Source organism: Pseudopodoces humilis, chromosome 9 (genome assembly GCF_049639895.1).
Source record: "Pseudopodoces humilis isolate 2021_Gansu_Grassland_sample_001 chromosome 9, ASM4963989v1, whole genome shotgun sequence".
Classification (NCBI taxonomy): domain Eukaryota; kingdom Metazoa; phylum Chordata; class Aves; order Passeriformes; family Paridae; genus Pseudopodoces; species Pseudopodoces humilis.
The window spans coordinates 22,421,142-22,549,302 of record NC_142208.1 but is presented as its reverse complement, the minus strand read 5'-3'; the positions used below and the strand labels follow the sequence as shown (position 1 = coordinate 22,549,302).

At 57.5% G+C, this 128,161-nt stretch overlaps 17 protein-coding genes across 32 annotated transcripts in view; 9 read left to right on the top strand and 8 right to left on the bottom strand.

Annotated features, from left to right (window-relative positions):
• ARHGAP19 (Rho GTPase activating protein 19) overlaps positions 1-9,187 on the bottom strand; it is a 16,412-nt gene extending 7,225 nt beyond the window's left edge. The window contains exons 1-6 of the mRNA XM_005520672.3: positions 9,105-9,187; positions 6,027-6,292; positions 2,019-2,099; positions 1,480-1,689; positions 694-920; positions 103-189 (exon numbers count right to left, since the gene is read on the bottom strand). Coding sequence (XP_005520729.1) covers positions 103-189; positions 694-920; positions 1,480-1,689; positions 2,019-2,099; positions 6,027-6,292; positions 9,105-9,133 — 900 coding nt within the window. The 5' untranslated portion in view covers positions 9,134-9,187. The remainder of the gene's footprint in view (positions 1-102; positions 190-693; positions 921-1,479; positions 1,690-2,018; positions 2,100-6,026; positions 6,293-9,104) is intronic.
• A 12,244-nt stretch (positions 9,188-21,431) lies between these two features.
• On the bottom strand, positions 21,432-33,369 carry RRP12 (ribosomal RNA processing 12 homolog). Its single transcript, XM_005520670.3, has 34 exons — positions 32,885-33,369; positions 31,798-32,033; positions 31,613-31,696; positions 31,313-31,389; positions 31,022-31,127; positions 30,733-30,849; positions 30,479-30,617; positions 30,045-30,172; positions 29,662-29,760; positions 29,485-29,576; positions 29,296-29,407; positions 29,034-29,131; positions 28,775-28,889; positions 28,365-28,507; positions 28,063-28,184; positions 27,866-27,930; positions 27,594-27,756; positions 27,343-27,497; positions 26,901-26,968; positions 26,617-26,710; positions 26,259-26,417; positions 26,051-26,131; positions 25,870-25,975; positions 25,620-25,727; positions 25,367-25,524; positions 24,934-25,025; positions 24,683-24,841; positions 24,341-24,510; positions 24,086-24,202; positions 23,736-23,785; positions 23,377-23,455; positions 22,454-22,521; positions 21,974-22,056; positions 21,432-21,788 (listed from the first exon to the last, which is right to left on the bottom strand). Exons 1-34 carry the CDS (start codon positions 33,087-33,089, stop codon positions 21,686-21,688), a joined length of 3,951 nt encoding a protein of 1,316 aa, XP_005520727.3. The 5' UTR covers positions 33,090-33,369; the 3' UTR covers positions 21,432-21,685.
• A 101-nt stretch (positions 33,370-33,470) lies between these two features.
• PGAM1 (phosphoglycerate mutase 1) lies at positions 33,471-36,082 on the top strand. Its single transcript, XM_005520669.3, has 4 exons — positions 33,471-33,681; positions 34,044-34,318; positions 34,812-34,992; positions 35,088-36,082. Exons 1-4 carry the CDS (start codon positions 33,540-33,542, stop codon positions 35,255-35,257), a joined length of 768 nt encoding a protein of 255 aa, XP_005520726.1. The 5' UTR covers positions 33,471-33,539; the 3' UTR covers positions 35,258-36,082.
• Positions 36,083-36,595: 513 nt separating this feature from the next.
• EXOSC1 (exosome component 1) lies at positions 36,596-38,891 on the bottom strand. 2 transcript variants are annotated; one of them, XM_005520668.3, is made up of 8 exons: positions 38,825-38,887; positions 38,499-38,614; positions 38,251-38,325; positions 37,583-37,671; positions 37,334-37,367; positions 37,160-37,210; positions 36,997-37,081; positions 36,596-36,849 (listed from the first exon to the last, which is right to left on the bottom strand). In XM_005520668.3, exons 1-8 carry the CDS (start codon positions 38,853-38,855, stop codon positions 36,743-36,745), a joined length of 588 nt encoding a protein of 195 aa, XP_005520725.1. In that variant the 5' UTR covers positions 38,856-38,887; the 3' UTR covers positions 36,596-36,742. The 2 variants fall into 2 exon arrangements, with proteins under 2 accessions (XP_005520725.1, XP_014105631.1); XM_014250156.2 differs by lacking the exon at positions 37,160-37,210 and having other exon boundaries at positions 38,825-38,891.
• Positions 38,892-38,978: 87 nt separating this feature from the next.
• Positions 38,979-44,809, top strand: ZDHHC16 (zDHHC palmitoyltransferase 16). 7 transcript variants are annotated; one of them, XM_088059593.1, is made up of 10 exons: positions 38,979-39,077; positions 39,858-41,496; positions 41,698-41,892; positions 42,097-42,185; positions 42,389-42,417; positions 42,619-42,752; positions 42,974-43,021; positions 43,604-43,689; positions 43,954-44,220; positions 44,564-44,809. In XM_088059593.1, the coding sequence occupies exons 2-10, from the start codon at positions 41,053-41,055 to the stop codon at positions 44,676-44,678; spliced, it is 1,407 nt and encodes a 468-aa protein (XP_087915719.1). In that variant the 5' UTR covers positions 38,979-39,077; positions 39,858-41,052; the 3' UTR covers positions 44,679-44,809. The 7 variants fall into 7 exon arrangements, with proteins under 7 accessions (XP_087915719.1, XP_087915720.1, XP_087915721.1 ...); XM_088059594.1 differs by having other exon boundaries at positions 38,993-39,077; positions 40,951-41,496; XM_088059595.1 differs by having other exon boundaries at positions 38,998-39,077; positions 41,244-41,496.
• Positions 44,810-45,242: 433 nt separating this feature from the next.
• On the bottom strand, positions 45,243-60,773 carry MMS19 (MMS19 cytosolic iron-sulfur assembly component). The gene is made up of 31 exons (XM_014250559.2): positions 60,677-60,773; positions 56,994-57,042; positions 56,175-56,275; positions 54,621-54,706; positions 54,130-54,204; positions 53,497-53,566; positions 53,172-53,300; positions 52,915-52,976; positions 52,545-52,631; positions 52,151-52,225; positions 51,802-51,879; positions 51,361-51,499; positions 50,851-51,005; positions 50,594-50,672; positions 49,864-49,989; positions 49,476-49,557; positions 49,040-49,137; positions 48,546-48,683; positions 48,157-48,312; positions 47,816-47,915; positions 47,556-47,658; positions 47,372-47,446; positions 47,118-47,244; positions 46,935-47,035; positions 46,811-46,867; positions 46,513-46,699; positions 46,318-46,400; positions 46,054-46,218; positions 45,915-45,974; positions 45,693-45,793; positions 45,243-45,613 (listed from the first exon to the last, which is right to left on the bottom strand). Exons 1-31 carry the CDS (start codon positions 60,771-60,773, stop codon positions 45,586-45,588), a joined length of 3,069 nt encoding a protein of 1,022 aa, XP_014106034.2. The 3' UTR covers positions 45,243-45,585.
• A 155-nt stretch (positions 60,774-60,928) lies between these two features.
• UBTD1 (ubiquitin domain containing 1) lies at positions 60,929-66,093 on the top strand. Its single transcript, XM_005520665.3, has 3 exons — positions 60,929-61,031; positions 64,817-65,044; positions 65,272-66,093. The coding sequence occupies exons 1-3, from the start codon at positions 60,962-60,964 to the stop codon at positions 65,655-65,657; spliced, it is 684 nt and encodes a 227-aa protein (XP_005520722.2). The 5' UTR covers positions 60,929-60,961; the 3' UTR covers positions 65,658-66,093.
• A 1,034-nt stretch (positions 66,094-67,127) lies between these two features.
• ANKRD2 (ankyrin repeat domain 2) lies at positions 67,128-69,993 on the top strand. 3 transcript variants are annotated; one of them, XM_005520664.3, is made up of 9 exons: positions 67,134-67,477; positions 67,861-67,974; positions 68,054-68,215; positions 68,402-68,509; positions 68,687-68,785; positions 69,015-69,113; positions 69,234-69,332; positions 69,610-69,708; positions 69,798-69,993. In XM_005520664.3, the coding sequence occupies exons 1-9, from the start codon at positions 67,214-67,216 to the stop codon at positions 69,900-69,902; spliced, it is 1,149 nt and encodes a 382-aa protein (XP_005520721.2). In that variant the 5' UTR covers positions 67,134-67,213; the 3' UTR covers positions 69,903-69,993. The 3 variants fall into 3 exon arrangements, with proteins under 3 accessions (XP_087915724.1, XP_014105610.1, XP_005520721.2); XM_088059598.1 differs by lacking the exon at positions 69,234-69,332 and having other exon boundaries at positions 67,128-67,477; XM_014250135.2 differs by lacking the exons at positions 69,015-69,113; positions 69,234-69,332 and having other exon boundaries at positions 67,128-67,477.
• A 798-nt stretch (positions 69,994-70,791) lies between these two features.
• On the top strand, positions 70,792-73,744 carry HOGA1 (4-hydroxy-2-oxoglutarate aldolase 1). Of its 2 annotated transcripts, XM_014250159.2 has the most exons (8): positions 70,792-71,058; positions 71,666-71,794; positions 71,875-72,002; positions 72,113-72,247; positions 72,420-72,516; positions 72,634-72,767; positions 73,332-73,516; positions 73,613-73,744. In XM_014250159.2, exons 1-7 carry the CDS (start codon positions 70,830-70,832, stop codon positions 73,479-73,481), a joined length of 1,002 nt encoding a protein of 333 aa, XP_014105634.2. In that variant the 5' UTR covers positions 70,792-70,829; the 3' UTR covers positions 73,482-73,516; positions 73,613-73,744. The 2 variants fall into 2 exon arrangements, with proteins under 2 accessions (XP_014105634.2, XP_005520720.2); XM_005520663.3 differs by having other exon boundaries at positions 73,332-73,744.
• A 71-nt stretch (positions 73,745-73,815) lies between these two features.
• On the bottom strand, positions 73,816-77,417 carry MORN4 (MORN repeat containing 4). 2 transcript variants are annotated; one of them, XM_005520662.3, is made up of 5 exons: positions 77,337-77,417; positions 75,604-75,701; positions 75,367-75,481; positions 75,177-75,286; positions 73,816-75,052 (listed from the first exon to the last, which is right to left on the bottom strand). In XM_005520662.3, the coding sequence occupies exons 2-5, from the start codon at positions 75,668-75,670 to the stop codon at positions 74,904-74,906; spliced, it is 441 nt and encodes a 146-aa protein (XP_005520719.1). In that variant the 5' UTR covers positions 75,671-75,701; positions 77,337-77,417; the 3' UTR covers positions 73,816-74,903. The 2 variants fall into 2 exon arrangements, with proteins under 2 accessions (XP_005520719.1, XP_087915725.1); XM_088059599.1 differs by lacking the exon at positions 77,337-77,417 and having other exon boundaries at positions 75,604-76,791.
• Positions 77,418-77,782: 365 nt separating this feature from the next.
• PI4K2A (phosphatidylinositol 4-kinase type 2 alpha) lies at positions 77,783-85,255 on the top strand. Its single transcript, XM_005520661.3, has 9 exons — positions 77,783-78,349; positions 80,904-81,104; positions 81,349-81,480; positions 81,566-81,719; positions 82,233-82,294; positions 82,751-82,850; positions 83,109-83,242; positions 83,531-83,590; positions 83,723-85,255. Exons 1-9 carry the CDS (start codon positions 77,783-77,785, stop codon positions 83,882-83,884), a joined length of 1,572 nt encoding a protein of 523 aa, XP_005520718.2. The 3' UTR covers positions 83,885-85,255.
• Positions 85,256-86,122: 867 nt separating this feature from the next.
• AVPI1 (arginine vasopressin induced 1) lies at positions 86,123-87,066 on the bottom strand. Its single transcript, XM_005520860.3, has 3 exons — positions 86,941-87,066; positions 86,354-86,648; positions 86,123-86,276 (listed from the first exon to the last, which is right to left on the bottom strand). The coding sequence occupies exons 1-3, from the start codon at positions 87,029-87,031 to the stop codon at positions 86,219-86,221; spliced, it is 444 nt and encodes a 147-aa protein (XP_005520917.2). The 5' UTR covers positions 87,032-87,066; the 3' UTR covers positions 86,123-86,218.
• Positions 87,067-87,199: 133 nt separating this feature from the next.
• MARVELD1 (MARVEL domain containing 1) lies at positions 87,200-90,024 on the top strand. The gene is made up of 2 exons (XM_088060028.1): positions 87,200-88,518; positions 89,035-90,024. Exon 1 carries the CDS (start codon positions 87,626-87,628, stop codon positions 88,151-88,153), a length of 528 nt encoding a protein of 175 aa, XP_087916154.1. The 5' UTR covers positions 87,200-87,625; the 3' UTR covers positions 88,154-88,518; positions 89,035-90,024.
• Positions 90,025-90,869: 845 nt separating this feature from the next.
• ZFYVE27 (zinc finger FYVE-type containing 27) lies at positions 90,870-96,468 on the top strand. Its single transcript, XM_014250108.2, has 13 exons — positions 90,870-90,945; positions 91,220-91,772; positions 91,852-91,922; positions 91,993-92,179; positions 92,349-92,444; positions 92,630-92,742; positions 93,441-93,571; positions 93,934-94,005; positions 94,171-94,191; positions 94,373-94,517; positions 94,823-94,869; positions 95,345-95,426; positions 95,650-96,468. Exons 1-13 carry the CDS (start codon positions 90,870-90,872, stop codon positions 95,712-95,714), a joined length of 1,659 nt encoding a protein of 552 aa, XP_014105583.2. The 3' UTR covers positions 95,715-96,468.
• Positions 96,469-98,735: 2,267 nt separating this feature from the next.
• On the bottom strand, positions 98,736-101,604 carry SFRP5 (secreted frizzled related protein 5). Its single transcript, XM_005520659.3, has 3 exons — positions 101,047-101,604; positions 100,313-100,390; positions 98,736-99,921 (listed from the first exon to the last, which is right to left on the bottom strand). Exons 1-3 carry the CDS (start codon positions 101,576-101,578, stop codon positions 99,581-99,583), a joined length of 951 nt encoding a protein of 316 aa, XP_005520716.1. The 5' UTR covers positions 101,579-101,604; the 3' UTR covers positions 98,736-99,580.
• Positions 101,605-103,783: 2,179 nt separating this feature from the next.
• GOLGA7B (golgin A7 family member B) lies at positions 103,784-113,676 on the top strand. 2 transcript variants are annotated; one of them, XM_014250112.2, is made up of 5 exons: positions 103,784-103,853; positions 111,189-111,314; positions 111,701-111,853; positions 112,003-112,104; positions 112,218-113,676. In XM_014250112.2, the coding sequence occupies exons 1-5, from the start codon at positions 103,797-103,799 to the stop codon at positions 112,317-112,319; spliced, it is 540 nt and encodes a 179-aa protein (XP_014105587.1). In that variant the 5' UTR covers positions 103,784-103,796; the 3' UTR covers positions 112,320-113,676. The 2 variants fall into 2 exon arrangements, with proteins under 2 accessions (XP_014105587.1, XP_087915889.1); XM_088059763.1 differs by lacking the exon at positions 103,784-103,853 and adding an exon at positions 110,007-110,122.
• A 221-nt stretch (positions 113,677-113,897) lies between these two features.
• Positions 113,898-127,410, bottom strand: CRTAC1 (cartilage acidic protein 1). 4 transcript variants are annotated; one of them, XM_014250110.2, is made up of 16 exons: positions 127,295-127,410; positions 123,365-123,561; positions 122,004-122,200; positions 120,942-121,072; positions 120,184-120,340; positions 119,474-119,608; positions 119,032-119,177; positions 118,717-118,853; positions 117,986-118,068; positions 117,410-117,510; positions 117,157-117,325; positions 116,506-116,651; positions 116,338-116,380; positions 115,749-115,892; positions 114,440-114,565; positions 113,898-114,118 (listed from the first exon to the last, which is right to left on the bottom strand). In XM_014250110.2, the coding sequence occupies exons 1-16, from the start codon at positions 127,337-127,339 to the stop codon at positions 113,991-113,993; spliced, it is 2,085 nt and encodes a 694-aa protein (XP_014105585.2). In that variant the 5' UTR covers positions 127,340-127,410; the 3' UTR covers positions 113,898-113,990. The 4 variants fall into 4 exon arrangements, with proteins under 4 accessions (XP_014105585.2, XP_014105586.2, XP_087915886.1 ...); XM_014250111.2 differs by lacking the exon at positions 116,338-116,380; XM_088059760.1 differs by lacking the exons at positions 113,898-114,118; positions 114,440-114,565 and adding an exon at positions 114,572-115,508.
• Between the last annotated feature and the right edge of the window lie 751 nt (positions 127,411-128,161).

Genomic DNA, 128,161 nt, shown 5'->3' with positions numbered 1-128,161 from the left:
AGTCCACAGAATATACACTCAGCATGTGGGATCTGTCTGGACAAGGGGCATTCAGTCTCCTGGTGATGGAGGCAGGAGAGCAAGATGCCAAAGCACACTTACCTTGAAGAGTTTCTGAGAATGTTTGATCATGAAGGTCACTCCATTGTTTAGCTTTGTGATATTTTCCTGAAGGTCATTTGCTGTCACCTGGCAAGGGGACACAGCCAAAGGTGCATTCATTAGAAGGGGAGGAGGAGGGGTCTCTTCTGGAACACAGACACACACGGTGCCACAGCAGATCTACTCTGAGATGACAGGCAGGGCTTATAGCATGCCAACAGCAGGGCTCACAGAGCCAAAGCTGCTCTGAGAGGAGAATCAGATAACTCTGTGGCCAAACAGTTCACCAGCAGCATAAGAAATCTTGAAGAGAGATCTGCAAGATCTCTCTTGGATGGAGCTGACATTCTAAGAAGCATGACTATCCTGTGCTTTCAATTTTACTGAAAAAGAAGATGCTTAAGTCGCAAATGAGACCCATGGCAGGTCTGGGCTGAACACTGGGAATGAGTCCTGCCAGGAGGCTCCCACCTCTCCATCACAGCCTCCAACCCTCACATCATTATGTCAGTACTTAACCATCTCATCTTGGTTTTTCCCCTGCCAAGCCTTTGCTTTTTACCCACCCACAGACACTGAGGCATTGCTTACATTTCTGGGCCATAGGATATGGGGTGCAAACATGAGGGCAAGGTTGTGGGCAGACATCTTGTTCTTGTCCTGCTTCTTGGCTGTCTGGTAGAGCAAGTCCAGCAGCAGTTTGAGCAGACTGCGGTTGGGAGCGGGAAGGATCAAAAACAGCAGCTGGAGGGCTTCAATTTGGCGCTCTTTATCTGGAGTGCTGGTCTTATTCCCCTTCTCATCAAACAGCGTCAAGTCTGCCAAATCACAAGGCAGAACATGAAGGACATACATTACCTTTCCTCAGAGCAGTCTGTTGCAACTGCTTATCCTTTCCTCTTCATATGTAGATCTCCTACAAACCCCTGCACAGTTCTTGGCCCTCCATCTCTCTTTCTCCCAGCTCCCAAGCTCCCCACTTGATGTGTTAATCTATGCTACTCCTCCCACAGAACAACAGAGCTGCTAAGAGCTGTGATGGCTTGAAGGCAAGATGGAGGAAGTTCACATAAGGTAGTTCAATAACAGTTATTAAATACATAGAAAACCACAACTTGCTCACAACCCCAGACATAAAGCAGATGGAGACCCAGGTTATCACTGTGGGCTTTATCACTGTGGTATCTAAGAGAAGAATGGTCCAGACAGACTTGGTCTGATTTGTTAATCAGCTCTAGCCTTTCCATCACCAGGCTGAGGTGGCAGGAAGATTCCTTCTTACACTGCTTTTAAGGAATACTCTACACAACCTAGCATGCTTTCTAGGAGGCAAATTCCAGTCTTTCTGCCCATTACTGCCTCTTGCTGCCCACTCACCTGCAATTTTAAGATGGGCATGGAAGTGCTTGTGTGTCAGCAGCGGTTCTGGTAATTCACCCAGGAACATCTTAAGTAGGGTGGCAACATCATTGGAATGAAACTCCCCAGAGTCCAGGTCAATATCTGTACCACTGTTCAGAGCGTCCTTGAGGATCTGTTGCCTGATGCTGTTGCCTGGCACTCGAAACAAGCCTTCTGCTCTTAGATCTGCTCAGCAGAGGGGAGAAAAAAGGGCCCTGAATAATCAGATTCTTACTAAAGCAGTTCCCTCCTCTTTCCAGAGCTTGACAGCAAATCTCAGTGAACTGTGTTCAGAGACACGGCTTCAAACTGTCTCCTATCAGTAGAGAAAGTCCTTGTATTGAGGGAAATAGACCAACAGATCTGCTAGGCAATTCTGGGGAACACTTGCCCGGTGCAGTCCCAAACTCCTGCTGCTGGAGAGCTCACTCTTCTCTCTCTGTCTGCAGCAGAGACCTGAGGTGGGCCAGACAGATACCCATGGGGAGAGGAAGACAGCAAACAGAGCCACTTACTTTTGTGCAGATACTCGATTAGCTGCGAAACCTGTGCAATGCCTTCTTCTGTCAGCGGTGAGCCAAACACCACCCCTTTCTCTGCAGAACAGAAGACGGCGTGTTCAGGCAGCTCAGAACCCAACAGCCACAGAAATTAATGCTCCCCAAAGAACAGGATTTCAACATGCAAAAACCAGTGTCCCAAAATGTTAAGGGTGAAGGTCACAAGGACCCTCATAGATGTGATATATCACAAACACTCCAAAATAAGTCACTTCATCTCACCATGCTGTACTCACATGGGCTTCATCATCCTGCTTCTTACCTCACTTTAATTACAGCTTTTATCAGCTAAAGCAAATATTCTCTAGCCCTTGAAGAAAAAACAACACCAGAACAGACGCTTCAGTTTAAAATGGCAATCTTAGACCTTATGAAAAGAGCAAAGCGGGAAAGGCAGATGTAAGAGCCTGGACACATTGGCACACTCCACACCATGAAAGAAGAAACATCCAGATTAATCCTCACTGTGGCTTGACGTGAAGTGGAGCAGAAAGAAGAGTTGCAGCTATGAGTTTATGGGAGAGGCAAATAAGCACTGCTGGGGAGAGCAGACATAATCTGACTGGCTCACACTAGCTTCCTTTTCAGGCATTGATAAAACATCGAGTTTCCTCATCCCAGTGAATCTCTCTCCCAGTCTCTCTCAGCTGCCGTGGTAAGAGTAAAGCATGAAAGCTGAACAAGGCAGGAGAATAGCAAAATAACAAGATGGGCTCCTCTCATTCTTGGAGTCTGTTCCCATCTCATGGGATTGAGATTAGGCATGAACTGCCAGCTCCAGAACTTCAGTAAATAACATAAGCTATAGTCCCAAAAGATGGAAGCAACTGAACTGAAAGGAAGGGGATCCCCGCAGGGAAGAAAACGTTAGATAAGAAATGTTTCTATGTGTAAGAAATGTGAATGGAATTTGTTGAACCAATGTAGAATACTCTTCTTGTCAACAGAGGAACTTGCCAGGTGAGACAGTGATTATCCAGGAGGACAGTGTTTTATAATAAATGCAACCTTGCTACTGAATTGATTTTTCTGCCAAACACACGTAACTAGTATGATCTGTCCCTCAGAAAGTGGAGATAAATCCCAGAGACTTCACTGGCAGCCAGAACTCTGGGCACCACACTTCTTCCCTCAGGTGCAAATAGGTTTGGATTGGAGACAAGATACTGGATAGATGTACCACAACATGCTGACTGGGACTGAGAACTGGAACCAGGTACAGAGCTGGTTTGTCCTGCCCTTGTACTTAGGCTTCAAAGAGACAACAGATGTAAGAAAAGAATATTCCTCCCTTCTCCATGACCAGACTGCCAGGAACATGGGTCACTTCTGAGGGCAGGCTGGACATTTGCACTGAAGGTTTCTCTCCTTACTGCTACAGCTGATAGCCCAGCAATCCAAGCATTGCATTGGCTGGTATGATAAAAGTTATCTCCCCCACAAGCTTTCCTTTGCTTTTTTTTTCCCCTCTCATATCTCATTTTGATTTTACTTGCTTTTGGTCTCTTGTACTACAGATGTTACTGCTCTGTGGTGTTGATGCTCACAGCACGTGGGAGAGACCTGGTTAACCCCATGTACTTCTCTAGCTGCCATCCTGTGTAACTAAATTTATTCCGCCTGAAGAATGTTCTGCTTTCTTCCAGGACTTCTGAAATACATGGTAAGCCACCAGGAACTCCAGCCTCCTGTTAAATCAAGAACTTTCTGACCTCACTCTGATAAAGCACATGCTTCACTCTTGCAAGAGAAAGGAGAGCAATGTGAGCTCTTGATCCACATGAAAGATCTGAAAGGTTTCAGTGCAAAGGGAGAGAATGATCGGCAAAAGATTCTTATCCTTGAAGAAAACTAAACTCATTAGACATTCAACAGATAGAATCAACAGTGGCCAGGAATAGAAGAGGAAAATACATCTTCTTGAGACATACAGGGCCTGACAAATTCGATTTAGTTTTGAAGTCAGAAGCTGGTATCTGAATGTGAATTTGATTCTCAAAGAAACTTGAAAGACGTGTCTGGAGAATGGATGCTGCATTACAAAGGCTTAGATGTTATTGTGTGATTGCTTCTGAAACTAAGCAGCAGCATGAGATTGAGTTTCCTGATGCTCAAAGGAGTTTTAAGTATTTGCAGTTTGATCAGCTCTGAGCTCAATGGTCCTTGGCCTCTGGCTTGGAAGAAATACAACTTGTTTGTTCTAGCTGGTCTATAACACGAAGAAAAACAAATGATGGCTCCAAGATGAAACACACAGTACATGAAACTGATTTTCTTGTAGGCACAAACTTCTTTTTCTCAGAGTTTGGCCAAGGAGTTCACAGACAGTGCCTGTCAATGCTGGGAGACACTGCCGTTGCAGCCTGGGAGTGCAGCCAGCAGACTTGGAAACATCTGCTAGCTGTAGTGACACACGGCCATGGAGACATCTGAATGGGGGAAGGCAGAGCTCTAGGGGAAGAGAGTTAGCAGGAGATGTCAGGTCTGATAAGAGCAATGCTCCAACAGAGTACAGATAATTTAATAAAAAAAATGAGCTGGGGAAGGCTCACCAGCCCCTGCTGGAAGGTTTTGACAAGAACATGGGGGTTTACATACACACTAAGAAAACAGTTTCAATTTGGTTACTCATTTCTGTTTGTCAAGTGGCAAGTACTTGAATTTAAGGTGTTCTGCTACTCTCTGGGAAGAGGCAGAAGCAGTAACAGGTATGAGCACAACTACAGTTTAGAGGCAGCACGAAGATCTATTATTATGGAGCAGCAAATTAAGTCATGGCAATATTAAGTAATTCTCATCTAAGGATGCTAAAAGACTTGATTTGAAGTATTTTATTTTCCTAGGGTGAGTGTATGTAGAAGAATTCTTGCCTGGTCAGACAGAAGTGGAGAGTTGAAGGCACCACCAGAAAATTCTGCCTGATCAGTGGGGCTGCAAAACTTGTCCTTATGAAACACAATGGAGGAATAGGTTTGGTAGAATCAGAAACACTTACAGAAATTATATAATGGTTGAAGACAGAAAAAAGCTGTAGTCAAACTATGCCATAGCAATAGCTCCCTTTTCTGAGTTATTCACAATAGCAGAACTGCTCAAAGGAAGGGAAAGACTAATCAGAAGTGTTCAACCTCAGGCAGCCAACATCTGAAGGCAGCTCACAGCTTCTCTGCCAGCAGCCAGCCAGTCTAAGCTGGGAAACCAGAGCTGAGGAGGAATGTGAGGAGCCCAGATGGAGGCTGCTTCTGTCTAGATGAGTGAGAAGGTTTAACTGAACTTATCAGGAGAACCAGGCTCCACTTGAGTGTGGGCAAAGGCAGAAGACACACAGAGACCTAGAACACCCTTTTAGTTTCAACAAAACAGAGTGGTAAAAAACAACAAAAAAAACAGCCATTGAAGAGGAAAGGATCTGAACACAACCATGCTCAAAAGAAGACTACTGCAAAGGGCCTGGGACTAACATTTCAGGACCAAGAAAGCTGAACTTGAGAGAAGATAATAGTCAGTTTAGGAGAAGAAAACTCCGGTGGAATGCTTATCTAATAGAGTAAGAGCTATGTCACCTCCCAGAGTTGAAACTGGGCTTCATCAGGCAGTCTGCAGAGCTTTGTCACTGGCTCACTGGACTGAGATGTGGATGAGAGCAGCACTAGCATTTGGATGCAAGGTGCTTACAGCTGCACAGTGGGCAGCTGACCCACTGAAGGAAGCCAGCCTGCCATACACCACAGCAATAATCCCAGAAAAAGGGTATTTTCTAAGTGCAGGGCATTTCTGGAATCAATTTCCTGGCCTGTTTTGCTCCTTTCTAGAAGTGGCATCCCCAGAGATTATAAAACCATAGTATTAAGCATTCCACACAAGCTCAAAACTATGGGCTGAAAGTTTGTAAACTAAGTGTAACAAATGATGTCCAGCATCACTCTAAAGGTGGGCACCAGACTTCATGCCATCCATACTCACCCTTGCGCTTCAGAGACATCAGAGAACGAAAAAATCCAGAGGCTGTGCTGTTTGCCCCAGGCAGCTTTGGGTCCTCCTCTCCCATTAGCTGGGCCAGCTCTGTCCCAGGCAAATCAATCAGCCTGGTAATGTTGCTGACAACCAGCTCTGTGAACACCTCTGGTTTTTCATGGCGCAGCTTTTCCACAAAGAAGTCAGGATTGAAGATGATCGGCTGGCTGCGGAGGGAGGAGTCATTGCAGATGACAAAATTGCAGATGGCATCACTGAAAAAGGGAAAGAGGGGAAAAAAATACAGTAACTCCTCATCACTTTGGTTTTTACATCCAGCTGGTCTGCCCTGAAGGAGACATCTGCTGACACAGGAGCTACCAGTCTACACCAACAGCACTGTCTGACTTTGGTGAGTGTTCAGCACAGCACAGTTACATTTCCCTATGGAGCAAAATCATTTCTGGACTGTTTGTACAACACAGCCTAAGACTAGCACTCCACAGCGTGATGATGACATAGGCAACACGTGGCAACACCCAATGAAAGCCTACACTACATCTACATCTCTACTACTTGTTTCACTGTATGTGCATCATACTAGCTCTGGCAGAGATGACATCCAGTATTTTACATCAACTTATTGCTTTAAGTCCTAAATAAGTTTGGTTTTATCTCCCTTCCTCCCCAGAAATTCACTCCCAGTGGCCTGGAAGACTGAAAAACAATCTAAATTTTTTTATGGCCAGCTTACACTCAGCAGTTCTCATAGCCATTCTATCATACCTATCTTTCTATCAACAAATACTATCAACAAATAGTTAGTTCCCATGTCCTGGGACTTTGTTTTTAAGGTTATAAATGTGCAACACTGAACCCTCTGTTTTGCTGTGGTCAAATGTTCCCAGGTGACATGCTGCCAACCCTTTGGTTACTGCTCTCTGCCAGCTCTGCACCCTGAGTCTGCAGCAAGTGAGAACATTGTCATGAGCCATGCAAAATCCGTCTTTGAGGAACCCCTACTAACTTTTCACCTAGATCATCCCTTTTCAGCTCATCCAGCTCTTAGCAATTTGTCATCCCTTCATGCCCTTTATCTGACCTCCCTATTCTCTACTGACACCTACTTTTTTCATTTCATAGCTTCTCATGTGGCATGGGAAAAGGGATACACCCAAGACGGCTCTAAGAGATATCTCAAACAGGGACATAACCTTACCAAAGGATAGGTACATTTCCCATGTTGAAAATCAAATCAGGGAGTTATCAAAGAGATATCTCATGTTAATCAGCACTCTTAATGCTCATACTTAGCTTTTATCCCAATTTCCATCTACCTCTATGGTACTTGGTAATGGTATTCCATTACCGTCTTCCCATCACTATTTCAAACAGTTTCATGTTTCTTAAGTCAAGCCCACAGGCTAAAGTTGCCCAGCTTGATTCTCCCATCACTCTTTTACTTAAAAGTAAGAATTTGTGTCATTATTCTTGAGTCATGAGCTGTCCTGATTTCATACTCAGCTATAGTGACAGCCTGGCTCTGGGAATGGATGTGCCAGTTCTTCCACAGCTCTGGGAGGAGGATGCCTACCCACTCATCTTGCACATACTGTGTGCGTTCACCCAGTGACATTCCCCAATCCTTTAACCATTCTTTAGCTCTTATGTAATACTTTCCACTCTTTCTACATCTATCCTCAGCTGTGAGCTCTCACTGGACACCACTTTCCAAGAGCAGCTGTCGAGTGCACAGTTAACAGGGATGCTGTGTTCATGTACCAGGGATCATGTCAGTCCCTTAGGTGTGGGGCAGAAAAGTGCTCTGCTGAACGCCGACAAGCCCATGAAGGCTTTCCCTTCAAAACAGGCTTTTCTACAGAAGACCGGAGCACCTTGATCTTCCTCTCCTCACTGCTGAAGGGTGGAGGCCATGCCATTGTGTTCAGACCATGCTGGGCATCCCTGCTCACTGCTCAACACGTTTGCAGCCCACTGAACCTCACATCCATTGGCTCAAGAAACAGAACACTATTGGTTCAGAGACCTCAGCAACTTTCTGTTCTGATGTAAACTGACAGTAGCTGATGACAGGAGGACATCAAAGCACATACTGGCAAGTCACCTGAACTCCAGCCCACCTCCGCACATTATCTCTGAACACAACACTTATCTGAGCTACTGCTGTATGTTTTTGACCTGAAAGACTATCTTCCAGGATTTCCAGGATGCGTGATCAGAATAACAGAACAGAAGCTGAGACTCAGGCTCCACAGAAGAAAGACACTTGCTGAAACAAGAGGAAATGAGGCTCTCAGCAACTCTTGCATCGTGAGAATCCATACCAAACCCCCTCCCCTTTACACTGCTCTCCACGGATGCCAAAGACGCCTTCAAGAGGATCGAGAGGAAGAAGGTCTGCAAGGCAGACTGCAAGGCAATCTGCCAGGTCATCTAAAATTTTAGAAAGCTCTTAAAGGCTCCCAGCTGCCTGGCTTAGTGGCCTAGCAAGCACACTGCTGACTCCAAATGGGAGCCATATTTTGCCGAGCACCTCCCAGCCTGTTTTTCAGCAGTTTATTATCTGCAATAAATCAAGACCAAAATGCAACAATTAAGAATCAGTTTCCAAAAAGCAACTGCCAATTGATCTGATCATATTCGTATTTCATTGCATAGGGCTACAATGCACAAACAAGTGCCAACTCTGCCCATAATGTGGAGCAAGCCCTTTGCCTGAAACCCATGACAACTCATTCTGTGGCAATACAGATCCTGAGAAGGGTTAATAGCAAGTGTATAGGCCCAGTGACCCTGCCTGCAATGATCCGTGCACTGTTATTCACTCACTAGCAGTTTTGTTTCCCCACAGAGAAGATATGCAAATACTTTGCAGCAGTTACATCAAGCATCACAGATTATCTCTTCCCTCTGACAATTAGATATCTAGATGCACAGATAGAAAATTAAACAATTTGGTCAACTAGCACTGACTGATATGACTTCTCTGCACAGCCCGTGTTACAAGTCACACTAAGTCCAACAACATTTAATGCAAAAATAAATAGAAAAAAGTAAATTTCTTACATGAGTGCTGAGAGCTTTTGAAGAGGCATTAGGAAGCAGAGACAGGGAAAAGAACTTGCTCCTTGTTTCCAGCAACAAAAGAAACCTGCCTGTCCCAGCACAGCCTATGCAAATTCCACGCATGCTACGAGACACAAGGGCGCATTATTGGGTCTGAAAGGCCCCCTTGGCACACACTGGGCATCAGCCTTCACACAGGGACAAAACAGAAAAGAAAAGCTGGACAAATTGATTCATGTCTCTTGCCAAAGGCTGCGTAGCTGGAGTTTAACTGCAAATAATTCCTACATAGAAACCAGAGTTTTGAATTAGGACCAGCGTGGTATTAAGTGCTTTCCACCTGTATCCAAGAGGAATCCACAAAATAGTTCCAACTCTACCCTGTGTTTACCATGAGTAAAGCCATGCAAACACATTCCCAACAGCATCCAAGCACAACCGATGTTACAGCACTGGCAGGACAATAGCCAAGTCCCTTAACTGCACAACCCCATGCCCAGAAACCTTGATAGAAACACTCTCTGCGCCTGCCTTTCACTTTCAGATCCTTTGAAAGACAAAGCACATAGATTGGCCCCTCAGAGCTGGAAACAGCACCTGGCCATTGCTCCTTGCTATCATTGCTTTGCCATCATGTGCTGTTCATCCACTTCAGGATTCCTGTTCCACATTTCTCTGGATTCCCGTCCAGTTTCCCTGCCTGCTGCAGCTGGGACCAGCCTTGTATACGCTTATTGTGATATGGCACTTCAATGAGCTACTTAATTTTGAAAGGTCACTTTATTAGCAGCTCTTCCTCGCACAGAAAATTTGCTTTTGTATCATTATTGCTAATCAAAATGGAAATGTGAAGCAAACGCCTATTTCTGAGCAAAGATAAAGCCCCCACTGGCTTTACACACAATAACCCTGCCAATCCTCACTGCTGCACACACCATAACCTTCAGAAAGAGCCGTGTGCCCCATCTGCTGTTTTCATGTTAAAAAAGGGAGATGGATGTACTCTACCTACACTCACAGTTTATATAACAGCAGCAAAGGGGAGAAAAACGCATTCATGGAGTTTATTGCCTTTTTTTTTGCCTTGCTTGCAATTACAGAGTTATATTTTCTATATGCTGTGATCTCAGACTGCTTTACAACATGTCAAAAGACAATAAAATAAAGGAATAAATAGCTTCCTCTCCAGTCTCATGAATATAATCAAATCTCAATGAATAATAAAACCTTGTTCTAATAGGGTTGTGATTAAGACAGCAGATTAAAAAAAATGGGTCCTATATTGTGCTGAGATTCTTGCCATTCTAGTATCCTTCAGAGGCAAAGCCTGTGATCCCAGCCAAGTCACAAAGAAAGCTGTCTGTCACACACAACGTTTTTGCTTCAGGCATGACAGCCCCATCATTTCATGGGGAGTAGATGGTGCAGGAGGTCAAAATCATGATGGATCAATTAATCCCTAAGGTAACTAGATCCAGGCCAGAGAAATGCCTTGGAAACTAGGACAAAAATGGGACTTTAACTGCCAAAACCTGGTGATCAAACCTGTGGTGCAAGAGCTCTGCAAGCAGGCAGATTACTTCACGTGGCAGCAAGCTTGCATTTGGATAGGTGAGATGGAGCTGGTTTAGTGGCTTTCACAGATTTGATATTGTTCTAAGTCCATACATGTGACATAAGAAAGGTTCAAGAAACATGAAATAGAGCATAAGGAGAACAGAAGGCAAGAAAGAAAGAAAGAAAAGGAAGAGGTACCTTTGGGGCAAGGCATCAGCTGTGTTTGCCTAGCAGAGAAAGTGGATACACTGAAAGCTAAAGATTTCAGAGGAGCCTGATGTGTCTAATTCAGTGGGCAAAATCCATCTCCAGTGCCATTTTGCACACTTTGTATGTCATCACTAAGGCCCAGTGCTTCAGACACACCACAGTAGACAAGTTATACCATATAGGAGTAAAAGGATTAAAGAGCTTTTGAATATAACGCAGATAATAGAAGAAAATCTCCCTCTATAATAACAAAATCTTTAGATTATAAGAAAGAGCCAGGCTGCTACCAAATACTAAGAGCAGGGTGATAAGCAGGCAGTGCTGAAGAACACAAAACATGAACAATTCTCTGCCTGGCTAAGCACAAAGGGACATGGGACAGATGCGCACAGGCTCGGATTTCCCCCGGGAGGGAGAAGTAGCATTGTTTCCTATGTTGTGCCAGAGTAAGGAATCAATTAATGAGGATGTCTGAAGACAGTATTTCCAGAGCCAGATAGGAGCCATCCCAGATTTTGCAGAGATGAAAGAACCATAGTGGAATTATATGGAATCATTTTAAGTACAAAAGGATTAGAAGACAAATTATTTCCTATATTAAAAAGAATAAAAAAATAAAAATAGTCTAATGGGAATGGACTGCAGAGACATTAGAAGTGACTTCACAGTTAAAGTTGCTTTGAGGGCTGTACTTCAGACTGACATTCTTGTAAGATGGTGTAACAAAGATCACATTCAGGCCTCAGACTTGGCACCCTCACTCTCCATAGGATGACTGATAAGCGTCTGAAAAATGTCAAGAAAAACATGCAGTAATTTTTGCCCAGGGTTATACTCATAAGGTCTTGAGGGGCAGAGTCCTTTTGTGATGAGTACACAGTGCACAGCACAGTGGGTGCCAATCCTTTCCTACTGTCTCTAGCCTAGATATAAGTAAGCCTTATGAGATAACACTGCCTTTTTAATTTTTGCTTTGCTTTCTTCACATTTAAATAGCTTACACAGAGTGATTCAGCCTTTTGGCTGTGAGAACCAGATAATAATATACAATTTAAACAGCAAAGAGCTGGCTAAGAAAGCTGCTGTTATTTAATGGTAGCCTGTGCTCAACAACCTGAAACTAATACAACTCCTGGCCACCTTTTGGAAACCAGGTATATTGGTTATCCAATGTCACTGCTATCATCTATGAATTCAAATTCTGTCTCAATAAAGGACTCAGAGTAGATCTTGGCAACATTGGCTACACATCTGTGATGTGAACCTGGGGGAGATGGACCTATCTGAAAAGATAAAAGGGTTGGGAGGGGTGGGGGGGGTCTGTGCTTTGGAAGAAAATGAAAACGCAATATATTACCAGTGTCAAAGAAAACAGCAGTAGCAAGACAGCTTGATATACGTGAAACATCAAGAAATTTGCATTTCAGCAGGAAATTTCTCAAGTTTGACCTGAGTGAATTCTTTGTGATATTTTTAATAATAGCCACTGGAATATTTTAAAGTCAATCAAGCAGTACTTCAATCAGCCATCACAACATCAGAGCACCAAGATGCCTTCTAGTGCTAGGAGGGAAAGAACCGAGGGGTGGCTTAGAGAGGAACTTCACGTTCACTGCATTGCTCCTCATCAAGTCTCCTTCCCAGTGCCACCACCCCAGGTCTGGGTGCTCCCACACTCTGCGATGGCTCAGCTGACTACCCAAGACCCTGTAAAAAATGCAGAAAGACAGCTACCACCAAAAATCCAGTAATTTTACATTAAAGATCTGCAAGCTCATATGTCTGCCTTAAAATCAGATTAACACAGTCAAACAGTGTTAAATAGGAATGCTACTCTGATTCTCATAACTGTCAATGCATTTGTGTCTCTATTTTAATATAAACTCCTACTGGGACCAGCAATAGAAGAGCCTTAGATCCAATCCTGATTTCACTGAAACCAGCACCAAAACTGAATCTTTTTAGATGGCAGCAGCTGCCTCTTCTTGTTACTGATCTGCTCACTTTTATCACAGTGGCATTGGGAACCTCGGTCACAGCTGGGGACTCTGCTGTGCTCTGTGCTGTACAAACAGAACAAAGGCAGTACCCTGTCTTTAGAGGGCTGATAGCTAAATCTGAAATGAATGCTGGAGGGACAGAAAAGAAAAGGAATCCCAAGAGAAGAGGCAGCACTATCAGTCAGCATGACTGATATAACTGAACTCTGCCAGCTTTTCTGTAGACACTATTAAAAAGGAGGGCGAGGAAGGACAGGAAAAATAATCAGGTCACACTGCAGACATTTAGAAGAAATCCAGCTTTTGCACAAGGGGTGATATGGGACTGAGCATAAAGGAGCTGGTTTGAAAGCTATCAGGCAGGGACGGCTGGGACATGGGGCAGCAAGAGCTGAGCTCCATGCACTGCTGGGAGCTGCTGGTGAGGCAGAGACAAGCCAGCTGTGCCAGGGAGCTGGAGAAGCTTGGCAGTGCCACAGGGCACTGTGTGGCACATCCAGACCCTCAGTGCAGGGTGGGACACAGCCTGAGGAAGCCCCACAGCCATTTCCCACCAAACATCTGTCTGCTATATCCCCAGTGTGCTGCTGGGAACTTTCCTGTTGCCAATAATGAGAGCATTCCCTTGCTCTTCTCATTTTAAAATGTCTTTATCCTCTTTATTTCCTCATGTTGAGTGTACTGGATGGAAGTCAATAACAGGCATGGCCCAGTCCTACCTATACCTCCTCGGCCTCTAGCAGTGCAAAATTGCTGCATGCACCTCTGATTGTCACCCTTACTCTTGAAGGTAAGAGTCCTAGGGCATCCTTCAGAGGCAGGATGAAATGGAGTTCAGAGACCAGCAAAGACACACCATCTAGATGCTTCTCAGTCCAGTAGCTCCAAGCTAGTGTCCAGTTCAGAGCAGGTCTACCATCAATAAACAGCAACCCATAACAATCAGGTTTACTTGTGACATGAAAAATCAAGCAATCACATAAAAATAACACAGCAAAGTTAATGAGCTATTGAAGCAACCAGTCTGGGAACTCAGAGCAACCCAGCAAGGCAGGATGGATGTTTTCCTCCAGCCCTCTCACAAGATGATACCCAAATTTGGTAGCACCAGCTGGTGCCCAGAAACACATTTGGGAATCCCATCCCACCATCAGTTTGTAGACCAGTGCTTGAGCAAAGCACCACAATTTGTGTACAGTGTGCTGCAGCACTCACAGGTTTGCTTGGCTGCAGTTGCTTTTCCTGGACTGAGAGGATACTGAGACCTGGGTCAGGACCCACAGCCAGCTCCTCACAGTACTGTTGGTGAGGTTTTGTTGTCACAGCCTGGCAAACACAGAGGACAAAGGTATCCAGGAATCACAGCTCTTGGTTTTGTTCACTACACTTCTGCGTAGTGAACGCTCCAAAGGTGCAGTGAACAAGCTGCATCTTTGCATCTGTGTTTCATATCACAGTGGTGTTTGCAAAGGATGATAGCACATCAAATCCCTCCTCATCAGCAGTCCTCTGCAGACACCACTGAGTATGTCAAAGGCCACATCCCTTGTTCCAGATGTGTAAACTCTTACAAGCTGGAATTGTGATGAGGAACACCTGGATGCATGCCAGCATTTAAATAAGCTGGTGACATCTGGTCAGGGCTGCTGAGGCACACAGATAAACAGGCTGGGCCCGCCACAGAGCAGCACAGCATGCGGCACCAGAGAGACAGAGATACAGAAAACAGCCCAATTAACTCACCAAACTGAGAAATATGGGGGCCTAGGGCTTTTGGAGGGGATCTGGGCAGGCTAGGATGTCAAAAACTGGAATACTGTACACAGATACCAGAATTCATATGACAATAACCTACAGTGTCACTTTGTGCAACTCTAGTGAGATACAGCTTCTCTTCCCATCCCGCCTGACAGCTCATCTCTGTCTGGATCAACTGTTTCACTGCAGAGCCCAGGGAACTGTGATATATTTATACATGCTCCAGGGGCCACTCAAGACAATGCAGAGTGGCATGTGCGTGAGGAGAGCTCCAGGAACCCCCAAGAGCTTGTGAGGATGTTCCCTAGAAGGCTTCCTGCTCTCCAAGGCACAGAGAGCCACAGCATGCTTGTCTCCTGCTGTAAGACAGCTTGCAAGCAGGGCTGTAGGAATGCCCATATGGAAGTCCCAAACCATAAAGCTATGTTTCAACCTTGAGCATGAGCTCCAGAAAAACAAAAAGGAAAATAATGCCATTTCCCTGGAGAAATTCCTGCCTCTGAAAATCAGAGCTGCCACATTACTGCTCAAGAAGAAAGGATGTTTTGGCTGGAGTCCAAATTATTAGAGCTTTATAGGCCAAAAGCAAACACATTAAAAGTTCCTGTAAGCCAGCTGGCAGGCAATTATTAAGCAGCTTATCACATTCCCTGCTATCTATAGTTTCTGAAAATAAAATTTATGAGGAAACTCTAGATGGCTTAATTGCAATTACCTAGTGTAGAGGTGAGAAAGGCCAGGAGTCAAGGAATGAGGGTTTTGCACTTTGGAGCAAAGGGCCCAATGCTCTTGTCAGACACCACGGTAAGTGTAATGTATTACCAGGATGAGAGGTCAGGGACACACCAGACCTGTGAAGCCTATTTATCCCACCAAGCAGCCACACCTCCTCCCATTTCTCTGCCCATGCTGACTCCAAGGCCCCTGTGAGTTGGGAGCACAGGAGCCCATGGTGTCAGTCTCCAGGACCACAGTGCAGGTTTGGTAACAGCCTCCACAGCAGCAGCACAGCAGGGCTGTGCCTGAACCCAGCCGAGTGCAAGGCAAGGAAAGGGCCTCGGCTCCCTGCTCCTGCCTCCAGCTGAAGGGCAAGTGAAAATGAGATCCTACAGAACAAGCTAGGTCCAAAACAACTGGAAAATATAGGGCCTCAACTGTGACCAGGAGCCCAACCCAACATACAGAGGGACAGTATTTCCAAGATGGACTCGACTTCAGTGCAACCATTTGACACTAGCCAACATTTCCATGCTGCCCTGTCTCCTTTCCAGCTGTTCATGTCACTTATTAAATCAACACACACTGAGGACTTTTGACCTTTAGGACAAGGCATTTGATTTCCCAGCAGTGTTTAGCACTCAGTACTTCAGTTTCAGACTGAACTAAATGCCCAGGCACCTTTAAAGGAGTGTTAAGGAAGCTCTGTGACATTTTCATAGGCATGTAAATGTGCACACAGCAACAAGGCAACGACCAGGCTGGCAAGGAGACCCTGACGCTGCTTTGGGCTATGTGGGAAGCAATGCTCCCCCTTCATGCAAACAGACAATAAACTGAAGTGTAGCAGAACAAGGATCCTGTTGTCAAAGCCCATCCCACCCTGGATGGGAACAGGACAGGGTGTTACATGCAAACATATCAAAATACTGCAAATACAACATGCCCTTGAGTGCAGTTCAGATGGGTACCTCACAGGACTTGGACTGAGTATGGGGTCAAATACAAGTCTAGGTCTCAAAGATTCTCATGAGGGCTGTGGAAAAGGGAATGTGTGAATAAGATTGTCCCCAGCTCCCAGGCTATCTTCAGAGAAAAGTAGCCATGTGTTCAGACTTGGCTTTAACTCTAAAATCAACCATTTTCTCTGCCTGACCCTCAGCAAGTCACTTTGATTTTTTGCCATCAAGTCATGTTGACAGTGAACATTTTCCTATTTCCAGTAAAACACAGATGGCAACTGTGTCTCCTTTCATAACCTGTTTACAATGTGAGCTCTTGATGTCCAGTTGTGCAGTGCCACTCTATCAAACCATTTTAGCATGAAGCTTTATGGCTTTTTCCAGCTTCATGTAGACCCATTGTTGTTTCCCTTCTACCATATCAAATGGCCAACTTGAGTACCTGGCAAAGCATTTAGGCACTGCTTGAGTCCAACATTAAATGCATTCATTAAACAGGCAGATGTTTCTCCTTTGAAGCTGAGCACTCTGGCACACTGCAATTTTCATTCTCAGTTATTAAGAACTAGGCAGAGGTTAGAGAGACCACAAACAGAAGAGAGAGACCCACACAAATCACCTTTCGTTGCGTTCAGTAACGTTTGGTAAGGAGTTTAGGACAACCAGCTTTTAATTCCAGTCTTTAAGCCAGCATGCTATACCACCACACGCACAGCATGCAAGCTTTACTAGCTAACTTGCACTTCTCTCCAGATGAGAGGAAACGGGGGCAAAAGCACCAAAAAAGCGCAAGCGTTGCGGCCTGTGTGGTGACAGACCAGCAAAGCAAGAGATTGATTTTCTAGCGCTACCTGTGGGTGACAGGCGGTGCTGGAGGAAAACTTGTACTTCAGGCTTTGCATTAACACAATCGCTTGTGGAGAACGGGGGATAAAGAGCGAGGGAATTACATCCTAAGGACAACTGCCAACATAGAAAAAAAAAAAAAATCTAGTCATTTAGGCTGATCCAGGCCATGTTAAAAATGCTTTATCCAAAAGGGGATTTTCAGAATCAGATGTACTGAGCATACACATCCATTGGCCAGGTCCAGCATTTTAGGTACTCCCTGCCCACATACGCTGCAATGAGCACCATCTCTTCATCCCTCTTTCCAGGGCAATGCTCTGCCACAACCCAGGCACCACAGCGGTGCCGCCAGACCAGCAGAGCAAGTGCCATCGGGATGGGTCCCACTCAGCAGTGAGCCGGACGGCGCCACTGTGAATCAGGCTGAGCATCAGGCATCAGCCCTCAACTGTGTTTATTCATCTACAAGAATTTCCATTTAAAGGATACGCAGTGTGCAGCTGCACAGCACGCATACAGGAGGAGGAAAAAAAAAAAAAAGGGGGGAAAAAAAAGGAAGGTACTGCAGCCTTTTAACAATCATGCGACACAACACTGCTCTAGTGAGGTGCTCATGCAGACCTTGCTATTTTATTGTAGCAGGAACAGAATGGTGATGCATACAGAAGTATGAGCTAAAGGTGAACTATGTGAAGCTGACATCGCTTGCGCGTTTGGAAAGGCAGAATAACGCGCGCAAAGCGGACAAAGCGAAGGAGAAGGGCTGGATGCGAAGCAAGTCCATATAGTGCCATCACCCTACCAAACCCCGCAACTGCCAAGCGCTCGGCGCCGGCTCTGCGGCTGCAGCAGGAGCGAGCCAGCCCGGCGGGGCCCCCGCACAGCGGGGCCGGGCAGAGCTGCACGGCGGGCACGGTGCCCCGTCACCCCCCCGGGAACACCCCCTGCCCGGGGCGGGATCTCTCCCCTTGCAGAGGAGCGGGCGGCGCTTTCCCGCAATGCAGCATCGGGATGCTGCACAGCCCGCGGGAACACGAGCACCGCGGGGACACCGAGTTCTACCGCGACCCCCGCGGGACGGCGCGGTGGCTCGGCCGAGCTCCGGAGCCGCCGGAACGCTGAGCCCGACAGCTCCGTTAAAGTGCCGGGGCACGGGCGGGCGGCGCGGCAGCGGGTACGGCGCGGCTCTCACGGGCAGCGCCGCAGTGGGCGGGCAGAGGCGCACAGACCGGCTCAAGCCCACCGACTGGTACGGGGTGCCCGACCCGTAAAACGGCGTTGTGGGGCCGAGGAGAGGGCGCCGCCGGGGCGGGGGCCGGGGGGTGCTGGGGTCCCGCTCCTTCCTGCCCCCGCCGGCCGCCGGTGCTGCAGCCGCCATCTCATACCTGCCGCTCCGCCTGCCCATTGGCCCGCCGCGCCACCCCCTCGGCCCCGCCCCGCTCGCGCTGCGCGACGCCATTGGCTGCGAGCGGCACCGCCCCGCCGCTATTGGCCGGTTCGAACGGGCAACGGCCGATCCGCGCGCACGAGTGGGCGGGTGCGGGGGAACGGCCACCCGTGCGGCGCGCGGCGTGCTGGGAGTTGTAGGCCGGAGGCGCGGTGCTGAGCTCCCCGGCACGGCAGCAGAGCGGGGCCGCAAGCCGCCATTGCGGGAAACGCACACGGTGCGTGACGGACCCCCGGCCTGCAGAGGCCGCACCAAGTGCTCCAGGAAGCACGAGTTACACCATAGAATGCAATTCCCATCTCGGCTTGAGTGTTTTTTATTACTGCTCTCCCTCAAGGACAAATAGAGAATATAAACACGGTAAGAGCAGTTTTATTCCCCTTTTTTCCTCCTTTGTGGGTGAAGGCAGCTGCCGTGTTCACAGCCAGGGTCCTCGTGGCCCTGCACACTTGCTGTGCTCAGGTAGCAACTACAGAAAGACAACTTAGAAATAACTGAAACTCTAGACTGGAGTGCTGAGGGGACTAGGAATTAATGTAATATTTTTTTAATTGACTGGATTTCAGCTGGAGTGGTCCCTTGGCATTTTAAAATTCCACACTTAATTATCTTGCTGCCAATCACTTCAGCAGACACCAAAGCTCCTCTTACACTGCTGTCCCCAGGAGGATTTTCCCATCCCTGCACCGCGTGTGAGGAATCCCAGCTGTGAATGGGGAACCTGAAAGGCACTGCAGTGTGCTTGGATGATGGGGTGGTCCATCTGGATGTTGGGGGCACAGCCTCATGAGGCATATCTGTCCCTGATTTTAAGCTTCAAGAATCAGGGTGGGCATTTGCAACTGTCCCAGCCAGCACTGGGGGCAATCTGTTAGTCCTGCCAGCCTCTCCTCGAGCTGGTATCTGCAAGGGTAAATCCCTTTGTGACAATGTCATGCACAAGTGCAGCTCAATACTGGTACTGCGGGAAGAAGTTGCATGGTTTAAGAGCCTGCTGGGTGAAGAAATAGCCTTCAAGCCACCTCCAGCTTGAGCAGCAAAAGCCAAGCACGGCTCCAGGTCCTCAACTTGTGCCTCTCCACTGGTAACTGCAATAGTTGTGGCAGGCAGCTGCAGAAGGCACAACCCACAGCACCCTGCACCTGCCCCATGTCAGAGATGTGCTCAGGCTCCTGGGGGCCCCATGGTGCAGCTCTGCTCCCTGCCATATTATGGCATATATATGTGGGGAGCAGGCTTGACTCACAGCCAGCTTTCTCGGGCAGGATGACATCTTACCTGGGGTTTCCATTGCATTACATGATTAATTAGCTGATTAACAAGATGTTGTTGCAGTAGAATCTGTTCTCTGGACTCCAGCTCAGGTGAACATCATTCTCTGTGCTAATAAAACTCTTCTGTTCCATGCAGGCATGCACTAACTTAAGCAACAACATGCAAATGAAAAACAATAGGGTAAGATGGAGCTCCCAAATAAATTAGCTACAGCCTTTTCCAGGCCCTGACTCCAAGGACAGAAGGGAAAGCAGAAAGACAGATAGTTCTGCTGGGCACAGAGCCACCGGTTACGGGTGTTGGTGTCTCAGAAGCTGACTGCTGCCTGTCTCCCCCTGTCCTGCTCTCAGGGAAGGGCATCAGGCCCAGGCTGCAGAGGAAGATGGGTGTAGCTCCTGGCCACAAGGTGCTGCTGAAGAAGCCTGTCCCATAGGCTTCTCCCTTCTGGCAGAACAAGCAGCAGCACCTCAACATGGTCCTGGAGCTCAAGCCCTGGCTGGGAAAGCACAAAGGGAACAGCATTCCTGACAAGGCAGGACCAATATCAGTACAAGAGCTCCTCCTCCATCCCAGGCTTTTAAAAGGATCTTGGGGAAAAAAAAAAACAAACAAACCAAGCATAAGAAAGCCACAAAACTGGATTTGCAGCCTCCAGAAAGAAGCCTGGAGTAAGAGGCTGAACAAGCACAATCCCTTTAGCTTATTAGAGAACTAAGAAGTGTTGCAATTCCAGCATGTAAGCTGCCACAATGGGAAATTACAAAGGGCTGAAGGCTTTTTAATATGGAAGAGGAAGGGAAAACCAGCTACATTCACCAACACATGTTCCTTGCAATGCGAGCAATGGGACCTATATCCACCTCAGCCTCGCTCTCTTCAGTGTGCTTTGGCCAAACACCATCTTTTGTGCTTACCATAGAAGTAGCTGGGCAAAACCTGATGCTCAGGCCAATGTGACAGGCCTGAGCAGCTAAAAAGGTTCAGGATTGCTCGTGCTGCTCAGGTCTAGCTGGAAGGAAGTGCCCAAAGCAAAGGGCTTTCTCTCAGCTCTCAAAGGCAAGAGAAATGGCAAGGCCCAGAGCTTTGCTGTAGCAGTTTTCCAGCCAGTTTCAAGAAATTTGCAGTGAACTGTTCTGTTCCTGCCATGCTATTGGACAGGGTCGATATGGGAAAAGTGTCCAGTGGCCAAATGGCAGACACTTTCTGCATGGCAGATTCCCTGGCCCTGGTTTTGGGCAGAAGAGCCTGCCAGGGAACTTGTTAAAGAAAGCTGGTTGTAAGGACTTCATCCTCTCTGGCTTTGTTCTATGGCCAGCTCCACACCTCGGCCATACTGCACGTGTGATGCACTGCTCTGTGCCACGGTGCTGCTTCTGGCAGCCTCCAGGCAAGCCCAATGTAGGAGAGAGAGCTCTGACTCCAGATGCAGGCTGATGCTGGTGTGAGCCCAGTGGGATGCAGCACTGCAGCTGCAGAAGGACCTGCTCCACATGGACAGGAGGCACAGCACAGTTATGCAAGATCTGAAGGGAAGGAGAGGAGGAATCTGGGCTGGGTAAGAACAGAGGGTATTTATCAATACAGAGAATTCTTTACACATCACTTGCTCTCACACATGCACACCCATGCCTGTCCAGGCAATGCAGCATCTTTTTCCAGGCATAGAAGGGCCATCAGTCCACAATACATCCGTGGCTTCCCAGGGACTCTCCAACAAATGGAGATGACCTTCAAGAGGACTCCCAGCTGTTCCACTAACACAATGCCGTGTCCTTGGGTAGGGGCAGGTCGAGCACCTGAGTGTCCTCAGGAGCGCTGGGATTTCAGACGGTTCCTGCGGCCGGCCTTGGCCCCGCGCTGGGCTCCCTTCATCAGGCCTTTGAACTGGCCCTGCATTTTCGCTCGCTTCCTGGAGGGAGCAAGGAGCAGGAAGCTGGTTTGGTGCAGGGAACATCTAACACATATGAATGCTGCTCCAGACTCCACAAGGAGTGGCACAGCAGATAACAGGGAGCTCCCAAACCCACCAAAAAACACAACAAAAAGTAGGATCAAACTCGTTCCCACCCCTGTGCTCTTCCTGGTTAGCCTCACCTTCTGTTGAGTTTAGCTCTGTTCAGGGGGATGTAGGCATAGGGGTCAAGTTGGCCCTTCTTCTTCACATCACCTTTACCTTTCTGTGGAAGACAGCGACATGGGAGACAATGCAGCACCAGGGAAGACATGTGCATCCCATTCCAGTGCAACCCTGCCACCCAGCTATCCCAAACACTGTGTTGCAGTGGGGTGCCAGATGAGCACACTGTCCTGGGAGCTAAATTCCCACCAGCATGATGCTACAGACACCTGCTTTGAGCAATGAGCAGGAACTGTCCATGGCAAGGATATGACAGGAACTTTGAAATGGGCTGGCAGTGTTCAGAGATACTGAGAGTTTGGCAGGTCTTCTTGGAACAGAGATCCCCTCCAGCCTTGGTGCTGCTGAACCAGGCTCCCAACACAAATGGTGCTTCCTGCTCCAGCAGAGTCCAAGCATCCCCCCACACAAACCCTGCAATCCCATGGGTCTCTCACCTTGGATCTGTACTCTGCACCAAAGGCTGGTTCCTTGTTCAGTGGCCGATGGATCCCAGAGCCTCCAGCTGGAAAACAGAATGTATGTTGGAAGTGTTGGAAGGGGGTCTTAGGCCTCCCTCCGCCCAGTTCTAGTCTGTGGAAGCTGTTCCTGTTTTTGTTTCCAGCTCTTGGTGTCGGGACAGCAGAGGGCTGGCCATTCCCCACAAGTAAAATTTCTGGAGAGATGTGTAGAGAACCATCTGAAATTAATGAAAGCAAGTGCACCTGGGGAGGAATAACCCCAGGCACCAGTTAAGACTGGGGGCCAACCTGCTGGAAATCAGCTCTGCAGAGAAGGACCTGGGGATCTTGGTGGAAAACAAGTTGTTCATGAGCCAGCAGTGCCCTCATGGCCAAGAAGGCAAATGGTGTGCTGGCAGAGCATTAGGAAGAGCATTGCCAGCAGGTCAAGGAAAGGGATCCTGCACCTCCAACTCAACCCTAGTCAGCCTAGAAAAAAGGCCCCTAAAAGGAGACCTCAACAATGTCTGTGTCTGAAGGGAGGGTGTCAAGAGGATGGCACCAGGCTCTGCTTGGTGCTGTTGGGCAATAGGACAAGAGGCAATGGCAGAAACTGATGCACAGTAAGTTCCACCTGAACACGAGAAGAACTTCTTTGCTGTGTGCATGACTGAGCACTGGGACAGACTGCCTAGGGAGGTATTTGGAGTCCCCCACAATGGAGATATTCAGGAACCATCTGCATGCAATCATGTGCCATGTGCTCAGGGATGACATTGTTCGAGCAGGGAGGTTGGACCAGATGACACATTGATCCCTTCCTTACTTACTTCTGTGATCCTGTGCAGCAGCACACCAAGATGGATACACAGTTCTGGCCCTCTGGCGAGCCCCAGACTGGGCACAGGCAGAGGACTTACCTCTATACTGAGAACAGGTTCCGGCCTCAACCTCCTCATCGTCTGGCTCCTCTCTGAACCGTCGCTTCTGACTTTTCTTCTGCAGAAAAAGGCAGCAGGAACGCTGCAGCTGGCTTGTCCTTACAGTTCTGCCCTCCCATTGACCTCCAACCTCCTGCTTCCTCCCATGAGCACCCAGAGACTTTCCAGACAGCACTTCCCTATCCCAGACAACTTCCTGCACCCCTCCAAGCAGCTGGCAATTGCCTGGTGTCCCCACAGGCCGCTTGGGCAGAGCTGTAGCTGCCATGGCACAGGCAGTGATTTGGCAAGGATGAGTTGCCCCAGCATCTCCTCAGGACCACGAGCCCCATACTCACACTGCGGAGCCCCACATCTTGCAGCACATCTGCCATCTCCTCGTCTTCTCCTATAGTACAGGATAATAAGGTCAGTGTATGATGAGGTCTTGGGAGAGCCCCGGTACTGTGCTAGCCCCTGGAGGGGGCTGCACTAGCAGGGTGCCTCTGCTGAACCAGCACCCTCCTGATCATGTAGGTGACTGCTTCCCCTAGGCAGTGGCCCAGAAGAGAGACACTGAGTGTGACACAAGGCCATACCAATTCCTGCTACTTCCACCCACATACCCACAAGATCCCACATGCAGGTGGCAAAACCATTCAGAGACCCAGACCAAGTCTAGAGTGGCCCCTGTCAGTCCAGGTAGTACCTTTGGCTTCATCATCATCCAGTTCCTCTTCCTCTTCATGGATGATCAGGCGTCCATCTTCAGACATCTGGAAATCATGGCTCACTCCTCTGGGCCGCTTGGGGCCTGGCTTGGTGGCTGCTCACAGAGAAATGGGTCAGGGCCTAGAGAAGGATCCAATTCTGGGGGCAGCTGTACCCCCAGGACTCCTGTGCATTGCAGCAGCCCCTGCCCCATCTGTCCTACCCTAGCCCCATCTGAAGCTCCACTCCTTACCCAGCACCCGCTGGGACACACTGGGGTCCAGGAAGTTGAGGGGCTCATCATCTTCCCCTTCCTTGAGCCATGCCTGCCCCTTCTGCCGTGCTTGCTTTTTCCGCTCCTTGCTTCGATGCTGTTCCTCCTCTTCCTCCTCATCTTCTGAGTCAGCCAGGATCTCCTCCATACTGGTCAAAAGGTGGAAAGGATGATGGAAAATGGAGTAACGGGTGCAGCCTGCCCCACAACACAGAGCAGCCCTGGAGATGTTTCCAGCATCTCTAGAAGCAGAAGCTGAGCAGATCTAGTGCCAAGCCTCCTGTGGGGGCTGCTCCTTCTTCACCCTGAGCCCATCTTCACCTGTCTCCTCTGGGCTGTGGTGGTGGTGCCTCCTCCTCATCCATATCCGCAGCTGCCTTCTTCAGGGCGCGCTGCTTGCGGCTCCGGGATTCCGCCTTGCGGATGTTCACCAGCACCTTGTGGTACTCGGCTGGCAGCAGCCCCTTCACTAGCTCAAAGCTGAGGAAACACACAGAGAGCAGTCAGCACCCACCTTCTCCTGCACTGCCTCCCAGAGAGCTCCCTCACCACCCCAGAAGACCCTGGCTTACCCAAACTTGCGGATAAACTTGATGAAGAGGTTTCGCAGCTTCATCCGGAAGTGGCGTCTCATGTCATCTGAAAGGTTCCCCACAGCCTCCAGCTGTCAGGACAGAGACTCTCAAGACCAAAGCACTCCTGCCTTGGGGACCCAGCCTCCCAACCTTTATCTGCATGGCCACCTTGTTCACACTGCTGCCATCTCTCCATGCCTGCCCCAGGTAAGGCCATGGGGAGATCTCCATGCTTGGCAGTGCTGGTTCATGGGGCTTTTCTGGCACATCTATTCAGGAGAGGGGCCTTCTCGCTGCTGTCTCAGCCACTGAGATCAAGGTTGTTTCCTTGGCTCCCAGGCAGAGTGCAGCTGGAAATGCTCCTGGCTGCCCAAGGAAGACACAGGTCTGCCCCACCACCCTCCTCAAGGTACCCTGTGCATGATCTCACCATCGTCTGGACATGCTTGGCCAGGAGCTTGGTGTCCACCAGTAGCAGCGTGACCTTCAGGAATCCCAGGGCTGCTTTGACCACATCCCGCGTGCGGGAGGCCAACAACAGGCAGATGTTCTGCAGGAGCTGCTCCACCACACTGAACTCCAGGTGATCTGCAACCATGGGGGGACTCAGCCACAGATGGCTTCCTCCTAGCATCTACCTTTGCTGAAGGGCTGTGCCTTGTCCCCCCAGTCCTCCTGCTCACCTTTGAACTCGAAGAACAGGCGGGTCAGTGCCAGCACAGTGCAGCTGATCATGGTGACTGAGCCAGTGAGCCCCACGTAGATGAGAAGCAGGAACCGCTGCATAGCCTCTGCAAGAGGGGGATGACTCAGACCCCGACTCACTCTGTGTCCAGCAGCATCCCTGGACCATTTCAGCAGAATGCTCAGCATGGGTCTGATCTCCCTGGGGCCAGAGTGGCCATGGGCTGAGCAAGTAGAACAGAAGCTCACCTTCAGGGGTGGGTCCAAAGCGGATGAAAGCATGGCCCATCTCCACAAGCAGCATGAAAGCGTTCTTGCGGGCCCCCACTGACACCTCCTTGGTGCATAGGATGACCTAGAGGAACACAGGCATGTCAGCACTGCTGCCACTACCACAGCCAGAACAGTTCCTCCCAGCGACCATGCTCACCTCTGGGACCAGGGCAGTGACAAAAGGCTCGTGCTCTGCAGATAGCTGCTTCACAATGTGGAACAGGCATTTCAGCCGCGGCTGGGGAAAGAAACAGACCAGCACTGGTACACCCAGGGACACACACCTGGTTACCCCTGCTGCCCACCCCATCCTTCCTCTTCCAGCAATGACTGATCACCACCACCACCACGGTCCTTGCCCTCACCCTCTTGGCCGGGGATGCTGCGCTCTTGAGCGAGTCCAGCAGCGCTGTCTGCAGGTCCTGGAGGTGGGAGCGGACGAAGGCCTGGCAGGGAGCGTGGGGAGCGGCACAAACCTCCTCCAGCACGCGATACGCCTTCTTCTGCATGCTGTGCTCTTTGCTCTGCAGGGACAGCCAACATGCTCCCACTGTCAAGGCAGTCCCTCACCGTGGTGTCTGAAAGGACACCAGCACCCCACACCATCCAGCGCCAACCCCCTAAGGCAGATGCTCAGTCCTTAGAGTGTGGGTCGAAGCTGGCAGCAAGTAGAAGGTGCCCTACTGCAGCCTCTGCATGTCTCAAGGCTGGGGACCAACTCACCTGGAGGGAAGGCTGGATGGTACGGTACAGGGAGTCCAGGGACTGCTCATCAGCGTAGGGTGCCATTGCCACTACTAGGTCCAGGATGGAGAGTCTGCAGCAGAGTACACACAGCTGCAGATGTTAACTGTGGACAGGCTACATCCTGACCAAGCTGGGACACCAGATGCGAGTCACATCAAGTGCACAATGGTGACAAAGCCCACGCTTAGGTGACAATGCCCTAGTGATGCTCACCAGCAGCATGCCAGTTTTACCCATTAGCACCAGCTCCCAGGTGTTACCTGGCAAACTCAGAACTCTCAGGACTGGTCAGCTTTGCACTGGCTTTCTCCAGGAGTCCGCACACCATCTGCAGAGTAGGCACAGGATCAGAACTGATTGAAGTGAGTGCTTTTACAAGAGTTTGCAGTCCACCTGGCAAACAACTTGCCACAAGAATTTTTGGAGACCAGAAGCACCAGTGAGTCCAAAAGGACCTGGACAAGTTCATAAAGAGCTTGTGCATGATGAGCCAGATGTGACCGTAATATGTGACTGGGAAATCCCAGACTGTGAGCCAGAAAGGTCCCCCTGCCCATGAGGGCAGGAAGAGCTGCTCTCTGGTCAGAGCCTTTCTTTCTGTCCTCTTCAATCAGACCTGCACCAAAGCCCCATCAGGCTGGGTCTGGCTAGATGCTGGCCTGAGCCAGGACAGCTTGCCCCAGTGCTCCAAAGGCCCCTCACCTGAGGATCCGTGATGGTCAGGTAAGCACGGACAGTGTCCAGCACAGAGCGGCGCTGAGCACTTGTGCCCCCATCCTCCTCAGGTTGGCTGTACACGTTGAACAGGATGGGCAGGAAATTTTTGGCAAAGCGACCCACTTCTGCTCGCTCTGCATCTAGGGAAAGGATGACAGGGGGCTACAGATCAGCATTTCCCCTTCCACAGGTGACGGGAACCCATCACAGGGACCCGTTTCCTCCCCACCCCCAACCTGTCTCGCAGCCTTTGTGGATGAGGGTGCGCAAGGCCTGGCACACAGTGGGGCGGAGATCTGGGCGCTCGCTGATGGCCATGCCCAGGGTGCGGGCCAGCCCCTTGAAGGCCCCCAGCACATCTGTGGGATGGGTGCAGAAACCAGGCAGCAGAGTCCAGACCTGGAAGGCAAAGGAAAAGGTGGGAGGCCACAGTCTTTGCCCAAGTCACTGCTCCCCAGCCTGGTACCAGGGGAACACTATGGCAGGGCTCCCAGGCGCTGCTTGTTACCTGCCACTGCAGTGTGTCGTAGATCTTGGCCTCCACACTCTTCCCAGCCTGGGTAAACTCCAGGGCTGCAGAAGAGAAAGAGGAGATGAGTGGAGCAGAAGACATTGCAAAGCCTTGCTCCACATCCCAGGGCAGAGAAGGGGGATCCCACAGAACACCCTGGACTGCTGAGACCCCTAATATGCTGCTCTCCTCACCTCTGCTTTTCAGGGCAGCCGCCAAAGGCAAGAAGTAACTGGTGAAGAAGCCAAGCCGTGCACCCTGCACGTTGTCCCGCAGCACTGGCAGGAGCCAGCTGCGGGGGAAATCCAGTGTCTCCCTGGGAGGAAAGGCATAGGTCAGGAGGGTGTGGGGCACTGCCAGCATCAGCCCCTGGGCACAGGGCACTTTTACCCAGCCCCTGGGCACAGGTAGGCTTAGCAGCAATGCCTGCAGCACTGCACGGGGACTGAAGGGGAACATAACAGCTGCAAAGATGCTACCCCATGACCGTACTCACTCCTTGCCATTGATCTCCAGGGGCACAGCTTCCAGTAGCACCTCAGGACCCATGGTGCTCACAGCAGCTCCCACTGCCTGGTCCACTTCAGCAGTGTAGGGAAAGTGTGGGGAGAGACGCAGGTCACACAAGGACTGCAGACACTGTGGGGACGGGGCAGGACAATCACAGAAGAGCCATGTGCGCAGGTCTGGCACATACACTCTGCCTGCCCAGGGATGCCAGCTGCCCTGCATGTCCCTGTGCTGAGTGTCCCAGAGCAGTGCATGCTCTGGCCACACACGGACAACAGAGCAGAGCAAACACCATGGCCCTGCTCCACAGCTGGAGGAGGCAACACAGCCTGGACAGCGGCACAGCCACCCCACCAGCCTCTATGGATGAATCTGTGCCCTCCCAGCCTGGCTCACCTTCCTCATGATGGGATGGCACTGCTTCCCACAAGTTTCAAAGAAGATCTCCAACACTCGCAGAACTTCATCCCATGCTGCATGGAAACGGTATGTCAGCCCTTCCTCCACCGATCTAGGGAGGAGAAAGAAGACGGTCACACTGGCAATATTCAGGGTGCACCCCAGGCCTGCCAGACCTTATAAAGAACTGGGCAGACGCTTATCAGAGCTCAGCCAGACCTATGGGGTCAGTCCCTCCCACATCACTGCTCCTCACCTGAACATCTTGCACAGGTAGGCAGCAGGGGCTGGGGCAGATGCACTCACAGTGCCCACGTTCTCCATGTGGGGAGCAATGCACTCACTAAGGAGGGTCTGCAAGGGCAAACAGGAAAAATGGGACAGCTGTTGGACCACAGAACCCCCAGCCTCACAGGCACAGAGGGGCATACCACTCCCTGACAAGCCCCAAGCCCCATGGCAGAGCCCCCCAAAAGGCCCAGGGCATCCAAGCAGGGAGAGGTGTCCAGGTCTGGTACCTCCAGGGTCTGCGCTGCTGTTGACACCACCTGGGAGTGTGGGGAGAGGAAGCAGTTCATGGCAGCAGAGAAGAGCCGGGGCAGGTGAGCCCAGCACAGATCCTTCTGCAGCCTGGACAGGAAAGAAAGGCCAGATTAGAGACCAATCAGCCAACTCTCCCCTTGCCCAACTGTGGCCCCCATCTGCACCTGCCCAGGTTGATGTGTGCCCGCTCCATGGTGGCCAGCCAGGTCAGCAGTGGCTGCAGGTCACTCGTGCTGGGCACGTAGTCGTAGAGAGCCTGCGGAAGCAGAAGAGTGGATAGGTGGGCAGATGTTGTGCAACTGGCAGCTCTGTCCCTCCCCACACTAGTAACCCATACTCACAGTGATGATCTGGGCATTGAGCTCAGCTGGCAGGCAGGCCACGCTGGCCTGGGCACTGAAGAGGCTGTGGAAAGCTTGCATGGCACACGCTGTCACCAGCTGCAAAGGACACTGTGTCAGAGAGGGGGCTCTGCTTTGAACCCACTGTCCCCCAACCCAAAAGCAGGCTCTGCCCTGGAAAACTCAGCACTGTTGCAACTATGCCCCATCTGCATAGCCTCTTTCTTCCACAGCAGTCAGGCCAGCAAGCTGTCCTGTGCTCTTCTCCATTTGCATCCTGCATTCCCAGGCTCTCAGCTGACAGCTGAGAATTTGATCCCTTTTAGAGCGTAGGCCATGGGGAAAGGGTCTGCCCTTGTCATCTCTGGAGCGGGAACACTCACCACATGGCTGAGGGTCATGACTCGGAGCAAGGTCTCACAGCAGGTCTTCACCACAGCTGCAGGGAAGCAGGGCAGCACATCTCGTAGCAGGGCAAGGACATGCAGGGTGGTGGTGGCCTCCTTGGCACCTAGAGGAGCAGAGCAACCTCTGAGCCTGTGGCACACCACAGCAAAGCCCTACCCAAGGCAAAGCCCCCAGGACAGCAGTGAGGCTAACCTACAGAACCAGGGTGAACACTCTCCTGACTTCTGGGAACAGGAAAGCAATGGAATGGCTGAAGAGGCTTCAAAATACTGTATGCCCCAAAGATATCTCATACCCTCCCCAGCAATCCAGTGTGCTGCAACCTCCCCTCTTCCCTCCTAGTCCTTATTCTCCCACAGTGGCAGTCCCCCACATTCAGCTACAGACCCCATGCTCCAGTGCCCCACACCTCCAGCTTTTTCAATCTCCTGCACACAGAACTTGGCAGTGGAGGGTGCTGCAGGGTGATGCTCAGGGGCTGCATCACCAAACATGAACTCGCTGCCCCTCAGGACAGAGCACACGCCATACTGCGCTGCTTTCCGCACCTGGGGAAAGAACAACGACACAGATGAGTAGAAACTATGAACAGAGGCACAACCATCCCCAGAAACAAACCCCAAAAGCGGCATCATCTCCTGCCAGAAGCACTAAGGCTCTCACCTTGGGCTTGGTGTGAACACAAAAGCTCAGCAAGCCATGATAGACCTGCAGGGTGACAGGGTAGCTCCAGGCTGCCAAGTCTTGCTTCCTTAGCAGTGTGGCCAAGCAAGAGAGGACCTATGAAAAGGGAGCAGCAGGGGCATTAGCATCACCCCACAGAGACATCTCCCTTTCACTGCAAGGGCCTCAGGCCAAGCACCCAGCACCACCCTACAGCAACAACCTTGACCCCAGCACTCAGCAAACCCTGGGCAGAGCTGACAAAGCTGGCTGCCTCTTGGCTACTCACCCATCGTAGGGCAGAGGTGGAGCTGCTGCAGGCCTGTGAGGACACAATGTTCATGAAGGCTTTTGAGGCATCTGAGAACTTTTTAATAAGAACAGGGCTCGGGACCCTGCCAGGAGAAGGGGACATATCAGTGGGGTGCGGAGCAGACAGCTGGTGGCAGTCACAAAGGGGACTGCATTGCCAGCTCACCCCAGCTGGGTCTCTTCCCCAGCCTGGGGAGGGAGGACAGCACCAATCCCTTTTCCATGATGGGGTCTGGTAGCTCTCCCTGCTTCTCTGCCAAACACTCACCGCTTTAGGACAAGGTTAAGGAGGTAGGCGACAGCAGACAGTGACTCGGGGGTCTCCACTGCCTCCAGCGTGGTCATCTGGGAACAGAAGATGGGTAAGCGATGGGCTGCAGGGGCTCACACCAGGCCAGCCCTTCCCCAAGCCTTGGGGAGGGGGGAAAAGAAACCAGGAACAGCCCAACAGCATCTTGGCTGAACAAAGACACTCAGGATACAGCACCTTTCTCTATCCCTCCTCAGAGCCCACCCGTGCTACCAGCAGCAGTTCCCCATGTGCCTCTTCCACGCAACCACCACTCACCAGTGCACCAAAGTATTCCGTCTCGCTCTCCTTGCCCCCCTGGGAGCGGATCACCTCTGTCACAGCCGCCAGCACAGCACAGATCTGTGAGCAGCCAGCAAAGCAGGTCAGCATCTCTAAGCCTCACAGCCAGGGAGCCATCCCCACCAGACAGCCCCCTTCCCCAGGCCTGCTCCTGTCCATACCTCTTTGTGAGCAGCAGAATTGGATTCCCAGAAGCGCTGCACCTTGCTGAAGGTGATGTTAGTGCAGTCGCTCAGCCCACTCAGGAAGGTGCCAGAGGACTTCTCCGTGGCAGCCTCTTCAGCACTGTCCTCCTCCATACGGAACTGAGAACTGTCACTTGCCCGCTCCAGACGCAGGGACCCCGACTGCAGCTCATTGTGCAGCTTCACTGCATCCACCGTCAAGTTGCTTTTCTCTGCAGGGCAGAGGGATGTGTCAGAACTGAGAAGTCACACTCTCCACCATTCACCCCAAAATCCCCCATGTTCCCCTCCCAGCCAGACTGGTTTGGCTGAAGCTCATATCCAGCATCTGGAATGCAGGTGCTGCTTCATCCCAATGGGCAAAAACACATGGATAACTGTAAAGAACTCCTCATTCCTGTGCAAAGAAACCAGAGCACGATCCATTCACCTCTGATGGAAGAGAGCATCATGTCTACGTAAACACGTGCTGGTGTACCAAGGCTTTAACACTGAGGTGTTTCTTGTATTCTGTCCTATTTATCTTCTTCCACCTGAAGCCCTAGCAACCAGCCAGGATAGATACTGCATGTCCCTCTGAGTCTCGGATATCAGCCTGAAGCCAGCATCTGCAGGAGAAAGATCTCCTTGCCCAGGAGCAGCCAGTGCTCTCGCAGTGCCTGGCACTAGGTTTACCTTCCCCATCATGTGGCCACTTGAATGTTAGTTTCTTACATTCTTCGCTACTCCAAATACCGCAGCAGCACTTAGAGGTACGGCCGTGGGCTTTGGGGAGCCTCGCAAGGCGACGGGCACTGCAGCATGCGGTGCCTCATTTCGGTACTGAGGCCCGGTGTCAGGACGAGGTTAACTCGCTACGCTGTGGCCTCGGTTGTCTTCCCCGGTTTGCTACCTCCGCCTACCCTGGAACTATCAGTGGCTCCGGTCTCCCTCCTGCCCCAGCGCCAGCTCTCGGAGGACCTCAGGGTTCGCCTCGCACCCTCCGCGCCCCGACACCCCTCCAGGAAGCGCTGGGCATGGGTCTGGAGCTGCCCGCGCTGCCGTCCTACCGCCCCGCCCTTACCCGCCGGCCGACTGCAGAAGCGGCTGCGGGCAGCCAGACGATGCTGGCGGGTCTCGGGGTTGGAGTCGCTGCTGTGGCCCTTCCGCCAGCGCTTCAGCTTGGCCGCGGCTCCCGACCGGAGCCTCCCGCTCCGCGCCATGCTGGACCCAGCTCCACGTGCGGCCGCGCCCAGCGTCCCCCTTCCGCTTCCGGTGCCAGCCGCCATCTTGAGTGAGGGCAGCCGTCAGGAAAAGCCGCAGCCCGGCCGAGCGGGCGAGAAGCGGTGTCGGGGAAGCTCAGCGGGGTCGTGGCCAATCGGGGCCGACACAGGAGACCCGAAGGACCCAAGGGAAACCACCAACAGGAGTCCACCAGACATCCCCGTGCCCAAGCCGCGGCCCTGTGAAACCGTTCAGACCAATCCCGTAGCCACGGACGAGCAGTCACGCGTTACGTATTACTGCGTACCGTGACGTCACAGTGACGCCACGCCCTGAAGGTCGCACCGCCCTTCGCGGCCGCGCCATGTGGTACGTGCGCCTCCGCCTGGCGCGCGTTCCGCGCATGCGTTCCCCCCCCCAGCGGCGGCGCGCGGGGCGGGGCGGGGCCGAGCGGGGGCGTTAGTTGCGCGCGGTAGCGGCGTGAGGAGCAGCGCGCGCCAGTCTCTCAGCCCGCTATGGCCGCCGCGTACCGGCTCGTCCTCGTCCGCCACGGCGAGAGCGCCTGGAACCTCGAGAACCGCTTCAGCGGGTGGTACGACGCCGACCTCAGCCCCGCCGGGCAGCAGGAGGCGCGGCGCGGTGGCGAGGCCCTCCGAGGTACCGGTGGACGAGGGAGGTGGTATCGTACAAGAGGCGGGTTGCGGGGGACGGTGAGGAAGGGATGTGGCCTAGTACGGCCACGTCGAGCCTAGCGGGTGCTGGTTTGGGGCTCTCCGATGCCGGGCGAGAGCCTCCAGTGCCAGGTTGGGGGTTCAGTGCTGCTGGGAGAGTCGTTGGTACCGCAGTATGTTGCTTCTCCGGTACCGGTCGTGTCCTTTTCCCCGCCGCTTTCTGTAAGGACGAGGAGGCGACCAGTACCGGTGCGGTGAGGCTGCCGCCCTTGCCCTTTCACCGGTTGCATAAGGCCAGGCATTTACCTTCCTGGTCTTCCCCCGCCTCCCCTTTTCCCCGTATTCTAGATGCCGGCTATGAGTTCGATATCTGCTTCACCTCGGTACAAAAACGGGCTATCCGCACTCTCTGGACCGTCCTGGACGCCATTGATCAGATGTGGTTACCCGTTATCCGGACCTGGCGCCTAAATGAGAGGCACTACGGGGCTCTCACAGGTTTGAACAAGGCTGAGACAGCAGCGAAGCACGGTGAGGCACAGGTCAAGATATGGAGGCGTTCCTATGACATTCCTCCACCTCCCATGCAGTCTGACCACCCCTTCTACAGCACTATTGCAAAGGTAAGGCACATTGCTCTTTGACAGCCTTGCTAAGAGTCTCTTAAAAGTCACCTGCAGTGTGGCTTGGCTTTCTCTATAAGGTCTCCTGTGTCTCTGTTGCATTATCTGGGGCTGTTTGGCATGGTGCTGGTAGACTTTAGGCTGAGTTTATCCTGCTTCCTCCCTGTGGAGTTGAACCCCTGGGTATTGCACAGACAGATCCAAGCAGAGAGCACAGTACCTCTGTTAGTCATTAGTGCTGTGACCCATTCATGGCTATTTGATCTGGTTTCTTTGCCTGGGTAGGCAATGTATGACTTTTTCCAGGAGGGCTCACAGCCCAGACTGTGGCTCATTGCAGCCCCAAACCTCAAAAGCAGTTCCAAGCCTGGCTTTGCTTACATGTAGTGGATTCTCAGACAGAGAATTTGGGGGAAAGACAAAATCTTGGCACTACCTTCCCACCCGGGATGGGGAGCACTGGGCTGCTGTGTGAGCATGGTTGTTTTCCCAGGATCGTCGCTATGCTGACCTGACAGAGGACCAGCTGCCAACATGTGAGAGCTTGAAGGACACCATTGCCCGGGCTCTGCCTTTCTGGAACGAGGAGATCGTCCCACAGATCAAAGAGGGCAAGCGAGTCCTTATTGCTGCTCACGGCAATAGTCTGCGTGGGATTGTCAAGCACCTGGAAGGTAGGTCATCCCTGCAGGAGCATCCCAGGGATCTCCTCCTTCCCCAGCTGACACTGGGGAAGAGTCCAAGAGTGATGGCACCACTGTGTTTGCAGGCATGTCAGAAGAGGCCATCATGGAGCTGAACCTGCCCACTGGCATTCCCATTGTTTATGAGCTGGACAAGAACCTGAAACCTGTCAAGCCCATGCAGTTCCTGGGGGATGAGGAGACTGTGCGCAAGGCCATGGAAGCTGTTGCTGCTCAGGGCAAGGCCAAGAAGTGAGGGCAGGTAGCAGACCAGCACATAGTAGAGCCCCCTGCCATCCCCTCCCCCTCTGTTCACACCCCCACAGTTGTAGGAACTCAGAGCTGTGGAGCTGGAGCCGCACCCCACGGTTAGGCCCATTCCCTCAGACTAGGCTCCCTTCTGCAGATAGCCTGGGGGCCCTGGGGCGAGGGCTGGACATGGAGGTCTGGTGTGAAAGGGAGCCCTGGCTCTGCTAGGCAGCAACCACCCCTGTCCATGCTGTGATCCCAACCCTCGGACCCTGTCTGCAGACAGACAGGCCAAGCAATCCTTTTGCCATGCCAGGCTCCTCCTTTGCTTTGCATCCCCAGCAGCTGTCACCCGTTTACTGTAGTTTTGTCACTTGATTTAGTCCTCCTGGGAGCAGTGAGGCAAGTGCTGTGCAGGCAGCAATGGAGGTGGGTACCCCATCCCCTCATAGGTGTGTGGCACAGTGACTGGGACGCCACTGGAAGGGTTGTATTTTGCTGCACGTGGTACAGCACCCCAGGGTGTTACTCATGCCACTGGGTCCAGCTCTGCCAGCCCCTGCTTTAACTATACTGCCTTCAGACAAGGACGAGGGAGGGAGCCTGCTGCCCGGAGGTCTGTGTCTGCCACATGCTTCCCCCAGCTGATGCCCATCCTCATCCTGCTGGTGAAGCAGATGCTCTTGTGTCCCATCCCTCACGTGCGTACATGGCCTGTCATGTGGCCTCCCCCCTGCTGGTGTCGTGAGCCTGGGCTTGCACAGGGTCAGTGTAATTGTCCAACCATAGCAGCTGTCTTGTTCCAGTTCAATAAAGGAGTAATGCGCAATAAGGAGGTGTCCATGTGTCTCTGGGCCATGTGGGGCTCCCTGCTGCCAGCATATGTGCAAGGCAGCAGTCACTGATGGGTACAGACATGAGACTGCAGAAGCTGTGCCAGGCTCAAGGAGCAAAGCTCAGCTCTGCAATCCCTGCCTGAGCTGACACCCTGCCATGCTGTGGTTTTTGGGCTCTGCCACACCCTTGCCTCAAAGGGCAGGGCACACACATGTGGCCTGAAGAGATATGTCCCCAGGCTGTTCTCAGAAACAGGCCTTGCTCCAGGCTTGATTCCAGTGTGGGAAAACCAACCTGGTGATGCGAGTGCCCAGCACAGCTGCAGCCCAGGGCTCTGTGCTATTTGCCTCACTGTAGCAAAATCACTCCATCACTCCCCTTCACCAGCAGTGAAAACATGCTTCCTTCTGCCCCTGGTGCTGTGGAAACTCCTTGCCTGCTGTGCTGCAGGAGCCAGACCAGAGTGCCACAGGAGCCCTGGCTCCCTCAGTGACTGAAGAACAAAGTATGAAGCTCTCAAAAAATATTTATTATCTACAAATAGCAAACCAGTCTTGTCAGTGGAGGCCTGGGTGAACCTGTGAAGGAGGTGGGAGCCCAGGGGCTGCTCTGGCTCCACAGGCCCCAGTCCTGCAGCCCCCTGCCCCCTCAGGTGTTACGTCTGCAGGAACTGGGGCTGTACCCGGGCCACCTTACGGAACTCCTTAGTGTGTGTCCGTGGGCACTGCATCTCACACCAGCTGATGGGCACCATCTGCACCCCTGGGGACACAGTAGGTCAGGGTTGCTCCTTCCCAAACTTGCATTTGCATCTCCGTGTGGAGAGGGAGGCAGCTACATCAGCTGCCCCTAAGGCAGGGATGAGGCAGAACTGTTTCAGCCCAGACCCTGTCCCTGTCCTGTCCCTACCTGCCTCACTGCGTGCCACCACCACGCCCAGCTCGTTCTCTGCTGTGCTCAGCAGGTAGTTGGACTGCGCATCCCCCAGGGAGATCTGGTTGGACAGGAATTAAGGGAAAAACTTCCAAAAGGGAGCTTGAGCCAACCAACTGGCCCTGAGGGGGAAGGATACAACTTTGGCCAGCACGATGTCACTGGGGCGGAAGCTCTTATATACTTCTACCTGCAGAGGAGAGAGCAGGCAATGCCACACAGCACCAGGGTGCTGTCAGTGGGGGCACAGGGCCCCCACAAGCAGAAACAGGGATGATGGGTGTAGAACAGTTACTGGCAGTGGCTCACTGACCTTATCCTTCTCCGTGGCTCGGATATCTTCTCTCCTGAAAAAGGAAATGGAGGGATCTGAGTACCAATGAGCAAAGACGACTCAACAGCCTGTGGCAGAAGCTGTCCCGGCCTCCCTGGGTATTCGCCAGGACCTGCTGGACACCAGCCCAGTGCTCAGGGCAGAGCTCCAGCTCAGGGCAGCCAGCTGCACTGCCCACAACAGCCTTCCTCCCCTTGAAAGCGGGGGGGATCCTAACCTTTTCCCTACCGTATGGTGCCTCGGAAGGTGGACTTCAGCGGCGTGGAGCCAACATACAGGATGTGCACCTTGGCAAAGCGAGAGTTAATACTGCAGACCTGCACACAGGAAAAGGTGAATCAGTGTTCCAGGCAGGGAAAGGGCAGAGAGCAGGCAGGACTGCATGGGGAGCTCAGGTCTCACTTGGCCTTCTCCTCCCTGTGACCAATGGTGGGACATTTGGCAGCAAGCCAGGTTGAGGAAGATTATACTTGTGCAATTCGAGGCACCAGAATAAGGCTGAGACCTGAAGTGATCCTAGTCCCTCTCCTGCCTCCACCAGGAACGTAAGGAAATTAATCCCTGGTCTGTGCCATCCTTTCTCCAAGCTGCTTGAGGCACTGACCTGCATGCTCCCTGCCCCAGCAAGAGTTATGGAAGGAGAGCAAAGAAAATCCTCCTCTGAAGCCCACCTCAGTCTCAGGGCAGGTGTCCCTCATGCCAATACCCACTGTTTTTGTGAGTGAGGTACCCAACGGAGCCCCTGGGCTGCCCCTGCCCTGGTGGGAGTTGTACAGAAGGGACTAAGAAGCCCAGGGACTGCTCACCCCACCCTATCTGTGTGCAGGAACAAAGCTCAGTATGAGACAGAGTCGAGGCCGTGCAGTTTGTCACCACAGCCATGTCCAGTGCCCCACCTTGCATGTCACCACAGCCCCCACGTTGGGCAGGAGCTGGGACTCGCTGTCTCTCACCACCGACACCACGGGCAGCTGCAATGCAAGACACGAGCGTCAGCACCGGGCACAGCTCATGCACAGGATCACCAGCTGAACCCCGCTGGAGTCCAACTCCCCGTCACCGCCCAGCCTCCAGGGAGGCTGTGCAGCCTGGGAGCACGGCACTCAGCCCTGGCGAGGAGCAGCCCTGCTACGGCCACGCTCACCTCGTTGTCCTCATTCTTCCTCTCCAGGCAGCCAGCCAGCGAGGAGAAGATGAAGCCATGACGAGTGTAGGTCCCGCTCCCAGCCGTGGCCTCCTCTGTGCTGCACAGCCGCTCACCTGCGACACAGGGGCTCAGGGGCTGCCGGGGCATCCCGCTCCGGCCACAGCGCTCGCTCCCAGCCGGCCCAGTGCGGGGCATCCCCGGGGCAAGCCCCTCCGTACTGCCTCGCCCCGTACTCCTCTCCTAGGCCACCGCGTCCTCTTTCTGGGCAGTAGCAGTAGCAGCCGCAGTCCCAGGAGCCCCTGACCGCCCCGGGCCGCACTCACCAGGGATGCAGTAGCGTCCGGGAGGCGCCATGCTCGCTGCCGATAAGGCACACCAGAAAGCCCTCACCCTATTGGTTCCACACGTCAATGCTGCGCTGTAAAGGTCTCGGCTATTGGTTCCCTCCTGCCTGGCGTGAGGCCTGCTGGGGGCTGTAGTCCAGTGGGTGCAGACGGTGCTCCCGGCATGCCGTGCGCGGGCGCTGCCCGTGGGCCGGCGGGGCCCGGGCATGGAGGCGGCGGGCGGCGGGCCCAGGTCGGCGGCGCCGGGCGGGGGTGTCAGGGCCTTGCGAGACGCTGTGGGCTTGTAGGGGCTGTGGTGCCGTGGGGCTGGGTGGGCTCGGCGGCTATACAGAGGTGCTCTGTGACGGGGAGCGCGGGGGGCGGGAGGTGATGGGGGATGCTTCGTGTGCTGTGAGGCAGGAGGTGCTGGTGCGGACCCGGGAGGCAGTGGGGGTCTGTGGCCCTGGGAGTGCACTTGTGATGGGAGGCAGTAGGGGGGATGCTACGGGGCAGGGAGACCTGGCTCTTACGGGGCTGGATGCGGTGGGGCTGTTGGCGTGGGCAGCTTTTGAGGATGGGGCTAAATACCGGAAAGTGTCTGGGCGCTGTGGGGCTCGGTGCTACTGAACCGGGGGAGCCGGGCGCTGTGAAGCCACGGGGAGGTGCCACAGGGCTGTGCCTGGGTGCCTGGACCTGGCAGGGGAAGGCCTCGTCTTTGCCTGGGGTGGGGCCAAATCCAAGGTTCCCCACCCCTTGGCTGTGATGTTGCCGATGCTCTTGTCTCTGCTCGCGGTCGCTGTCGCATTCCTGTGGGCTCGGTGCCTCGCTGGGATGTGGGGATGGCCATGGGCAGGGCGAAGGCTGGATCCCAGTGCTCGGCTGGGCAGGGGAAAGTTGCGTGGCTCTGCTGGAGCCTCATCTCTGTGGTTGTGCTGCTGTCTTCAGGCTGGTGCTTGGGGACAGTGGGTCTTGCTCTAGAGAAGGCTGTCTGCCTGCCCCGTGGGTTCCCTCCCAACAGCCGCCTCTGTTGTAGGTGAGGAAGCTTCTCCAGGGGGCAGGAAGATGCTGTGTCTTTGGAGGAAAGGGCTGACCTCAACATCTGCTTCTGGCTACAGTGTTTTGTCTTTTACCACACTGACAACATAGGGATGTGTGCCACCCAAAGGCTGCACGGCAGGAAGTTGTTGCTCCACTTTGCACCTGCTTTTCAAGGAAAAGCTCTTGGCAAGCCACAGGGGAAATGTGGAGAAGAGAGTGATGCAGGCGTTTGCATATCTCACCTCTCCTGTACCAGGGTATAGAAAGCCTGGGCAGGAGCAATGCCTGTGACCTGGAATGGGCTGCTGGGTCTGGGGTCCTCATATCCAGCAGATCCTAACCTTGGAGTCAACCTCACACTCCTCAGGCAGAGTGGAGGAGAGCCCTGGCTCCTTTGGGCAGCCCATCTGGATGCTGCAGCTTCTGCCCTCACCCTCCCTGCTGCTCCCCAGGGGCTGTGTAGGTGGGCACAGCAGCGCAGAGGGATAATCCCTGCGGGAGGGACTCTGAGCTCTGGCACCAGTGCCTGGCACCAGACCAAGGCGAGTGCTTGGCCCAGGCTCAGAACGTGCCTTGGCAGGACCCTGGGGCAGCCTTGCTGCTTAATATTGATGGGTATTGCCTGCATGGAGGCCTGGGGGCCCCAGCCCTGCAGATCATTTTCCCATGTGCTGGGCCAGATCGGGTTCCTCATCACTCCTAGCAAAGCTTTCAGGTGGGACGAGGGGCTCAGCAGGCAGGGGAGCACTGGCCCGGGGCTGGTCCTGGTTGCTCTCATTTGCTGGTATGTGCCACTGTTCAAGGATCCAGGCGAGGAGAAGAAGTGTTTGGACTCTTGGAGTAAGGTTGGCAGGGCAGCCTCTGCAACCTGGTCCAGAAGGTAGACCTTCCCTTGAGGTGAAGGGAAATAGCACCCTACTTTTTGGGGTTAAGGAGGAACTAGGGGAGGAGGGGTAATTTTGCACTGGCTCCTTCACATGTTCCTTGGATTCCCCTATTCCTGAACATGTTGGGAAGGGCTGAAATCATCCCTGGAAATGGCCCAGCATCCTGGATGCTCATGTCTTCTCTGGTTTCCTCTGAGTCAGACTCTCCGTGTCACTCCCCCGGCCCCCTCCCCGCTGGGAAAGACGAGATGGGACCAGAGAGCACCTGAGCCCAGATGCTGAGGGGCCTGTGCCCCCTGATCCATGCAAAGAGACATCCTGGCGACACCAGCCCCGCAGCCTCCAGGAGCCTGGGCTCAGCTTCTCCAGCTCGGCATCCTTGGCAGTTCAGGGAGCTGCACTCCCGGCGTCAGCGCGTCAGGGAGGGGAAACCCTTCCCGAGGGACAGCCAGGCAGCAGGGTGGCCTGCCCACGCCGAGCTCCTGTCCCCCCAGGCGAGGTGTGGCAGGGATGAGGAGCCGGCAGCGGATGTTTGCTTCGGTGATGCGCCTGCTCCTCAAGTGCCTGCGGCTGGGCCGGCGGCGGCGGTTCAAGCTGGTGCGGCAGGTGGAGCAGCTGTGGCACTACGGACACCTCTGCCTCCGCTCCCTGCTCTACAACTCCTTTACCAACAGCGATGTGGTGCTTGACTCTCTCTTCGAGCCGGTCTACTGGCTGGTGGACCATGTCACCCGCTGGTTTGGTGTGGTGAGTCCCCCTCACTGGGCAGGGTACACGTGGTGCTGGGGCACCGGGCTTGGGACTGCCTGTGCTTTGGGCAGGAAGTGAGCTGGGACCTCAGTGTGTGGTTCAGATTGGTTTCCTCTGGCTCTGTCCTGCCCGTGCCTCTCCCCTGGCAGGAAGGGGCAGGTGCTGCCCACTCCAGTGACCCAGGCCCCTTTCCTGTAGGTGTTTGTGGCACTGGTGATTGGGCTGACGAGCTCTATTGTGGCCATCGTGTACATCTGCCTGCTGCCCCTCATCCTGCAGACCTACACACCTGCCTGGATATGCTGGCACCTCGCCTATGGACACTGGAACCTCATCATGATTGTCTTCCATTACTACATGGCTATCACCACTTCACCTGGGCACCCACCACAGGTGAGGCACCGAGCAGCAGCACAACTTCTCCCAGCTGGACACTGGGGACCAGCTACAGATGGTCAGTGGGAACAGCCTGGTGATACTGTTGCAGGATGCCTCTGAGAAGCTAGGCTGGGCAGTGTAGAGGGGGGAGGCAGCAGGGCAGCATGGGGGAGAGCTGGAGGGTTTAAAGTGCACAAATCTCTTCTGATGTGTGCACAGGCCAAGAACGACCTCACTGGTGTGTCCATCTGCAGGAAATGCATTGCACCTAAGCCAGCTCGCACCCACCACTGCAGCATCTGCAACAGGTAGGGCTCCCTCCCTCTGCCTGGGGCAGCCTTTGGAGCCGTGCTCCTCGCCCCCTGCGCCAGTGAGACAGGGGCCCTTCTCCTCTGCTCTGCCACCTCCTTGCCCTGTCGCTTGTAGCCTGCAGGGCTGAGGGGTGCCTGTCCCCTCCCAAACACACCACTTGCACTGGCTCTGACACTGGCACTGGTCTCCTCTCTCCCAGGTGTGTGCTGAAGATGGACCACCACTGCCGTATCCTTCTGCAGTACTAACCAGTGGCACACTCCTGGGGGGAACCAGCCCTGCTTCCCTCTTCTCTCCCAGTCCCTTCTCTTGAGGAGACAGCCAGCATAGGAATGGGTGATGGGAGCAGGGCCCAGAACTGCCCTGGTCCCTGGGTTGGGTTTGGACCCATGGTATGTCACAATTATGTACCTTTAACCCCAGAGGCAGCCTGGCTAAACAACTGTGTGGGACATTACAACCACCGCTACTTCTTCTCCTTCTGCTTGTTCATGACCATGGGCTGCATTTACTGCAGCATCAGCGGCTGGGAGATGTTCCGGGATGCCTACGCAGCCATTGAGGTGAGCGGCCTCTCCTGCCATGCGCCAAGGCTGCCTGGCTTCCCCAGGCTGAGCTTGCAGAGCAAGTGTGGGCCAGGCCTGGTCATATCATGACTTTGCTTCCTCTCTTCTTCCTCCTGCGAGGCCCCCAGCTGCTCTGGTCCTGTGGGGTTGTGAGGGGAAGGGTCCCTGCCCCATTCCTCTGAGACACATAACTGGTGCCCTGTTTTCCATCCCCTTAGAGAATGAAACTGCTTGAGAAGGAGAGACTGCAGGTGGCTGCCAACCAGGTGGGACATCCCTGCCCCCCAGCTGCTCCAGGCAGTGTGGAGCAGAGCTGCCCTGCAGGCTGGGTCCTGCTTGGGATTCTGCTCTCAAGGAGCACCCCACACCAGAACCAGCCCCCATGTTCATCTCACATCTCAGAGAGCTGGGGCTGGTCAGGCAGCTCTGCTATGAACAGTGCCTCCAGCAGCTTGGGGTCTGCCTCTGAGCACCCAGCTTCCAGGGACTTGGGCTGGTGACAGCTTCTTGGCATGTGCTGCTCAGGCCATGGTCTCCTGGTGAAGCTGCAGCACTGCATACACATCTCTCCCTGACCCCCAGCTGCAGTGTCCTGACCCAATCCCATGGCTGCTCCCTGTCCCCTTACCTCCAGCCCACTGTTCCTCATGCCTGTGCCAGCTCTGGGTGTCTGTCTGTCTCGTGGCTGTCCCAGGCTGCCTCCCCCTCACCCTGGCTGTTGCACTGGTTCCAGCTGCAATCTTTTTCTTGCTGTCCAAGCTCTGCAGCAGGGAGGGGTGCAGCAATCCCTGTCTGGCTTCCAACTGTGAAACAGTTTGGGTAATCCTCCCCATCTGGTCCTTTTTCAGACATACTACCAGACCCCACCACCCACCTTCTCCTTCCGCCAGCGAGCTTTCCACAAGAGCGTGGTCTACCTCTGGGTCCTGTGCAGGTGAGGGGGCCCAGGGGCTGGGGAGAACAGAGTAAGGCCTGTGACATTGCTCACCCTCTACCTGCCTGTAGGTGGGCTTGCTCACTCTAGTGCAGATGTCACTGCCCTGTCAGTGCTTTGGGCCACAGAGGAGAGATTTTGTCGACTAGACAAGCTGACCCACTTACGTGGCTGTGGGTGTGGGGAGGCAGCCTCAGCCCCTGCCAGCTGCAGCACCAGGGAAGGAAGGCCTGTGTTCCACCTGCTGTCCCTTGTCATACCTAGCTCGGTTGCACTGGCCCTGGGTGCCCTCACACTGTGGCACGCTGCCCTCATTACCCGTGGGGAAACGAGCATTGAACGGCACATCAACAGAAAGGAGAGGCAGAGACTGCAGAAGAAAGGCAAGGTGAGCATAGTCCATGGCACGCGGGCTGGCTGGGGCAGAGCCAGACGTGATGCGCCGCTCCCTGTCCTGCAGGTCTTCAGGAACCCCTACAGTTACGGCAGCTGGGATAACTGGAAAGTGTTCCTGGGTGTGGATGTGCCAAGGTAAAATCCTGGGGAAGCCCCTGCCTGAGAAGGTGGTGGCTCAGCAGCTCTTGGGGTTGTAGGGACAACAGAGGCTCTCCTTGGGCTGCTGAGGGAGAGGACAACAGTGAACATTAATCCCACTCTGCACTGCACTGGGCTTTGTAAGGTGTGGAAGACCTGGACATCTTTGGCCTTGTGCCTCAGGAGCCCTGTCTGGTGACAAGGTGGCCTGCCCAGCACACCTTTGCCAGCAGAATCTCAGCTGAGCAGCTCAGCCATTGTGGCAGCTCAGGATATGGTTCCTCAGATCTGAGAAGCACCAAGACTTCACCTTTTGGCTGTGGCCTCACTTTCCCCACAGGCACTGGCTCACCCGAGTCCTGCTGCCCTCTCCTCACCCGCCCCATGGAACAGGCCTGAGCTGGGACCTGCCTCCCTGTGTGATGGAGCAACGCTCACCACTTCTGGCAATCTGAGCCCCTGTGCTCTGGCCATCCCTTCCCACAGGCAGGAGAGCGCATGGGGGACCCGCTCCGCCGCTCCAGCTTCCTTTGGCCAAAGTGCCTGGCAGAAGGCTGGCACATATCACTTACCAGAGCCAGAGCCATGGGAGACTCTCTGGACAGTGCTGGTGCCTCGACACCTGCCCCCTTGGCTCTTGGTGGCTGCAGGCAGCCCAGGGGCAAGGTGGCAGAGCTGCTGCTCCCTGCTCCAGCTGACGGTGCTGGCCCTCATTAGCACAGGTACGGACCAGCATTGGCCCAGCTCAGCTCTCTGAAGGGCTGGGCGCAGAGGATGGCACCCCCATCCCCCCAAGTGCTCCTCGGGGAGTCTTTTTAAGACCATCTACTAAATACTGATTTTTTTTTAAGGGAGTCTGTTTTTGTTATCTTGTGGGGGACATGGACTTCTGGGGATGGGAGAAGAGGGACCACAATGTTAAATGAGGAGGAAGGGCCTATAACCAGCAGCATCTTAAGCTAGTCAACATACAGAAGAACACTGAGGACCCAGCCTGAGCTGCATGGAGACCCTCAGAGCATTATCAAAACAGATATATTTATTCTTCTGGCAATTGGTTTGTCACACACCACATGTGTGCACAGACCTGTCCTCTCCACTCACATGTGGTGGGGGCTGTCCATCACTGTCCCTGGCTGCAGCAGGGGGTGGGCAAGCCACAAGCAGCACAACTCCTTCCCTGCTGTGGGTGCTGGGAAGGGACAGCAGTGAGGGGTGCTGTCTGCTGGCCTGCACGCTCCAGCCCTAGCACTCGGGGCAGTCCAAGGATCCAGAGGGTCCATGGCATCGGTTGGATGACTTGGTGGCTTAGCGAGGCGCTGGTCAGACTGTTGGTCAGCACAGGGAGGGGACAGAGGGCGCTCACCTGCCTGGGCTCCCAACCAGGAACCTGCAGGGACAGAGATGGTGCCATCAGCCATGTCCCCTACACGCTGGCACCCCCTCAGCAGCTACTTCCACACACTCACCATTCTCCACGTGCTGCCACTGCTTCCTTCCGCACCAGCCTCTTTTTGTCATCCAAAGGCTTGGCCAGTGCCCGGATAACTCGGCCCTTGTATGGGAGCAGCTGTAGGACAGAAGGGGCTCTTTGTGAGAGAAATGGATGCTGGCTGCCCCCCAGGAGGTTTGTGGCCCCCTTGGCCCTCTACACACAGGAGCAGGCAGCAGAGTACTGCAGAAGCACTTACCACTGTTGTGGGCAGACTGGTGAGAGCATGGGCACAGCGCAGGGCGGCGATGCGGACAGCCTGGAACAGACAGGAATGAGGGCACCACAAGGGGCTGGAGAGAGGGGCATAGCAGGAAGGAAGGAGGGGGTGCACGCACCATGGTGGGGCTGGAGGTGAGGTTGAGGAACTTGGTGACCAGTGTGTCGACATGCAGGCTCATGACCTGGGGAGCTTCGAGCAGCAGTGGGTGGAGACAGCTCAGTGTGGAGAGCTGTACTACACAATCTGAGCAGGACAACGCCTCAAGCAGAAGGGAAAGCAGCTGCAGAGAGAGGGAGAACACAGGAGTCATGAGTAACCCCAAACCATGCACTCTGCAATGTCACAGCTCACCCTGCCTGTCACCCAGGCTGGCTCTTACCGTGGGCAACTCTGTCACCAGCACAGGTTTGGGGAGGTGGTTGAGCACATGGGACAGGCCCTTCAGGTAATTTGCCTTCACATCTGTGGAGAGTAGAGATGGTTACAACCAGCCTATAGAAGGAGGGGATGCTGGCCCAGGTCCCCTGGTTAAAGGGTCAGGAGTGGTGAGGCTGGGCTGGGGGTGGCCACTCACCAGGGCCAGCCCCATGGAAGCCTTGCACCAGCTTGGGGACATTGTCAGTGAAGAAGCGCTGGCGGAACATGATGCGCACGTCAGCATGGCAGCTCTTGTGCAGCACATCCGGGGACTCGGCCATGAGCAGGGAGAAGCCATCGGCTGCAGCAGGGCCCAGCTCCGTGTCACCCAGCAGGCCCAGCAGCTGCAAGGGAGAGAGCCCTGAGACAGAGAACCCTGCTGCTGCGAGTCTCCAGCCAGCCATGGGGGAGCAAGGCAGGTTTCTTAGATATCACCCAGCCCTACCACCACCTACCTTGTCTGTCAGGCAGGAGCTCAGGGGATGGTAGCGCAGTACCAGAGCTTTGGTCACCTGTGCAGGCAGAACAGTCAGTGCCAGGCCGGGTTCCCCAGCCCCACTCGTCCAGGGCAGGCCTTACCCAGAGCAGCAAGGTGAGTGCCTGCGTTCGGCAGGGCCCCTCTGCAAGGATGGGCTCCATCCTGTTCACTGCAAGCTGCAGGATTTCATCCAGCTGCTGCCCTGGGGATGGAAGGGACAAGCTAAGCCATTGCCCCTGCCAGCGGTGGGCAGGGTCACTGGGCATCTTCCCCAGCCCCTTTACCTGCTGGGTGCTTGTTCACCAGCCCTGCAAAGCACTTGGCAGCTGTGGTGGCCGTGAAGGGACAGTTGCAGGAACAGCTCAATGCCAGCAGCTCCCGGAGCAGCCATTCCTGCTGAGGGATTCCCACCTGGAAGAGACAGAGACCATGTTATGGCTCAGGGCTGCAGTGCTCCCTCTGTCTGTGGAGCTTAGTGTGGAGAGTGTGGAGGGTGCTTGGGCAGGGCTCCTTTCCACCTTGCTCCCCATCAACATACATCACGGGGCAAGGAGCAGACAAAGGCCATGAGGAGGGCAACCAGGCGTCTCTGTGCGTCCAAGCACTCCCCATCCTGCAAGGGAAGAACAGTGTCCATGTCATCACAGCCCTTGCTGCCAGCCTGTGCCAACATTCTCATACCCAGCCCATTCTGGTGCCCCAGCCCAAATCACCAAACATACCCCGAAAGGCTGGAAGGAGGAGGGAAAACTGTTTTGGGGTAGGAATGAGACTTCTCCATCCAGAAAAAGGGGCACTATGTGAGACACACTCTGGGCAGCCAGTCTAGGAGAAAAAAGACATTGTAATGTGCTGCTCTAGAATGGTCAGCAGAGACCTCCCAGGAGGCACAGGGCCACCCTGTACAGATAGCAGCAGGGGGCATGCAGCCTGCTCCCTCCCCACGATGGAGCACCCAACTTCCTGCCCCAGCTTCACTCACTCAGGGCTCAGGTGAGTGGTGGCAGCACTGATGACTGGGATCATGGCAGCCAGCGCCTCTTCCTCCAGCAGTGCTTTGCCTGGCAGTGTATGGGTGCTCTCTGCAGATAGTGGGAGGAATGGAACTTGCTGGAGCCTGCTGGTCAGGTGGAGGAGGCAGGCACAGCCCCCTGAACCCACACCAGAGTGGGGCAGGGCTCTGGGGCAGGGAACAATAAAGCCCACTCTTGAGGGCCATGGGTGCCAAAAGACATGAGTAGCAGCACCGACTGCAGGATCAGGGACCCCTGAGAGCCTGGGATTTGCCTGCTCTTCCCTCTCCCACTCCAGCCCTGCACTTACCTTGCATGGCTGCCTGCACAGCCATGGCCAGCAGGCAGGGCACCACTGTCTGGTGGAAGTACCAGCAGCTCTCGGCATCCTGTTGGCACTGCAGGGCCACGTGGTGCAGGCTCTGGCACACAGAGACCATTTCTTGCGTGTTCCTGGCCTCGGTCCCTGCAGGGCACAGTCACCACCAAGTCAAACAGCCTCAACACCCAGCCCCCTGATCTACATGGCATCTTGGGACAATGCATCTCCTCTGACTCCCACTCCACCAGTGGGATACACAGCTCAGGTGTGGGTTCCTTGTACCACTGCCATTCCAGCTCTCTCCCAGCCATCACCAGTAACAGAGGCAGCTCCTGCCCAGACATGCTCTGTGGAGCTGTCTGCAGCAGCTCCATTACCTTTCTGCACCTTCTGGAGATGCTGTAGCAGGACAGGGACAGTCTCTCTCACGATGCTGGTGTGGGTGGACACAGCTGCCAGGGCCTGCAGGCAGCGCTGCTGCAAGGAGTGATGGTTGTGGGAGCTTTCCTCCCTCTCTGAAGAGGAAACACAACTCAGAGGGGGACCTGGGAACACCCCACCCAAGGGCAGTCAGGCCTCAGACCCTGCCCGGGCAGATAGGGTGAAGCAACACAGCAGACCCAGCCCAAGCCAGGCTCACGGTACTCTGCCTGCTCTGCTGCTGAGCAGCTCCTTCCCACAAGGATGTACCTGGCCACACACAGGCTGGCTACCAGAGCAACCACAGCCTTTCCTGTGCCAGCACAGGGAATCCCCCAAGGACAGCCACTGACCTACACCACATAACACAGCCCCACTGCCTGGCAGGAGCCCTACGGGGATGGGAAAGGCTTTACCCCAAAATCAGTCACCACTCCTTTCCCAGCCCTACCTGACTGCAGCTCCTCTTCAAGCCTGGGTACCATGCGTCCAGAGAAAACCTTTGGGTAGGTGGGGGCCATGGACCCAGCTGCCTCCATTGCTGCTTCACTGCCAGGGGGAAAGAGTGGAAAAGGTGATGCAAGGACTGCAAATCCAGGGTTGTTTGTACACCAGCTGCACAGACCTGGCCAGAAGGTGTCTACAGAATCCCATTTCTCGGCAACTTGCCTTTTTCACCCTTCAGGGAGTAGAGCACAGCCCCCTACTTTGATAGGCTCAGATTTTCTTATTTCCAGCCCATGAACAGTCTGGTTTCTCCCACACAGTCTTCTTGTTCAGAATTCCTGTGCCTTCCCTCAGACTACGGCCCCTCTGTGCAGCAAAGCCAGGCTTTGGTCATCCTCCCAGAGTGTGGGTGACTGCCATGACACTAGACCATCCCTCACCTGCTCTGGGAATCCTCCTCATGCAAAGCAAGACGGATAAGGTGATCCACAACCAGCTCCAGATCAGAGGAAGACAGGAAGCCTGGAACAAGAGCCATAAAGGAATCTTAGCCAAAGGCAAAGATGCTGGTGTACTGGACAGGATCTTTCCGCTCATCCAGGCCAGCAGCAGTGCAGCAATACACCAAAATGCCAGAGATACAAGGTGCCCAGCACAAACAGGCAAGAGAGAGACCATGTGTCCCTGCAGCTCATGGCTTGAGTAGAACTGTATGCTGCTGCTACTCCTGTGCACTTACAAGCAGCAGGCAAGGACGTCCTAGAAGCCACCATGTCTCTCAGAAGAGAATTACACCTCCCTCTGTCTCAAGTGAAAAAAGGCACCAACCTTGCAGGGAGCCCAAGACAGTCAATGCCTTGATCCCAACCAGCTGCAGCTGCACACTGGGATCCATCAGCGCTGAGAACACCACAGAGCAAACCAGGGCTTGGAGCGACAGCAGAGTGTTCTCATCTGGACAGAGGGGCAAGGAATCACTGCCTGTGTCTGGCTGTCACCACACAGCCACCATCATGGCACTTGACAGACCCTTTCTGGGGTGTGGACATAATTTTCTGAGCCTGAGAGAGTTTTCAGCCTGTCAGTGGCTGATTTGTTTCCCAAGGGCAAGTCTTTTGGGAAACTTTTCTCTCTCAAGGACTGTTTTGTAAATAGGGTTTTGGTTCCCAAAACAGTAGTGCACAGATGTTCTGAATGTGTTTTTCTCTTGTTCCACCAATGGGACAAGAGAGGTTTTGTTCCTTTTGCCAATCATGTTAACCTGTATGGGAACACCTCATAAAAGGGGCTGAAAACCCGACAATAAAAGCTTCTACCTCCTTGAGATGAAACCTCAGCTGTTGTGATTGAATCTATGATCCTATTTCATGTCCACTAGTGACACTGGGGTGCTGCATTTGATACCAAATCATGCAGGGTCCCTGAAACATGGCAGGGGCTCACACATGCAGCCACACTGGCCACTGAGTTTTCCTTGTCTGTCAGCATACAGGAAAGTGAAGTCAGAGCCAGCAGCCCTTGGGACACAGATGCCTCCAGAGGAACCAGCCACCCTCACCTTCTTCCACATGTCCCCACTTCTGCTGCAACTCCAGGAAGCCTAGCAGCATTTCCAGGATTGTCCTCCTCTGGCTGCTCTGCAGGGACACAGAAGTGTAACCCAGATCACTGTCACTGCTGGGACAGAACTGCACCTCAGCCCAGCACTGCAAGGTCACAGGGCGCCCACGGAGTCTCTACCCACAGCCAGGGAAGGACATCCTCTTAGACACCCCGCTGCCCCCAGGCCCTGTGGAGCCAGTGGGTGCCCCTCACCTGTGTGTGCTTGGTGTACTGCTCCAGCAGCAGGGGAAGGACACTGCGGGTGATGCGGTGGAAAGTGCGGAGGGAGGCACCCGCTGCTGCCTGCAAGAGTTTGGCACTGGGCCACACCAGCTTCATGTCAGGCTCGCACAGATGGTGCCTGCAATCTGAGATAGGCTGGGTGTCAGCTGCACCAGCACAGAGCTCCTCTGCCTCGCGTGCGGGGACACAGCTGATAGCGGGGCTGGGATGTGCTGCCAGGGTGCAGCTCTGAGCTGCAGCACAGCCTCCCCAACTGAGCAGCTTCCCACAGCTCCAAGCACACAAATAGTGCAGTTCCAGAAGAGACAGAAGCAGCTCACTCCCCATGTTCTCCCTTCCTGCAGCCAATTACCTTGGAGAAGCCAAAAATTGCTGTAAGGACAAGAAAGAGAAGAGGCCTGAAGGAGAAGAGGAAGGCAGATCTCTACCTAGGAGGATGCTTTCAGGCCTGGCTGCATGGGACAGGTCTCTGTTAGCTACCTTGCAGGATGCTGCTGAGGAAAGAATCCAGCAGATCCTCAGAATCAGAGCTGAGCACGGAGCGGGAGAGGCAGGCAGAGAGAGCGTGCAGTGCAGCCAGGCATTCCGTCTCAATCTTCTCGCTCGCTGTCTGGAACACCTGGAGGAAAGGCCATAGGATGAGCTGAACTCCATGCCAACAAAAACCACAGGCTTCAGGCTCCCAATGCAGGCTGAAGGGCTCAGGCTTCTGCCTCATTTCCCCACATGATTTGAACGTGCAGCATTGCACATTGAAGCCACACGGACACGCTGACAGGGCTGGCCTGTCCCCTCCACTTTTCAGCTGGGGCAGTCCAAGGTCACAGGTGCTGGCTGCTGGGAGATAGGGGGCCCACCTGCTCTGGTTGAGAACTCCTGCACAGCAGAAGCCCAGCCATGGTGGAGCCCTGCAGTACTTACCTCTCTGCGCAGGGATGACCAGAGGCTGGGAAGGAATTCCTGCAGCTCCTTCTGCCCATAGATGGCACAGCAGGCAGTCTGCAAGAAGGAGCCAGGAGAAAGCATCACAGAGAAGCCAGTACCAGGAGGACACGGCACTGGGACACTGCCCATCCTGGCAGGCTCATGCTGAGCTGCACAAATCACTCAAGAAAAACAGAAAAGAGTGATGCAGACCAAACCAGGACTCTGGAAATTGACTCTGCAAGGGAGACTATCTGGCTGGCAGGGAGAAGGGCTCAGAAGTGGCTGGCTGCTACTACTGCCACAGACCAGCTGTAGGTTGAAGGGAGTAGGGGATCTCCCTTACCAGAGTCTGCAGCGAGTCAAGCTTGGCACTTTGCAGTTCTGAGTCCAACTTCTCAATGAGCAGAGGAAGAAGGAACTGCAGAGAGAAGCACTTTAATTCAGCCCATCCCTTGCACCACCTTGTCCATGGCCCTGCAAGGATGCAAGGCCATGTTCAGCCTCTGCCAGGAGAGCAGAGGTGAAGGGGTACTTGCAATAGGCAGCCCCTTCCCAGGGTGTCAGTCAGCACCCTCCCCATGACCAGCCCCAGCTGGAGACAGGGCTGCCCAAGTGCAAAGCTCCTGGTCCCAGTTATTCCCGTCCCACAGAATCACAGCAGGAGCTGCAGCACTATGAAAGGCAGCCTGTGCTTAGGGAACAGTGAGGTGCTCAAGAATCCCCAAGGAGCTTTGTACCTCAGCAAATTGGGGTGTGGATGCCAGTACGGCCCGGAGGCTCAGGATCAGGTCTTCCCTCTGGATGCCATGAGGATCATTGGGGGGCTGGAAAAGAAGCAAAGAGCAGGTCACACACCAGTCAGGAAACATCCCAACCCATCTGCCGAGGCTGCATCACTTCATCTCCAGCAAGGCAGCAGCAGTGCCAGTCACTGCAGCTATCTTGGCACCAGCCCACCAGCCTGGGTAATACAGCTCACAGCTGAACACTGCCCAGTCAAGAGCCTTGGCCACCCTCTCATCCCACTCCCTGGAGGGGACACAACCCCCTAAGAAAACACCAGAAAGAAATAAAGAATAGGCTGTGGCACATGGCAGACTCACTCACTGGAGTAAAATCAACAGGAAAGTAGCAGGATGTAACTTCAAACAGCTCCTCCACAAAGGGACCTGCAGACAGAGGAGAGAGGGGGTGAGCAAAGATATTAGGCAAAAAAGGCACAGCAGCTATGTTTAGCACCCACAACAGGCCGGCTCTGAAGCTTTTAAAGCATGTTAGGGACCTCCCCAAGAGCTGTCCCTCCAATGGCTCAAAGAAAAGGGACATATTTCCCAGTCATCTCTGCATGGCAGGTTTAGGCTCACCCAGGGCATAGTCCTTGGCAATGAGATCACGCACAATCTGGAAGGCCACCAGGAGATTGCGGGGATCCTTCTCCCCATCCATGACCTGGATGAAGCCAAAGGTGAAGTTGGCACCCAGGCCTTTCAGCTCTGCAGAAAGAAGGAGTGTGAGCAGGTGCAGGACATCAGACCTCACAACATGGCATTAAATCAGCTGAGTTGCCCCCACCCCACAGTCCTTTTCCAGGTCTCCCAGACAGAGCCACAGAGCCCTTGGCAAAGGTCAAAGTGAGTTGTTGTCCCAGCCTCAACAATCCCAGAGTAGCTCTGACATCTTCCCCCTCACCTTCCTCCCTGGTGCTCATGAAGTTGGTGATGATGCTGTAGACTGTGTAGCGGTCCAGCTGCAGCAAGGACTGAAGGGAAGAGCAGACAAATCAAAACCATCCTCTACACATGGCAGCACAGCTACCCACTACCCCATGGGTAGTACATGCCCCTGAGGGAGAGCAGGACCCCCAGCAGCTCAGCTGCTGTTTCCTGGCACAGAGATTCCATTCATCACATGCCAAGTGTGCACATGCCTATGCAATGGCACCTGAACATGACTGTGTCCCATCACTGCATGAATGCACTATCAGTCACACCAGGGCCACAAATGCTGCCCAAGGCACTGCCAGCAAAAGCAATCTTAAATGCGAGGAGAATTGTACTGGGGGCACTTAAACACAGCCTGGAGAATGGAGCAAAAGGAAATAATTCCCCTACGGCTGAGAAAAGAGAGGACAAGGGCCAAACAGGATTCTCAGCTGCTGTCTGTCTCTCACAGTGTCTCTTGCAGTGAGCCAAGCTGTCTCTAAGCTCTGCAGAAGCACTGCACTGTGCTGAATGTGGCCAGTCCTCAGGGCAGGCAGCCCCGTCCCCAGATACACAGGGTGCAGAGATTAAGGACAGGAGGATAGGAAATCACATTGCTCACCTGCACATGTACCTCCTGGAAGATGGCTTTGAGCACAGACACTGCAAGCCCTGGGGACAGCACCTCACACATGCTCTGAGGACAAGAAGAAAAAAGCAAGAATAGAATACCATGTTGGCAGCCACATAAGGGAGCTCCTGGCTCCGTGCAGCAGCTGCCTGAAGGATCCTCTTCCACAACAGGGAGATCTCCCACAACCCCCTCCCAAGACAGAACAGGACACAATGCCATCATCTGTGTTGTGCAGGGTGGCCAGGGAATCCTTGCCCCAGTACCAACACAGGGCAGGAAATCAAGGTAGTCTCTGGTCCCCAGCTCCTCCACAAGAGGCACAGCAGGAGAAGAGAGCAGACAGGGCAATGTTGCCAGATGGGCTGACAGCCCAGCCAGGCCCTGCTCGACACACTGCTCCAACCTATAGCAGGTGTTGCACCTCCCTGACACTGCTCTGGAATGCATCCCAGCACTGCGGGCTGGGAGTGCAAGCTCACCAGTGCTCGGAGCCCCTGGAGCACCGAAGGAATCACCAGGTGATGATCTTGCAGTCGGCTTTCATAGAACAGGACCAGATGCAGCACTGTCAGAAACAGACACCAATGTGTGTTAGCCCTAGGAAACACAGCTGCTAGGTGCTGGCCCCAGCTCAACCACAAGCTGAGGGATTAAGAGTGAGCACAACTTGCACTTGTGAATGGGACAAACTGATGCTCTTGGGTGCACCCACCTGGCTCCAACACCTTTGCCCTCTCCTTGTAAGCAGCCCTTGCCTAACTGCAGAAGGGCAGCAGCCAACTCTGGCTGCTGCAGAAGTGCTGGAGCTACCCAAGAGGCATTTGCCCTGGCCTGTCCAGACATGTGGATGCAGACACCAGCAGTAGTGTGGCAGTCTGCTCAGCAGAGGCTGGAGGATGTCATGGGGTGGGGCACAGGGCTGGGGCAGGAGTTCTAGCTTTCTCAAACTTGGCTCCACAATACATTCCTGGCCCCTGAGTCACAGTCACGGGCGCCTGCACACACCAGCCCTGGGGAGTGGTAGCAGGAAGCAGACTGGAAGAGCCGGCTAGCAGCATCCTGTGCCCACAGCTGCTGCAGAAACTCAGCCCCCCAGGAGGCAGCCTGACGTAGAAATTAACTGCGTGAGCAGGGACACGAGGCTCTAACACAGCTCACACCCCTTGCTCAGCTGCCCTGAGTCTCTTCTCCTTCAAGTATCCCCACTGAACCTCCCCACTTCTGGCTGCCCCTCCAGAGCACCCCAGTTCCCATCAGTCATCACACCTGACTCCAGATACTGCAGTAGGTAAGGTTCTATGCACAGCTGCTCTCAGCCCTGCCTGGCTTCAGTCAAAGCCAAATTCCAAGGACTACGCATCTTTTACTTCCATCCTCCCTGTCCTCCACCTTACTTACTAGCTAGCCCCCCTGTCTAGCCAGCCTGCTGGCATAAGTTCAACTTCCCAACTGCAAGGTGCCAAAGCTTGTTAGCACTTACTGTCTTTCCCTGCTACTAGCCAACTGCCATGGGGCATTTAACAGAGGCAGACTTTCTCCTTACCTCCATGTACAGTGCATCTTCCCCTCCCCACTCTAGTCCCCCTCTCCATTCTCACCCTTACACTGATCTCCCCTCCTCCCCAGGCCTCAGGGTTCCTCCTGAATTAATCTGGCCAGGCTGCAGTGTGACTTGGTGTGTGAAGGACAGTCTTCCTGCTCTGAATCATCACCCAAGGATTCTGACATACAGATGTATCCCCAACACGTCCCACGTGGCGCTGAGCACACCTCAGTGCACAACACCCACACACTGCCAGGGGCCCCAGCTGTTCAGGGATTTGGTGTGTTCAGACAGTGACCTGAACTGTGTGGTGAGGTTGGCAAAAGGGCTGCAGCAAAAAACCTCATGCCCTCCTTGGACTTTGACTCTTAGAGACATGTACAAAGTTGTCACAGTGTTAAATCAATCCCTTTGCCAATTTCAGGACAGACACTTTAATGGCACAGGCTTCATCCCCAGACAGATACTCAAGGGCCAGAAAAACCCTTACCTTCCTTCTCCTGGAGCAGGGAGTAACACTGGAGCAGGACTTGTGACAACAGCTGGATGCCTCGCCCACGTGTTCGAGGATCTGTGTTCTCCAGGCAAAACCTAGGCCAAGAGGGGAGAAAGCCCAAGAAGCCTATTGTGAGCAGATACATCTTAGCAGGAAGCACATCCTGAGCAGGGACATTACAAAAACAAAGAGGTGACGCTCTGTGGGCCCAGTCATGCCCGACTTGCTGGCAGAGTGGAAATAGACACTTCTCCCCTTGTCTGTGCTGCATGCATGCACTCAGCCCCAGAACCATGCAAAAGAAATCCAAAGTCTCAAATCAGACCACAGAAATTGCTCTTGCACCATGGTCTCAAGATCACAGGGGTCAAAAAGGGTAAAGCCTCTTACAGTGAGGCAAGTCCAGCCCCCAGCTTGGGAGAAATGAGCCTAGGCCATGATAGTTTGTAGACAAAAGCAGAAGCTGAGTGCCAGACAACTCATGACAATAGTGTTGTGTAGCTGTGTGCTCAGACAGCTCTTGCTGGGGACAGCCCCAACTGAAAAGTGTCAACTTGCTGCCTGCCACAACATCTTGCCTCTGTCCTGCAAGAGCATCAAGAGCTGCTCCGGCCTTGGGAGCTGCCCACGTCCAGGGAGGGCAAAGGACTGCTCAAGCCCCATGCTGTGAGCAGACAACATCCTGCCCACTGCAATGTATCATCCAGTGCTGAAGCTTATCCTGGATGAGCACATTTGTCCTTCTAACTATGCCTCTTTGCATGGCCCTTACCCATATAACTGTATGTATAACTTGCATAAGGTTTTTCTTACCCCAGGGCTTCCACAAGCTGCAGCACTGTCCACCTTCCATCTTTCACCCCTGGAGAAAGGAGATAAAGAGAGTGAAAAAGAGAGATCATGCAAGCATGCTAGTAGAGATGGATGCTGGGAACCATCCCAGCACTGCAGTGGGAAAGGCTGGTTGGTGCTGACTCCCCACTAAGCACCCAAGGAGCCATGTGCACTTAACTGGTGGAGCAGCCTCCAGTGCTGCCTGCAAACACCTGTGAGACTGAGAGCTGAGAAGAGACAGCCAGGGAGAACTTGCCTGCACTTTGCCTCACCCTCTCCCTGCAGCATGGCTGTATGTGTGGCTCCTAAGACAAATCTTACTGTGCTCCACTTCACTGAGATACTAAAACAGCTCTAATGTGAGAGAGCTGTGAGGAGAGGGCAGCTCTCCTGGTGTTTCCTGAGGAAGAACTGGCTGAACAAGCAGCCCAGACACGAGTGATCACTCAGCTTCCCACCTGGACTCCATCACCTCCACACTGTGCTGAGCAAGAACTGCACAAACTTCTTCCAAGATGGAGGGCAGGGAGAAAGGCAGTTTTGTGGTCAGAGGAAGATAAAATGCTGGGATTCCTGGAGTCTGTTTCCAACTCTGACTCAGATTCCTTGCCAGGTTGCCTCAACCACCTCCTGCCTCTGTATTCTTGCAGTTCAACTGGGGGAAGAGTCACCCCTCAGAAGGCTTTGGTAAGGACCTGCTTTTGCTGCACCTTACAAGAACGTTGGCAGAAGGGCAGGTTCTCCATTCCTGCCACCCATTGCCAACGTGGCACCTCTCCAGGACAGCTCTGTGTACGCCCTCTGCACAGACATGGGGTGACAGCAAGGGACTGCCTTACCTTCAGACCCCTAGCCTGCAGCTCAGGTGTAAAGTGATATTGCTGGAAAACAGGCAGCACCCCTCACTCTCTGCCTGGACAAAACAGCATTCCTCCACAAAAACACCCAAATCACCTGGCAGTCACTGAGACTCACTGTCTTTGCCCAGGGGCACTTCTGGGCACTCTGGAAGAACCTGCTCACCTCTCTGCCCTGCTGAACCTACACAACTGACAGGGCACCTACCCTCTCAGAAGCCCAAAGGTTTCATTATGGGCTTTCTCAGGCCTTGTTCCAGCTAGTGTCTCCAGCTGTTGCAAGCATTTACTGTCTCTTCTGAAGCAGTTAATTCCAGTATTAAGACACCCTGTTCATCACAGAGCTGTCTCTAGGAATGGGATGACAGTGTTTTCTGACAGTGTGTTCTGACAGCAGGCAGTTCTGACTCCACAGACAGAGCTTTCAATCCTGCCTGGCACAGCAGGGAGAGGGAGCCTGAACTGAGAAACAGAACAGATAAGTGGAGCTGTGTGGAAAAGAGCCCTGCAGGTCTCAGAATTGACGGGCACAGACTGAACAGGGGGTGCCCTCAGAGACGGCAATAATGTGCTGGCAAAATTTCTTGCAGAATAACAACCGCAAAACAGCATGCAAATGCTGTGCACTAGCCAAAGCAGAATGGGCTGCAGAGAGAGCTTGGATGGCCCCTCCACATCCAGCATCCCAATATCTCGCTCTGCAAGCTCATGAAGAGCCCTTGTGTCTCTGCACCATCATGGAAAAAGTCTGAGAGAAATGCTATCAGTATGGCCAGTTGCTCTGCCTCTCTGTGTCTGCAGAGACCAAAAACAGCTCTACACAAAGCTTCTGGTTCCCTACTCAACAGGGAAGAGCTGCAGTGTGATGGCCAAACCACAGTCAGGTACTGATACTCCCTGTGGCCAGCAGCAGCGAGGTCAGCAGCTCCTTTGCTCAGCTCAGCGAGGGAGCTCCCTCTGTTCTCAAGGACCCAGGTGTAACCAGCTTTGCCTCACATGGTGTGGCCACCCCTCCCTGGCACAGCCTGTAAGCATGGCGTGCTCGTGGCCAGCACCACACAGGCCGTGGCATGAGCACCAGCACAGCTAATTGAACCTGCCTCATCAGCACAACAGGCACAATGGTGAGCCCCTGAAACTGCTGCCTCCACATCTGGCAGCAGCATATATGCCCTAAGGTTAATTAGGCACCTTGAATCCCTTTACCAGGAGGGGCTGCCTTCCTATTCTGGGATTCCTGTAGCTCCCAGAGACTTAACAGAAGCAAGCCATTCATCCTGTGCTGGACTGCTACTCTGAACCAACCTGCTCTCTTCCCTGACAGGTCTGTCCCCCTTTCAGTGTCCTTCTAGATATTAGCCACTTCTGGAGGCCTTCCATTCTTGTTTCCCCCACACCCTCAAAATGTGAGCGCAACATTCACAGGGAACATGTAATGGGTTCTGTAACAACAGTATCCTTCTCTCACCATTTTTTAAGAAAGATTAATTCAGCCTCCTCCTGCCACCCACTGACCCATGCAACCCAACCTGCCTGTGACAGCACCAAGGCCTTTCTGCCATTTGACAAGTTACACTCATTTTAGTCCTCAGCAACAAATTGGGGAAGGTCAATGTTTTTGTTACAGCAATTGAACAATGGCCATGAGCTTAGAAAAGACCTCCCCTTTTGCTCAAGAATACGAAATGCAATTTAATCCTTTCTGATGTGTGGTTCTGTACAAGGTCAGAGGGGCTCAAGGACACTTGCCAGCCCTTCTGTGAAGGTGGGTTTGTCACAAGAGCCACACAGCTGAAAAGAGGTGGGGGGAGCAAGTGGGGAGCAATTCTCTTTGTATGTCTTCCAAGAGACAAAGCTTTCTCCATGCACTTCTGTAACGTGAGATCAGGTGACAACAGCAGTTGTAAGGTTATCCTTCCCCATGTCTATCCCAAATACATCAGAGACTGTGCAGCCCTTCTGCAACATCTTGAATGCCACAGTTTAGTGAATTCCTCCTAATTTTCTTGGCATTTTCTTCCCTCTGTGTTACATGGGCCCTTGGGTTACCTTCCTGTTTTGCCAGCTCATCTCATCCCCAAAACACTACAGAGCAGTTCACAAGCCATCAGGCCTTGGGAAAGGCCTATAAGTTACCCATAAGTGTAATGTAACATATATATAGACAGCCCTTCTTGGCTCTCTGAGTTCATTCCCAAAACATGCTGAAGCCACTGCCTCTAAACATAAAAGTATCACCTTATCCTTAGAAAGCCACACTCCTGAAGCTGTAACTTCCCTAATGCAACACCGTCACCCAATTGCTGTTCCAAGCAGAAGGATAAATTATCCGACGAAAGCAAATGCCTCAATCTCTGCTAGAAAAGGGGGAGAAACCACAGTGAGGGCAGTCTGCAACCACCATCTGCCACGGATGCTCAGCAAGGCCATGAGCTCTCTTCCCACTGTCGATTTCTCTGCACCCACATGTGCCTGGAGCCCCTCAGCCTCGCGGCTGTCCCGCTCCTCGGCACGTCTCCTCGGCAGCTCCGAGCTGCAGGCCCTACCCTACCCATTCCCACGTGCCCTGCCCCGCACGGCAGCCTCACAACCCACAGACACGCTCCGTCCCGCGCCTCCAGTCCAGTCCAGTCCACACCCCACCCCGCCCTGCCCTGCCCCACGCTTCCTCCCGAATCCCTCCCCACACCACCACGACCCGCCCTTACCCGTGCCCGTGCCCACGCCCGCCCTAGGCCCAGCCCGGCCCCGCCGCTATGCCCACGCCCAGTCCCGCCCCGCCCCGCCCCCGCCCCCGCGCGGTACCTGCCGCCACCTCAGTGGCTCGGCCGCCCTGCTGCCCGGACCCGAAGCCCCGGACGGAGGCGGCAGGAGCCTCCGCCCCGCCCTCGGCCGCCGCCATGACACCCGCGCGCAGGGCCGCGGCCCGGCCCCCCCGGCCCGCCTGCGCGTGCGCGGGGGCGGTGCCGGCAGTCACGTGCTCCTCTGGGGCGGGGCGTCCCCGCGCGCACACCGGGCCCCGCGCGCACGGGCGGGCGTAGCGCGGAGCCGGCGCGGCCCCGATGCCGAGCGCCGCCGGTCGGCCCCGCCATGGGCGGCTGCGTGGGGCGGCAGCGCCGGGAGCGGCCCGCCGCCCGCGGCAACACCCGCAAGCGAGCAGGTGAGCGGGGGGTCATCCCGGCTGGGCACCTCCGCGATCGGGGGCACTGGGGCGGGGGCGTCCCGTGTCCCCCTGGGGTGGCGCGGGAGGAACGTGGGCACCGGAGGAGCGTAGTCCGCCACGGGACAACTTCCCCCCTCCCACAGCCTCAGGAGCCGCTCTGTGCTCTCGGGGTTACCGGACCCCGGGGATGCCGGTTCGGTGCGCGGCCTCGGAAGCGGACGGGAACCGCGGCTCCCGTCCCGGCGCCCCGGAGCCTTCGCGGGGTCAGGGCTGGGGTGCGCAACGTGTCCAGCCGAGCCCTGCCGGTTCCCGGCTTCTCCCGGGTCCTGCTGTCCTGGGAGGTCTGCAGGGTGGCGGATGCCCCCGGTATGGGCTCGGCAAAGTCCCCCGGCGCGTCCTGCGAACGGCATAGTCCTGCCTGCTCGGGGTCGGTGCTACCCCGTACACCTGGCTGCTGCCGGCGGCCGCGACCCCGTCCCCGCTGACCCGGGGCTTCGGGAGGTGCGGGTAGAGCAGGGAGCGGCTACGCCGGTCCGGAGGGCGGCGGCGGCGCGGCGGGGCTGGTGCAGCCCCGCGGCCCCCCGGAGTGACCGGTAGCCGGACACCCGGGTGCCATGAGGCGCTTCCCCGCGATGCCATACCGGAGGGTCCCGGAGGCCGCGGGGATGGGTACGGCGGACTTTCGGCGGAGAAGCCGTGGGCTGGTAGGATGAATCACGCCTTTCCCTTGCCGCCTCCCCGGCCGGTGCCGTCGCAGCCGGTAATTACCGTGTTTATGGCAGAGCGGTAGTGGGCGGCGGGAGAGGAGGGGCAGGAAGCGTGTGCCCGGGACGGGACGCCCCAGCCCTCGCTTGCAGCTGGGATGAGGGAGGGAAGGGCGTTTTCCGTGGGACGGTGCCCGCCGCTCCGGCAGCACGTGCAGGGTGCCGTAGCTGCTGGGCCAGGCTGTGCCCGTGCCTGTGCCGTGGGCAGCCGCCCCCACCGCGCGGGGCTCCAGGTGTGCCCGCCTGCCCCAGAGATGCTCTGATGCTATGGATTGGGATGATAACCGCCCCACCCCGACACACTTTGCCCCCCAGGAGTGCCTTTTTGCGGGTATCGGTGAGGCCTGGGGTCCCTGGCTGACTGTTCCCTCAGCTTGGCAGTATGTGGGGTCATTGCCTTGTAGCTCAGGCTGCTGTGATGGGGCAGGTGTGGGGTAAGATCCCAACATCTGGATCTGTGTGATTCCCTCCCATGCCAGGCAATAGCTGGCTGCAAAGCCTGTGTCTCCATCTCCACTTGCTCTTCTGGGATGGGTCATGGTCCCTTCCTGGTATCTGCTGGCAGCTGCTGCTGCTGCTTTCTTGCAGTATGTCCCTTCTGGGAGAGCAGGGCTGTCCCCTGTGCCAGGTGCTCTGGTTGGTTCCTGCCTTTGCTTGCATGGTGCCACCAGCCCATGGAGGCTGCTCAGCTCCCAGGTGGAGAGTGAAGCAAGGCTACAGCTGCCCTCAACAGCAGTATGGGGATACTGCCCTGGGCCAGCAGGTCCCGGTACATGATGACCTACTATCAGCAGGGAGGGGGGGCTCTGCCTGCCCACCTCTGTTGCCAGAGGGACCCTGCTAGCAGCCTACCTGCCTGGCCAGCTTATGCCCTGGCTGGGGCTTGTTGTGACCCCCTGTTGTGGGGTCCTGCAAGGGCTTCTGGCAGCAGGTGACAGCATTGTCCCTGGGTTGGCCAGCTTACCGCAGCCGGAGCTGGGGATGCCCGTGGCACACAGCATCCCAACCCTGCCTGGCTCAGGAGTGGACCAGCCAGCACTGCTGGAAGCAGTAGTGTGTGCCATCTGGCTGACATCTTCTCTGGGGCCTCCAGGACCTGTCACCTGGGGTTGCCTAAGGCTCCTGTGGGCAGGGAGCAAGCCCAGGGCAGAGAAGCCTTCGGGTCACATCCTCCTGCTGGGGGTCCCTCACCAGGGCACCTCGGGGGGCTGAGCCACAGGCAAGGTGCTACAGGCACAGGGCAGGAGGCAGCAGGCTGCCAGCCAGATCCTGTTGGCTCGAGTCCGGGCACAGCAAGCGGATGGACCTGTCTGGTGGTGCTGCTGTGGAGAGTTGCACAAGGGGCCAGGAATAGAGCAGCAGGAGGTGATTAGAAGGTATAGGCCTGGCTGGGCGGTAGCAATAAATAGACGAGGCATAAGCCCCTGTCTACCTGGGCAAGGCTGCTGGGCATGCCTGTACACACGAGGTAGCCACAGCCTGTCCCTGCTCCCTGCCACAGCTGAACCCCACAGCTCCAATCCTGCTGCCTCTCCTGGGCCAGCCTCTTCCCTTTGCTGCAAGCAGAGCTGGGGCAATGCTGCTGGCTGGGAGTGCTGGCCAGGAGTCCTGGCTGTGAGGACATGTGCCCCAGCCTGGTGGCCAGAGCAGTGTAGGGACATGATCCCAGACATGTCCTTCAGGCTGGCTGTGGACACTTCTCCACTGCCCTCCTGGGGCAGGTGTTGCCTCTGACCTTGTTGTGTCCTGTGGTGCTGCAAATCTCTCTGGCCCAGCACCGTGACTGCTGAATTGGCAGCACTGGCTGCAGCCGGCTGCCCTTGCTCCTCCAGGGATGTGGGCAGGATGCTGCCTGCCAGGGATGCTCAGTGCCCAGCCCTGGGGTAGCTTGCCCCTTGGGGACCCTTGAGGTGGGTGCTTGCTGGAAAGCAAAGGCAATGCTGGCTCCAGTGGTCTTGGGTAGGGTGAGACAAGGCTGGTATCATTGAGAAGGTCATGTAGTGCCTTGTGTCACCACACAGTTGCTCAGGAGCAGCTGCCTGAGGACCTTGGCTGGTAGTGGTGGCTGTCTCTGGTGGCTGAGGTGTGTGGCATCACCTTGCCTGGCAGGTCACTGTGTGGGCACAGGCATCTTCCTGCCCAGCTGGAGCCTCACTTTCCCCTCATCCTGTCCCCACAGAAGGGGTGCTGCCTGGCCAGCTCAGGGAGAGGGGTGACAGGAAGGAGCTGTTGTTATCATTCCTTGTCCCCAGCTCAGCTGGGAGTGACAACAGCTCCTTCCTGCCCCATGTGTCCGGCCTGGCTGTGGGGCTGATGGAACAGGGCTGTTCCCACAGGGCCTCAGCCCAGTGTAGTGAGGGCATGGTGATCCAGGACTGGCATTGGGGTGGCTCATATCCCTGGGCAATGCTGAAGGTCCATGGGGATGTGGTTAGGGGCTGTTTTTGTGGAGAGCCAGCTCAGTTCAGCCCATTGCTGGGCAGCTGCAGTCTGGCAGCGATGCCCCCTGTCCCCCTGATGCCCGGGACGCTGTGTGCCTGCTGTCTTGCCTGCAGCTGGTCCCTGTCATCCTGGGGTGGGCAGAGGGGACGGTGAAGTCCTGACCCCCCTTTGCTGCAGCTCAGCCTTTGTAATCCCCTTCTCGTTCTGACTCACCAGCTTATTTCCTGGCTAATTCTCCAAGCTATAAATACTGCTCTGCCTCAAAGGGCCCCGAGGCCCTATGGCCACCCTACAGGGTAGTGACTGGTCCCCCAAATAAGGAAGCAAGAGCCCTTGTCACCTCTGAGGGCAAAGGGTGGGGGAACAGCTGCTGAGGGACCAGTGGGATCTTGGGCTGGGCTAGCTTTAGCCCAGTTACCCTTTACATTGGGGGCTGTTCTTCACTGGACAGGGTGGTCCCTCAGACCCCTGCTGCCGTGTAGGAGGTCCCCAGGAAGAACCTGTGGGTATGGGAGGTGGGGGGCTCAGGACATGTGGGGAAACCCTGTCCTATGGCTGAATATCCCCCCTCTGCAGGCCGCAATGAGCCCCTGAAGAAGGAGTGTCCCAAGTGGAAGAGTGACTACCCCATGACAGACGGGCAGCTGCGCAGCAAGCGGGACGAGTTTTGGGACACGGCACCCGCCTTTGAAGGCCGCAAGGAAATCTGGGATGCTCTGAAGGCAGCTGCCTATGCTGTAGAAGCCAATGACCACAGCCTGGCCCAGGCCATCCTTGATGGAGCCAGCATTACTCTGCCCCATGGTGAGGGTCAGCACTGGGGGTTTGGGTGGGCTGTGTGCTGACTGCCCCATATCTGGGCACATGGGGGTCCCAAGCTGGAGTAGAGAGGGGCTCCCACCTGCCATCCAGAGCTGAGCCCAGCCGAGGGGAGTAAAGCAGGCTGTGCCACACTGCTTGGGGTGGCCCTGTCCCCTTTTGGGTGGTTCATGGGGATGCCCACCCTTAGCATTTTATCCTGCTGTCCCCAGGGTCCCTGACGGAGTGTTATGATGAGCTGGGCAACCGGTACCAGCTGCCAGTCTACTGCCTTGCACCCCCCGTCAACCTGATCCTGGAGCGGAGCGAGGAGGAGGCGGTGGAACCGGCTGAACCTCTGCCCAATGCCCGGCGGGAGTTCACCCTCAAGGTGCGCCTCTCCACCGGCAAGGACCTGCGGCTCAGCGCCAGTATGAGTGACACCATCGGGCAGCTGAAAAAGCAGCTGCAGGCGCAGGAGGGCATTGACCTGGCCTGGCAGCGGTGGTTCTTCTCAGGCAAGCTGCTCACTGATCGCACACGACTGCAGGAGACCAAGATCCAGAAGGATTTTGTTGTGCAAGTGATTGTCAACCAGCCCCTTCCACCCAGGAACTGAGCTACCCCCTACTGGTTGAGGGGAGAGGGCAGGGGGCTGGGAAACAGTGGAGCCTCTGGGGATTCCCTGTGCTGTGTTCTGGCCCATCTGGAGCTGCTCCTGCTCCCCCTGAGGCTGCCCTCCACACAGGTGACCCCTCAGAAGGTCTGCATGGGGCTGTGCCACCACGGTGGCTCCCCTTGGTTGGGGACACGGGCAGGCGCCGTGTTTGCTGAAGGAGGTTCGAGACCAAATGTCTCTGGGGCTGGGGCTCCTCTGCCAGGCTGTGCCGGCAGGGAGAGGCTGTGACCCACTGGGCTCTGGATTCCCCCTGGCCAGGAGACCCGTGGGGTGCTGGGCTGGGTGGAGATGTCTCCCCTCTGTACATAGTCTGTATTTATCAATAAAGCCTTTTCATCCTTCCTCTGGCCTTGGGACAGGCTGGAGGGGGCTGTAACTCATAAGCCTCGGGAGGTCCCTGTGCCTGTCCTGTATAAGCTCCCATGTCAGAATGGGCACAGGGAGGTCAAGGGGTAGCCTGGATGTCCCAGCTCTGCTCCCTAGTGCCACCCTGTCCTGCCAGCCTGCCAGGACCCTTCCCCAGCATTGTCCCGTTGTCATTCCAGCTGCTTCTCCGCCACCTCCATTTCCTGGTGCTTCCCCTCTGGAGGTTTAAGCTTGTGTCTGCCCTTGAGCTAGGTGGGACAGTCCATGGAGGGGACCAGTCCCAAGATGACCTTCATGGCCGCCATGGCCTGCCCTGGTGAAAATAGTGTCTCTCTGCTGTGGGAGGCTGTCACACCCATGGGGCAGGGCACCCAAGGATGGCCCTGGGAAGTGCCCAGGAGGGTAACAGTGACGTGTAGCTGTCTGTCCCTCCCCCAGGTCCTGCGCATGGATGGTGCCCAGCGCATTAACTGTCCCAGCACAAGGCAGTGTTGGCCTCATCTTACAAGGGGGGAGTGCTCAGGAGGGTTGAACAATGTTGTTGCTGCTGGGAATAGCTGCCGGCTCTGCCTGCTGGCCCCATGTCAGGCCAGTCTCCTGCTGCCAGGCTGCCATGTGCTGTGGGGGAGGCCAGGCAGCCTCAGGGACCCTGGCAGGACTGCTCGGAATGTTCCACACCTGAGGTCATCCTCTAAAGCAACACAGAGGGGCCATGACTCCTGGCATCCCATGCTGCCTGCTGCTGGCTGAGAGGCTTAAGGGGACCCCTTGCCTCCCTTTGGGGTGGGCAGGCTACCCCCCAGATCCCTGCCCTGTCCAAGGTGCCAGGAAGCCCTGGGCAATGTTGGTGGCTGCTGCAGCATCTGATTGCACAGAGATGGGGTGATGGAAGTCATGGGAGCATCTTGCTTGCCCAGGGTGAGTGACGCAGGCATAAGTGCCATGCCTATGGGGTGACCCTGGATCTGCTGAGCCTCTTTTGACTGGCTGTCACAGGTTCTGCACACTGCAGCTCCCCATAACAAGCACAGGTGTCCTGGTCAACCCGGGGTGTGTGTGGGGAGTCTCTTTAAGAGAGTGTGGGGCTGGAGAGGTGAGTCAGGGCCACCAGAAAGCAGGAGGGTGAGCTCATGGCAAAGCTGCCCCAGTCATGTGGAGCAGCCACAGCTGTTGGTGCCCTTGGGCTGTGGGACTGCGGGGCCAGCAGCATAAAGCCCCACAGCCGGCGAAGCCACCGGCAGCACCAGGAACCAGGACTAGGAACCCCTGCCCGTGGTAACAAGAAGAAGACACATCCTGCACAGGACTGTGCACTGTGGGCAGACATGGAACTGGATGTGGAACGGGCCAAGGAGCTCATCGAGCAGAAGCTGGCAGAGGAGGAGAAGGAGGAGGTGGGTCCATAGGACAGGGGAACCTTTCTGGGCTGTAGTAGGAACCCCCATTGTACTCTGTCCATCCTTAGGGATGTGAAGAGGCTGGCACCGACCTTGCCATCCTGGGGGATATATGAAAGTGTCCAAGGGCTCTCAGGGGGATCAAGTTCCAAGCCCAGCAGCTCTAGCCCAAGGGGCAGAACTGAGCAGCCAGCATGTGCCCAGCTTACCAAGCAGGGTGGGCAGGCAAGCGCAAGCCCAAGGGCTGCCAAGCATCCCGCAGACCTCAGCAGCAAGTGGAGCCATGCCCAGAGCCACCTTCCCCAGCAGGCTGAGGATGGAGGGAGTGGGGCTGCTCTGTGCCCAGACAAGACCATGCAGCAGCTGCTGTGCCTGTGCAGAAACTCAAAGGGGATGGTGCACGGGAGCCACCGGCTGTGGAGCGGATGAACACACCTGAGCTGGAGGAGGAGAAACACTGTGGTCCCAGGAACTGGGGCCTTGAGGCCATCAAGGTGAGTGGGTTGGGGTGCAGGGTGCCCAGGGGTGGCTGGTGACAGACATGTCAAATGGGGCACTGTGTGTGCTCACCAGGGCCAGGAGAAGGTGCGGAGGAGTTCAGTGGACCTAAGGCGGGAGATCATTGACGTGGGGAGCATCCAACGACTCATTGAGCTCCGCAAGCAGCGCCGGCAGCGCCAGGCAGAGCGGGCGGCCACCCCCGAGCCCACTCCACCACCTGAGGCCCTGGAGATTGTACGTCAGGGGGTCCCAAGATGCGGGAGGGGGGCTGCTGGCATAGTTGCTGGACCACCCACAGACCAGTGCCCTGGTCACCCTGCCACTCAGAAACCTCCCTGGGGAAGCAGGGCAGGGGGCCCCCATATTGTCCTCTCTCCTGCACCCCTGTGCTCCCCAGCTCTGAGCCTGTCCCATTGCCAGGATGGTCCTGTGGAGCCAGAGACCTTCCTGCGAGCTGCTGTCCAGGGCAAGATGCACGTCATCGAGAAGTTTCTGGGTGATGGTGGCTCCCCTGACACATGTGATGAGGTAGCATCCCTGGCAGCCACTGGTTGCCCCCCACATTGTGTCGTGCCACCAAGTCCTGCAGTTGTGCCCACCATGCCTGTGGGTGAGGGCTGGGAGGCTTGGCACAGGGCTGGGGGTACAACCAGACTGGGCAGGGGAGGATGCATCCATCCGCCAATGTGCCACCCTGTCTCCCAGTTCCACCGCACGGCCCTGCACCGCTCCTCGCTGGAGGGACACATGGAAATCCTGCAGAAGCTGCTGGACAGTGGGGCCACTGTTGACTTCAGGGACCGGGTGAGGCTGAATCCTGCTTCCAGCTGCACGCTGGTCTGAGCATCTGGGTGTATTGCAACCAGAACTACAGCAGCACTGGGGACCCTGCAGTGGGGCAGTGCTGTCCCCATCACAGAGGTGGCTGCAGGCAGGGCTCTGCCAGCTCACCTCAAGCACAGGGACCTTCTGGGGCAGGGGACAGACACAGGGTAGGGGTGTCCCCCACCGTGACACAACGCTGTATGTCCAGCTGGATTGCACTGCCGTGCACTGGGCCTGCCGGGGTGGGCACCTGGATGCTGTTAAACTGCTGCAGGACCGTGGGGCAGACCTCAATGTGAAGGACAAGGTGAGCAGGGCAGAGCAGGTCACAAGGTTGTGCCAGAAGCAGGGGCATACCCTGGAGTATGAAAGCTGACCCTCTGTTGGGTCCTGATCCCCCCTGATGTCCATCTCATCCCCCCTCAAGCTGCTCAGCACACCCCTTCATGTGGCCACCCGAACTGGACACCCTGACATTGTGGAACATCTCATCCACTGCGGGGTGGATATCAATGCCCCAGACAGGGTGAGTGCTGCAGCCATGCAGGCATCACTGGGGGGCAACACTGATCCCCCTCCCTTTGCTGACCCCTCCAAGGGCTTCCAGCACCTACAGTAGGGCACATCTGGACACACACAATCCTGCCCCAGGGTGGTTGCAGCCACAGCCAGGTCTGGGACAGGAACAGTCCCCCTTATCCATGTGGAGGTTGGTGTGCTGGGGGCTGGAGAGCAGTGCTGGAGACAGGCAGAGGGTCCTTGTCCCTGGACTACAATCTCCAGTGAAGCTGTGTCTCCCACAGGAAGGCGACACAGCGCTGCATGATGCCACACGGCTCAGTCGCTACAAGATCATCAAAACGCTGATCCTGCACGGGGCTGACATGATGGCCAAGAATGAGGTGAGTGTGTGGAGCCAGCACTGAGGCCATTTGCTGCCCCACCATGTTGCATCATCCTGTGCCCAGCCTCTCTCTGCCCACTCTTGCAGGCTGGCAAGACCCCAACAGACCTGGTGCAGCAGTGGCAGGTGGACACACGCCAGGCGCTGGAGACCAAGGAGCAGCCACAGGGGGAGATGGAGGTCCCTGCATGATGGCACCAGGCAGGGCCAGAGGCTGGGCTCAGCTCCAAGGAGCAGGATCCAGACAAGACTTGTCTGTGTCAATAAAAGTCGGCAAAGAGCAGCATTTAGTTCCAGATGGCTTTGAGGTTGGGCAGCCTGCACTGGGGCTGACGGGCCTGGGAAAGCTGGGTTATCCTGGGACAGGGTTATCTGGCAGCATGGTGAGCCCTGCCTCCTATCACTAGGACTCAAGCACTGGTGACACCAAGTGGTTCAAGGACAGGACTCCTCATTGCAGGACATCCTGATTGCTCACAGTCCTTCAAAGTCCCACCTGGGCAAGCTCTGGGAGGAAAAATACATGGACAGCTCAGCCTAAGTCCATGTTGTGCTGGACTCAGCACAACAGCTGGAGGCTGGGGCTGTGCCAGAGAGCAGCAGCTGTAGCCATGCTGGACAGCCACTCTGTGGGGTTGGATGGCTTCTTGTCTTTCTGTCTTTCCTGCTGCAGCCATGGCTGGGGAACATGCGGTTCCTTTGCACACATGCTGAGTGCAGTGCTCACTACTCCCTATATGGAAATGCTCACACTCACCCGTTTACAGGAGACCCTACACTGACAGCCAGATCAGGTGATCCCTGACCAAAGCCCTGGGACTGCTTGCAATGCCTGGTCCCTCCCTGGTCTTGCAGCCCAGCCCTGGACGAGGCAGAGGGATGGCTGCCAGGGTTGGCAAGCAGAAGGGAAAGCATGGCCGTGGTGACCAAAGCTCACCTGGAGGGGCGCTGAGCTCCTTGCAGCCAGCTCCTGGAGGGGGAAGAACATCCTGAGCTCATCTGGTACCACCCCCCCATGTCATCTGCCCAGCAGGGTTGCGGGTCCCTCACGTGCCCGGTCAAACATTAACAGCCCCTCGGCGAGGCAAGCAGCACAGCCAGCGGCCTCAGCCAGCCACCATGGCATTCAGCACCCGCCTCGCCTCCTCCCTCCGGCCTGTCCTGGCAGCTCTGCACTGGGCAGCCCCCAGGCAGTGCCGGGGGCTCAGCACCCCCCAGGGATCAGAGCCCTCACTCAATCTTGGGGGTATCTTCCCACCCCTCGCCACCCCTTTCTCACCCACGCAGGAAGTGGACTATGCCCAGCTGGAGGGGAACCTGCGCCGCTATGCCAGCATCCCTTTCCGAGGTAAGCGCTGCCCACTGTCCTCCATGCAGGCTCCAGTCGGATCCCTGACTGCCACAGAGGCTGTGTGGCAGCATGCAGGCAGCCTGCCAGCTTCCCAAGGGCGCTCAGCCTCCAGCTGGACTTTGCTCTGGGGCTGGCAACCCCTTGGGTCACCCACCTGGGGCCCTTTGCGTGGCACGTGCCCAGGCACATGAGTGTGTCCTTGCACACCCCCACCACATGCCAGCACATGCTTGCACACACACTCCACACATGTGCAGGCTTGCACGCGTGTTCCACACATAGCTACAGGCTTGAACCTATGCACTGCACTCCTGGGCACCCTCTCAAAAATTCATGGGATATGTATCTGTCCATTGCCAAGGATGGGTAGATGACAGGAGACCAGCTGCAGAGGAGGCTGTGGCCTCACAAGGATGCTCCCCAGAGTCTCCTCTCTTCTGACCAGGAGGCTGGGACTGCAAGGACGTAGGCAGGAGAGGGCACGCTGCAGAGCTTTGCCTGGGTGTCAGCAGCAGAGAAGGGAGTGAGAGTAATGGGGATACATGACAGTTCTGGCACCCTTTTCATGTGCCTGAGCCCTGCCCTCCCTACATTTGTGTTCCAGGGCTGGTGGCGCTGGGCTCCAACGGGGAGTATCCATACCTGGCATCCCGTGAGAGGGTGGAGGTGGTGAGCTGTGTGCGCCGGGCTCTGCCCAGGGACCGCTTGCTGCTGGCTGGCTCGGGCTGCGAATGTGAGTGCCTGTGTGGGGGGCAGTGCAGGGGCCATTTGTCCCCCCCTGGGGCACCCCTCACCCCTCTTCCTCCTCCCCAGCCACCCAGGCCACCATTGAGCTGACAGTCAGCATGGCAGAGGCGGGGGCTGATGTGGCGCTGGTTGTGACACCCTGCTATTACCGGGGGGCCATGACCACTGCTGCCCTGGTCCATCACTACACAGAGGTGAGCCGTGTCCAGTGCCTGCCAGCAACTCCAAGTGGGGCAGCAGGATACACACCTCCAATGTATCCCCAGCCCATCTCAGCTACTGATATCTGCCTGGCTGCCTGCAGGTTGGCGATGCATCCCCCATCCCTGTGGTGCTGTACAGCGTCCCTGCCAACACCGGCCTGGACCTGCCCATGGAGGCTGTCATCACCTTGGCTCAGCACCCAAATATCATTGGGATCAAGGACAGCGGTGGGGACGTGAGTGGGGCAGGACTTTCCCAGGGCTGCTTACCACCAAACCTGCACCTAAGCTGGGAATGGGGACCTGGGACTTGCAGCCCTTCCCTGGGCCCCAGGGCTGCCAGCAGGCACCCTGCAGCACGGGGGACTGGGTGATGCCTGCCCCAGGGCATAGCATGTCTCTCCCCAGATCACCCGCATGGGGCTGATGGTCCACAAGACAAGGCAGGAGGATTTCCAGGTGCTGGCAGGATCAGCCAGCTTTCTGCTGGCAAGCTATGCCGTGGGTAAGTACAGCTGCCCATCCTTGGCTGGGGGCACTGGCAGGGGGAGGCAGGTGAGAGGCTGGGAGGTGCTGGGCAGGCACAGCATGCTGAGCTGCCAATGTGTCCTGGTGTCTCTAGGTGCCTCTGGGGGTGTGTGTGCCCTCGCCAATGTTCTGGGTGACCCATTGTGTCAGCTGGACCACCTGTGCCGCAAGGGCCAGTGGCAGGAGGCCCGTGACCTGCAGCACCGCCTCATTGAGCCCAACACGGCGGTGAGCAGGCAGAACCCCTGGGATGCTGAGGGGAGGGGGTGCCAGGCCATGACAGAGGCAAAGAATGGAAGTCCCTGGGGCTGCAGTGGGTGGAGGGACGGTTCAGGGGGACAGCACCTTGGCCAGAGAGTTGAGACGGGCTGGAGGTGAGAAGGTGGGAAGTGTCAGCCCTGTCATATTAAGAAACATCCTGTCCACTGGCACCGGGCACTGCCTGACCCTCCGTGAGAGGCTTGCTGGCTATTTATAGGCAGTAGTGTTTGTGGGGGAAGAGCTGCTCCTTCCTGGGCCCCTCATCCTACTATGGAGTGGCCTTTCCCTGCTGCAGAGCCCAATGTGCCACAGAGCTCCTGCGCAGAGTCCTGTGTGAGTGTGCTCTGCACCCCCACCCCACAGTGGGCACTTCTTGGGGTGCTGCAGCCACCTCACACTCTGCCAGCCTGGCAGCCCCACATGGGGAGGCCAGGAGTGATGGCAAGCAAAGGAGAAGAGGCTGCACAGCAGAGCCCAGAGGCCATGCTGGCTCATGGGAGGCAGAAAGCCTCCATGCCCTCCCTCCCACAGGTCACCCGCCAGTTTGGGATCCCAGGGCTGAAGAAGGCCATGGAGTGGTTTGGCTACTACGGAGGTCCCTGCCGTGCACCCCTGGCCCCTCTGAGTCCTGCCCAGGTTGAAGAGCTGAGGAACACCTTCAGTGCCAATGGCTGGTTGTGAAGTGCTCTCCATCTGCCCCTTCCCACACCAGGAAGGTACAGGAGTCAGGGACCCTGGAACTGGGGACATTCTGGGTACACTGGGAGGTGGCCAGGAGAGGGCCACCCATGTTACTCTTTCCTGTTGGACAGGGCTGCACTGGGAAGAGTGGGTAAAGGAGGGCAACCCTAGGCCAGCCTGCATCTCTGCCAGCCCCCAGGGTCCTGTTGTCTGCCTGGGAAGGGGTGGATCCTGGTGCCATGAATAAACTGCCATCTCCTCTCTGTCTCCAGTCCTGCCTGTGCAAGGCCCCCACGCCATCCCTGCTCCCAGCAAAAAAGACATGGCACAGGTGTTTGGCAACATGGTTTACTCAGCTGAGGCCCGTGCAGGCAGCAGCACAAGGCAGGGTCACAGCAAGGCACGGGACCCGGTGTAGGCAGAGACTGGCAGGATGGGCACGGCCCCTGCAGCCTTGCACTGGGCAGTGAGGGCTGCTGGGACCCCTGTGCACCGGGGGTGAGGGTGAGCATGCAGTGGGGAGATGAAGGACGCATGTAGGGGGCAAAATGGGGAACTGCGTGCCCCCTGCCTGCCCCTTTGCCATACCTCTATCCCCTCTCCAGGCCTCCTGCTCCAGCCCTGGCACCCCCAGGCAGCCCTGCTCATGTACCTCATTCTCGGTTCCAGCTGACCCTTCTCCTTGCTCACCATTGCTACCATCCTTCACCAGCATGCAGCAGACATGTGCCAGGCTGAGCATTCCCCACTCCCTCTTGGTGGGTATGCTGCTGCTGCTGTCCCAAAGGCAGTGAGTGGATGGGTGGATTGGCACAGGGATGAGGGGAACACAGCCCACAGGCTGGCCCTGAGAGCAGGCTGGGGTCTTTGGGGACACTATGTCACCATACCCTGGGCATGCAGGGGCATGGCCAGTCACCCAGAGCTGAGGGTGCAGGCCACGGTATGCCCGGGGTGCCCACCCTGCCTCCAGACCAGGGCAGCAAAGTGAGCCAGGAGCTGCCCCTCTGGGGGCATGCGGTTCAGTCAGCAGCTTCCAGCCAAGGCACCCTGGCAGTGGGGACAGGGACCAGCCTCTACCCCCCCTGCTCCATCCTTTGCAGCTGGCTAGCAGCCGTAGTGGTCCACAGTCTTCCTGGGGGGAAGAGGGCCAAGCCCCTGTTGCCCTGTCCTTCTGCTACTCCAGCAGGTGCCAGGGCTACAGCCAGAAAGAGAAGGCACCTCGGCTGCCCCAGGGCACTTGGGTGGAGAGTGAAGGGCCCCACCCCCTCCAGCTGCAGGGGTTCGGCAGGAGGAGGCTTGGAGGGGACGAAGGGCAGGGAGGCACCCAGCAGTGCCACATCCCTTCTCCAGGACCAGCAGGGCCAGCCAGTGCCCAAGTAGGGGGGTCCCTGCTCTGGTGGGAGGGGATGTGGGGCACCATCACGCTGTCAAGCTGTGGGCAGATTTGGAGGCACCCTGGGCCCTCTGGATGATGGCTGTACACTTCTCCCGCCGCAGCAGCTTGTTGTTCTCAAAGAAGCCCTCGTTGCGGGGCACACCGTGGGAGCCATCAGGGAAGGTCAGGAGACCTGGGGAGGGGAGGGAAGGGCTGGGACTGAAGGGGAAGGGAGCCGCACCCACTGGGGATGGGTCCAGGAAAGGAGGGACAAAGCGGGAGATGCTGGAAGGGGCCGTGCAGATGCCAGCACTCACCGAAGCCGTACACGCGCCCGCCTTTGAACTCGCCCTCAAAGGTCATGTTGTCACAGCGGGTGAAGACTCCAACGCCATTGAACTTGCCCTGCACAAACTCCCCCTCGTACCTGTGCGGGAGGATCTCCTGAGGTGGCAGCTCCCCACGGCAAGTGGGAATGCCCAGGGAGGTGTAGGCAGGAGTGCCCACCTGGAGCCATCGGAGAAGGTGAGCACGCCGCAGCCGTGGAAGAGCCCGTTCTCAAAGTGCCCCACATAAGCAGTGCCATCAGCAAATGTCAGCTGTCCGATGCCGTGCCTGCGACCTAGGTGAGAGCAGAAATGGGCAGCACTGGACAGAGATGAGACCTGCCCCAGTGTGGACAGAGATATGGGGTTTGCTTGTGCCCCAGCACAGGTGGCACCGTTCCCTCAGGCCACATCTCACCTTCTTTCCACTCGCCGCGGTACTCCTCCCCGCTGGAGTAGGTGAAGGAGCCTTTGGTGAGGGTCATGGCAACAGCCTCTGGCACAGCAGGACAAGAGCTGGCAGGGAGAGGCACAGAAAGCTGCTGGGCAGGGAGAGCAGCTCGACTTGCCCAGAGCCCTTGCATCCTCTCAGCTTGCAGAGCTGAGTCTGTCTGCCCTGGGGACAGCTCTGCTAGGGCACAGCACAGATGAGGAGGTGACCCCAGGAGCACAGCTGCCCTGCCCAGACTCTGAAACCCCAGCCGCCTGGTTCGGGTTGCTGCCCACCCCACTGCAGGGCGCAGGGAGATGTGAGCCCATGGGGGTCACAGCCCTGTGAAATGTGAGTGAGTCGCAGGAAGAGGAGAGTGACAGGAACTGGCTGCCGTCGTCATGGCACTCCAGCAGACCCCCAGAGGTCCTGCTCTGTGCAGGCTCAGGCCAGGGGCCACTCTCAGCTTTGCTGGGGCAGTCCCAGGCAGAAATAAGTGTTTTGGAGAGGAGATGCTTGCTAGATTGTGTTCAGTGGCAGTTCTTCAGGAGAGGGAACGGAGAGCTTGTGGGGTTTCCAGATTCAGCATCAAGAATGGGCAGACCCGGCTCACCCCCAGGGATGAGAGAACACTCCTCCTAAGAGGGACAGCAGAGATAGTGTCCTGGGGCTTGAGGGCTTTGCTCGGCTACCGAGGGTTTGCAAACTTGACTGCCAACAGCAAGCAGCTCCAGAAGCCCTACACACCTCACTGAGCCCTGCCACGTAGCACAACTCTCCCCAGCACACAGGGAAGGCACCAGAATGGAAACAGCCCCGCAGGTGGGCTGGGCGCTGCCTCTCCAGCATCTGCCGGTGCAGCTCAGGCAGTGCCAGCGACGGGAAGGGGCTCCCAGCATCTAAGCAGGGTCTGTCTGCTTACGGCCGGCTGCACATCACCCCAGAGGTGGCTTCTGAACCACACGAACCAGCAGGACGCGGCTCTCAGGAGCACAACAGGAGCTTCCCCGGGCTTTGTGTCCAGAGAAATGGCCCCAGCCAAGGCGAACAGCGACTGAACAGTGCTCTCTACTGATGGGAGGGACCGGGAGCGCATCGCCGGCTCCCACCCTGCAGCCTGCCCGGCCATGCCAGGCGGAGGAGACGGTGCCAGCGCGGACTGTGAACTCGGCCAGCACGGCCTGTGACACTTAACCCGAAGTACGGCACTCCACGAGCACTCCAGCCTGCCCAGCGCCCGCTGCCACCACCCCGAGCCCGCACGTACCGCGCCCGCCGCAAGCAGGGGCAGCGCGCCCAGCACAGCCCGAATCGCACAGTGGCCGAGGGGAGCATGACCGCATTGAACCACACATCCCCGGGCAAAGGCACGGACATCCTGCCCGTGCCACGCACCCATGGGAGATACGCGCACACCCCACCTGGGCAGTGTGTCCGGGGGCGTGACCGCGCCCACGGGTGATGCACCCACACTCCGATGTACCCATATCCCGTCGTGTCTCTGTCATGCACCCACATCCCGATGTGTCCGTGCATACACGCCCCGCCGTGTCCATGCACCCACGGCTGATGCACCCACACCCCGGTGTGTTCATGCACCCACGGCTGAAACACGCACGCCCCACCACCGGGACACGCGTGGCGATGTTCACGGGCCCGGTGCGTGCCCAGGAGGGGGACAGGCGGGGCGGGCGGCGCAGGGACGCGCTACCCGCGCTCACCTGGCTCCGCGCTGTCCGCCTACACCTCTCTCCACCAAGTCCCGCCGAGGGGCGGTGGCCACCACCGCCCCTGCCAGCACCCCGCCCCGCCGGGCGGTGCCACGGCGCCAGCGTCCATCCCCACTCGCCGTTGGCTGTTTCCACGGCAACCGCTAGCAACGCGATTGTTCATTGGCCAGCTGCGCAGCACGCCCTCGCCGGCCGCCATCTTTGTGTGGGGCAAGGTGCTCGCCGCCGCGGGCGTGGCTGCGGAGGGGCAGGGCCCTCGCCCTGCCGCCATCTTTGCAAAGGGCAGCAATGGGCACGGCGGCTCCACAGCGTCCATCTTTGTGTGGGGTACTGGCGCCAGCCGCCACGGCGGGTGTGTGCATGGGACGAACACACCCTGGCCTCCCCGAACGAACGCTGCGAGGCGCGAGAGATTCCCAACTAGCCTCAGCGGTATCATGGCCGCTGCTGCCCACGCTGTTCCGGCCGCGGCGGCCGGGCTGGGCGTGGCGGGACGGGGGGCGGAGCAGCCACTGGGGTGTGGCGGGGGGCGGAGCAGCCCCTGGGGTGCCGTGACGCGAACGGAAGCGGAAGCGGCAGCAGCGGCACGGCGGGGCCGGGCGGGCGGCGCGATGGACGAGACGAGCCCGCTGGTGTCTCCTGAGAGGGCGCAGGGCCCCGACTACGGGCTGCCGGGGGGTGCCGTGCGCACCCTCCCGCCCGCCGCGCCCCCGCCGCCCTCCCCTCCCGGCTCCCCTGGTGGCCGCGACCGCGAGCGGCAGCCGCTGCGGGAGCGCGGGGCGCGGGGCCCGGCAGCGGCGCAGGCCCAGGCGCAGGCCCAGGCGGCGGCGGCGGCAGCAGCGGCAGCGGCGGCGGCCGCGCAGCGGGAGCGCAACGACTTCCCCGAAGATCCCGAGTTTGCCGACGTGGTGCGGCGGGCTGAGCTGGCCAGCGAGCGCGGCATTTTCCCCGAGCGCATCTCGCAGGGCTCCAGCGGCAGCTACTTCGTGAAGGACCCGCAGGGGGTGAGCTGAGCCTAGCCCCGCGTGGCCGATCCAGGCGTGGAGCCACCCCCGTAGCTCCGGAGGCCTGTGGGATGAGCGGCGCTGGCCGGGAGTGACCGGGCGCGGAGGGCTGGTAGGAGCGGCTGGAGCGGCTCTGAGCCTCCCCGGGGAGAAGTACAGTGGCACCAGCAGCGAGAGTGCGGGGCAGCAGTGTCCAAGTGCTGATTCAACCTCTTCTGGGCTTTGTGCCCAAAGAGGAAGGGTCACCCCCTCCCGCAGGCCCATGCATCAGCATCTGAACACGGTGACTCCAGCCCCAGGGCTGGGACTCTATGGGCTGTGCTGTTTTTGGCCTGTTTTTTTGCACTGAGTGAGATGTCTTCTCTGTGGCTGTGTGGTTGGTGTAGTGGAGACAAAATCCTTGTAGCTGGTCCCCTATAGACCTAGTCAGCTGTGTGGCAGCTGTCTTTGTGCCTCTGATGGGATGAGTGTGCAGCACAGTCTGGCTTGTCTTGTGACCTGCTGCTCCTTGCCCAATTACTTGAGCTGTTGCTGTTTCCTGTGACTCCCTTGCCACGTGTGTGCTGGGATGCTTCCAGGGAAGCAGGAGTGGAGTGAGCTCTGTGGTCTTTGGTGTGTCCTAGTTTTCCCTCTCTGGGTGAAAGCTGGCTCCTGGAAGCTGTGCCAGGCAGTTCCCAGCTCAGCTGATGGCATGTGGGGAAATACACACTTGTGCCACAGCCTGGTCCTGCCTATTGCCCAATATGAGACCTGGAGTGGGCAGCCAAATGAGCTGCCTGGGGATTGCAGGTTGGAGGCTGCCTGGCTGTAGGAGACCCAAGCTCAAGGACAGCTGCTGGAGCATGGGCATGAGGACCCAAAGTCTGCATACTGCTGGTGCTGTCAGCTGGCAGGTCCCTCAGATTATCCTGCTGTAGGCAAACATGGTATGTGACTGGTTGCTGTGATTGCTGCCCAGAGTTACCAAAAACATCCCACTGTTGGCACAGGAGTGCAGCACATAGATATTGTGGGCAGCAGGGGGAAGATTTTGGGGTGTGGGGGGGAATTTTTCACTTTGATTATTTTCCCTGAGGCTACTGGGGCCTGAGCTGTTCCAGCTGGGCTGTGCTGCTCAGCCCTGGTGGTTATGATCACCCCACTGCTGGCTGCTCCTCTGTGCTGGCCAGGCTCCCTCTGCCTTGCTGCTGGCACCAGGCAGACCTGTTTTCCCTGTCAGTGCTGCTCTCGGCATGGGTCTGTCTGGAAGGTGATGCTGTGCTACCAGGCCTCTGGTTTCTGCTTCCATGCTGTCCCTGCCTGGCTGGGCCTTGCTCTGCTGGACTGGTTCCACGGAGCACAGGGCTTTGTGCTGCCGGAGCTCCCGACAGGCCTCTTTGCAGACTTATAGCCAAAGATGGGTTTACAGTCCTGTGACAGCCGTGTGGGGCTGATGGGGGTGGGATTACCTTCCTGCCTGCTGAGGGGAAGTGGCTCCACCATGTGATTTGGACACGGCTCAAGTGATCCTGTTTCCGCAAACCTTTTCTTTCTGTCTTCCTGGTGGAAAAAAAATTGGTTCTGCTTGCTCTGGCCTGGCTTTTGGCCCCTGACAGACTGAGATTGCATTGAAGTTCCCTGCTGAAGCACTGGGACTCATATTCTACTTCCACATTCTGGCAGGAGCTCAGCTTGGGGAAGTGACGCCCACTGGGGCCAGGGCTAGCAGTAGCCAGGAGGAAAAGTCCTGGTTGCTTATGCTGCTGAGTCACCCCAGAGCAGGGTCTGCCAGCCCCCCGGGGATGGTTGACTTGTGGGGACAGGTGGCCATGCTCCCAGCTCTTCTCTCATCTGTGTGCCATGGCAGTGCTGGCTCAGTGGTCATGTAGTGCCCCGCACAAGGCTTCTGTGCCCTCTGTGGCACTGGGGTACCTTTGCTGCTGTCCCCACTGTTGGGTTGGTGTATGCGAGGCTGGATTGAGGGGCTGGGACTGCTGCTGGTACCAGCTGGTGGCCAGTTTGGAGCTGCCCTCTCATCCACAGTGTACCCAGAGATTTAGCCCTTCTGCTCGACCTCCCAGCACAGGGCCCTGGCTCCTCAGGTGTCCTGCAGGTGCTTGGCTGTTTTCCTCTGTTCAGTTTGGGATCACCTCTGTTCAATGGAATTTTGAGCCAGGGCAGGGATTGCTATCCCTGTCCCTTTCCTGTGTGGACATAATGATCAATGATGAGCAGTAGCTCTCCCCAGCCATCCAGAGGTCGCTGGAATGAGACTGATGTGTTTACCACGAGACTGCATCATCACTGGTGTTTTTTGGGACACATGTTGGGTATAAAGGTCTCTGTGCAGCACCCTGCTCTTGTGGGATGGGGTACTGGCTGGAGAGGGGTTCTTCCTAGCTCTGCCCACCTCCCTCCCAGGAGCTGAGGGGTTTTGCCTGGTCCTGGGAGGCTGGTTGTTATCCTAATGAAGGGCAGTTCTGGACGTGTTCCTTAGTGTCCCCTCTTTGGGTTGGGGAAGGTGTCCCAGCTCTGCCAACTTCCTGGACTCAGCTCTCTTCTCTCCCACGCACAGAAAATCATTGGTGTCTTCAAGCCCAAGAATGAGGAGCCATATGGGCATCTGAACCCCAAGTGGACCAAGTGGCTGCAGAAGCTGTGCTGCCCATGCTGCTTTGGGAGAGACTGCCTTGTCCTGAACCAGGGCTACCTGTCAGAGGCAGGTGCCAGCCTGGTGGACCAGAAACTGGAACTCAACATTGTTCCCCGCACAAAGGTGAGGGACAGCTGCTGGGGTCTTGTTCTGGGGAGGCTTTTGTGTGCTTCCACACAGTCCTGCTTGCACCTTGTCTTGTGGCACTACTGACCTAGGAGACTGAGCTCTAGACTAGGACTGTTCCTGCTCAAACCGTGAGGATCCTTGTGCTGGGCAGAGCTGTGGGAAATGCTGTGTCTTGGTTTTATTGGGCAGTTCTGTGACTTGCCAGAGGCCCCTGCTGACTGTACTCATATCCCTCCAGGTGGTGTATCTGGCCAGTGAGACCTTTAACTACAGTGCCATTGACAGGGTAAAATCCCGAGGAAAGAGGCTGGCCCTGGAGAAAGTGCCCAAAGTTGGCCAGCGTTTCAACCGCATTGGTCTGCCACCCAAGGTAGGGCTGCAAGCTTCCATGCCTGCCTGTTGGCACCTCCATGGCCTCTTGCGGACTTCTGTAATGCAGCCTGTCCTTGCTTCAGGTGGGCTCCTTCCAGCTTTTTGTGGAAGGCTACAAGGATGCAGACTACTGGCTGCGGCGGTTTGAAGCTGAGCCGCTCCCAGAGAACACTAATCGGCAGCTGCTGCTGCAGTTTGAGCGGCTGGTGGTGCTGGATTACATCATCAGGAACACAGGTAGGGCCACCTGCCTGGCATTGGATGCTGCCTGCTCCTTTGTGTCCTACCATGCTGAAGAGAGGGGAGGGAGATAGGGTCTTGGTGGCTTTTCCCTGCACCCGGAACTCGTATCCCCTCAGCTCCTGCCAGGTGACATCTGCCTCTAGGCAGAATGCAGCTCCTGGACTGCTCACTACCTGAGGATCCAGGAACATCCAGAAATCCAGCACCCAACTGTGCCCCTGTATCCCATTTCACACCGTGTTCCTGGGTTTCTGCCAGACTGGAAGGGATTGAGGTTGCACTCTGGGCTTGCAAATTGACCTTTCTCTTGGGAGCTGGTGGTATGTGGACCTCTAGGGCTGTCTGTGAGGGACTTGACTTGGCTTCCCATGCCTGCAGCAAGTTTAAGGGCTCTGGGAGTTTGAGCATAAGATGTGTCTGTCTCACTTCTGGGTGAGAGGAAGAATGGTCTTCTGCCCAGCGTGGTGCAGCCCTGGTGTTGACACAGCTGGTTTTATCTCCCTGCAGATCGGGGCAATGACAACTGGCTCATCAAATATGACTGTCCCCTGGACAGCGCGGGCACGCGGGTGAGTGGCTGCTCCTGGGCAGGGGCAACATGGGGAGTCTGCTCCTGGAAGTTGCCCACTTGGCAGGCAGGACAGGAATTTCCCATCTGGCTTGGGTTTCCAAGTCAGAAAAGGCCTGATCTTGTTTCCTGGGCCTTTTGTTTCCATTTGCATTGGTGGTTATGGCCTAGTGGGACTTTGTGAGGATGCAGCTGAACTCTGTGGGGGAAATGCTGGGGAAAACTAATGGACCTGGACTTACTGGACCTTGGAGTGAGGCCTGGAGGAGAAACAGCTTTGTCCCCCTTCCCACCCAAAGCAGACTGTTTCCCTGTGGTTAAAGAGCTGTACTACGGGCAAGAGGCTGCTGTGCCTTTGTGGTAGCCAGGACAGAGATCCTGACAGTGGGGCTGTAGGGAGTAGAAGGACTGTTCCTGCTGGGAGGACCTCCTTGTGACATGCTTCACTTCCTTCCAGGACACCGACTGGGTGGTGGTGAAGGAGCCCATCATCAAGCTGGCTGCTATAGACAATGGTTTGGCCTTTCCCTTGAAACACCCGGACTCCTGGAGAGCATGTGAGTCCCTCAGGCTATGCCAAGGCACCATGGCAAGCCATACAACTCCATGCCTGGGCATCCTCCTCAAGGACTATAGAGAAGAGGGCTAGGGGTTGTGCCTCTGGAGCTTCTGGATTCATGGGCAGCTCCTCAGCAGAGACTGTAGAAGGCAGATGCTAGATCTTGTGTTCCAGATGCAGGGAATCTAGCACCCAGGGGCATGTGGCACCATGCGTTGCTTTCCCCAATTCTAATGCTTCCTGCTTCCTTCCACAGATCCGTTCTACTGGGCATGGCTGCCCCAGGCCAAAATCCCCTTTTCACAGGAGATCAAGGACCTGATTCTTCCCAAGATCTCAGACCCCAACTTTGTCAAGGACCTGGAGGAAGATCTGTATGAGCTCTTCAAGGTGAGCTGGAGGAGTGGGTGAAGATGGAGGATTGGGTGAAGATGAAGGAGGAAAAACAAGTGGTGTTGGGGATCTCCCTGTCAAGGTTGCAGGGGCAGAAAGGTGGTCAAGCTCCTGACAGTGTTTCTGGGCTGAGGCACAGCAGGGTTATCTTTCTGCCAGGAGCTGAAAATTCATTGTGGGAGAAAGAAACTCAAGGGGGAGGAGCTTACTTGGGGAATAAGCATCTTGTTCACATCATGAAGCAGTGGGTGGATCACATTGTGTTCTTCACTCTCCCTCTTGCAGAAAGACCCTGGCTTTGACAGGGGACAGTTTCACAAGCAGATTGCTGTCATGAGAGGCCAGGTAAGCTGTGCATAGGGAAGACAGATGGGTGAGGTAGGAAGCCTTGTCCTGCCTTTGTGGCAGGAAGAGTGCTGGAGTACTCTCTGCTGCTTTGGCAGGGCAACTCAGGCATTGCTTTGTTGTGCCATACAGATCCTGAACCTGACTCAGGCGTTGAAAGATGGGAAGAGTCCACTGCACCTGGTTCAGATGCCACCTGTGATTGTTGAAACAGCGCGTTCCCACCAGCGCTCCGCCAGTGAGTCCTACACACAGAGCTTCCAGAGCCGGAAGCCTTTCTTCTCATGGTGGTAGCTGTGAGAGCCCTGGGCAGGGCTTGGCCACCTTGGACTAGCACTGCAAGAAGAGTTGGGCCACTGCTGGTTCCTGTGGCTGGGACTCGACCTTCAGGGTAGAGCGAGCAGATGCGGCTGGAGGAACCTGCAGCTGAACTGGAGGAGCCAGGCAGATTGGGCATGGTCCCTCCCTAGCTCCATTGGAGCTTGATGCCCTGCCAGAGGGAGGTGTGGGAATCTGCCAGGAACTGTGGCATGGCTGGGACCCTGCCCCTGCCTCTGTTCCTTGGCCTGCATGTGGTTCTGAGCACCCCTGCTTGGCACTGGGATGAACAGGTTACCTAAGCCAGGATCCGTCCAGCCCTTTACACCAGCCACTGGCCCCTTTTTTCCCCCACCATGCCAGCTGCTTGGCTGGGAAGGCCTTTAGCAGGTGATACCCCCTCCATTTCCCTGAGGGTGTGCTGTACTCCTCCACTGTCCCTCCGGTGCCCCAACCCCGTGCACGCTGCTTTCCTCAGGGGGAGTTCCTGCTGCCCACTGGTGTAGCGGGGACCACAATGAACGGCTGTTCTCTGGCTAGAGGCTCGAGGAGGGGACATAAGAGGGACTACACATGGGACTGGCTTGGGTGCAGTTAGACACTAAGGGGAAAAAGGTGCTGGCTTGTCCCTGTGAAGAGCAGGCGGCTTTGCAGAGCTCTCCCTTGCGAGCTCTCCCCTTCTGCCCCAGTCCATTTCTCCTGCCTGGTCTCCATGGCTGCTCTCGCTTGACTTTTTCCCATCTCCCAGCAAGCTCCCTGGCTGCTGTGCAGCCAGCATGGTGCCAGCCTTGTCTGTGCCTAGGAACCCTCTGAAGGGCAAAGGCTGCCAGGGAAAGGCTGGAGGGCCTCTTCTGCCACGTGGGTGGGAGCACTGGGGGACCAGCATGGACTCCTGGCTGCCCTGGAGCCGACAATCTCACAGGCCTGCTTTGGGTGGGGGAGGCAGTGAGTCCCTCTCTCACCAGCAGCTGCTGAGCTTGTGTTGTATAAAACAGCACCAGGGCTGCTGCCTGCACCTGCTTGCCTTGAGCTGTGACTTCTCAGGCTGCTGGGGAAAGTCAGTGTTGGGTCTTTCTGTCCTGCTACCCTATCTTTGGAGAGTGAGTGGGATGAAGGCAGGCGAACCTGGGAAGGCAGAGCAGCTGCTTTGTCTCCTGCAGTGGGGAGGGGGCTCAGCACTGGCTGTGTAAGCACAGAGGGGGCAGCAGTGGAGATCCTAACTCCCCAGCCAGGCCCAGCTGCATTTGACTGACCCAAAATGTATTGTTCTAATGCACTGTAGAAATGTATGTAATGTATTTAAACCATGCAACCGTCTGAATAACAGAGCTGCCATTCAGCTGGCTACATCTGTGCCTCTGCAGCATCCTAGAGCAGGCTGGGGCTCCTTGGCCCATGGCTGGTATCCATATGTACCTGCACAGGGACACACTAGTCTGCAACTGCTGGAGCTGCTGCAGGACAGAGTCCCTTTCCTGTCTGCTCATGCTGAGCATTGAGGACAACCAGCTGTCCAGGCTGTCCCTTGGCATCCTGTGTCTGCAGGTCCTGCTCCAGTCTCTCCTGGGTTCAATGGGTCTTGGAGAGGAAGCTCTGGAAGCTGGAATTGAGGCTGTCCAGCTGCCACTTCTTCTCGGAGTGGCCACATTCAGACTTCAGGACTGCTTCCTGCAGTTGCTTTTCCTCCTTCAGCCACAGGACCATGGCCTCGAGCTTTGCTCTTTTGGCAGTGAGGCTGGATACCTCCTGCATCAGCTCTTCCAGCTTAGGAATATCCCCCATGACTTCTCCATTCTCCTGAGTGCTACACTCCTCCAGCTGGTCTTCCAGCAGAGAAATCTTTTCCTGGAGCATCTGTTATCTCTTCCAAGCATTCCTTCTCATGAAGGGCAGCATGTAGCTTGTTCCTCAGTTGTCCTTGTGACTGTGCCAGGGATGTTACTGTGTGACTGTGCACTGGAACAGATTGCCCAGAGGCTATGGAGTCTCCCTCCCAAGAGATATTCAAGAACCATCTGGATGCAATCCTTTGACATCTGCTCTAGGATGACCCTGCTTAAGCACGGAGGTTGGAACAGATGACCCACAGGTCTATTCCCACCTGACCCGTGGTGTGAGGCTGTTCCCCTTTCACTAGGTGCCATACACCAGCCTGGACAACAGTTCTGCCACTTAGGGATGGGCAGGACGCAACCAGAGCCTCACCCAAGCCACCACTGTCCACCCTTTATTAAGCATTCATTGCACCCTGCCCAGTACACTTAGGGGTCCTTTGAGAGCTGCTCTCGACGGCTCAGCTGCTCAGCGCTACTACATGGACCCTGAGCCCGTGTCGGCGCCGCAGTCACCCTCCAGCTTCTCTGCGATCCTACGGGCAAGAGGTGTGTGTTAGCGGCGTGGCCCGGCCGCGCTTCCCCCGGTTGCCCCGCCGCGGGCAGCACCTACCGAAGTTGCTTGAAGCGCCGTAGCGCTGCCATCCCACCGCCGGGCTGGGCTGTTCGCCGTCGCCGAAGCCGCCGCAGGGCCCGCGCCATGCGCCGCTGGCCAGCGTACCGCCAGACGAGGCGGGCTCGCTCCGCGGGCCGCTCGGCCCCGCCGCTCCGGAACAGGCTCCGCAGCTCTCGCAGCCCCACGCCCTGGAAGATGTTGGCCGAGGCCCGCTTACGGGCGCGGGCTGCGGGCGCCGCCCGTGCCGGAGAGTCGCTTACCACCGAGGCCGGAGTGCCCATGGCCCTGGCCGCTGCGGGCACCGAACAGTCGGCGTCAGGCTCCGGTCTCCCCACCGGGTCCGGTCCGCCTCCCCCGGGATCCGGCGCGGATGCCCAGTGAGGAAGGGGGGGCGTCGGGGGAAGGGCGGTCTGGGACGCCGGGCAGGGGGCCAGCCGAGCAGGCGGGGCCGCCCGGGAACGCGGGAGACGCCCCGGCTCGGGCCGGGGCACGCAAGTCCGGTCCCGCCCTGCCCGGGGCGCTGGGGTGGGGTGACCCACTTTCGCTCCGACGCCGCCCCGCGCCCACCGGCCCCTCGCACAGACCTGGTGGTGGCGGCTCCGCCTGGAGCCCGCTGCGTTCCCGGACCAGCTTCGCGCCACCGCACCGGGGTCCCGCCACAGCCGCGCGCCCCATTCATTCACTCGCTCGGTGCCGCCCCGCCCCCGGCCCCTCGCCAATCCCCGCCCGCCTCCCGCTGCCAGGGCCATTCGGCGCCGAGGGGCGCGGCTGCCTCGCCGCGCTGAGGAGGCCACGTGGCGTAGATGACGTCACGGGCGGGGTGCGAGGCCTCGCCCCCGGGCGGGGTCAGGTCGCGCGGCACTCCGAGGGGAATCCCGAATGACGTAAGGGGAACCCCGGCGCGCGCCCCCCCGCAGGCCGCCGCACGGGGTCCCGGTGCGCTGTCCCTGGGCCCCGCCACCCGCATCGGTCGCCGTCTCCCCGTCCTCCCGCCGCCCCTCGCGCCCCGCGTTGTGGCCCCCTTCGGCGGCAGGAGGACGGGAGGGGCGCGGCGATCCCTGCCCGACGGCGCATCCGCGGCCGCCCTCGGGTGTCCGATGGGCTAGAGGGAGGTGCGGCGGGGTGCGGAGGCGGGGCGGGGAGGAGAGGAGAGAGGCCCCGCGCGGGGAGGACCGCTAAGTGCCAGATGTTTGGCAACAGTCAGGGAGGAAGTCGCTGCCGGGGCCCTGAGTCCCGCCCGAGCCGCGCCGGAGCAGGCAGGGCCGCGCCATGGCCCGCACGGCTCCCCCGACAGTGCCGCCGCCCCCGGGGCCGCCGGCTCGCGGCTCCCTCAGCCTCCATCGCGCCTACCTACGGAGCCCGCTGGGCCTGCTGCGCTTGGGGCAGCTGGCTCTGGGCGCTGCCTTCTGGGTGACGGTAGCGGCTCATAAGTACGAGGGGGCGGCCCACTTCGCTCTGTTTGCCGCCGTCCTGGTCTGGCTTCTCACCCTGGCACTCTTCGGGCTGAGCCTGCTGGGGCGCTGGGAGCTGGTGCCCTGGCTGGGCTCCCGCTGGCTCCTCACCAACCTGGTGCACGACCTGGCACTGGGTATGGGGCTCTACGCAGCTGCCACTGGCATCATGGGTCACAAGGCCAAGCAGAGAAGCTTTTGCAACCTGCCGGGCTACAGCCAGCACTGCCTTTACAGTGCCTACCTGAGCGCCTCCATCTGTGGGGGCATCACTGCCTGCCTGTACCTCTTCTCCGGGCTCTATTGCCTATCACGGCGTTGCCAGGACCAGCAAGACATCATCTGAGATCCCGTGCCACTTGGCTCCCCTTCTCAGCTGCAGACAGAACATGGCCTGTCTTTGGGATGAAATGACCCTGCCACCCCATCCCCTCCTGGCTGACTGCACTGCAATTCCTCCAGAGAATCCTGCACAGACGGATGGACAGACAGAGGCCTTCCCCGAGCACGGCTTCCCCTGCAGCGCACTGAGACAGCGTGGACACCCAGCCAGTGCACAGGCCCTTCTCCCACCCTTGGACAGATGTAGGCTACTGCAAGTGGAAGGACCCAAATGGAGAGCCCCCAAGAGGCATACCAATCTTTGTGAGCCCCTCCTAGAACTCAAGCCAAAATCCCCTGCCCCTGGTCTTGCAGACGCTGCATGCTCAGGTGGGTGCCGAGTTTTCCCTGGGGTGGAGAGGGACTGGCCTAGGGGAGCTGAGCTGGGGGCAGCAATGCCTAGTGGAGTTGGATGGGCATAAACTCCCCTGACCTGCTGGCAGCCCTGTCTTGACATTCCAGCTGCATGGCGCCTCCACAGTTCCCTAGGGGAGGCCCTGAACTTGGCTTCCCCAGCCGGGCCCTTCCTTCTGCCTGGCCTGAAAACATCTTTCGTCTTATTGGAGCCGCAAAGGGCTCAGTGCCTCCCTGCCCTTCACTCAGAGGGTGTGGAGACACCCAGATACTGCATGGCCAGAGCAGCATCACCCCAGTCCAGCTTGGAGACTGAGCAGGGCAGTAAGGCCTCTGTTGCTGTGGAGGGAGGGGAAGGACAAGTGGAGCCGTAAACCCTGGGCTAAATTCCTCCAGTGCTAGAATTTGTATAGTCCTGGGATGGGGCCAGGTGCCCCAGGGGTTGAGGGGAGCCAGTCATGGGGTTTTTCTCTCCTCCTGACATCCCTGCAGAGAGGTTTGTGGCTCCTAGCCACCCAGAGCCACTGAACCAGCCCTGTGGCCAGGCTACTCCAAAAGGGATGGAAACAGACTCACTGATGGAGACCAGCCTGCAACCCTCCCTGTCTCTGCTGCACTTGGTTTATCATCCTGGAAAATTTTCATCTCTGGACTCTCTGGGACTGGGCAGTGCCTGGAGACTGTGGTGAGGTGGAGGGGAAGGGTGAACCTTGCAGCATGGCAGTGCTAGGCTGTGCTGGCACTGTCCATAGGGGAGCTGTGGCCAGGCATTGTGGGAGCACAACCCATCTTGGAGAACAGAAGAGGACACTGGCACTGGAGCCAGCCCAGCCCTGGATTAGCCTCCACAACCCACCAGGTCCCAAGCCCTGATGAGGCCATGTAGGGCTGACTAGAGAAATGGGTGGCCAGACAGAATTTTTAGAGCAGCAGCACCACACTGGAACTGCACTGCCACAAGACCTCCTCACCCTGCCTGGAGGCAGGTCCTCTCTATTGCTTGCAGTGCAAGGGAGGGTCTGCTCCGGTCTCTGTGTAGACTCAGATCAGTGAGATGTGTGTCCTCAGCAGCTGGCCACAGCTGCCTATTGCCTGGGGTTGCCTGGAGCCTTTTTTGAGGTGGAGAGCAGCAGCCATGATTCCCCTGGGGGCTTGAATATGTCTGGGATTGGTACTGGGTCACCACTTCCATCATGATGTGCTGTCCCAGTGGATACCCCATATGCTCAGGGGCCCTGCCAAGCCCCAGGCCATGTACCCCTTCCCTGGGTAGGACATGCTGTCTGTGCACTGTGTCAAGGCTGGTCCCTGGCACCGCCTGCCTCTGCCTCACTCTGGTGCAGCCCTTGTGCCAAAATGCCCTCGGTGCTTCTGCCACCACAAGTGCCTTCCCCTGGCTTTCTGCAGCCCTGTCTGTCACATCAGCTCCATCCCCCTACAGCCTCCTTTCAGGTGCCACAAATAAAGCAATGTTGGCACTCACTGGGTGTCTGGAGCTTTGTGCTGGGGCTGGAACCTGCTGGGTATGAGGTCTGAGCTGAGATCACATCCAGCTCTGTAGCCCTGCACCCTGGGCCCTCTCTGCTTGGAGCCTCTGGCCATGGTCACAAAGTCCTGAGGTGCTCTGGGGTCACAGGCAGGCTTCCTGATGCTGAGGCACTGTTCCTACTAGAGAGGCTTAAGCCTCTGTCTATCCCTGGCCCTACTGCCTGTCCAGACAGGGCACAGACTGATGCTCATGTGGGGGTCCAGACAGAGCAGAGGGAGGCCAAGTCCCCAGAGCTCTGTGGCTATGGGATGTACTGAAGACAGGATGTAGTTGCATTCCTAAGGGCCTCGTCACTCCATGCTGAAAGGGCCCTCTGTCCCGGGGCCAGGGCACTACTGGGCAGACATGTACACACTGACTGGCCTTTGGTGGGTCAGGGGCCAATGGAGGGCTGCCAGCTTCTCCCAGGACTGGCTGCAGCTCTGGGATGCACTCTTGGGACAGAGCTGAGTCTTGGACCGGGACCTGCAGCTGGGGTGTCACTGGGTCCCCAGCCTTCTGCCCATGGGACACACGCCCTGTTCATCAGAGGCTGCAGGCAGCTGGCAGCATCATTGTGCCCTCATTGTCCAAGAGCCACCATAGGGTTGTAACAAGGTTACAACTTTTGGCATCAGACGAAGCCCAGGATCCTCAGAGCATCCCCAGGAACCAGCATCCATGCTCTACTGCAAGCACCTTTTAGGACAGCCCATGGCACCCGGAGCAGTGTGAGCAGGGCTGCGGGCTGCTGGGCAGGACAGTGCCAGCGCACCCCAGGCTGGGCTGCGTTGAGGGCATGGAGGGGCAGCGAATGAGCTACCAGCCACACTCATGGGCCTGTGGGAAACCTGCTGCTCCCTTCCAGGGACTGTGTGAGGCTGCTCTCTGGTCTCTCCTCGGGGAGAGGTGGCCCAGCAACATCATGGGGGCAAACCCACTGTGCCCGACACAGCTGGATGCAAGCCATACCAAGACCCAGACTGGGACTGAGCCCTGGACTGGGACCGGGTCCAGGCTGTGACTGAGCCCTACACCAGAGCAGGCCCGCATCGGGACGAGGCCGGGACGCTGAGCAGCCTCGGGCCAGGGCCGACCTCTGTGTCTAGACCGGACCCACGGAGACTCCGCCTCGAGCCTCACGCCCAGGGCGGCGAGCAGGCCGCAGCTCGGAGGGAGGCCGAGCGCCCAGCTCGGAGGCAGGCCAGTACGCAGGGCTGAGGGAGGCCGAGCCGCAGCTCAGAGGGAAGCCGGGCGCCCAGCTCGGAGGGAGGCCGGCACGCAGCGCGGGCGGAGCGGGGCGGGCCCGGAGCGCAGGGGCGGTGCCGCGAGCGGGCCGTTCCCCGGGCGGGGCTCCCGGCGCTCCCATTGGCCGCGCGCGGGGCTCCCGGCGCTCCCATTGGCCGCGCGCGGGGCTCCCGGCGCCTCCGGCCGCGGCACGGGAACGCGCGGCGGCGCCGGGCCGAGCGCGGCGGCGCCGCCCGGCTGCCGCTCTTGCCCCCGTCACGCAGGCGCGGGAGGGGGGGGGGGCGGCAGGCGGCCCCGAAGGGGCGACTGGCGCTGGTGAGGCCCCTCCGGAACCGTCGCCGCCCAAGGCCGCCGCCGCCTTCGACCTGCTGGAGCTGGTGCGGAGCTACCGGCGGCTGGAGCTCTACCTGGAGCCGCTGCGGGCCGCCGCCGAGGGCGTCCGCTCGCTCCTCCGGTAGGTGCGGGCTGGGCCGGGATCGAGACAGAGACCTTCCCCGGGGTCTCACGCCCCTTGCCTTCCGCCCTCTCGGCAGGTGGCAGCGGCCTGTGTGCTCTCTCCTGGTCTGCCTCGGCCTCAACTTCCTCCTGCTCACCCTCGGCCAAGGTGCGTGTCGGCGGTCAGGGCCGGTCCCCTTCCTGGACCTTCCGGGCTGACGCTGTCCCGCCTCTTCCAGCTGCCTGGTACTCGGTGCTCGCCCTGCTGGTCGCGGTGCCGGCGCTGCTGGGTTACCTGCAGGAGACGTGCCGGGCCCGGCTCTCGGAGCCGGAGCTGGTGCGCAGGAGGTACCACAGCATCCGCAGAGAGGATCTGCGCAAGGTGCAGCTCTCGCGGCAGGAGGCCATCGCCCAGGTCAAGAGCTTGTGAGTCCCTGGGGCCTCGCCCGCCGTGGGACTATGGGGGCCTCTGCAGCCAGAAAGGCTTCTTGGAAGCTCTGGGGGGCTCATGCTAGTTTGGCTACTTAACCCGTGTGAATGTGGGGAACGAGGGTGTGTTTTTGTGGGGTTTTTTTTGTGACTCTGTCATTTGCAGCCTGATCCAGCTGGAGGGATTTCTGAGCGGGATGTGCTGCAGCTGCGAGGCAGTGTACCGTGTTCTGTACTGGGAGAACCCCACCATCTCTTCCCAGTAAGTAGTACTGGGTCAGGCACCCTGTGGTGGGCTTGGTGGGGAGAGTGGCTCAGTCAGGCCTGTGGTGCTGTGCTTGATGTGTTTGGTGCTTGGAGAGACCAGGTGAAACACCAGATGAAGGAGTTTTATGCTGTTAAGTGAGTTGCTCTGATTTGACCACAGTGTCCTGCTGCTTTCCACAGGTTTTATGGGGTGCTACTGGGTACTATCTGTGTCCTCTACCTGCTGCCCCTCTGCTGGGTCCTGGCCATCCTCAACAGCACTCTCTTTCTGGGCAACACCCAGTTCTACCAAGGTATGAGACCTGGCTGGAAGTGCCTTATGTGAGAGGGGTTGGGGAAGGGCCCTCTGAAGCCAGGGATCCTGTCCTGGACTTCTCTCTCACATGAGCCCATTGTCCTATGTCAGGCTTCACCACAGACCCTGAACGCCCCCTGTGATGTCCTAGGGGTAGTGCTCAGCAGCCCAGGGTGGGTGGTATGTCCCCAGAGCTCAGCTGGTGGAGATGGGAGCCTCTCCTGATGTGTTTTCCAGCCCAGTTGCTGTTTCCTTCTCTGTGGTGTGGTGAACCAGAGTCTGTCAGTGCAAGCTGTGTGTGGGCCTCTCCACCCCTCTTGAGCCCTGACCTCACTCTTCAGGACTTCAAAGACAATCAGTGTCTGTTGCAGTATATGACAAAGGCTTGAAAACGTGCCATTAGAAGGGAGAGGAGCCCTCCTCTGTGGCTTGTGCTGGAGGAGTGTTGGCTGTATCTGTGATGTGACACTGGCCCCTGCCATTCCCTGTCCTGAGCTGGGGCAGGTGGTTGGGGTGTTCCTTTCTGCCCTAACTTTGATGTTTGAGCAGAGGAGTGCTCAGGACATCTCATGAGTTAATATGTGTCAGTGTGTCACCTTGAGCCCTGCAGATCAGATCTTGCAGCTGGCTTTTGTGTGATGTGGCTGGGAGTAGGGAAATGCCACTCTACTCCTGTTGTATTCCCCTCTTAACCAGTGATAATGGAGCTCAAGGCCTCCATCGAGCAGTGTGTGGGCTCCAAACCCCTCGAGAGCACTCCAGAGCCTGCTGAACCCCTGCCACCAGCTGCTGCCCCAGATCGGACCCCTACCCCCACCAGTGCAGAGGTGAGATAGGGGCAGGGCTGGCAGTTGTGGGGTGGGAGCTGCAGAGTCAGCCCTTGGGTCTAACTGTGCCTGTGTCCCTCTACACACAAACTTCTTCCAGCTGCCAGCTTTGCTGGAAGCCTGTGAGCCACTCTTGTGTTACGGGGGTGCTGCTCTCTGCCTTGGGGGTTTGGCTCAGTCCTTTTGCCACATGTAAGGATGTGGTCTGAGAAGGCAGGGGCTCATCTCTCCTTCTGATACTTGTGTCATCTATGAGGCTGCCTGGGGCCAGATCTGTTGTCCTGGAACCTGCTCAGAAATGTGGGACCACCTTTGAACAGAGGCATGGGACCAGCAGGACTAGCTTTGTGAATCTCTTGTAGGACCTTACCCCTGGCAGTGTGGAGGAAGCAGAGGAGGCAGAACCTGATGAAGAGTTCAAAGATGCTATTGAGGTTTGAGGCTGGTTGGGGTGGGCAGTGCCTGCAGGGCAGCTGAGGTGGGAAAGGGACAAAGACCTTGTTGGGCAAACTGGGTGCTCAGAGAGAGTGACTGTGGGGCTGGGTGCCTCTGACTCCGTGTGTACTCACTTTCCTCTCTGTCCCATGCTGCGGGAGAAGGAGAACCAGCTGCTGGTCATGGTGAGTACTGCCATGCCAGGGTGTGGCATCTCCTCCCAGCTGGAGTTTTGCCTGGTTTGCCAGAGGCTTGTAGAAATGCCAGGTGGAGCACACAGATGCCTGCTTCTGGTGTGGGCTGCCCTGCAGCCCCCAGTGTGCCCCCAGCCACCCCTCTGTGCTCAGCTGGGTCTGCTCTCTGCAGGAGGATGATGAGAGCTCTCAGTGCTCAGCAGATTTTGACCTCAGCCTCCCAGACAATGGTTTTATGAGCAAAAACGAGGTGATCCGCAGCAAGGTGTCACGCCTGACTGAGCGCCTGCGCAAGCGCTACCCCAGCAACAACTTCGGTGAGTTTGGGAGCACGTGCTTCTTTGGGGGAGCTCAGCAATGTGGGGTCTGTGCTGCTTCCAGTGGTGACCATAGGACTGGGGCTGGGGAGAGTGGTGTGGTACCTGCTAGTCTGTGCTGACACCTCCAATGACCTTTTCCACTGCATGGGGAGAATGGTCCCAGCACTCCTGGGAGGGGCAAGGACAGGAAGGTGCAGCAATGTCACCTCAAAGCTGAGCCTTTACAACAGCTATGATATTCTTGTGCCACTTGCAGCCCCAGGCAGAAGAGCCCTGCCTGACCTCTGCTCTCTTTCTTCCAGGGAACTGCACAGGCTGTGGTGCCACCTTCTCTGTGCTCAAGAAGAGGGTGAGTCTTCTGCTTCTGCCCCAGTTTGCTGTCTGCACCTGGGGCAGAGGTGTTGCTCATGTCTGGTTTGCCCCAGCTTTCTCCAGCAGCTCACAGTCTGGCCTCGGTCACAGCCCAAATGACCTCAGCTAAATGCTGGGTGTTGTCGCATGCCTAATGGCACCATGGGTCCCTTGTGTTGTGGAGCATTTGTCCATTTACTCCTTTGGAAACTGCCTCAGGCCAAACCCACATGCTATTGTAGAATGTACCTGCTCTGTGCCCTGGTTTAGTCCACTTCCTGTGGCCTTGCTGGTGAAGCAGAGCATGGGTCTGCTAGTGGGAATGACCTGTTGCCTTGTCTGAGCCCTGTGTGTGATGCTCAGCACACAGTCTGTGGGCAGTTCTCAGGAGGAGGTACAGACTTTTGGCCCCTTCACATACTCCTGGGTTACTCTGATATATGTCTGGGACTCACCTCTATCTTTCTCCGCAGCGGAGCTGCAGTAACTGTGGGAACAGCTTCTGCTCCAGGTGTTGTTCCTTCAAAGTCCCCAAGGCTGTGATGGGAGCCACAGGTGAGTTGAAAGGTGGAGGGAGGTGCTCCTGCTTCCAGCTGTTCTGTTTGCCCAGGCATTTGCTCCAGCCCTGGTGGGGAGGGTAGACAGGATGTGCCCAGCACAGCCTGGCTCAGGACAGAGCAGTGATGAATTTGCAGCTCTCAAAGCAGCTTTGTGGCTGTGGTCTCTAGCCCATGGTGGGAAAAGGGGGATCATCCCTGACACTTGCTTTCCTTTCCAGCCCCGGAGGCTCAGAAGGAGACAGTGTTTGTGTGCGCTGTCTGCAACCAGGTGCTCATCAAGTGATGAAACAGGCCCAGCCAGCTCCTGTGACCTGCACTGCCTGACACCTGGGACAGTGAGCAGGCACCCTTGCCACTGGGAACCTGGACTGTTTGGATCCCAGCATGGCATTCCCCTGCCAGAGGATACTTGCACTTGTGCTCCTCCTGCCAGCACCAGGCTGGACCGACCAGCCCTCCTTGCCATGCACCAGCTGGGTCCCTATGTTGGAGCAGTGCCCACGGCTGTGCCCCATCCTTGCAGCTGCTCCAAGCCCTGGGTGCTCTCTGGCACTTGCTGTGCCCTGCCACATGCTTGCCCAGGCCCTTTGGCCTGGCTCAGTGATGGAAGAGCCATCCTTCCTATTCGTGGTCCTGCCTTCACCTCCTGGGTGGGGCAGAACATCCTCAGGGCTCTGTCTCTACTTTCCCCAGCGCTGTGCTGTAAGTGACTGTATTTTTGGGATCAAGTCAGAGCTCCTCCTGCATCCCTTGGGATCTAGACTAGCTAGGTTTATCATCCTGGCTCAGCTGAGACTCTGCTAGTCACTCCTGTGCTCCTCAGCCTCACTGCCTGCAGGTTTAGTCTTTTACCCCTGAATTTGGCTGTAGCCCAGAGGAGGAAAGAGAAGGAGTTTGGGTTGGACTGTGTGGCTGGATCTCCAGTGCGAGAAAAGACAGGAGTTGGTGCTGCTCTGTGCACTTATTGACTGCTGCTTTCTACTACAGATTAATATATAATTACATATAGAGAATAACCAATAAATCTCTTGTCCTCAGCTGGCTCTTGTGTCATCCCAGTGAAAGCTGTCCCAGTCCCAGGTCACTCTGACACCTCTGTGGCTTTGGCCCTGCTATCCTGCCGGTGTTCCTGGAGAAATGGTGTTCCTGTGCCACCAGCTCTCCACGTTTTACTGGAATTCTCATCTCTCCTGCTGTAGCCTTGTTTGCCCCCTGCTCAGAGCTGTGTGCAGCTGCCTGTCAGCTGTGCCAGGGCTGGATCCTGCTGGGCTGGGGCCAGAGAGCACCTCAGCTCTGACAGGAGCTACTGAGCTTCCTCTGCCTCCCACGGCTGCTCCTTCCCCTGCCCTCCCCAGGCGGTGGTCCCACCAGCTGCCTGTGTGCACAAGGATGACCTTTCCTTGTGTGAACAGCAAAGCTCCCAGCTATCCCAGGAATGTGACCCTGGCTGCTGTGCAGCTGGGAACAGCCATGGCCTGGGTCCCTGCCAGCCAGCTGCAGCTTCCCCCAAGCCAGGGAATCTGGGGGGGGCAGTGCCCACCAGGCTGTGACACCCACCAGTCTGAGAAGTTGCTGGAGCCCAGACCTTGCTGCAGGCTCTATGTCCCACCAGTGTGGGAGCTTCTATGGGGTAAGCAGCCTAAACACCTATCTTGGCTGTGGGCTCATAAACTCCTTTCCAGATGGAAATTGAGAAAAGCTGGGCTTGGCATTTGCTGATGAGAGTGTCTGGCTTGTGCTGGGTGTGCAGGGGACTGGTGTGCAGAGGGCTGAGCAGTTAGTGGGGGCAGTGGAGTGGGTGTAACATTGGAGAGGGGGGCTGTGTAGCACCCCAAGAGCTGTGGGTGTTTGTGAGGGTGTCTGCAGTGGGGTTGTTGCTGGGCTGGGAGGGGTCAGCTCGCTCAGACAGCTGGCTGTGGGAGGCAGAGGAGCTACTTGTACTTCTGGAGAAATCACTGGGAGCAATGAGCACTTTGGCCATGTATGTGTGAACACTCTCTGGGAAGATGCTAATGACACAGAATACAAAGGGCTACAGATAAACTTAGGCTGTGGGAGATGGGGTTTTATTTATGCTTTTTAAGTTTGGCAATAAAACGTGTTTATTCTTATGGAAGTGTGCTCAGCAGTCAAGCTCTGAACATACTGTCTAATAATATGTGGTTTTTTTTTCCCAGTGGCCAGGGAGGAGTGCCTGCTCCTGGTGTGAGGCTAGGGCAGGGGCTGGCTGCCCCATGTTCCTGGCTGGCTGTGGAGCAGGGGCACAGGCACCTCTCCCTGGCCAGAGTGGGAGATCTGGGGCTCTGGAAGGCTGACCAGTGGGGCCAGGGCCATGCCCAAGAAGGGCAGAGAGAGAAGAGGACACCCCAGAGCAGGGCAGGTGCGCAGAGTTCTTGTCAGCCAGAAGAGGGTGGGTGCAGACATCCTGCAGGATCAATTTCCTTTTTGTCCCAGGAGGCTCCCTGAGGCCGGGCCAGCTCCGAAGAGAAGACACAGTGTCAGGCAGCCAAGCACTGGGTAAATATCCTGGCGGCCACCTTCGGGCCCCCCTCGCCCTTTGGGATGGGCGGATACAAGTACACACTGAATAGACACTTCTTGTTCAGGGTGCCCCCTTGCCAGCTGGGACTGGGGGCAGCTGGGGGAGTCGGGCTGAGGTAAGGGACAGCCCCTGCTGCCATCAGAGGGCTGGGCTGAGGGCTGTCCTGGTCCTTGGGCTTTTGAGAAGGTGCTGGCTAGTGCAGGTGGGTGTCCCTAGGAATCTTTTTGCAGGAGGCTGGAGGTTGTGGCATGGGAAGTCTGGCAGCCAAGCAGGGCTGGCAGGGAGCTGCAGAGATGACTTTCAGATGATATGGGGTGGGGAAGACAGGGTTTTGGAAGCTGCCTGATCCAGTATCTGCTCCCTATGATGCTCAGTGCCAGGCTTCTCACAAGTGCTGTGAGCTCCCATACCATGGATTTATCCTCTGGGGTGATGAAGGAAGAAACCTCCCCGGCAAACCACTGCCAAACCCCACTGTGGGGCTCCAGCAGCAGTGATGGCCCTGTCCCCCCACCCTACTCATCCAACTGCCCTCGCAGGCTCCCTGGAGTGGCAGGGGTGCCTGAGTTTCCAGTGATGCCTGTGAGCACTGGGAACCACATCCCTTGGCTTGGCTGGACTGCCCAGCTTCAGGCTCCGGGCACGGCACCTGGAGTGGGGCTAGAGCCAGATCCTGAGGTGACCTTGCTCCCTCAGGCTGCCTCATTCAGTGGGCAGGACTGAGACCCCCCTCCCATTCTTCTGGGGTCCCTGAGGGAGCCCCAAGGGGCTCTTACCCATGAACTGCAGTGAGTGGCACACAGACTTCTCTGAGGTGGAATAATTTACTGTGGTGTTGTAAGGGGTGCGTGGCTGGGTCACAGCAGGGGTGTGTGTGAGGGATGCAGTAGGGCTGGTCTGGGGTGCTTGGAAGTGGGCCCCCCTCACACCGTGTGGGGAGTGGGGGAGCCCAGGAAGGGTTTGTGCTGCTCTGGCCACTTGGTCTTGAGGGGGTCAGTCTGTGGGAAAAGAGGGACAAGAGGGACCTGGCTGAGCTGGGTCTCTGTGAAGGTGACATAATCCAGGGCTGGATGTGAGCTCCAGGGGAGGGCATAGGATGTGTTGCTGGGGTGGAATAGGGATTGGGGGGCTGAGGGTGTGTGGCATATCATGAGTGAGCTGGGTAAAGGTCATGGGTGCAGGGCAGGGGTCCCAGGTGTAGACAGGAGGGCCAAGCAGGGATCCTAAATGAAAGCATGAGTCTCTGTGCTTCTGGGCAGGGAACCTGGGAGTAGATAAGGGTCTCTGGTGCAGACCAGGGCTCACAAGCTGCAGAACAAGGGTCCTGGGTCCAGACTAAGCTTCTGGCCAGGGATGGGGGCCCTTGGAGCAGAACAGGGGTCCCAGGGGTGCAGAGCAGGGCTCTCAGGAGGAGGCAGGGGTCCTGGCTGTGGATCAGGGCTCTCACAAACACAGCAGGGATTCCTGCAGGTGCAGAGTTGAGTTCTGGGGCACAACCAAGGGGCTGAGGTGAGCAGAGCTGAGGTCCTGGGGTGCAGCCAGGGAGGCCAGGGGTGGGATGCTGGGCCAGTGCAGGAGTTCTGGGAAAGGGCAGCATGGGCAAAGCCCTAGTGCTGCCCAGCCCCATAGAGCAGGGGGTGGTAGAGCGGGCACGGGTAGGAGAACATGAACTTGACCGCAAACTTCATCTCCTTGTTGTGCTTCTGCCAGGGGTAGATGGCCAGGAGGAGCAGGCGGCCGCCCACCTTGCGGCCCATGACCAGGAAGCTGCCACTGAGGCTGTCGAGCTGGGGGCAGGGGCAGGCACTGGCATTCCTCATGTGCAGCACCATCTTCTTGGTGTCCTTGCGCTTCAGCGGGCCCAGTTTCAGCACCTTCTTCTTCTGAGCAGCCACCAGCCGCCGCTCCCCGTTCTCCTCCGTCATCTCCTTGATGCGCATTTTCACCACTGTGTGGGGCAGCCATGGGGCACGGTTGGGGGAAGGGAGCACTGCTGGGGTACTGGGGAGGGTCTAGGCCAGGCACCTGTGCAGGACAGGGTGCAGCCCATCCCTGGGTTGGGTCTCTGGGGAAGTTACTGTGTGGGGAGGGGAAAGGGGTTGTTGGGGAGGGGTCCAGCAGAGGCTCCCAGTGACCCTCCCAAATGTCCCGTTCTGCCTCTCCCCTACCAGGGTGTTCTCCTGTGGTGCACCCATCCCATGCATGAAGAGTCCAAGGGAATGGCTCAGGGCTCTCCAACGGGGCAACCCTGCCCTCTGGCCAACTCCCACCCCAGCTATCAGACCTAGGGGAGGCAGACCCTTGTCCAGGGGAGCTGGGAAGAAGACTCCAGCACTCACCAAAGTCACTGGAGCACATCTGCTCCATCATGCCATCTGCTTTGTGCTCCATCTCACACTGGGTGCAGATCTTGGACACTGCGGTGAGAGACCAGTTACTGTCACAGCTTCCTGCTGCTGGTACTTGTCACCTGGGCCAGCTCCTCGGGGACACAGTTGGGAGAGCCCCAGCAGCTCCTCTGCTCCCTGGGTAGCTGGAGTGATGTGGGGAGGCACAGAGCACCTTACTGGCCAGGGTCATCCCCCCGGAGGGGAAGAGACATGGGGATACCCTCCCATCAGATGGAGGAACTTTGGAGCACAGCAAGAGTAAGGGTGGCTCCAGCCTGAAGGCTGTCACAGCCCGGATCCTGACGCTAGGCTGCCTTTGGGTGATGTCCCCTCTCCTGCCTGAGGGGACAGCCACCCTGCGGCAGCAGTGTGGGGCTGACACCCGCAGGTGCAACATGCTCCCTCGCTGCTGACATGGGACTCAGTGGGAGGAGAGGGACATAGCACTGTGACTGATCCGCCAGTGGCTCCCACCTCATCCCATGTTCTTCCTTCTCCCGCCACAGTTCTGTGCAGGCAGCTGGGAGCCCAGCGCCCTGGGCACTAAGTGATGCCCAGACAAAGCTGATACTGTGCCTGCTCCTGCCCTGTTGCAGACAGAGTCCTTGGCCAACACCAGTGTCCTGGGTTGTGCAGGGGCTCCACATGCATTCCCATCCCATTACAGTACCCTTCCCACTTACCTGGTGGTGGCGTGGCTTTGCTGTTCCCAAACTGGACGGCGATGCAGAGCTCGTGGTCAGAGGGGAACTTGCCACACTGCAGCATCTCAGGCCAGGGGAAGCCGTAGGACTCCATGACAGGGGCACAGGAGTCCCGTACCACCTCACAGAGGGAGCGGCAGGGGTAGACGGGCCGGTCAAGGCAGACGGGGGCGAAGAGGGAGCAGAGGAAGAGCTGGGTGTCGGTGTGGCACTGCTTGGCGAGCAGGGGCACCCAGCTGCCAGCCTGCTGCTTGGCTTCGGCCATGGTCTCGTGCTCCAGCAGGTTGGGCAGCCGCATGCGCTTGTAGCCCACGTCGCGGCAGAGCTGCATGTCGGGCGGGATGTCGAGGCACTGCGGCTCCCGCCCGTAGAAGCGCCCGTGGGGCAGGCTCTCGGGCTGCCACCCATAGTAGTCGTAGTGCTGCCCGCCGCCCAGGGACCCTGCCAGGGCCAGCGCCAGGGCCAGCAGCGCCGTACCCCGGCAGCCCGGGTGGCTGCCCGCCCGCGGCATCGCCGCTGCCCGCCTGCCGCTGCCGGCCGCGGCTGCCGAGCGGGACGGGACCGTGGCTCGGCACCCTGCCTGCTCCCTTAGCACCTCCCACGCTCGCTGCCCTTTCTAAGGAGGCTGGAGACCTCGCCGGCAGCCAATCTGCTCTGCCTGCCGGGCCCCCCGGGGCTGGCCCCCGGCTCCCCCTAATCTGCCCACCCCGCTGCCGCCTCCCTCCTTCCCTCCTTCCCCGGTACATGGTGCTCCATGCCCCTCGCCCTCCCAAGGAGCCCCTCCGCGTGCACCCCCACAGCACTCCCTGGCTCTGTGTGCCCCTAGGGTGATGCTCTCTAGTAGGGCTGGCTCGCCCGTCCCATGGCGATGTGTTGTGGTCACAAGTTATCCCCGTTATTCACCAGTCCCGCTGCCCCCATCCCACCTGGCACCCCAGAGGCGTGCTGTGTCATGGGGCAGGGGACCCTGGTCCTCACCCTGTGCCACCCCACTCTTTTCTCCCAAGACAATATGCTTGGGGTGCTGGGGTTTAAGGAAGAGGACACCCTAGAAGCTTCATGCTGCAACCCTGGGAGGGCTGCTGTACCCAGGTGCTAGGTGTGCCATCAACGAGGCGATGCCATGGGCATGGGGTCCTTATTCCTCATGGATAGTTCTGCCAGCATGCACCTCGGGCAGTCCATGGTCTGCTGGCACAGGCAGAGCTGGCATTACACCTTCCAGCAGAGGGCCTTCACCCAGGCTCTGCCAGTGCTCAGGTTGTGGGCAAAGCTAGAGCCCAAGGGATGTGAGGGTCCTGCCCGGATGACATTCCCCCATTCCCTTGGAGATGGGGGGTGCAAGGCTTAAGACCCCATTAGAAACCCATTTGTCTGCAGGGGTTATCTGGGGCACCCCTCCCTTTCCCATGATCGATGCCCCTGCCTGGCCAATGGGCTTTGGGCTGCCGCTGGCCCCTGCCCACCGGATAAGGTAGCTCTGTTAATGGGCGATAGAGCAAACAGTCCAGTGCAGGCAGTGATAGCAGCTGCTCTTTGCCCTGGGCTGGGGGCAGGGACCTGGTGGGGTCCTTCTGCTTTGGGGCAGTGCTGGGAACCTCAGCTGCACAGCCTGCCCTTCCCTGTAGCCTGCTCGCCCTGCCCATGCCCTCTGTGCTCAGCAGCCACCACTGCATCACCCAGTGATGCTCACTTCCAGCCCCAGGGTGGGCTGGGTACATCCCACCCCAGCCAAGCCCCGGAGATGGCACCATTAATGTGTAACTGCCGGGGAGCCCGATAAGATACAGCAGCCTGTTATCAGGGCTGCCTGGTAGCAGGAGGGAGGGTGATCGAGGCATCAGGCTGTCACGGCAGGAGTAAGATTGTCTGGAGATAAACGCTGATAGAAAATAGCTAATCCGTGATGGATGGGCTTGGGCTGGGTGTAATTGCCATGGGAGCTGGGCTGGGAAGGGGCTGGGAGCAGAGGCAGAGGGAGGCTGGGTGTGCAGAGTGCAGCTGCCAGCGTGCCGATGCTGGGCACAGTAGCGGGTGTGCCATATCCCTGCGCTGTTCCTGTGGCACTGCCAGCACTGTCCTGCTTTTGATCACGGACCAGCTCCTGGCTTTCAGCCTGCCCCATCCCACAGCCCAGTCTAGCGTCTATAATCCCTAGTTCCTCCCAGGAAGGTGTTGGGGGTGCTGAGAACTCTGTGCCAGCTAGCACCACAGCAGATGAAGGTGAGGGGGCTGGCGAGGCTGGCGCTGAGCAAAGGTCTCTCCCTGCACGCTGCCCCAATCCCTTCACCTGTCATGATACCTTCATTAGAGCCCTGAGTCACTCCCGGCCACGCTGCGGGGAGCAGGGCTGGCCCCAGGAGAGCGGTGTCTGTCCCCTGTTCGTCCCCGGTGGGGTGTCCTGGCAGCCTTATCTCCGAGCTGAGACTGTGCCTCTGCTCTGGGGCGTCCCTGCCGCACTCGCCGTGCTTCCTTAACCCTTTCCCACCCAGGATGTCCCAGGCTGGGCTGTACCCCGGAGAAGGGGATGGACCCAAGATAGCTGTAGCCGGCACCCTTCCCTGCGTCTTGTCTGCGCAGGCCGCTCCAGTGCCCACATCCCCGTTCTGCACCCGTGCAGCTGTCCGTGAGACTGACACTTGCTCCTGTCACTCCAGAAAGCTGGCTGTGCCACCGCTTGTGTCACTGCCTGTGCCACTTGTCACGGCAGCGAGAACGGAAGCGGGGCCATGGGGGCTGCCCCCTCTGCGGTGGGGACCTCGGGCACAGGCGGCCAGGGTGGCACGGTAAGAGCACATCCCCTGCGGGTGCTCCCTCCACACTCCTGACCCTCCCTCTGGAGGACCCGTGCCTGGTTGTAGCGCAGAGCAGATCCGAGCCAGGGAAGCAGGAGACTCCCAGGAAATGAGAAGCTGAGCAGGGTCCCGGCCGCCTCCTTCCGTCCTTGTGTTCCCTCGCACCCACTCTCCTGCCGCAGCTTTGGGTGCTACCGACCTGTCAGCAGAGATGCATCGCCTGGGCCTGGGTGGGTGGCCTGAGTGGGCTCCCTCCCATCCTCCTCTTTCCCCATCCTCTCATCCTTCCTGCCCCAGTCCCATACTGATTCCTGGGCTACAGCAGTGTGGGCAGGGGCCTTTGGGAGAGGATAGCACACCGGGGTGGCATGCAGAGAGTGCCAGGAGGGGACGGCACGCTGGGACTGTCTGTGCAGGGACACGTGTCCCATGGCATCCAGCAGCTCTCCGGAGAGAGCGCCCTGGGCTGGCAGCACGGCTCCGTGCGGGTGGTCCCGCCTGGGAGTGGCCGCGGGAGGTTGGGGCATGACTGGGGACACCGTGGGGTCGAGGTTGCCCGGGGGTTATGTGGGACCATCGGGGTGGGCAGTAGGGAGGGTCAGCACTTGCCGTGCCCTTGCCCTGCGCCCACACACACTCCCGCTGCTCGGCAGACCCAGGAATGTGCTGGCAGCGCTCCCGGCCCAGCTGCGGAGCCGAGACTGCCCTGCCGCCCTCCCAGCCCCCACCCAGCACCTCCTGGCCCTGCCCAGTTCCTGCCAGCTTGCACACAGACCCTCCCTGTTCCCTGCCGGACACCCCGATCCTGGCCCCCGGCATTTGGTCCTACTCAGGAGGGCAGGGAGGGGGCATGTCGCATGTGCGGACCCTCTGAGGAGGAGTCCCTTTCCCTCACAGCACGGCACCGTGCATGGGGACCTTCTCTGCAGCGCTCTTGTCCGCCCCACCACGTCTGCTCCCACCACAGCCCCATCCGCGGTGTGGGAGCAATCCTCGCACAGTCCCTGCTCCCAGCCGGCACCTTTGCCAATGGCAGACCTTGGCACCTTGCTCTGAAACCACATCCTCCTCTGCTTGCAGAGCTAACACTCCTCTGTGTGCAGGGAGGATGCTGTGTCTCCCAACGCCTGTGGACTCCTGTGGGATGTGCTGGGGGGCTGCCCCAGTGCAATGGGGGTCCTAGAACCACCCCTTCAGATGGGCACAGCTGGACCACAGGTGCCACAGAGGGGTGTCCACACTCAGGGTGCTCAGTCTGTAGGGTCAGTTGGCCCCAGTTTGGGGCACTCTCCATGTCCTGTGTGAAGGGGCAAGCTGGGGCATTTGGAACTGTTTTCCAAAGGCTCACAGTGTGGGGGCCTCGTCCCCCTCCCTTTCCCCTCCCAGGTGCACACACCTGGGATCTCTCAGGAAAGGTTATCAGCTAATCACGCTGTGTTTGTGCCTCCCAAATGTCACCGTTGTCCTCACTGGGACGGTGAGCTCATGCTCCTCACCATTACTGAAAGCACTTCCAGTGCTAGGAGAAACAGCTGCCAGGCCCTTCTGTGGCCCCTTTGAAGCAGAGCTGGAGCTGCTGACAGCTCTGACAGGGTGCAGAGGGGCTCAGCAGGCAGTGGGTGCAGAATGGAGCCCCAGAGCTTGATCCCAGGCTGGTTGCAGCCTCCAGCTGTCCTCCATGGCCCCTGGTCACCCTTGTAGTGCAGGGAGGGTTGAGATGCTGGGATGAGGTGCAGCACCATGCACCCAGAGACACACTAGGGACAGCCCCTGCTCCTGGTCTGGGAGTCAAGTGCAGGGGTTGCAGCAGGGGCACTGCTGGGCCATGCTGTGGTGTGATGGGCACAGGCACATTGTCTGGTGAGGGCTGGCCATAGCGGTACCAAGTGTGCCCCATGTCTGTCCCACAGGGCCTGGGGCAGGGCCTCCAGGAGGTTAACCAGGGCCAGGGGCAAGGAGAGATCTGCAGGGTCTGTCTGCAAGAAAGGTTAGAGCTGCCTCACTCCAGGTGCAAGGGAAGAGCCAGGCAGGGGAGTAAAGGCAGCTCTGGCACCAGCCATGCGTATCCCTGCTGCTGGGCAGCCTGAAAAACCTCCCCTTTGGGCTGAGTGGATGGAGCAGAAGGGTCAGAGCCCTGCCAGGACCCCTCACAGTGCAGTGGTCTGGGGAGGGCAGCAGTGCCATTCAGCACATTGAGGCTGCCCCGAGTCCCTGCTGTCCCTGCTCCTACTGCCCGGCATTCCATTGTCTGTGCCAGCCCCCTTCCACCTCTGCCCTGCCCTGCTGGAAGCCATAGCACAGCACGGCATGAGATAGCACCAGCCTGTTCCTTTTGCATGGAAACCAGCGGGGCCTGTCCCTTCTCTGGCTAAAACTGGAAAGCCCATGATGCCACGCCCTGCATGGGGGAACTGGCAGACCCCAGTGGGCTCTGGAGGTGCCGGGGTCTGCAGACACTGCAGGCAGGGCTGGGTCTGTGTGGTGATGGGCAGCGCTTTGGGACAGGTCTGTGTCACACCTGCCATTGGACAAGGCTCAGTCCTGGGCAGTATGGCTGGCAGAAGGCAGCTTCCTATGGTGGGGTGATGTCCCACCAAGCAATACTCCTTGACACATGCAGACAGCAGGTCCATGGCCTATGAGGCACATGGAGCCCAGAACTGAAAGTCCTTTGCGTGGGCTGGGTTGATGTAGCTAGAGGAGACAACCCTGGGGCAACACTACAGGATGTGGGTGGCAGGGAGAGCTGATCTCCCCGGCTGCTCTCAGCCCCTCACTGCAGCATAGGAGAGCAAACTTCATCTCCTGGCAGGCACAGTATTGCCATGGCAACCGGCAGGACCTGCCAGGCCGGCAGGCGAGCACTGACGTGGCGGTGGCATGCAGCACGGGAAGGAGATGGGATGCAGGGTCTAGTTTTGGGGACATCTGAGGACAGGCTTAGGGGTGTGAGCACACTGCACGTGCACCTGGGTGTGTGCCTGGGGTGCATGGGGTGTGCAGGCAGATGTGGGCATCTGAGTGCGTGCACGAGTGCCTGTGCCAATGTGCATGCGTGTGTTTGGATGCATGGCAGACTTCACACATCATTCTGTGGCACCGTCAAGGCAGGGTGTACCTCACTGCTTTGGAGGGCTGGCAGGGTTGCTGTGAACCATGGGAGCAGCAGGTTTCCCCAAAAGCTGTGGGATCCATAGCTTTGTGTCTGTGGGGAAGATGAGCTCTGCAGCTGGGGTCCCTGACTGCATGTGTCCTTTGGTCCCTTGGTCACAAACCCTGCCTCCAGAGAAAGGGGGCTTCTTACCAACCACCCTAAGGCCCTGTCTCTATTTGCTCTGCCCAAAGCCTGGGCTAGTGCTCAGAGCAGGGAGAAGGAGACTCACAGAGTCAGCCAACAGTGCTGCAGGCAGCTGGTTATGCTGTGTTAGCTGTGTGTTAGCTGTGTGTTAGCTGTGTGTTAGCTGTGTTAGGTGTGTGTTAGGTGTGTGTTAGGTGTGTGTTAGCTGTGTTAGGTGTGTGTTAGCTGTGTTAGGTGTGTGTTAGGTGTGTGTTAGGTGTGTGTTAGCTGTGTGTTAGCTGTGTGTTAGCTGTGTTAGGTGTGTGTTAGGTGTGTGTTAGGTGTGTGTTAGCTGTGTTAGGTGTGTGTTAGCTGTGTTAGGTGTGTGTTAGGTGTGTGTTAGGTGTGTGTTAGCTGTGTGTTAGGTGTGTGTTAGGTGTGTGTTAGGTGTGTGTTAGCTGTGTTAGCTGTGTGTTAGCTGTGTGTTAGCTGTGTGTTAGCTGTGTTAGGTGTGTGTTAGGTGTGTGTTAGCTGTGTGTTAGCTGTGTTAGCTGTGTGTTAGCTGTGTGTTAGCTGTGTTAGGTGTGTGTTAGCTGTGTGTTAGCTGTGTGTTAGCTGTGTTAGGTGTGTGTTAGCTGTGTGTTAGCTGTGTGTTAGCTGTGTTAGGTGTGTGTTAGGTGTGTGTTAGCTGTGTGTTAGCTGTGTGTTAGCTGTGTTAGGTGTGTGTTAGGTGTGTGTTAGCTGTGTGTTAGCTGTGTGTTAGCTGTGTGTTAGCTGTGTTAGGTGTGTGTTAGGTGTGTGTTAGCTGTGTTAGGTGTGTGTTAGCTGTGTGTTAGGTGTGTGTTAGCTGTGTGTTAGGTGTGTGTTAGGTGTGTGTTAGGTGTGTGTTAGCTGTGTTAGGTGTGTGTTAGCTGTGTGTTAGCTGTGTTAGGTGTGTGTTAGCTGTGTGTTAGCTGTGTTAGGTGTGTGTTAGCTGTGTGTTAGGTGTGTGTTAGGTGTGTGTTAGCTGTGTGTTAGGTGTGTGTTAGGTGTGTGTTAGGTGTGTGTTAGCTGTGTGTTAGGTGTGTGTTAGGTGTGTGTTAGGTGTGTGTTAGGTGTGTGTTAGGTGTGTGTTAGCTGTGTGTTAGCTGTGTGTTAGGTGTGTGTTAGCTGTGTGTTAGGTGTGTGTTAGGTGTGTGTTAGGTGTGTGTTAGGTGTGTTAGCTGTGTGTTAGCTGTGTGTTAGGTGTGTGTTAGGTGTGTGTTAGGTGTGTGTTAGCTGTGTGTTAGGTGTGTGTTAGGTGTGTGTTAGGTGTGTGTTAGGTGTGTGTTAGGTGTGTGTTAGCTGTGTGTTAGCTGTGTGTTAGGTGTGTATTAGCTGTGTTAGCTGTGTGTTAGGTGTGTGTTAGCTGTGTGTTAGCTGTGTGTTAGCTGTGTGTTAGGTGTGTGTTAGCTGTGTGTTAGCTGTGTGTTAGGTGTGTGTTAGGTGTGTTAGCTGTGTTAGGTGTGTGTTAGCTGTGTGTTAGCTGTGTTAGGTGTGTGTTAGGTGTGTGTTAGGTGTGTGTTAGCTGTGTGTTAGCTGTGTTAGGTGTGTGTTAGGTGTGTGTTAGCTGTGTTAGGTGTGTGTTAGCTGTGTGTTAGGTGTGTGTTAGCTGTGTGTTAGCTGTGTGTTAGGTGTGTGTTAGGTGTGTGTTAGGTGTGTGTTAGCTGTGTTAGGTGTGTGTTAGGTGTGTGTTAGCTGTGTGTTAGCTGTGTGTTAGGTGTGTGTTAGGTGTGTGTTAGGTGTGTGTTAGCTGTGTGTTAGCTGTGTTAGGTGTGTGTTAGCTGTGTGTTAGGTGTGTGTTAGCTGTGTTAGCTGTGTGTTAGCTGTGTTAGCTGTGTGTTAGGTGTGTGTTAGGTGTGTGTTAGCTGTGTGTTAGCTGTGTGTTAGCTGTGTGTTAGCTGTGTTAGCTGTGTTAGGTGTGTGTTAGGTGTGTGTTAGCTGTGTGTTAGGTGTGTGTTAGGTGTGTGTTAGCTGTGTGTTAGCTGTGTGTTAGCTGTGTTAGGTGTGTGTTAGGTGTGTTAGCTGTGTTAGGTGTGTGTTAGCTGTGTGTTAGCTGTGTTAGGTGTGTGTTAGCTGTGTTAGGTGTGTGTTAGGTGTGTGTTAGCTGTGTGTTAGCTGTGTGTTAGCTGTGTTCGCTTCCAGAGCAGATGTTCCGGCAGGGCCCCGCACTGTCTCCAGCACGGCCCAGGTGCTGAGGGAAGGGCTGGCTGTTCTCCTGCCTGCTCGGGGCTCTGTGCCCAGCTACGGCATCCCTTGCCCCGCTACAGCCCCAGCTGGGAGCCCCCCTTCTTCGCCTCTCGGGAGAGCCTCTGTTCCCCCCCCCCGTTTGGCATTTCTCCGGCTCTAATTGAGCTGTCAATGGGCAGAGATAACAGGGAATTCGTTAGCTCCGCTCTTTGATGTCTGCCCGCGCTCCCATCGCAGCACCAGCTGCAACTCCTTCGCAAACAAACAGCTTCAGATGAGGCCCCTTGGCACGGCCGTCTGCCAGTCCCACGGTCGACTCCCCAAATCCCTGCCGGGCCAGCCTCACGGCCGCTCAGACCGTCTGCTACCTCGGCAGCCAGGTTTCCCCGCCAGGGACCTACAGCCGCATCCCAAAGATCTCCGGGTCCGGCAGTCGCCGTGCCCGACCGCCGGGACGCACAGCAGCAGTCTTCCCTCGCAGCCCCTCTCCGGGGCCGGCCCGGGCTGCCGGTGCCGCCGTCCGCAGCAACGGGGCCGCGTCCTGCGGGCGCTCCGTGCCGGCGGCGGCAGGCGCCCATCCGCGGTGCCTCGGGGCGGGCCGCGGCGGACCGGGCGGCTGCGCACACGGGGCGGCCGGGCCCGCCTCCGCCTCTCGGCTCGGCAGCACCGCGGACAGCGCCCGGCCCCGCACGGCCCGGGAGACGGCGCCGCGCCCCTCCGCTGTCCCCGGCACGGCACAGCCCGGCCCGGCGCCCGCCGCGCCATGGCCACGGAGGTGGGTGCGCGGCGGGGACACCCCGGCACGGCACCCCCGGGCCGGGCTGCGGCGGAGCTCCCCCGCCCTGCGCTGCCCGCCGCCGGGGCGCGGCACGGACCGGGGTCCGTCAGCGTGGGGTGCGCTGCTGCGGGAGGACAGCGCGGGGCCGGGGTCCGCGGGGAGGAGAGGAGTGTGGGGCTGGGGGCTGCGAGGGCTCCGTGGGCACAGAAAGGCCGGTGAGGTTACTGAAGGGGTGTGGGGGTGCAGGGGGGCTGCAGGGTGCCTTTGGTGAAGGCTGCGGCGTGTCTGGGTTGGGCTGTGGGACTAGGAATTCTTCTCCCACAAACGGTGGGTCAGACGTGGGACAGCGTCAGACAGTCTGTGGGGCAGAGAGCAGTCAGTTGCCCTCTGCCACCCTGGGGAAGCTCAGGGAAAGGCCTGATGTCTGCCCTTGCACAATCTGGTGCCTCCATCCCCTTCTCCAGCCGCCAAAGCTGCCCCACAGCTTGGCGCTCGGGGGCTGGCACGGGCTCTCACGCCCGGTGGGGAGTCAGGGCTTAGCACCTGCTGCCGGGCCTGCCGGTCCTGTTCATGAAGACGCCCCACTGCAGCCTGCCCACCCGCTGTGCCTCTGCTGCAGCCCCGCTGCCCATCCCTGCTCCTGCTCGGCTCACTCCCAGCCTCCCGTCGGGAGCTGTTGGGTTGGCTGTGTTCTGGAGCACTGCTGGGGACAGGGGCCTGTCACCTCCGGAGACACACACCCGTGCACGCAGGAACCACTGGGGATGAGACCAGACACCACCCCGGGGCGAGAGCACACGCACTCACCCTCATTCCGAGGAGGGGCCTGCCACAGCATCCTCCCCTTGCTGCCATCCTCCCCTCGCCCCCCGCCTCGCATCTCCAGCGCCAAGCTGTGCTCATGGTGTGACACAGCCTGTGCTAGGGTCTCCCTGCCCCGGGCTGTGTCAGCCTGCAGCCCCTGACACTGTGGGAATGGCGCTGCTCCCCAGACCTCCAGCCCTGCAGTAGGGATGTCCAGCACCCCTGGCTGCAGCCCCCCCGTGTCACACTCTGCCCCCAGGTGCACAGCCTGCAGGAGCTGCGGCGCAGCGCGTCCCTGGCCACCAAGGTCTTTGTGCAGCGGGATTACAGTGATGGGACCACATGCCAGTTCCAGACAAAGTTTCCCCCTGAGCTGGAGAGCCGGGTAGGGAGTCTGAGAGGTTGCCAGGGTGGGTGGTGCCCTATGGCAGTGCCCTGTGGGGGCTCAGAGGGATGAGAGGTCTAAAGGTGTGGGGGTTTATGGGGTGTTGTACGGCCCTGGGCCAGCCAGTGCTGTTGGGTGCATGAAATCACCGCTGCCTTAGCTGGTGTGCAAGGGCTTTGATGCTCCTGGGGCCTGGGAGGCTCTGGTGAAGGCTGCAGGCTCAGCAGGTTACGAGTGGGAGGTGGGCAGGGGCCTGCAAGTTGGGGCATCAGCTGGGCAGGGAGGAGAGGGTTCAGTGCTCTCCAAGTGCCCCCAGGAATGGGGACAAGGTGGCAAAAGGAGTCAGTCCCTGGCCAGACGCCTCTTCACCCTGGTTTCTGTCCTAGATTGAGCGACAACTTTTTGAGGAAACCGTGAAAACCTTAAATGGCTTCTACGCCGAGGCGGAGAAGATTGGGGGCAGCTCATACCTCGAGGGATGCCTGGCCTGTGCCACTGCCTATTTCATCTTTCTCTGCATGGAGACACATTATGAGAAGGTGCTGAGGTGCAGGGGTGGGCTCAGGCTTTGGGCACAGCTTGCAGTGGGCACGGGGATGGCTCAGGGGTGTCATAGGGAACATGGGACTGGAGGCCAGAGTAGACAACAATGCTGGCAGGCCCTGAGTGTCCCTCTCTGTGCTGACAGGTCCTGAAGAAGATCTCCAAGTACATCCAGGACCAGAATGAGAAGATCTATGCGCCACGGGGGCTGCTGCTCACTGACCCCCTGGAGCGTGGCATGAGGGTCGTATCCTTTGGGCAGCAGGGTGCTTGGGGGATGGCAAGGGTGAAGGGAGACTGGGCGTGGGTGCTGGGCAATTGGGCTGGCCCGTCTCACCGATGATCCTTAGCAGGGCCCAGATCGAGATCTCCATCTACGAGGACCGGTGCAGCAGTGGCAGCTCCAGCAGCGGCAGCTCCAGCAGTAGCAGCGGTGGTGGCGGCGGGGCGGGGGGCCGGTGACTGGCAGGGAGTCCCTGCAGGGACTCATACTGCCGGGACAGTGGCCTCTCCGAGCTCCGCAGGCTGCACTACCAGAGCACACGCTTCTGAGCCCAGGGAGAGCAGGAGGGGGAGGCCAGGGGTACCCAGTGAGGCTGCCCACCCCCATCTGCTCTTTGTCCCCCGCAGTGGGCCTGCCCCTGCTCGGACCCGCTGTGGGTAGGGACTGGTGCTGGGGCATCCCAGGTGCTTCCCATGAGCCGAACTTGCCAAGGGGCTCCTCCAGCCCTCCGTGCGTGCTTGGTGCTGCCGCCCCTGCCGCAAGCGAAAGGAGCTTGTCCTGCTCGGGCAGTCCCAGCTGGCAGTGCCCCTGTCCCCAGGCACCGGGGAGCTCTGGGAGTGGCAAAACCTCAGGCAGCGCTAAGCAGGGGACGCACACTTCACCCCACGCCCACAGACACTGACAGCTCTTGCTGCACCCCCTGCTTAGGGCATCCTGCTCTTGGTGCTGTGGTGTGGGCTCAGCTGCTGCTTGCCACCATTCAGGGGGCCTGGCAGAGCACTGGTGCTGCTTCTACTGCATGATGGGCCATGCATTCACCCCAGCTCTGCCCCATTGCTGCTCCCCTGGTCCCCTCCCCCCTCTGGCACTACATCCTCTCCAGCAGCATCCTTCACTGCCATGACACTGGGCACTTGCTTCTGCTCCCTGCATGACCTGCTGCCATCCCCAGCTGGACCCAGGTATTTCTCCAGCCCAGTGTCCAGGGCAGGGAGGTGCCGTGCTGAGCACGATGCTGCCCCTGTGCCATGTGTCCTGGGCTCATTCATGGCCCAGCACAGTTGAAGCTGAGCTGTGGCATGGGTGAGGCAGGCTCCCTGCCCAGTCCTGGCACAGTTTGTCTGTACCTTGCTGCCAGCAGCCCCCTGCCTACTCTGCCCCATGACCTGCCCTAATGCAGGGAGGGTGCCCAGTGGAGAAGCTCCATGAGGACCTTTCCTCTCACACTGCTGAGTCCTCCCCTGCCCATATGTCCTGCATGCATCTGCCACCAGTGCCCCATTTCTCAGCTTGGCTTGTAAGAGGGGACCTCAAGGAGCACCTGGGCCTGGTGGCAAGGTGTGGAGGTTCATGGTCCAGAGTCAGATAGGGGGAAACAGGAGGGTCCCTGTGATATCCAGCACCCCAAGGAGAAGAATTCCTATCTGGGTGTAGGGCTGAACCGAGCTGGCATTTCTTTCCTGGTGACCTGGAGGGAGGACTCTGCCCTGTGGGACTCCTTTTGGCTCCGTCATGATGTGTGTGTGGGGTGGCCCTGGCCTCAATGTTCCTGCTGGAGCCCCCCCCTGCATGGAGACCTCCCTCAATAAACCTCATGCTTCTTCCCCCACTGCCTACCCTGCATCGTCTTGTGTTGGAGTGGTGAGCGAGGCTGTGGGGACACAGAATCAGGCTGGGTATCTCTTTTCACACTGCACAGAGCCCCACGAGGGTGAGCATGGGGAAAGGGAGGGGATGGGGAGGAGGGGGCAGTCTAGGGAAGTAGGGACAGACCTGTGCAGCAGTCATGGGGCCCTGGGACAGGGACACACAAGGAATACAGTGCAGGAAAGGGTTTATTCAGTTGGTACTGGGTGCAGCTGGCACAGTGCTGGGGGGTAGCAGGGAACACCTAGCTGTGCCAGAGCAGGCTAATTGTGCTGGCAGCGTCCACCAGCACCCAGGGAAAAGCCGTGGTGACAGTGGCAGTGGAAGGAGCCATGGCTGTTGTGGCAGATATGGTCGCAGGGGCCAGGCTGTGCCTGACACTCATCTATGTCTGAGAAAGAAGGAGAAAAGGTCAGAGCTGTGCCAAGGATACAGGGTGCGTCTGGCATGGGCAGGGCAAGGGATGGAGGGGGCATGAGGGTGGCAGCTCCAGGGTTGGGTGAATTGGGACACAAAGGCAGGTGCTCCTGCCGCTGCTTGGTGCCAAGGCTGCTGGGTGGCAGATGTCCTTATGCCACCAACTCCTGCACAGCCAGAGTCTGTCCCTTCTGCCCCCCAGCACTAGGGCTGTGAGCACAACTGAGCATCCCAATCATCTCTGCTGCCAGGGCAGCCTGGCAGCACCAGGTGGCTGGGCACTGCAAGTACTCACCCAGGCACCGGCTGGCAGCCAGATCAAGGGGACGGAAGCCTGGGTGGCAGAGGCAGGTGTGTGCCCCAGGGGTGTTGATGCAGAGCTGGCTGCAGTTGTGCAAGCCCTGAGCACACTCGTTGATGTCTGGTGGGGGTAAAGAGAGCAGCGTGGGGTTATAGCATTCAGGGGGAAAAGCAGTACAGCCCTGTAGCTGGGGTGCAGGCAGTGCAGCTTGCTGTACCCCAGCCCCTTCAGAGCTGCACATTTTGCTGTAGCCCCAGTGCAGAGCTGGGCCAGGGGCACCATCACCCTGCAGCCAGATCCCAGCCCTGGGGAGGGAATTGCTGGGGATGCTCCCCTCCTGGGCTCCCTCCCTGTGCAGCCCCAGGGTGGGGTGGGCAGAAGCACAAGCACAGCCCTGGCACACAGAGCTCAGCAGACCAGGTTAATAGATGGGATATAGTTTATTAGGGGTTCTCTGGGAGAGGGGCTGGAAGACTGTTGGGACTAAGCAGGGTCAGACTCCAAACAGTAGGGTCAATATGTTAAAAAACAGACCAGGAGGATCCTGCCCCTGCAGGGCTGGGAAGACCCTCCTCTGCCAGGGCTGGGGAGGTGGTTCCCGTCACCGAGGAGAGGGCAGGCAAAGCACACACGTCGCAGGCCAAACCAGCAGGCACACGGTACGGTATCGAGGCGACGGAGCAAGCGACCACCAGGGAGGTGCCAGCATGGCAGGAATAGCACTGGGGCAGTGGGGTGTGCGGGGGAAGGGGCACTGCCAGGCTGCCCCAGGGCTGCTTTCCCAGAGATGGTGCACAGGACAGCCAGGTCTGTGCCGGTCCCACTGCAGATCAGCCCAGTATGTCCCAGCCGGCACTTCCAGGGTGGCTCAACGTGGACAGAAAAAGAGAGACAGGCAGAGGCCAGCCCATCCTTCCACCAAGGCTGCTCCGGCATGTTACGGGCAGGGGTTAAAGTGCATAGAGACAAAGGCAGAGTCCGAGGACTAGAGGGAGTAGGGCACTGTGGGGGAGCCCAGGCCAGCTCCCAGCAGAGGGATATCCCCCAAAAAAGGCCACTTGAGCTGCACAGTGAAGGAGAGAAGGAACAAGAGAGAAAAAGAGAAAGAGAAGGGCTGTCAGTGGCAGCTCAGTGGGAGGCACAGAAAAACACACACGGAATCAGGGTGGATTTGGCTGGGCTGCCATCCGACAGGTTGCAGGCTGTGGCCTGGCCTTTGCCAGGGGTGTAACAGCATGCCAAGGTGGTGTTTTGACACTGATGCCAGCTGTCATGGGGTCAGGGTGTCCCAGCAATCACTCACCCACGCAAGCTGTGCCATCCTCGTTTGGCTCAAAGCCCCGGCTGCAGCGCTTGTTGCTGCGACAACGGTACCCGCCATAGGTGTTGATGCAGATGGGCTTGTCCCGGGGACAGATGAAGGGGAACTCAGTGCACTCATTTGTGTCTACAAGACGGTCCTTAGTGTGAGACATGTGGGCAGAGAGCTTGGGGCTGCCCGCCCCTCCAGCCCCCCAGCGGTATGCCGGATGGTCACCCTGGTGGTAGCCATGCATAAGCCATACCTCTGCCCAGGAGGCTCACAGCATGGCCACAGCTTCCCTGCTGCATCTCTGCTCCCCCTCCATCACTCATGGCTACAGCACAAAGCCTGCCACGTGCCAGCCATGCCTCCTGCCCCAGCACAGTGCTCTCACTGCTCCCTGTGACACCACCGTGCTCCCCTGGAGATGTACTGCTGTCCCATTCCCAGGCCATGTGCCAGGCAAGCAGCTGAACCTGGCACTGAGCCATGTGGCAGGCAGCCACCTCCCAGTCTCAGAGTGTCCCCCATGGGACTATGCTACAGCATCCTGGGTACAGGCACACCTGTGCTTCCAGCAGCCACTCACCTACACAGCGTCCATTCTCGTGCTGGGAGAATCCCTGCCCGCACTGCATTTGGGAAGAAGCAGAGACTGCTGGGATGGGGAAGGATCAGCCCCGGGCAGCCACTGAGCCAGCAGAGCCCAGCCCCTTGTTTCTGTCCCCAAAGTCTCACACCCACACCTGGCCCTCACCTCCAGTGGGGCAGGCATGAGCGGCTCCTCCACATCCAGAGGGTAGGGGATCTCCAGGACAGAGTTGGTCTCGCTGCTTGCCACAGCTCGTGACACCACGCGGCCATCTGGCCAGGTCACCTCCAGGCTGCTGGCTTCGTCATGCCCTGCAGGCGGGCAGCCCATCAAAGGGAGGGTCTCCAGGGTGGGCAGGGGCTGAAAGGAGGCCATCGGGGTGGTAGGGATGGGAGGGGCAAAGTCTTCCCTTGCTCCCTGAGCCCAGCTCCAGGTGCTCACGGACAGCCCGTGCACACAGATGTACTCTGAGGGGCATACGTGGGGACAATGGGATGACCTTGAAGTAGGCAGGGACACCCCTGCAGGCTTGGCTGCTGGACATGCCACACCAGGGGACAGTTAAAGGGAAGAGAAAGCCCCACCCCCTGGGCAAAGCAGCAGGCAGGGGATGGGGAAGGGGGCAGCTGCCCCTTGCAGCACAGCTGCAGTGGCTGGGCACCCTGCCCACAGCCTCGCACGGAGCCCACCATACCTAGGTGACAGGCATGGACGATTACTGTGCTGCAGGACACCGGGGCAGCAGACATGGTCCCTGCCCTGGGCAGTGCCAGGGAAGGCTGGGGGTGGAGGCAGCCCCTCGACCCCCTAGCTCACCCAGTCCGAAGTGTGCCACAGGCTCCATCTCGCAGAGATAGCCGGAGCCCCCGTCAATGATGCGCAGGTGGGCCCCGCTGCGCCGGGTGAACAGCACCACTTTGGCCCCCCGTGCAAAGGCCCCGAAGCGGGTACGGGGGATGACACGCAGCCAGTTGTTGCTGGTGCCCTGCAAAGGAGGAGGGAGCAGAGAGACTGAGCTGGGAGGGACAGGAGGGATGGGTACAACATGAGGAGTCCCTGCTTGACTCACCTGAGTGCCCTTGAAGATGGAGATTGGCTGTGCCATGGACTCACCATGGGATAGGATGAGGTCCAGCATCCCATCGCCATCAAAATCTGTCACTGCACCTCCTACAAGGACAGAATCATGTTGTGCCTGAGGCCTGGCCCCATGTCTCCCAGCACTAGACCTTGCTGCTGCTGTGGCCTTCCACTGGCAACGGCAGTGCTCCTGGCCACACAGGGACAAAAGGGAAGATGGGGTGACTCCAGTGCAGGAGTGTGGTTGGCATCCTGTATTCAGGTGTGTCGGCACCCTGGGCAGTGGAAGGGACAGGCAGTGCCTGGAGAACTGTGGGTCACAGGGAGCTGCCTGACCTCCTCCCAGATGCAGAGGGGTTGGCTTCGAGCAGTGGACACGCAAGAAGGGGCCCTTCAAGAGTGCCTCTGGGGTACTGGAAATGGCACTGTTGGCTGGACATGGGTGGAGGGAGAAAACATGGGGCCATTCCTGGTGGTGGGGAGTAGGCAGATAACTCAGTCAGGCATGTGGCATCCTCAGGCATCCTCAGCCAAGCAGTGCTGTGCCAGGGCAGGGTGGACCCACCTGTGCCCCGTCCCTCGGGCTCCAGTGCATCCCCTGGATTCAGCTCTTCTACAATGGGGTCTGAGTGTTCTCTGCGGATGAGCCTGCCAAGGACACATACACAGCATTAATGCCAGCTCCTGCAGTCCTTAGAACCTTCCTGCATATGTCTGTCCCCTCCTGCAGAATCATGGTAGGGGTGACAGCTCTCGTGCTATAGGGTGTGGATGGGGGATGTGACTGTCCCCTGCATGTTGGCACGACTTCACTCCATGTAGGTGCAAAAGAAATTTCATGAGAGCTTCTGGGTCTGAACTGCAGAGTACCAATACCATCTGTTTTATCCCTCTGGAACCTGGAGATGTCTCCAAAGGGCTCCTTGCAAAACCCTTGCCCTCTACCCACCTACGGGTGCAAGCATTGAGTAGACAACCAGTACCCACTGCCCTACACACCAGGCAAGGAGATGCTACACAGAAGTAATGAAGAATTCACCCCCACAATTAACAGGAGCCAAGAACAAGCTTCCACAAAGCTACTAATCAGCGGTGCTGGGGACCCCAGGGGCTGCTGCAGGCACGATCACAGTGACTGGTAATGATGCCAGGAAGGGCTCAGTCACGATGCCTCTTATGAGCTGAGCCCGAGCCGTGGCACTGCTGGAGAGGAGCCCTGTGAGCCTGGCTGTGCTGTGAGGGCCGCTGGAGTCGCAGAGCAGGGTGCAGGCTCCCCGGCCCCCGTGGGGCTCCTACCTGAAGAGGCGGTTGGCGGAGGAGCCGCGGTAAGCGATGTTGTTGAAGAAAACCTCCAGCTCCTGGTCATTGTCGAAGTCGGCTGCGATGACGGTGCGGACGGGGGACGGCATGGAGAACTTGGGGGTGGCGATGTCCTGCATGGGCACAGCCTGACAATAGGCACAGGAAGCAGGACACTGGGTGCTGCTTTGGTGCCTCGGGTCCTCTCCTCGCTGGCAAATGGGGCTCAAAGACAATTCAGAGCGAAGCCAGCGCCCCAGGCTGAGGTGGCTCAATGGCAGAGGCAGCAGCGTGGGGACTCCCAGCCCTCACCCGGAATCGGACACGCCCAGGAGCTCCACTCTGCAGGTAGAGGCGGTGCGGCCCGTTCCAGTTGCCATAGACGATGTCCACCCGGCCGTCGCGGTTGAAGTCAGCCAGCGCCACACCGCGTCCGTGCTGGTAGGGGTCATCCAGCCCTGGGGAACCGCAAGGGGACAGGGGGAGACGGGAACCCCCTCCTGCCTCCTTGTCCCCAGCACACCTCCGAGGATGTGCTCCATCGTCCCCAGACAGCTCCTCCAAGCGCAGCTCCACGTGCGCTGATGGATGCCCCGATGCTTCTCAGCCACTGCACAGTGGTCAATGGGGGCTCTGGGTCCCTAGGGCTGTCCCCTGCCCCCCACACTCATCCAGTGCGGGAAGGGACAGGCAGAGCCACCCCTGCCCCGAGGTCCCCAGCATCTGTGTGGTCCCCCCAGCTTCCCCTACTCACCCACAGCAGCTGCCACGTCCCTGTACGTCCCGTCCCCCCGGTTGTGGAAGAGGAAGTTTGGGCTGTTCTCATTACCGCAGAATATGTCGGAGGCACTGTCACTCAGGATGGGGCCCACGGCCACCCCACGCCCCCCTGGGGACAGTAGCCCCGGGTGAGGGACAGCTGCCCCACCGGAGTTAGTGCTCCCCATGTTCCCTCAGTGTTGCCCACACGGTGCTCTCAAGTACCCCCCCTCATTCCCCGTGTCCCATTCTTACCACCTCCTACCCCTCTCATCAGGAGCTAATTGGGCCTGGCAGCCGCTTGTGCCACTCCCAACCCTAATCACTGCCATCGCCATGGTGACAACACTCCTAATTAGTGACAATTTACCGCTGGGGCACGCAGCAGTCCCCACGGTGGTGGGCCAGCATGCGGCGCAGGCGGGCTTGTTCCCCCCGAACGCCCACGTTCCCAAACCCCGCTGCCTGCCCTATGGATGCTGTGAGCTCTGAGGGAATTAGCCCCAGTGATGGTGGACACAGGGGTCCTGCCAGGCGTGCGTCCCATGCTCCTGGTCCCTTCCAAGGGCCGTGGGGCTGCCACTAGATGGGGCAGTGAGGCAGCCCAACGCGTGGCACGGACCTCCGGCTGCACTGCCCCGCCACATCGGGCTCGCCATGCCCTGCCGCGAGTCCCCTCCGCAGGGCCACAGAAGCCGGGTGTACCTGTGTACTTGCTGACGCCAGCCTGGGCGGCCACATCCACCAGCACCACGACACCGCGGGCAGGGTCACTGGCAGCCACATCCATCTCAATCAGGGCATGGGGGCCCACGTTGCCGCTGGCATAGTTGGCGACGTAGATGGAGTACCTGCCGGAGCCCTGCAGCCGGCAGCACCGCCTCAGCACCCACCCACCCACAACTCATCGCCACGGGGACCACAGAGGATGCCTGCTGTGAATGCTCTTATTGCTCCGTGGGAGCAGGCATTGCTTTTGTGTGCTGAGCAAGAGTTCTGCAAAACCCACGGCAAAAAGCATTCCAGGGTAGGGATGCGACCTGTTGCCTCCAGGCGCTCTCTGGTCATGTGGCACGTTATCCCCCCTCCCAGCATCCCCGGTGTGCCAAGTCCTCCCGATTTCCACCGCCTCCTTTGTCCCGTGCAGTAGCTGCACCCTGATTTAGCGATAATCATTTGGAAATAAACCGCTGGAGGAGGAGGACGAAGAAAGAGCAGGTGACAGGAACATAAATCACCTCGACAGGCACGTTTATCAGCTGGTGGCAACCGTGTGGACAGGCATCCACAGTCCCTACAGCTAGGGGCGTTGGCAGTCACTGGGCAGATGGGGGGCACCCTTGGCCCAAGCAGGGGACGGGATGGGACAGTAAAGGGAGCTGGCCCTCAGGATTCCACTGAGGGGCACTGGGAGTGGAAAGTGGGGCAGAGATGCCCTTGTCTGCAGAACCCTGCCTGCTCACCGTCCGGTCCACGCAGGCAACAGAACGCCCAGCAAAGCGGCTGGCCACGTCCCGGTTCACCTCGTCACTCAGGATGTCCTCCCAGCGCCCATTGCGGAGCTTGAAGAGCTTGTCTGTGTAGGTGGCCATGCCTGGGGAAGGGGGCGCAGGTCAGTGGGCTTCAGCACCCTGCCTCCTCTTGAGGACGGGGTGCTTTGCAGCAAGGGACGTTGTGGAAAATGTACTCTTCTTCCAGAGCATCCCAAATATCTGCTGTCCCTGCAGCCCCCTAGTGCCATAGGGCTGGGCTGCTGCAAGAACCCCATGACCCTTAAGGGCCACTGGGAGACACACAGAAGAATCAACTCATTAAACTAAAATATGTCCCAATGGGGCACAGTCCTGTAGATCATCCCCAGGAAGGTACAAAAAAAAATATATTAAAAAAGAAATCGATCCAGTGGCAGGCACAGTCAGCGAGCTACACCGCTTGTGACAGCGCCAATGGCAGAGCCTGATTTAGGGACAGGTGTGCCAGCAGCCACTGCCAGCCCAGGTAATTAGAAGCACTGGGAAGACAGATCTGCTGCCTGGAGGTCAGGGACACATGGCAGAGCTGGGCTGGAGCACCAAGCCAGGGCGCTCTAGGGATTCCCAGTGCCACCTTGGAGAATGTAAGTCTTGTTCCCGTGACAGGCATGCCAGGAGCAGGGACAGCACTAGAAGGGCAGGATAAGACTTGACTTGGTGCAGCAGGCACAGGAAAGCCATGAGACCAAAGGGCACAACTGCTGCAGGGCACAGCTGGGATTTACAGTGCAGGGTCCCTGGGGCAGGACAATCGAGGGGGTGGAAGGGAATCTTCCGTCCCACTTGGGGTGCCACGAAAAGGGCGATGGGCAGCTGGAAGTGCTGACTCGGCTGGCTGGGCTCAGTGTCCCACCTGTGCTGCCATCAATCAATGGAGCCACTCAACTGAGAAATTAACTCCAGCCCGCACACATCCCTCACACGCCGAAGGTCGCGGGCAGCCATGCCGGGGGCTCCCCCCGTGCCTGGGGCTCGGCTGCCGGCAAGGCTCACCAGAGAAGGCGTTGTTGGTGTTTAGGAAGTAGATCTCCTCGCGGCCATCGCCGTCGATGTCGCAGGCTGTCACACCGATGGCGTTGCCCTGCCGGTCCCGCAGTGCGTAGTACGGGGAGCCCCGCTCATCCTCTGCCACGTTCACCAGCCGCCCCTGTGCCTTGTCATACTTGAGCACTAGGTTGGGGCCATTGTACCTGCGAGTGTAAGCAGGGTAGTGGCTTCCCAAGGCTTGGTGATGGGATAAAAACCCCTCTGTCTCATCCCTGGGGGGACTTTGGGTGTGATACTGGATTTTCCCAATGATGGGCACTGCAGAGTCCATGGAGGCCAAGGACCCTGTCAGGCATCCCGTGTCTGACAACACTAGGGAAGCAGTGGGGGCCAGGCAGAGAGCAATACAGGATGGGGTGCAGGTCCCTGCTTGCAGAGCTTTCCCAGGGCAAGGAAATCAGCATACAAGGCAAATCCTCTCAGTGCGTCCCACTGGCTCCTCGCCCGCTCCTGCCCAACGCACCAGTAAACAAGTTATACAACGGGCACCATGACTGCTTACAAAACCCCAGCTGCCTTCTTGACTCAGCACAGCTGGGAGTGGTGGCCCAGACCCCTCCAGGGTTCCCAGTGCCACCCATGTTTTCCTGCCTCGGTGATGTTCAGAGCAGCAGCAGGGCCAGACTGCTGGCCAACGTAGGGCCCCCATCCAGCTAGACGGGATCTGTGAGGGTAAAGAACACTCTCCAGGTGGGCACACCTGTGTGTGCAAGCCTCTTTAGGGAGTCAGGATGTGTGTACACAGATACTCTACAGTAGCAGCTCACAGCAGTGCCAGCACACACACAGAGCCTACACCATGGTCCCTGCTCTTCCTGACCAGGGTTGGACCTGCTGGCAGCAGCTGCTCTGTGTCCAGCCCCGCTTGGGCACTGGCAGCACAGCACACAGCTCCCTCCTTCCCCGGGCTCCTGCCAGCCCTTCCCAGCCGTCACTCCAATAAAGGACTATAAAAAACCTCCAGCCAATTAACTGAATCTCCAGAGAGAGCTGAGTCCTGTCAGCGGAGCTGAGACGGCTTGGGGACACGCTGGCTGTGCACTGCAGGGTGGACCCTGGCTGCTGGGCAGCCACCACCACCCCACAGAGAAGAGACCAATGGGGGCACTCAAATGGTCACACACAGGCACTCAGCTGGCATCAACACCCTGTGTGGGTGCACACATACACACGCACACATTCACTGGTGGGTGCATGCAGACCCCAACCCACCCACCTTTGTGCACAATCCTCCCAGGAGGCAGGAATTCCTAACCCTGCAGGGCCACAAGTCCTGCTGTCACTGAGGCATTAGGTGCACCACTCACCCTGCCACCACAATCTCGAAGTCACCATCGGCATCCAGGTCGGTGACAGCCACGCCATAGTTGAGCTGTGTGGGATTGCTGTCGTAGTCGGGCGGGAGAAGGCGGTGGGTGACGGCTGCAAACATGGGCTCGCTGCGCTGGGAGCCCTCGCTGAGCCAGGCCAGGGACAGCAGGCACAACGCCAGCATCCTGGACACCTGGAAGAGACCTACAGCCCATCAGCTGCAGGAGGAGACTCTGCTCCATGATGCCCAAGCAGCCCCACTGTCCTTGCATGGGAGACACTTCCCTTTCAGCTCTTGCCACAGCACCCCAGCCTGCACCACACCACCTGGCCCTTGGCCCTTGGGCACTGTCACTCTGGCGTCCCCAGGCATAGGCTGTCCTGGGCGCTGCTCACCCCTGGGACAAGATCACACTCCAGTGAGCTGGGGCTGAGCAGCAGCCCAGCCTTGGGAGCCCATTGTAGTAGAGGGACTGGAGAGGCAGCAGGAGGACTGTGGGGTGCTGACAAAGCTGGGCTCAGGCCCAGCTTGCTTTGCCCTAAGGCGCCACTGGCATCCAGGGTCCTGGTAAGTCAAAATGTCAACCCCTGCTCCCTTGGCAGGGTCAGAGGAAGAAGACATTCACTGGCCTGAGGTGTTTGTCTTCTGTCCCACTGGTCTTCCACAGCTGGGGAACTTCACAGGGGGAACACAGGGATATTTTATCAAGTTACTCCCATGTGCCTCAGTTTCCCCATCCTGCTGGAACTGTTCCTCCCAGGGTCTCTGCAAGGTGTGCTCCTTCCAGCCTGGCCAGGGAAGACTTCTGCACAGGGATGCAGCCATTAGGAGATGCTGGGAGGAACAGGAGACTGGGAGGAGAGGCTCATTTAACCTGGACTGCGGAGGACAGCGTCTGCCAGCACTGCTGGCAAGGCTGCAGAGATTTTGGAGCTGCTCTAACCTGGCTGTAGCACAGGTGATGAACAAGATGGTACTCAGGAGTGCAACCCCTCATCCCAGGCCAGGCAGTTGCCTCCAGAGGGGAATAGCCCAGAAAGGAGCTGTGTGAGCTATGGGCATGATCCCACATGCCTGCGCTCCAGCTGGGAGGAAAGCAGCCTGATCTGCTCTTGCAAACTGGAGGGGTGGTTGGGGCACCTGGCCTGCAAGAGGACAGTGCTTCACGTGACTGTGCCACCTCCCTGGGCAGGACTGCCCTCCCCAAACAGGAACAGGCCCCCTGTACTGGAGCAAGTGACCCCACTGCCAGCTGATCCCCATGCTGCTGGACTCCACAGCAAGCCAAGGAAGCTGTGGCAGCTGTGTGGTACCACATGTGCACAGCTTGGAGAGGGGAAGGTGCCCAAGATTTACACCCTAGCAGACCCACTGAGTTGTGGAGAACAGGCTGCTGCTGCCTCCCCTGGGGATGGGAATGGTCCCAAGGCTCTCGGGGGAGGTGGGGGGGGGCAGGATTCCCCTACCTTAACTAAATAGCTTCCAGGCCCACATGGCTGGGCAGGAAGGGGCTGTTCTCCAGCTGCAGAGGAAATCTTAACCCTACTGCCCACAACCCCCAGAGCCCTGTATTTCATTGCACCAGTCTGCTCCCCTTTCCTCTCCAGCCCCATCTGTACCCTGGGCACAGCTTCAAGGGCAGATGAGTGTGTGTCCCCAGCTCTACCCTGTGCTGTTCCTATTCTCTTCCTCTGCCTGTTACCCTACCATATTGTCTGGAGCAGCTCTTGAAAGGCTGGAGCCTGGCTCCTTCTCTGGTGCAGGGGTCCCATTCAAGATACATGTGATGGGGACAGGGTTTATGGGGTTGTTCAGGGACAGGAAAGTCCCTGGGGGTGACTCTGCAGTGCCAGACAGTGAAGGAGGGGGAGCCTTAGCCACAGCCCCACTCCAGGCTTACCAAAATGAGCATGGGAGAGAGCTACTGACATTGTGGACATATGGGTGCAGGGCTGGCACATAAGCCCCTGGCCCTGCAGAGCAGTGCTGCCTCACTCCCAGCCACAGCCAGATGATGGGTGGCTGTCCCCAGGCCATTGGCAGGGCTCCCCATTGTTCCCCACTCCAGCTCCCACTCCCTAGAGCCTGGACTGTTACCCAGGTGCCCCCCCACCTCATCCAGCTGCAGCTGAAATCCCTCCAAGCTGGATGGAGTTCTTCCAGTAGAAAACAATGTTCCTGATTGGAGACAAAAGGCTTTTCCCAGTGAATCCGGTGCTTGGTGCCATGGGGAAGGGATGTCCAGCCCAGAGCCAGGCCATTTTAGGAAGGGGAAGGGAGGGAGACTCAGGCTCTGCATGTCAGATACAGAGGGGCCTCATCATTCCCAGCATGCTTTTGATAGAACCACAGTCCCAGCATAAAGCTTCGCCTGAGGTTTGAGGCTATGGGGTTCTGCCTGTGTGCAGGGCAGACCTCAGTCTACCTTGTTCCAGCAGAGTCACGTCCTGGCTTGTGTTGTGGCATCTCTGGGTGGCAAGGTCACCCCAGGGTGCTTCCTCAATACGGCTAATGACACGAAGCCAAAGTGTCAAGCAGGGACAGAGGCACTGGGAGGATGCCACAGGCACCCATGCAGGGTACAGCCAGGCAGCCCAGGGGGAGGGTGCTGGCCCCATGGCAGAGATGTAAGAGTCATCTGAGCACGTGCATTGCTATGACTGACAGTGCCTGGGAAGGGTGCCATGGGACTGGAAAGGGAGCCGTGGCACAGGCAAGCGATTGTGCCCCAGAGCTCACATCACAAGCGGGGAGATGCTGTCCCCAGATCTCCTCATTGTACACACATGGACATCCCCAGCCCCTAGTCTACATCATGGGTAAGGTGGGTGTTAGGGTCCTTGTGTGGCCACCCCATCCCGCATGTCACCGTGACATTGCTGCCCTCCACACCACGCGCCCCAGTGATGTCATGCTCCACCACTGCAGCAACATCCCATTTTGGGCTGCAGTCACCTCCAGCACCTCTACGACATTTCTTGACATCATGCAGCAAGGGCCTCACTGCACCTCAAATGCACCCCAAAGCAGTGACAACACGGTGACATCACAGCACCTCATGCCACCATGCTTCATGTGCCCCAGTAACATCATGTTCTCATTCCTAGCAGTCCCAGGCTGTCACAGCTGTACCTGCCAGGGCAGAGGACAGGCAAGAGATGTCCCGCAGACCCAGCAGACCGCTCTTCTACAGCAGCTGGGCTGCCCAGATTACCAGCAGTGCCCCTCCACAGCTCCTCAGTTCCGAGCAGCCCAGACCCTGCAGTGCCTCTGCTCCAGCCAAAGCCCATGAGCCTGGGTCCTGCTGCGATGTCTGCTCGCTGCTGCGAGCCTGGCCGTCCTATGCAGGACTCCTCAGCTGGACCTGGCAGGCTGGGGCTCAGCCAGCAGGAGCTAATGCAGTGTGGAGATGAGCAGTCACCTTAGCCTCTGAGCTCACCCCAAAGGGACATCAGGTCCTTGGGGGGCTCAGGCCCACCAGCACACAACCAGCACCTTCCCACACAGGCAGGTACACGGCTGGACCCCTCTGCCCACTGACCCCTGCTCCTCCATGGGCTTGGCCACGACCAAGCACAAGCGCTGCTACAAAGAGGGGCTGTCCCTCGCTGCTCACAGTCCTGCTGTCCCTGCCAGCGCTCGCTAGTCCCAGCACACACCCCCCATCGCCGTACAGCTTCTTGAGCACGGTCCTCCTTAGCCCAGCATCCTTCCATCCCCATCCCATCCTTCTTCCCGCTCCCTCCCGGCTCACTACCCCGCATCCCCTCCCCATCACGGGGACAGGCTACGTGCCCGCGGTCCCGCTCCGCCCTCCACCAACTTCTCCCCGGGCCGGTGACCGTGCCGGAGTTGAGAGCCGCCCCTCCCCGCCCCGGAGTCCCCGGGAAACTTCGCGGAACAGCAAAGCCACACCGCTACTCACGGGCCAGGGGGGCCGCCCCGCACCCCCACGGCGGCGGGAGCGCATCACGCAGCTCCGCCTCGCCTGCGGCCGCACCGCTCCCGGCTCCCGACGGGGCCGCTCCGGCCGCGCGGCGCCTTAAGAACGGGCGGCGGCGGCGGCGAGCGGGGCGGGGGGCGCGGCTGCCAATGGGGGGCGCGGGGTGGGGCCGCCCGCCGCCAGGTCCGGCCCCGCCGTGCTGCGGGGGGGCACCGGCGAGCATCGCCCCGGGCACCGGGCACAGGCTGGAGGAGAGGGGCGTCCCGGATCCCGGCGTGCAGGGGATCCACCGGCTGAGGGAGCTGCGTGGGCACGGCGGGCAGTGTGTCCCGGCTCGCTGCGGTCACTCCTGGGGTGCTGGGTAGGGAGCAGTCGGGGCATGGCTGGGCACGGCTCCCCAACTCCTGCAAGGGCAGCTGGCGAGATGAACCGAGCAGAGCCAGGAGCCTGCCCCGGCCTGGGGGCGGCGGGGATCTGGCGCAGGAGGAGGAAAGAGAAAGGAGCTGGGCAACCCGCCCCCCCCCCCTCCCCGGTGTAACACTATTTCCTTGGAAGCACAAGGGAGAACAGTTTTAAACTGAGAGAGGGGAGATGTAGGTTAGGTGTTAGAAGGAAATTATTCACAGTGACAACGGTGAGACACGGGAACAGGTTGCTCAGAAAAGTTTTGGGTGCCCCATCCCTTGAAGCATTCAAAGCCAGGCTGGATGGAGCCCTGGGTGACCTGATCTAGTAGGCAGCGTCCCTGCCCATGGCAGGGAGATTGGAACTAGATGATCTTTAAGGTCCCTTCCATTCCAAACCATTCTACTGTTCTATGAATCTAACATTCAGCCACACTCCGAGGGG

Excerpts from the sequence above, each read along its gene's own strand:
- GOLGA7B (XM_014250112.2), top strand. The coding sequence starts at position 103,797 with ATGGGGGCTGCCCCCTCTGCGGTGGGGACCTCGGGCACAGGCGGCCAG. Across the intron at positions 111,315-111,700 it reads CCCCTGAGCTGGAGAGCCGG|ATTGAGCGACAACTTTTTGA; the intron begins GTAGGGAGTCTG and ends TTTCTGTCCTAG. Across the intron at positions 112,105-112,217 it reads TGGAGCGTGGCATGAGGGTC|ATCGAGATCTCCATCTACGA; the intron begins GTATCCTTTGGG and ends AGCAGGGCCCAG.
- MMS19 (XM_014250559.2), bottom strand. The coding sequence starts at position 60,773 with ATGGCGGCGGCCGAGGGCGGGGCGGAGGCTCCTGCCGCCTCCGTCCGG. Across the intron at positions 50,673-50,850 it reads AGTACACCAAGCACACACAG|AGCAGCCAGAGGAGGACAAT; the intron begins GTGAGGGGCACC and ends GTGTCCCTGCAG. Across the intron at positions 47,916-48,156 it reads TGTGCAGGCAGCCATGCAAG|AGAGCACCCATACACTGCCA; the intron begins GTAAGTGCAGGG and ends CACTATCTGCAG.
- EXOSC1 (XM_005520668.3), bottom strand. The coding sequence starts at position 38,855 with ATGGCGCCTCCCGGACGCTACTGCATCCCTG. Across the intron at positions 38,326-38,498 it reads GGAAGAATGAGGACAACGAG|CTGCCCGTGGTGTCGGTGGT; the intron begins GTGAGCGTGGCC and ends CTTGCATTGCAG. Across the intron at positions 37,672-38,250 it reads GGGCTGTGGTGACATGCAAG|GTCTGCAGTATTAACTCTCG; the intron begins GTGGGGCACTGG and ends TCCTGTGTGCAG.
- MARVELD1 (XM_088060028.1), top strand. The coding sequence starts at position 87,626 with ATGGCCCGCACGGCTCCCCCGACAGTGCCGCCGCCCCCGGGGCCGCCG.
- ZDHHC16 (XM_088059593.1), top strand. The coding sequence starts at position 41,053 with ATGCAAAGAGACATCCTGGCGACACCAGCCCCGCAGCCTCCAGGAGCC. Across the intron at positions 41,497-41,697 it reads TCACCCGCTGGTTTGGTGTG|GTGTTTGTGGCACTGGTGAT; the intron begins GTGAGTCCCCCT and ends CCTTTCCTGTAG. Across the intron at positions 42,418-42,618 it reads GAAGATGGACCACCACTGCC|CCTGGCTAAACAACTGTGTG; the intron begins GTATCCTTCTGC and ends CCCCAGAGGCAG.
- AVPI1 (XM_005520860.3), bottom strand. The coding sequence starts at position 87,031 with ATGGGGCGCGCGGCTGTGGCGGGACCCCGGTGCGGTGGCGCGAAGCTG. Across the intron at positions 86,649-86,940 it reads GGCGGAGCCGCCACCACCAG|CGGCCAGGGCCATGGGCACT; the intron begins GTCTGTGCGAGG and ends CGGTGCCCGCAG. Across the intron at positions 86,277-86,353 it reads CGGCGCTTCAAGCAACTTCG|GATCGCAGAGAAGCTGGAGG; the intron begins GTAGGTGCTGCC and ends TCTTGCCCGTAG.
- ZFYVE27 (XM_014250108.2), top strand. The coding sequence starts at position 90,870 with ATGGAGGGGCAGCGAATGAGCTACCAGCCACACTCATGGGCCTGTGGG. Across the intron at positions 92,445-92,629 it reads AACCCCACCATCTCTTCCCA|GTTTTATGGGGTGCTACTGG; the intron begins GTAAGTAGTACT and ends TGCTTTCCACAG. Across the intron at positions 94,870-95,344 it reads TCTCTGTGCTCAAGAAGAGG|CGGAGCTGCAGTAACTGTGG; the intron begins GTGAGTCTTCTG and ends CTTTCTCCGCAG.
- HOGA1 (XM_014250159.2), top strand. The coding sequence starts at position 70,830 with ATGGCATTCAGCACCCGCCTCGCCTCCTCCCTCCGGCCTGTCCTGGCA. Across the intron at positions 72,248-72,419 it reads TCAAGGACAGCGGTGGGGAC|ATCACCCGCATGGGGCTGAT; the intron begins GTGAGTGGGGCA and ends GTCTCTCCCCAG. Across the intron at positions 72,768-73,331 it reads TCATTGAGCCCAACACGGCG|GTCACCCGCCAGTTTGGGAT; the intron begins GTGAGCAGGCAG and ends TCCCTCCCACAG.
- MORN4 (XM_088059599.1), bottom strand. The coding sequence starts at position 75,769 with ATGCAAGGGCTCTGGGCAAGTCGAGCTGCTCTCCCTGCCCAGCAGCTT. Across the intron at positions 75,482-75,603 it reads CCGCGGCGAGTGGAAAGAAG|GTCGCAGGCACGGCATCGGA; the intron begins GTGAGATGTGGC and ends GCTCTCACCTAG. Across the intron at positions 75,053-75,176 it reads CGGGCGCGTGTACGGCTTCG|GTCTCCTGACCTTCCCTGAT; the intron begins GTGAGTGCTGGC and ends TCCCCTCCCCAG.
- CRTAC1 (XM_014250110.2), bottom strand. The coding sequence starts at position 127,339 with ATGCGCTCCCGCCGCCGTGGGGGTGCGGGGCGGCCCCCCTGGCCC. Across the intron at positions 123,562-127,294 it reads CGGGGCGGCCCCCCTGGCCC|GTGTCCAGGATGCTGGCGTT; the intron begins GTGAGTAGCGGT and ends GGTCTCTTCCAG. Across the intron at positions 115,893-116,337 it reads CGAGAATGGACGCTGTGTAG|ACACAAATGAGTGCACTGAG; the intron begins GTGAGTGGCTGC and ends ACCGTCTTGTAG.
- SFRP5 (XM_005520659.3), bottom strand. The coding sequence starts at position 101,578 with ATGCCGCGGGCGGGCAGCCACCCGGGCTGCCGGGGTACGGCGCTGCTG. Across the intron at positions 100,391-101,046 it reads CAAAGCCACGCCACCACCAG|TGTCCAAGATCTGCACCCAG; the intron begins GTAAGTGGGAAG and ends CTCTCACCGCAG. Across the intron at positions 99,922-100,312 it reads GATGTGCTCCAGTGACTTTG|TGGTGAAAATGCGCATCAAG; the intron begins GTGAGTGCTGGA and ends TGCCCCACACAG.
- PI4K2A (XM_005520661.3), top strand. The coding sequence starts at position 77,783 with ATGGCCGCTGCTGCCCACGCTGTTCCGGCCGCGGCGGCCGGGCTGGGC. Across the intron at positions 78,350-80,903 it reads TCGTGAAGGACCCGCAGGGG|AAAATCATTGGTGTCTTCAA; the intron begins GTGAGCTGAGCC and ends TCCCACGCACAG. Across the intron at positions 82,295-82,750 it reads TGGACAGCGCGGGCACGCGG|GACACCGACTGGGTGGTGGT; the intron begins GTGAGTGGCTGC and ends ACTTCCTTCCAG.
- RRP12 (XM_005520670.3), bottom strand. The coding sequence starts at position 33,089 with ATGGCGGCTGGCACCGGAAGCGGAAGGGGGACGCTGGGCGCGGCCGCA. Across the intron at positions 25,976-26,050 it reads TCACTGCCCTGGTCCCAGAG|GTCATCCTATGCACCAAGGA; the intron begins GTGAGCATGGTC and ends GTGTTCCTCTAG. Across the intron at positions 23,456-23,735 it reads AAGATGTGGGGCTCCGCAGT|AAGAAAAGTCAGAAGCGACG; the intron begins GTGAGTATGGGG and ends CTTTTTCTGCAG.
- UBTD1 (XM_005520665.3), top strand. The coding sequence starts at position 60,962 with ATGGGCGGCTGCGTGGGGCGGCAGCGCCGGGAGCGGCCCGCCGCCCGC. Across the intron at positions 61,032-64,816 it reads CAACACCCGCAAGCGAGCAG|GCCGCAATGAGCCCCTGAAG; the intron begins GTGAGCGGGGGG and ends CCCCCTCTGCAG. Across the intron at positions 65,045-65,271 it reads CAGCATTACTCTGCCCCATG|GGTCCCTGACGGAGTGTTAT; the intron begins GTGAGGGTCAGC and ends TGCTGTCCCCAG.
- ANKRD2 (XM_005520664.3), top strand. The coding sequence starts at position 67,214 with ATGGCAAAGCTGCCCCAGTCATGTGGAGCAGCCACAGCTGTTGGTGCC. Across the intron at positions 67,478-67,860 it reads CAGAGGAGGAGAAGGAGGAG|AAACTCAAAGGGGATGGTGC; the intron begins GTGGGTCCATAG and ends GTGCCTGTGCAG. Across the intron at positions 67,975-68,053 it reads GGGGCCTTGAGGCCATCAAG|GGCCAGGAGAAGGTGCGGAG; the intron begins GTGAGTGGGTTG and ends TGTGCTCACCAG.
- PGAM1 (XM_005520669.3), top strand. The coding sequence starts at position 33,540 with ATGGCCGCCGCGTACCGGCTCGTCCTCGTCCGCCACGGCGAGAGCGCC. Across the intron at positions 33,682-34,043 it reads CGGTGGCGAGGCCCTCCGAG|ATGCCGGCTATGAGTTCGAT; the intron begins GTACCGGTGGAC and ends CCCGTATTCTAG. Across the intron at positions 34,319-34,811 it reads TCTACAGCACTATTGCAAAG|GATCGTCGCTATGCTGACCT; the intron begins GTAAGGCACATT and ends TTGTTTTCCCAG.